This window comes from Suncus etruscus, chromosome X, assembly GCF_024139225.1.
Source record: "Suncus etruscus isolate mSunEtr1 chromosome X, mSunEtr1.pri.cur, whole genome shotgun sequence".
NCBI classification, from domain to species: Eukaryota; Metazoa; Chordata; class Mammalia; order Eulipotyphla; family Soricidae; genus Suncus; species Suncus etruscus.
The window spans coordinates 125274957-125419135 of record NC_064868.1 but is presented as its reverse complement, the minus strand read 5'-3'; the positions used below and the strand labels follow the sequence as shown (position 1 = coordinate 125419135).

Sequence of the window (144179 nt, the reverse complement as noted above, 5' to 3'; positions counted from 1 at the left end):
TCCTCCCCACCCGACTTGTTTGTTTGTTTTGGGTCACACTGGGCTGCGCTCAGTTAAAAAAAATCCTTCCAGAGGGTGGAGAGGAAAACAAGCAGGTAAATATTCCCATTTCAACTTCAACATTAAATTCTCTGGTTTAATACTCTGACACCTGATGGGATCCATCCCATCTTAACACTTGTTTCTTTCACAGACTTTCTATGTCTGGGACCAAAACAACAGCTGCCTTGCCATGGGTTTACCTCCTGACCTCAGGGCTGGTGATTGGGGGTGGGGAAAGTGGAGTGGGGGAGCCTCCTTTTCTGGAAATAGACCAACAAGTATGGAAGCACAGGGCCCAGATGAACTTGGATACTTTTCTCAGCTTTTGCTTTTCAGTGTTTGTTGTCTGATCATTGCGTCTCCCCACCTAACTCTGCAAGGCTCTTAGCCGAATATCTTCCTAAAAGGAAAAACACCTTTTCCCAGAATCATTCTCACATCCCTTCAGTGTTCTCTGCTTGTCCACTTAGCTATCAGGGTCTCTTTTATGTGCTTAATTCTCTCCAAATTCCTTTGCTCAACTTACTTTGCAAGGGATTTCTCCATTTCATGCCTGGAACGCTAAAATGAACAACTACACATCGACATTTCAAACGGAGTTGTTCCTCCTTTTAAAATGTGAAACTAAAACTGTGAGTTTTGAGATCAACGATATTTGTGATGAAAAAACACAAATTTCTTATTTCATAATATCTTCGTCCTTTTATAACAAGAACGCAACAAGTGGTCTCTTTTAGAATTGTGCCCGGCATGGTGATGGTGCTCAGATCTACTCTAATAAATAAAAGTAAATTAATATAAATGAATAATATGAATTTTTAAAAGAATTAAAACCTCTAAGCACAAAAAGATAATACACTAAATCAGTAAAAGGAAGGATAAAACCACATGATCATTTCAATTGATGCAGAAAAAGAATTTTACAAAATCCAACACACATTTATAATTAAAACACTCAGCAAATAGATGTGGGAGGAAGCTTCCTCAAGATAGTAACAGCTATCTATAAAAAAAAAACAAACACACAAACGGGGCCAGAGAGATAGCACAGCGGTGTTTGCCTTGCAAACAGCCGATCCAGAACATAAGGTGGTTGGTTCGAATCCTGGCGTCCCATATGGTCCCCTGTGCCTGCCGGGAGTGATTTCTGAGCATAGAGCCGGGAGTAACCCCTGAATGCTACCAGGTGTGACCCAAAAACCAAAATAAATAAATAAATAAATAAATAAACCCACAACCAACATTATTCTTTTTGTTTGTTTGTTTTGGGGCCACACCTGGTGACACTCAGGGGGTTACTCCTGGCTATGTGCTCAGAAATCACTCCTGGCTTGGGGAACCATATGGGACGCTGGGGGATCTAACTGTGGTCCATCCTAGGTTAGCGCTTGAAAGGCAGACGCCTTATTGCTAGTGCCACCGCTCCGGCCCAACCAACATTATTCATAACAGTAAAAAATTTAAAGCATTTATACTAAGATCAAGCACTAGGCAAGCTGTCCACTGTCTCCACTCGTATTCAACATAGTATTAGAAGTCCTAGCAGTAGCAATCAGACAAAGGAAAGAAATCAAAGAAATCCAAATGGAAAAAAAAGAAATTGAACTATGTTTGAAGATGACATGATATATATTAAGGATCCTACTGAGATCCACAAAAAAGCTCCTAGAAGCAATAAACCAATACAGCAAAATGGCAGGCTACGAAGTCAATACACAAAAGACAGTAGCATTCCTTTATACAATTAGCAATGCAGAGGAGAATGAGATCAAAGAGTCTATCCCATTTAAAATAGGATCCAAAACTAATAAATACCTAGGAATCAGTCTAACAAGAGAGGTGAGAGACATATATCAAGAAAACTTCAAAACACTTCAGAAAGAAATTGAAGACCTAATAAATGGAAGAACATTCCATGCTTATGGATTGGAAGAATCAATATCAAAATGACCATCTTATGTAAACTACTTTGTAGAGTAAATGCAATCCCTGTTCAAATTCAGAAAACAGGGCCAGAGCAGTGGTGCTACAGGTAAGGTGTCTGTCTTGCAAGTACTAGCCTACAACGAACCAGGATTTGATCTCCTGGTGTCCCATATGGTTCCCCCAAGCCAGGAGCAATTTCTTAGCGCATAGCCAGGAGTAACCCCTGAGCCCCTCCCCCAATTTCAAATAACGTTCTTTAAGATCTTGGAACAATAAATGACAAAGTTTGTGTTAAACCATAAAAGACCTAGGTTAGCCAAATCAATATTGAAAAACAAGAAAATGGGAGGCATCTCATCTAATTTGAAGCTCTACAGCAAAGCTATAGTGATCAAAATAGCATGGTATTGGAACAAAGTCATACTTTCAGATCAATGGGTCAGAATAAAATATCCAGTAACAGGGGTCAGAGAGATAGCACAGTGGTAGTGTGTTTGCCTTGCATACAGCCAACCTGGGACTAACCTGAGTTTGATCCCTGGCATCCCATATGGTTCCGGAGCCTGCTAGGAGTGATTTCTGAGCACAGAGCCAGGAGTAACCTTGAGTGCCACCGGGTGTGACCCAAAAACAAGAAGAGAGAGAGACAGAGAGAGACAGAGACAGAGAGAGAAAAGGAAGGAAGGAAGGTAGGTGGAAGGAAGGAAGGAAGGAAGGAAGGAAGGAAGGAAGGAAGGAAGGAAGGAAGGAAGGAAGGAAGGAAGGAAGGAAGGAAGGAAGTTTGGCTTGGCGCCCTCAGAGACAGCACAAGGAGAGAAGCAAATAGACTCCATGATTCTTTCAGACTGGCTTAATTTATAAATTCTTTATGGTTATTCTATCTGCATCAGACTTATCCGCTGGAAGTCAGAAATATGTTCAATGGGTGATCTGATAACTCTGAGATTTATTTCACACTTTATCATATGACAATCTTCTCTCTCCATATTAATTGATTAAAGCCCCAGTTAAGAGACACGTGTGGCAAAATGGATCAGAAAACTGAATTGAACATTTTTCTACCTGGAAGAAACACATCTGAATAGTCATAGACTCAAAAACAAAGGTAGGACCATAGTCATTTCAGCAAACTCCCTTAAAAAGGCTGGGGTGGCCATATAAATATCAGACAGCGAGTTTAGGCTTAAAAGATTATAAGAGACAAAAATGGGCATTTTTACTAATCAAGAAACACACCAAGAAGAAATCACACTTCTAAACATATAGGCATCCAAATAATGGTCAGAAAAATACTTAAAATAACTGGAAATAAACTAAAAGATATCACTAGCAACATAATATTAGCTGGAAACGTCAACACCAAACTTCACCAGTGCAACTTTCCCACCACTAATGTACCCCATTTCCTCCTCCACCACCCTGCTTGTCTTCAAGGCAGGCATTCTATTTATCTCTCTCACTTTCATTGTCATGATAGTTGTTAGTATAGTATAGTGATTTCTCTAACTGCACTCACCAATCTTTTTGGTAAGCTTCATATTATGGGCTGTTCTTTCTGGCCCTCATCTTTATTATTTTGGTATTATTACCATACTGTCTTTTATTTTCTTAAATCCCACAGATGAGTGAAACTATTCTCTGTCTATCTGTTTCCCTCTGACTTAGTTCACTCAGTATAATAGTCTCAGTGTCCAACCATATAGGCAAATTTCATGATTTTATATTTTCTAACAGCTGTAAAGTATTCCTTTGAGAGAATGTACCAGTTTTTTTTAGTCACTCATCTGTTGTCAGGCATCTGAGTTCTTTCCAGATTCTGGCTAGTGTAAATAGAGCTGCAATGAACATAGGCATGCAGAGGACATTTTTGCATTCTGCTTTTGTGTTGCAAGGGTATAACTCTAGAGTGGTACTGCTGGATCATACATATGTAAGGGACATTTTCAGTTTTTGAAGAATATCTATAGCTTTCCAAAGAGGCTGAACTAAATGGCATTCCCACCAGCAGTAGAATGAGAGTTTCTTTCTTCCCACATCCCCACCAACACTGATGATTGTTCTTGTCCTTCATCATGTGTGCCAGTCTCTGTGACACTAGATGATACCTTTTAGTTGTTTTGACTTGTATCTGATACGTGATGTGGAGCATCTTTTCCTGTGCCTGTTGGTCATCTGTATTTCTTTTTTGAAGAAATGTTTGTTCATTTCTAGCCAGCATTTTTGATGGAGTTAGATTTTTTCTTATTTAAAGTGAGCTCATGGCCATGTTGTAATATCTTCAGTTTACAAGAGCGCAATACTTCCTGTTTAGTACCACCACTTAAATAGGTAACATATATTCGTTGGATTATGAGAGTGAAACTTAATTTATTCCTGAACTTTCTATGCCAGACCATTTTAATCTACATCAGAAGTCTTCACACCTCCTAGCCCTATTTGTCCTCCTTTAAATTTGTTGCTTTATTTGTGACTTGACTGGAGTTTTTACCCAGATATTGAAAGCCCTTCAAGAAGATCATATTAGGAGGTAGAGAGATCATTCAAAGGGGTAGAGCACGTGCCTTGAACAACAAAGCTCCCTTAAAATTTCAGGATATGTAGCCCTCATGGCCCCCAGCACTGACATAATATAGCAATACAACATCAATACCACATCACAGTCTCAAATACTGATCCCTTAGGCCACAGCTCTGAATTACATACAGCCCACAGTGGTCTCTGAATCCTGGAGCACCCTTCAGATGCTCTTTCACCCCAAAATTTTATTTATTTTTACAGACAAATCTTCAAAATATATCATCCATGTCTGTCAGACTATTGGTGGGATACTATTGCATCACATAAAATCAAGAGAGCTAGATGAGTTAGATTTTTTAATATCTTTATTTAAACACCGTATTACAAACATGACTGTAGTTGGATTTCAGTCACAAAAAGAACACTCCCCTTCACCAGTGCAACATTCCCACCAACATTTTTATAGTCTTTTGTATTGCAAGCAAAATACCACATCAAGCAAATCTTTCTTTCAGTCCATCCTTCCTTCCTCTTTTTTCCCTTCTTCATTTCGTTTACTTTCACTTTCAAAAAATGAAGGAGACCACAAAAAAAGCAGAAAAGTTAGTGCCATTTCCCAATCATTACTACACCTTACTACTTTTCTCTACACATGTGACAGAGACACATTCTCTTTGAGTAATGAATGCCATTCAGCCAGAATATCCACCCTGGAACCTAAATGCCTGCTCAGGTGTTGCCATGGTAACTCACTGTTCATAAGGCTTCAGACTTCACACTTGCATAATGACGTTTTAGTGGCCATCCAATTCTATAGATTTTGTCTTTTTTTATCTTTCTGGACATAAATAACAGGCTGGAACCTAACCAGCTCACTTGCTACATGAGGAAACATCTAGTCTGACCAGTAGTCACCAACAGAGGAGTAAATTAGAACTGGTCCTGACCCCATAGTCCTCTTCTAGAATATGTGTAGGGAAGGCTAGATGATTTTCTAAGACTCTTTTCTCCTCCTAATGACTCTATATTTTAACATACACAAAAATGTAACTGGTATGCTTACCTGGCAGGGGCGATATCATGATCACGAAGGTGGTTTCCCTGGGCGAGGCTCAGCCATTGCACTCCGGGTGTGTGGAACCCTGCGATTTCCCCAAATGTGGGAAACTCTTTTAAAAAATGTAACTGGTAACTTGTTTCTATAGCATTAACTAGGGCCTGAGATTTTGTAAGAGACTATTAATAAAAAAACATAATGAAAGGATCAAATAACCGGGGTAAGAAGAATGGCTAGTAGTAGTAGAAAAATGTGACAAAATACCACCAGTTTGGGAAAAGCCCTCCCAGAGGCAAATTAAAAGAGGAAATGAAGCCACTATTTTCTCTTCTGTCCTTTGTACAGTACGTCTCTCTTATCTATGGAAGATACATTTCAGGACTCCCCAGTAATTACTTGATACCATGAATAGAATCAAATACTATACAAATTGTGCATTTTCCTGGACCTATGATAAAATTCATCTATTGTGGAGTGATTAAAATATTATGTCATAAATAATTTATGATAATAAGAACATAAGACATGGTTTATTGCATTTCATATTTGAGACTGAAACCACACAAAGCTAAAATCCTCACCATAGATATGGAACTCCCAGGCAGGTAGTATTTCTCACTTTACTCAGTCTCCAAAATGTTCAGATCCCCTGTTCTCATTCTTTCTTTTCTTTTTGTGGACTGTTTTCCATATCTGAACTCTGTATCCTTTATGCAAAGCAAACCTGGGTGCCAGAGTGCAAACCAAAGTGGTGAGCACCAAAACAACATGCGAGGCCTACTTGCTCTATTATCTTTGCTGCCTCTACCTTCATTTGAGTCGATGTAAATACATGTTCTGTTTATAATTTAATTGATTTTGTATTAATGTTAAATATCAAGAAGTAGAAGGAGCGGCTGGAGTGATAGCATAGCTATAGGATATTTGCCTTGCATGGGGCAGACCCAGGACGGACCTCGTTCGATCCCCGCTGTCCCATATGGTCCTTTGATCCAGGAACAATTTCTGAGTGCATAGCGAAGAGTAATACCTGAGCGTCAATGGGTGTGGCCCAAAAACCAAAAAATAAAAAAAGAAGATCTTAACATGTTATGAGATGTATATATTTTGAGTTGTGTAACTGTACTCCAGAAACATTTATAATTTTGTAAACCAATGGTAAACCAAACTCTATCAAAATAGTTTAATACAGGGGCCAGAGTGGTGGCACAAGGGGTAAGGCATAAGTGTTTTACCCACACTAGTAAGTGCGTAAGTGACTTAACCGCACAAGTAGGGGTAAGGAGTTAGTGCCTTGCCTGTACTAGCCTAGAACAGAGTGGTTTCATCCTCTGGCGTCCCATATGGTCCCCCAAGCCAGGAGCGAGTTCTGAACGCATAGCCAGGATTAACTCCTGAGCGTCACTGGGTGTGGCTCAAAAACAAAACAAAAAAAAAAAAAAGAAAGATTTTAATACAATGATAAAGTACCTAAGAATTTAATTTGCATGTCACTCCCTGTTCGGTATTTTGAAAACAGGCAAAAAATTAGAAAGATTTAATATTAAACACAGTAAAATTCATGTAGCAAAATATTTGAACATTCACACAATGTTTTGGATAAACTCGGGGTACAAATAGCCAAAATTCAGTTAAAATATGGCTTTCCCAAATGAGTTTGTATCAAGATGATAGGAAATTCTTTTCTGTCTTCATATCTCCTAACAATAGCAAAATGCATGTAGGGACCTGAGAAAGAACATAGCTGTAGGGTGTTTTCCTTGCACGCGGAGGCAGGCAGACCCAGAACAGACCTGGGTTTGATCCATATGGTCCACTGAGACAGTCAGGAGCGACTTCTTTCTTTTCTTTTCTTTTTCTTTCTTTCTTTCTTTCTTTCTTTCTTTCTTTCTTTCTTTCTTTCTTTCTTTCTTTCTTTCTTTCTTTCTTTTCTTTCTTTCTTTTTTCTTTCTTTCTTCTCTTTCTTTCTTCTTTCTTTCTTTCTTTCTTTCTTTCTTTCTTTTCTTTCTTCTTTTTCTTTCTTTCTTCTTTCTTTCTTTCTTTCTTTCTTTTTCTTTCTTTCTTTCTTTCTTTCTTTCTTTCTTTCTTTCTTTCTTTTTCTTTTTCTTTCTCTTTCTTTCTTCTTTCTTTCTTTTCTTTCTCTCTCTCTCTCTTTCTTTCTTTCTTTTCTTTCTTTCTTTCTTTCTTTCTTTCTTTCTTTCTTTCTTTCTTTCTTTCTTTCTTTCTTTCTTTCTTTCTTTCTTTCTTTCTTTCTTTCTTTCTTTCTTTCTTTCTTTCTTTCCTTTCTCCCTCCCTCCCTCCCTCCTTCCCTCCCTGCCTCCCTCCCTCCTTCCCTCCCTGCCTCCCTCCCTCCCTCCCTCCCTCCCTCCCTCCCTCCCTCCCTCCCTCCCTTCCTTCCTTCCTTCCTTCCTTCCTTCCTTCCTTCCTTCCTTCCTTCCTTCCTTCCTTCCTTCCTTCCTTCCTTCCTTCCTTCCTTCCCTCCCTCCTTTCTTTTTTAGCTTTATTGGGCCACACCGGTGACAATCAGTCGTTACTCCTGGCTCTGCGCTCAGAAATCGTTCCTGGCTTGGGGATCATATGGGACCATATGGAACGCCGGAGGATCGAACAGCGGTCCGTCCTAGGCAAGCGCGGGTAAGGCAGATGCTCTACCGCTTGTGCCACCGTTCTGACCCCAATTTTTTTTCTCCATTTTTGGGGAGGTCACACGTGGCGACGCTCGGGGGTGACTTCTAGCTCTGGGCTTAGAATTAGCTTCTGGTAGGCTCAAGGGATCACATGGGATGCCGGGATTCGAACAGTGGTCCATCCGGGGTTGGCCGCGTGGAAGGCAAACGCCTTACTGCTGTGCTAAAACTCAGACCGCCGGAGTGATTTCTGAGCACAAAGCCAGGAGTAGCTCCTGAGCGCCACCTGGTGTGGCCTCCCCCCAAAAAAACAAAACAAAACAAAACAAAACAACAACAAAACCACCAAAGAAACAAACCAAAAAATGCCTTTTGTAAATAGTCCAGAATCTTTCTGTGACTTTCACTTCTGCCTTCATCTTTTTTTTGGGGGGGGGGGTTTCCTTTGTGTCACACCCGGCAGCTCTCAGGGGTCATTCCTGGCTCTGTGCTCAGAAATCGCCCCCCCCCCCCCCCCCGCAGGCTCGGGGACTGGATGGGATGCCAGGAATCGAACCCAGGTCCCTCGAGATAGATTTTCTTTTTTAATCTGAGGTTTTTATACTGCAGGTCAATAATCCTAAAAATACTATGCTAGAATGTTCAGATTTCCTACTGAGAATGTGTTGGGGGGTGGCCATACTGGTGATACTTAGAGGTTACTATTTAATCAGTGCTCATTTGTGATTCCTGGCAGTGCTTAATGCAAACGCATCATGCTCAACATATGCTCAACACTTTGACCTTTCCAGCTATTTGCTTTTCTATTAAACTGATAATATGTTCTTGTAAAACTTTGGAGTCGCCTTGGAAAAAAAGAAGGAAGGAAGGAAGGAAGGAAGGAAGGAAGGAAGGAAGGAAGGAAGGAAGGAAGGAAGGAAGGAAGGAAGGAAGGAAGGAAGGAAGGAAGGAAGGAAGGAAGGAGAGAGAGAGAAAGAAAGAAAGAAAGAAAGAAAGAAAGAAAGAAAGAAAGAAAGAAAGAAAGAAAGAAGGAAGAAACAAAGGAAGGAAGGAAAGAAAGAAAGAAAGAAGGAGGGAACGAAGGAAAGATAAAGAAGGAAGGAAGGGAAAGAAAGTAAAAGAAAGGGCCCGGAGAGATAGCACAGCGGCGTTTGCCTTGCAAGCAGCCAATCCAGGACCAAAGGTGGTTGGTTCGAATCCCGGTGTCCCATATGGTCCCCCGTGCCTGCCAGGAGCTATTTCTGAGCAGACAGCCAGAGTACCCCTGAGCACCGCCGGGTGTGGCCCAAAAATCAAAAAAAAAGAAAAAAGAAAGAAAGTAAAAGAAAGAGAGAGAAAGAAAGAATGAAAGAGAGGGAAAGAGAAAGAAAGAAAGAAAGAAAGAAAGAAAGAAAGAAAGAAAGAAAGAAAGAAAGAAAGGAAGGAAGGAAGGAAGGAAGGAAGGAAGGAAGGAAGGAAGAAAGAAAGAAAGGAAGGAAGAAAGAAAGGAAGGAAGAAAGAAGGAAGGAAAGAGAGAAGGAAGGAAACAAAGAAAGAAGGAAGGAAGGGAAAGAAAGAAAAAGAGAAAGAGAGAAAGAAAAAGAAAAAGAATGAAAGAAAGAGAGAGGGACAGAGAGAAAGAATAAAAGAAAGAAGAAAGAAAGAAAAAAGAAAGAAGAAAGGAAGAAGGAAGGAAGGAAAGAAAGAAGGAAGGAGGAAAGGAAGGAAAGAGAAAGAAAGAGAAAGAAAGAAGGAAGGAAGGGAAAGAAAGAAAAAGAGAGAAAGAAAGAAAGAGAGGGAAAGAGAAAGAATGAAAGAGAAAGAACGAAGGAAAGAAAGAAAGAAAGAAAGAAGGAAGGAAGGATGGAAGGGAAAGAAAGAAAAAGAGAAAGAAAGAGAGAAAGAAAATGAGAAAGAATGAATGAAATAAAGAAAGAAAGAAAGAGAGGGAAAGAGAGAAAGAAATAGAAAGAAAAAGAAAGGAAGGAAGGAAGGAAGAAAGAAAGAAAGAAGAAAGAAAGAAAGAAGAAAGAAAGAAAGAAAGAAAGAAAGAAAGAAAGAAAGAAAGAAAGAAAGAAAGAAAGAAAGAAAGAAAGAAAGAAAGAAAGAAAGAAAGAAAGAAAGAAAGAAAGAAAAAGGGCATCACCTGGTGTTGTGCTGTATTTACAATGATCCAGCACATCTTTACTCCAGTATCTCATTTAAATTACAATAGAAATGGCAGGGAGGAGGCGCAAGTGATCTGTTCTTCTTTCTTGTGAGATCATAAAAATACAAGGGGGCAGAGGGATAGCACAGCAGTAGAGCATTTGACTTTCACACAGCTGACACCGGAAAGACGCAGGTTTGATTCCTCGGTGTCCCATATGGTCCACTGAGACTGCCAGGACTGATTTTGAGCACAGATGCAGTAGTAACCCCTGAGCTCCAATGCATGTGACCCAATATTTACAATATTTACCCAATATTTACTGTGCCTATGCAAAATAAAAAAAGAAGTGGCACAAAATAATTTTTTGGATTTTGTTATTGTTATTGTTTGTTTTTCCCCTTTTTACTGCTTTGTTTTGTTTTTATTTCAGGAACATGGTTATTGTGTGGTGATTGTCTTTATTGTTGTGGTGATTTTTGGATTTTTGTTTGCTTTTTCTTTCTATATTGTTATATTTTTCTTCCTTTATCCCTATTTCCCTTTCTTCTCTCAAATTGACATTTATAGCCTCTAGTAGGACTCTGCCTGTTGTTTGATTTTTGCCCCATTTCATTTTTTCATTTCCTTCAAACAGAACCTCATAACTTGAACCATCTTGTTCCGCTTCACAAATTGAGGGGGAAATAATGGAGGGTACCAAGACCAAACAGTTGTATGATCATGAAGAAGATATAAGAAAAGGATCAGACTTAAACACCAAATCCAACAAAGTTGATACCCAATCAACATCAAGCTAGACACAGAGGGGTCCACTTATACTAGCAGCCCAGGGGTCAAAGGAGGGAGGTATGGGATGCATGCTGGGAACAGGGGTGGAGGGAGGACAACATTGGTGGTGAGAATGCCCCTGATTCAATGTCACTATGTACCTGAAATATTACTGTGAAAGATTTGTAATCCACTTTGGTCAAACTAAAAATTACTATTAAAAAAAGTAGATCCTGCCTTTCATGCAGGAGGTCATCGGTTCGAATCCTGGCGTCCCATTTGATCCCCGTGCCTGCCAGGATTAATTTCTGAGCCTGGAGCCAGGAGTAACCCCTGAGCATAAAATGGGTGTGCCCCCCCAAAAAAAAGAAAATCTTGTGCTTTTGATCTCACATTTTCTTGGAGAATTTTTCTTTGGAAAATTGTTATGAAAAGTAATTTTCTCTTTGGAAAATGACATGAATAATAGTGGATATAGCTAAAATAGGAAAAGGAAAAAAATCAAACGTGAAAAGACTAAAGTTTACTAGAGAATGTCTTCAATAGATGTCTGCATTTGGCCAGATTCATAAAATCACTCTATTCATAGGGCCGGAGTGATAGGGTGGTAGGGTGGTAGGGCGTTTGCCTGGCACACAGCTGACCCAGGATGGACCTGAGTTCGATCCCCAGCGTCCCATATGATCCCCCAAAGCCAAGAGCAATTTCTGATCACAGAGTCAGGAGTAACCCTTGAGCATGACTGGATGTGTCCCCAAAGCCAAATAAATAAATAATAAAATAAAATCACCCTATTCTCAAATAAGAATAGTGCCAAGGCCATGAAATATCATGGCATATTAGCTGGGCATTTGAAAACTGCAGTCTCAGGAGCAAAGAATTCTTCAATATCTGCCCTGCTATAGCACAGCAGCTGCATCCACCAGACACAACCGCCACTTCGCCAGGGGCCCAGCTTCACTAGTCAGCCATGTATCTCTGCGGAGACACCAAACCCAACCAAACTCCGGGTACACCAGTCTGACGTCACCAGAACATTTTTAGAATGAGTGCGACCAACCTCTCCCTGCTTTCTCATACCTCTGGAAGCCCAATTAAACCCCACAAAAGCTGCAATATTAGCCACAGAGCTTGGAATTCTTGGACCAATTCTTTTTCAGTATTGTTATGCCAGTAGGAACAAACCAATTTAGACATCATCATGGATTCAAAGCCACCTAATGTTCAGAAATAAAATAAGAGAAAATCAACTAGCAATAAATTGCTTAGCCGACCTGACAAAGCTGCAGGGGTCTCAAACTCGCGCGTAGGCCTCAAACGGCCCTCCGAACAACATTTTGTGGCCCTGCCCTAGAGGAATCTTTTTTTGTTTTGCTTTGTTTTAGTTGTTTGGGTCACACCCCCCAATGTTCAAGGCTTACTACTGACTTTGCACTCAAGGATCACCCCGACTTTGCCTCTTGCGGCCCCCAGGTAAATTGAGTTTGAGACCCCTGACTTAGAGAAATATTAATTTTCATCAATTTTCTTATTATGTTACTTTATTTTTATTTTTACTTTATTTTGTTTGTTTTGGGGCCACGCCCGGTGACACTCAGGGGTAACTCCTGGATCTGTGCTCAGAAATCGCTCCTTGCTTGGGGGATCATATGGGACAGCGGGGATCACACTTTGGTCCATCCTAGGCTAGCACATGCAAGGCAGACTCCCTACTGCTTGCGCCACTGCTCCGGCCCATTACTATGTTACTTTATTTTAAAAAAGACCTGGTGTGGGTATACCCTCCCCAACTTCTTATTTTTTCCATCTGAATGATCAGAACTACCCACACCTGGAATGGGCAGGTAAAGAAGGATGACTTGTGGGGAGAAAGGGCATAAGAAGGAGAATTAGAGGAAGAAGCGAGGAGAGGCAGAAATGAGAATCAACAATGAGATTCAACAGAGAGATTTAGTATCAACAGCAGTAGAATCAATAAAGGGAGTTAGTCAGCCTGGAAGCCAGTTAGGAAGCCCGGAAAAAGCAGCTGAAAGGGAGACAGAGGCCGAGAGAGCCAGAGGAGTAGAGAAGTAGCTGCTAGGAAAAGGCTTAGAATGGAGGCCATGGAGGAGGTGTGCATGGCAGTAGGGACTGTGAAATAAAGTTGGCTGACTCCTGGAACTTCATCTGACTGCTTTGTGAATCTCTCCGCCCTCGCCCTGCAACCTTCAGACCCGCCAGACTTTACCGGCTGCAGGAGCCCAGAAAGCCCAGCAAGGCCTCAACCATCCCCACACCAATTCCAGGACTCTTTATTTTAAGACAACAACCTGGCAGCTGAAAGTAACAGAGGGACCAGAGCAGTGGTGCAAGTGGTAAGGCATTTGCCTTGCCTGTGCTAGCCTAGGACGGACTGCGGTTCGGTTCCTGGCGTTATGTTATGGTCAGCCAAGCCAGGAGCAATTTCTGAGCACAGAGCCAGGAGTAACCCTGACCCAAAAACCAAAAAAGAAAACAAAACCTTCCTTGCCTTTTAAAAAAATTGTTAGGGTCAAATTTGGTGAGCAAAACCAGGCATTTATGCTGCACAAGCTTTTTACTATTTCTGTGCATGTTTTTGAGTACTCACAGACCTCCCCCACCTACAACTAAAGTAAAAAGGGGCTCTTTAGTCAGCCGGGAGTAACCCCTGAGCCTCACCAGGTGTGGCCCAAAAAGAAAAAAAAAAGTAACAGAAAGATGAACTAGCAGCAAAAGCATAGTAAACTTTCTGACACTGATTTAGTAATCACACTAAGAGATAAAATCTTTTTCACAAATTTTCTTGTTACTATACTTTTTCTTTTGTTTTTTTCTTTTCTTTTTCTTTAATTATTTCACTCTCAGCTGGAAACAAATGTTAATGATCAACTATGATATATATGGTCTTTAAAGCTATTTTTATATTTTTAAAAAGAATAACTTCAATACATCGACACTACAATATATTTGGGGGGTCAGAGTGTTACAACAGTGGTAGGGCATTTGCCTTGCATGCAGCCTATCTGGGTTCGATTGCTGGCGTCCAACATGGTCCCCCGAGCCTGCCTGGAGCGACTTCTGAGTGAAAAGCCAGGAGTAACCTCTAAGTGCTGCCAGGTGTGACCCAAAAACTAAAAATTAAAAAATATTTATTTTTAATTGATGGGGATCAAACCCAGACCTTATGTTCAAACCAAGACATATGTTCTACCACTGACCTACACCTCCAGCTTTTAAAATGTTTCCCCCCCAAATGATTTTTTTATCTGTACCACACAATTTTGAATCTGTGTGAAAGAATTTATGACCCAAAAGGCAGTATTTTAGTCTCATGGAATCAAGGAATGAAAAAGCCAGAAGGAAGATTAGAGATCATATTCTAGAGACCTCATATTACAAAATAGCTATTGAAGCTCAATGATGTGGCCAAGATCGTAAATTTGATGGTGGTTGTCCTAAGGGCTATATATAAGACATGTAAGCCAGTAAAATAAAAAGTATTCAGCAAAGTATTCAAAACCTGGTATTATTTACTCAGAGCAGTAAATGTCACCAAGGAAGAGTCATATCTGGAAAGAATAAGCTTTCATTTCATCAGAGATACTAAAAGTGAATGAAGAAAACAAAATGGCTCCCAACAAATGTAAGGATGTGGGTAGGAGCTAATTTCCAAACTGAATCTATTTTACTATGGTTGCCTATAATGTAATAGGGGAAGAGCAGAAGCCAAGTTAGGTAAAAGCCAAGAAATATTCATCCAGTCTTAGTATATGTAATCTTAGGACTAGCTATGTTCAAATATAGGTAGCTTGCAAAAAATGCAAATTCCTGAATCATAGCCCAGAACAGCAGGATAAACTTCTCTGAGGATAAGGCTAGGAGCATACAATGAAGTAACTCTGATACATCTGATTTGGAACACACTTTAAGAAGTACTACTCTGGGCCCGGAGAGATAGCACAGCGGCATTTGCCTCGCAAGCAGCCGATCCAGGACCAAAGGTGGTTGGTTCGAATCCAGGTGTCCCATATGGTCCCCCGTGCCTGCCAGGAGCTATTTCTGAGCAGACAGCCAGGAGTAACCCCTGAGCACCGCCATGTGTGGCCCAAAAACCAAAAAAAAAAAAAAAAAAAGAAGTATTACTCTTAGGTTAAGATGAAAAAAAATAATAGTGAGGGTTGATCATATTTATTTTAGTTTGGGAGGCCACACATCATGGTAATTGGGGGTACTACTTGCTCTGTGTTCAGAGGTCAAGTCTAGCAGTGCTTGGGGGACCTTGAGGTGCTGGAAATCAACCCTGGGACTTCCATATGTAAAGTATGTATTCCAGTCCTTTGAATAATATCTCTAGAACCTACAATAATGTTTTAATGCAAAAGAAATGCAAAATAAGTTATAGTAATGACTGACAGGGAATAATATACAAGAACACCTTGGTACTGTTTTCAAATTCATCAATGATAAAATTTGGGTAGGTAGTTTTATCTCTTGTGATTCCATTATTTTATATCACAAAGGGCACCTTTTGAAAGATTTCAAGCAGGGAAATAATACCATATACATTTTATTAGTGGCTATATAAAAATACAAATTGATTAGAGCAAAAGTTAACATGCATGATCAGTTCATAGGATGATAAAATACTCAAGGCAAAAGATAATTGAAACATTATCACAGAAGACAGTAGATTATAAAATAATAGATTGTTGATCTGGATTGGTGGTGCAGCGGTAGGGCATTTGCCTTGCACGCACTAATCTAGGATGGACTGTGGTTCGATCCCCCTGTGTTCCATATGGTTCCCAAGCCAGGAGCGATTTCTGAGCACATAGCCAGGAGTAACCGCTGAGCGTCAGTCACCAGGTGTGGCCCAAAAAGTAAAAACAAATTTAATAGATTGAGATTTTTATTTTGATAGGAACAATAATAGGTTGTATATCAGCTAATAAGGATAGAGTTGTCATTGATGACAATTGTTTATGACTTGTAATGAAATGTCAAAGTTTTTTGTTTTTGTTTTTTTGGAGTCATACCTGGCGGTGCTCAGGGATTACTCCTGGCTCTGCACTCAGAAATCTTTCTGGCAGGCTCAGGGGATCATATGGGATGCCAGGATTCGAACTACAGTCCGTCCTGGATTGGCTGCATGCAAGGCAAATGCACTACCACTGTGCTATCTCTCGGAACCCAGAAATGTCAAAGTTTTAAGGTGTATGAATTATTTGAAGATTTGGAAGATTGCCTAGGTTAGGGCTAAAAGCCTAGGAAGAGAGGGTCTAACAAAGGTCTTTTGTTTTGTTCTGTCTTGTTTGGGTTCACACCCAGAAGCCAGGGATTACTCCTGGCTCTGCAATGAGAAATTACTCCTGGCAGTCTTGGAGGACCATATGGGATGCCAGAGATTGAACCCGGGTCTGCCATGTACAAGGCAAGTGCCCTACCAGCTGTACAATAATTCCAACTCTTAATTGTCATCCTTAATTGAGGTTATCCAGAAGTTGGAAGAACCAGCCCACGACACAAAGTTTACCACAAAAAGTGGTGAGCGCAGTTAGAGAAATAACTAAACCTACAACTATCATGACAATGGTAGTGAGTGAGAGAAACAGAATGCCTGTCTCAAAGACAGGCAGGGGGTGGCGAGGAGGGAATGGGGGCACTGGTGGCAGGAAAGTTGTTTTGGTGAAGGGGGTGGATATTTTATCGCTGAAACCCAATTATGAACAAAGTTTGTTTTATTTTTGATTTTTGGGTCACTCAGGGGTTACTCCTGGCTCTGTGTTCAGAAACTGCTCCTGGCAGGGATGGGGGCCATATGGGATGCCGGGAATCGAACCAGGGTCCATCCTGTGTTGACCACATGCAAGGCAAATGCCCTACTGCTGTATTGTCCGGCCCCTATGAACAAGTTTGTAACCATGGTGTTTAAATAATAAAATTACTTAAAAATAAAGTCGGGGGCCCAGAGAGATAGCACAGCGGTAGGGTGTTTGCTTTGCATCTGGCTGACTTGGGAGGGACCTGTTTCGATTTCCGGCAGCCCAGATGGTCCTCCAAGCCTGCCAGGAGTGATTTCCAAGTGCAGAGCCAGGAGTAACCCCTGAGTGCTGCTGGGTGTGGCCCCCAAAAAACCAATCAATCAATCAAATAAAGTCTAAAAAAAATGAAGTCAAGGGCCAGAGTGATAGCACAATGATAGGGCATTTAACTTTCACACAGTTAACCTGAGATGGACCCCGGTTCAATCCCTGGCATCCCATATGGTTCCCTGAGCCTGGCAGGAGAGATTTCTGAGCACAGAGCCAGGAGTAACTCTTGAGTGCCACATGGTGTCAACCAAAAAGCAAAAAGCAAAAAAAAAAAAAAAAAGTACAGAGGCTAGAGTGATAGCACAAAGTAGGGCATTTGTCTTTGTCTTGCATGCAACCAACCTGAGACCTACTCAAGTTCAATCCCCATCATCCCATAGGGTCCCCTGGGCCTGCAGAGCCAGGTGTGGCCCCAAAACAAAAACAAACAAAAGGTCAAAAACCAACTGAAATGATAGGAGTGGCCAGAATGACAGGACAGTGGGCATGGTGTTTGCTTCGCACACAACCAATCCGGGCTTGATCCCTGATCACTAGGATCACATATAGTAGTCCCTGAGCAACCACAGTACTGATCCCTGAGCACAGAGCCAGGAGCAAGCCCTGTGTACCACCACTCCAAAAATAAATGCAACGAGAGAGGAGTTCAGTATGATGACTCATTCTAAGTTAGCCATGAGTGCTCATAGGTCAGTGATTAGATCCTTTGGGTCTCAAAAACACAGCTGGTGCAGGCACCTAAATTGGGAGTCCATTTCAAATAGTAAATTAACCAATATTACTAGAGTAAACAATAAACAACCTCGTGGAATTTGAGCATACATTTGGAGACCCTTTAAAATATATCTTTCTGGGGCTTGAGCGGTGGCATAAGCGGTAAGGCATCTGATCTGCCTTGACTGCGCTAGCCTAGGACAGACGGTGGTTCAATCCCCCAGCGTCCCAGATGGTCCTCCAAGCCAGGAGCGATTTCTGAGCACAGAGCCAGGAGTAACCCCTGAGCGTCACTGGATGTGGCCCAAACACAATAAATAAATATATCTTTCTTATGACTGAAATCCAACTACAATCATGTATGTAATCATGGTGCTTAAAAGAAATAAAAGAAATAAAAATATCTTCCATTTGGTATGTGGATTGTGGAACAATGAACTCGCCCATTTTGAAATCATGCTTTTAAGTTTAAGGTGGGTAAACAAAAAGTATAAAAGGACAGAGATAGATATAACAAAGTCAGGGACCACATTGAAAGAGCTAAAAGTAAAAAGTAAAATTTGTAGTCCAAATTTGCAGTCCAAAATTTGCTGTCAAGAAAGCATTTAGAAAGTTAAATGCTGTATCTTAAAAACTTGATGATTGCCTGCTAGGATTGTGACATCTTTCACTTTTTTATTTGGGGAGGCCACACCTGGAGGTTGCTCAGGGGTTACTCCTAGTTCTGCTCTCAGAATTCGTCCCTAGCAGGCTCGGAGGACCACATGGGATGCCGGGGATCAAACCTGGGTCTGTCCCAGGTCAGCTGCATGCACGGCAAAAGCCCTACTGCTGTATTATCACTCCAGCCCACATCTTTTTTTACATATTCAATTAATCTTTATCAAAGTTCCAATGGCATTCTTCAAGGATGTAGAACAAACATTGAGAACATTTGCATGGGGTTGAAAACTGGATTGTTAATATTGGTGGTTTGCAGAACAATAAATGTGTGTTGAGGCAGAGTGCTCTTTACAAGTGCCCATCATCCTTTCTTCATTCCAACTGTCTCTAATTAATAGGAATTGAATATTTTTAAAGTTCTATATTCAAAGATTTGTTTTATTAATATGCAATAAAGGCTTAGAAAATTTAGTTTTATTCTTTAGCTGATAAATATGGTTTACTGTGGAATGTATTAACTGCCTCTTGTGAATGTCCTTTATTTTGAAAGTAATGTGAAATTTAAAAAAAGTTACAAACATGGCATGCTATCTTTTATTTGTTTAATGGCTGTATTATATGTTTTGGTTTCTATGCTTTTTATGATTAAACATTTAGTCTTTTTAGATTTAAAATTTTTTTTAGAGTTGAACTGATGATTCCAAAACCAGGAGTGCATGTGGTAGGTTCGTGGTAACAACCCAGAGATAGCACCAAGAGACCACTTGGCAAGGCAAGACATAAAGCAGGGTTTAAGCCAGCATGCTGGGGTCCAGCCACTCCTGACAGCAGGGTGTAGTCTAGGTCTTGAGCTTGGGGTCTGTAGAGGATTTTTATTTTTTTTTATTTTGGGGGGGGGTCACACCCGGCAGCGCTCAGGGGTTACTCCTGGCTCTATGCTCAGACATCACTCCTGGCAGTCTTAGGGGACCATATGAGATGCCGGAATTCTAACCGCCGTCCTTCTGCATGCAAGGCAAATGCCCTACCTCCACGCTCTCTCTCCAGCCCTCTGTAGAGTTTTTATAGTCATTAGCACCAGGCACATTGTTCAGTCAACTTCAGGACACAGATAGCAAAGGACACACATGTTGCAAAAAACAAGTAACCTAATTCAAATGGATCAAGGCCTCCCTAGACAAGGCATCTATCATTATCAGTTTGTGTGACTCTGGGAAAGCTGGCAGGCTCTATTTTCCCATGCCAGCCAACCTGACCTCCGGCAATGTAGATGAGCAGTAAGGCATAGTTAAAGAACAGCCTACCCTAGGGCATAAGCCACCAGGCATACAGGTCTGTGCCTGTGAATGTGAGGTTGGCATGTGACCACTTGTCCTTACACAGCTTGAGCAAGATGGGGGGTCGTGAGGGGGGCATGGCAGAGTATCTGTTTGACAAGCACACATTAGGGCACAGCATCGAGAGTCTGGCGCTGGCTTCCAGGAGCCACAGCGACCTGGTTCCCGGGGGGGGGGGGGGAACTACTGGCATGTTGGGGTGATTTTATCTTTTCTAAAAAGCCCAAAACAACTACTTCAGCCTTTGATTTGTATGAGACCTTCAGCTAAAGTAATTTGCTACGTCCCCCCAAAATAGATGTCAATGGGTGGGAGTGATAAATCACTCATCTGCAGATTTATTTCATTGTTTCCTTTTTAGTTTGTTTTGGGCCCTACCTACACAGAAGTTCTCAGGGGTTATGTCTGCCTCTGCACTCAGAAATTATTCCTGGTAGATTTGGGAGACCATTACAGGATGCCAGGGATCAAACTTGGGTTGAACGCATGAAAAATAAATGCCCTAAATGAGTGTTGTTCTTTTGCTCTGGCCCTTTGATGGTCATTTTTGTATTCTCACTTTGTGAAGCTCACCAACAACTCTGGTCAAATCCATTTTATTAATAAATCTCTAATTCTATTAAGGAAACTGTCCTTGATACTTTTGATTTGGGAGCCAGTAAGCTCAATTCCCTAGATTTTATTCTTTATTTGGGAGCCACACCAGGTGATACTTAGGAATTCCTCCTGTTTTTGACTCGGGCATCACTCTTGGTTGGGCTCAGGGAACCATATGGGGTGTTGGATATCAAGAGAAAAAAGCCATAATAAAGGAAATTTGTTTTTTTTTTTTCATTTTTTGTTTTGGGGCCCACCCATGTGAGACAAACGCCCTACTACTGTGCTATAGCTCCCAACCAATAACAGAAATTTCTAAGAGGTTTTCCAACCAGTCAATATGCCTGATAAGTGGTAGAGGCAACAGAGAAGTACAATAACATGGGGGCTAATAAAAAATATCCTGGGGGCCAGAGTGGTGGTGCAAGTGGTAAGGCATCTGCCTTGTCTGCGCTAGCCTAGGACAGACAGAGGTTCAATCCCCCAGCACCCCATATGGTCCCCCATATGCTCCCAAGCCAGGAGCAATTTCTTTGTTTTTTGGTTTTTGGGCCACACCCAGTGGTGCTCAGGGGTTACTCCTGGTTATCTGCTCAGAAATAGCTCCTGGCAGGCACAGGGGACCATATGGGACGTCAGGATTTGAACCAACCACCTTAGGTCCCGGATAAACTGCTTGCAAGGCCAACACCGCTGTGCTCTCTCTCCAGCTCCGCCAGGAGCAACTTCTGAGCACATAGCCAGGAGTAACCCCTGAGCGTCACCGGGTGTGGCCCAAAACACAAACCAAAACAAAAATTATATCCTGGATCTTGTCACGTTGTTCAACTTTACTGTGTGTTGAGGAAAACAAAATTTTTCTTGAAAATGAAAGCCTGTCACTCAATGGTGTGTACTTACATAAAAGTGTATTTTCCCTCCAATATAAATTTTCCTTCAGTTTAAGACACAATTGGGAGAGATCAGGGCCTATTTTCTTCTACAATTGTAATTCATATAGGTTATCCAGTTTTCTTATCATTTTATGAGATGAAGTACTACTTAGATTAGTAAAGTTTAACACTATGAAATCTAAAAAACATTTCTATGTCATCTCAGTCACTTTAGAAATAATCTTTCTACTTATGTCTACTCATTAAAATGGGCAAAATAAATTTTGAAATGTTTTGCAAAACTTACAAGAAATTCTAGTTAGTGTAAGACCATCAGTGATGGTTTCAAAGTATTCATAATAAATAAGGAGGAAATGAAGCCCAATGTATTTTAAAAACCTAATATAGACTTGGATAAGTGCTATACTTTCTCCATCCATTTTCCACACCCATTAAATCATTTTCACTGCAAAAATGGCCTTTTCAAGTTCACAGGTCCTTATCATATGGGGAGTAAATAACAAAAGGGAAGGTCAGGGATGGTAGTGTAAAGGCAATTTTTGCATTTTGGGTTAAAAAAAGCCAAATTTTGTGCAGCTTTTATTTTCTTCCAATAACACATTCCCTCAAGCAAAACTGATTAATTGGCTTAAGAACAAGGGTACAAATGGAACATCAAAGGACATTCCAAAATGTTGACCAAAAGATGAATTATCTGCTTCGAGTGACCATTATTTCATGCCTCAGAATCAGCAGATAAAAAACCTTCAGTATAGGCTGCCTGAATGTAAAGAAACCAATTGGAGAATGTGGTCCAAAGTGTTGTTGTCTTAATACTTTATGATGACATGCCATCCTTAAGGCAACAAATCCTGTTACACGCTGTCATTAAGATGCAATTCTACGGGGCCAGAGAGATAGCATGGAGGTAGGACATTTGCCTTGCATGCAGAAGGACTGTGGTTTGAATCCCGGCATCCCATATGGACCTCCGAGCCTGCCAGGAATGATTTCTGAGCGTAGAGCCAGGAGTAACCCCTAAGTGCTGCCAGGTGTGACCCAAAAAAAGACCAAAAAATAAATAAATAAAAAGATGCAATTCCACTGCATAAGTAGTTGAAAGTAATCACTGCAAGAACACAAATAAAATCTCTGCTGGTTAAACACCAAAGCATCTTCACACAGTACTCCACGTTGAAAGATCTAACTTTATTAGCAGTAAAAAGATAGGCACAAAGTGAATTCAAACCTGCTTACTTTTATTGAAACTAGCTCAACTGATTACAGAATGGCTTCTCCAATTGTTACGGAGTCACATACATTTTGAACCAAGGCAACTTGCCATCTGCCAACCCCAACTATCCATTTTACAAACATGCCATTAATCACAAGAGATGCCAGGAGGAGGATGTCTAAAGGCCCTGTGCAGTCCACCGTTGCAACCAGGAAAAAATAAGCAAACTCCCAACACATGTCCTACTGATAACTGATGGTGCTTGGCTGATATATTTCCAAGTATCATGCTAGGCAGCTTGAAAAAATGATGACAGATAACATATAGCTGATGCCTTCCTTTGAAAATATGTACTGTTAAGAATGCACATATTTTAAGTTACACATTCCATATGTGAAGGAACCACTGTGGTAAAGGGAGATTGCATGGCAAACAAACAGGAGGATATATTTTATGAAACATCTGAGTACAATTAAAGTTGCCACTTTATGTTTTTTTCAGGTTATTCATAGAAAGCATTCTTCACATTTTTCCCAATGTTTTCAATTATTGATCACCCAACAATGCAATGAAAAAAAGTGACTACAACAGGTTTCTTTGTTTCTTTCCTGTAACGATGACAGGTAATTTAGGTTTTTACTAGTCTGTCATTCTTAAACTCAGCAGCATTGACAAGAAATCCTTCATCATGAAAACAACAATCAAAATCCGGAGTCAGTATAAACAAGTGTCCAAGTGAGTTATTTTATGAAACTAGGTTCATGGGAATTTTTGATCAATGAAGTTTTTTGTAAAGACCTACTTCATTAGTCTTCATTAGAATATTCATAATCTAATGAAGTTTTTCTTTCTATACAGGGGACTTTGAAGGACAACTGACTTAAGAGGGTCAACAGAGATCACAGGCAATTGAAGATAAGACAAGGCCACCCTCCTGTCCTGAGGTGCCAATGCATAGATAGCTGGGAATCAAGAAAGATCCCCCAAATATTACATTCTTACACTACTGAAAGGATGACTCACTTGAGAGTGCTCCCAGAAACCCGAACATCTCAAAGGACCTCTTGTCAGTGCTATTTTTTTCAAAAGGCTGAACCTGTCATCTTTGTAAACATAATACACTGACATGAGTTTCTTGCAACTCTCAGAAGGATGTTGTGAGTTTTCTAAAGGATATGGGATTACCAATTGAGCCAAAAGGCTTTGATGTGAGGGGAAGGAGAGATGCAGGGAAAAGCTCAAAAGAATGTCAAGAACATCTCCTTTCCTCAAAGTACATGCACGTAGAAATGGCTACCACAGACTGGAGTATATGATACTTGCCACCTTTTAGAGTTTTAATGAACATCATTATGGCTCTCAGAGAGCGAGAGAGCAAAATTTCTAGTAGTGTGATATAATCAGAAAAGGAGGAACTAAATGGTTTGCTTTTTTATGTTCATGTATAGATATGGATCAAAAGAAGATCTGTTCAAGCCACTTCTACTATTGATTTTATTATCTGAGCGCTTTTCCTTATGGCTAAGAGGTGACAGGAGTCAGTCTTGAAAGGAGGGCTCTTTCCATTTCTATTTGAGATCCACTGAATCATTGAGGGGTAATGTGTAGCACGACTTAAAATTTCTACGACAAACTAGAAATCAGATACTCCCTCTTGTTCTATACACAGACAAATGCGCTCACCAACACACACACGCAATTTCTTTGAAAGGCAATCGGGAACAAAGCAAAACTCCTACTGGCTATGTTTTATACTTATATTCACAGAGTTACTCTGTAAGATGGTTCAAGTCAGTCAATTCCATTGAAAGAGAAGTGAGGGAGCCAGAGCAATAGCACAGAAGTAGGGTGTTTGCCTTGCCTGCTACCGACCTGGGACAGACTCAGGTTCGATCTCCGCATCCCATCTGGTCCTCAAAGCCAGGAGCAATTTCTGGCACAGAGGCAGGATTAACCCCTGAGCACTGCAGTGTGGCTTAAAACCCCCAAAGGAGAGAAGTGGGGTTGATTTCTTGCAGAGGGGGGACCTTTCATATGATCTAACGTTGCCCAGGAAGAAAAAATTTTTACAAAAGGCACAGTAAGAGAAGCAAGATAGAAATTCCTATCCTGGGACGAACTACTCAAGATATCAACATTTTTCAAAATATATAATGGCCCAGTCTGTGAAGATGCCTTCTCTTAAATTAGAGAGCTTTTTGTACATAAATGTTTTCCCAAGTAATCATTGGATTAGATATTAAGTATGTTCTGTGACATTGAAAAAGTTGGTTAATATTTCCAGACGTCATATTCCTCATCACTGAAATGAGCATTAATAAAATACAACTGATTTAGTAAGATTCTTTCTTGCCAAATTTTTTGGAATCATAATATGATTCCTTCTATGCCTCATGACATAACATATCAGGACTATTCTATTCATCAACTAATGCAGCCTCAAATTTCTACTCCCTACTCCTAACTAAATCTCCCAACACCTCCCACCCCCCAATACCCCAGAAAAACTGATGTTAGTAACATTGCCCACTGATTTGTCACCAGCCCAAAGAAGGGCAGACAGGTAATACTGAGCAGGGACCTTTAGTAATAGCATCAATTGTTTTTTTTTCCCAGATGGAACCTTCTAGGCACAAACCTAGAGTGATATCCTACTTGGTCCTGCCCTATATGTGCAATTCTTGCTGCTTTCTGACAGTATTCCAAAAATGAATTCACTAGCAGTGAGAAGAGGTAGCTAAGAATTCTGCTGCAGCCACCTCTCCCCCGACTATAGCAGAGCCATTTGGACTTCTGATACTACTATCTATTCCCTTGGAGGTGGCAGTTAAAGATGCCTTTTAAGGTGTATGCTAACAAGGTGAAAAAGAAAATGAGTTATTCCAAATTAGTCACCAGACATTCAAAGCAGTGAATCTGAAAACCAAAATATCTCATTTTGGAAATAACTGGTATTTTGAAACTGGTGACACAGCCAGTAAGATGTATGCTGGAGAAGATAAAAAAAAGCAGTTGGTGTTAGGAAAGGCAAGCACGCTATACAACAACCACAAAAGTCTGCCCACATCACCTCATGCAAGAATCCAATTAGGCCTCTGACAATCTAACTCCTTAAATGAGAGGAAGCTGCATATCACTCAGCTAATTTACTCTCCTAACATCTAAGAACAATATATTAATCGTCCAAAGACATCAACTTCTCCTGAGAATATATATGAATGCATGAACCTGCAGGAGGGAACCAAAATAATTCACTTCCAAAGCACCACTGAAATGAAGAAAAATATAAATTTCTGGCATAGGGCAGCTGGGAAGTTGGGAGGGAAAAGTAACTCCAGTATGCTTCCAGACCTCAAAATACACAATATGTTTTCTTCTCCAGCTTACACAGATCCCCCAAACTATTTCCTTTCATGAGCCTAAAGGAGCGTTCTCTCTGGATATGGTCTCAATGGTAACTCTACAGAACAGCACTTGCATAAATTCCTTTTCACCTTCCTACTCTCTACTTCATGTACAAACCATCTTCCAAACGTACTATGGTCTTCAATTTTAACAAAATGCGCCAGAATATGAAAATGCTAAACAAATTTAAGCACTTTAAATACACTGGTATATATACCAAGAGATTAAGAATTTGAGCATCTAGATAAATCTCAACAATAAGTTGTAGAGCATATTCTGGTTATCATGTCTTTAGAAGAGACTGGAGTTCAGAGAACATTATTTAAGTACAATATTGTTTCCATCAAAAGTCTCTTAAAAATCTCTCCCACTCTTGTTCTCATCCTCAAAATCAGAGCCAAAAGGGACACATGTTTAAAATCATTCTTGCTTTAAAACCACAGCTCTTGGCAAGGGCCTTCAGATGAGATATTCCACCATTTCGGCATCAGGTTCTTGTCCAAGAATCTGAAGGGGAGCTTTTCTTTCCAGGGTACTGGCGTGGAAAACAGGGCCATCTACATGGAAGAAATCGTTAGAACGTTTCAGAAGGTCAAAGCTCATATTTTTAGAGTCATTCCCCCACACCCCCCTACAAAGCCCAAGTAGCAAAGTGAAACTAGTCTGCAACTCCACTTTGCTCAAGTGAGAACTTCTCGCCCTTTACCCACCCCCATTCCTATTCCATGGCGATTTCTACTAGAAGTCAATCCATTTTTTCGCTGTGGTTTTTGGGCCACACCTGTTGGTACTCTGGAGGTACTCCTGACTCTGTGCTCAGAATTCACTCCTGGCTAGCTCGGGAGACCATCTGGGAAGCCGGGATTCAAATCACGGTCCTTCTGCATGCAAGGCAAAAGCACCTCTGTGCTAGCTCTCAGACCCAAAATTACTTTCAAATATTTTCTTTTTATTTTTTTTAGTTTTTGGGCCACACTAGGTGGCACTCAGAAGTTACTCCTGGATCTGTGCTCAGAAATCATTCCTGGCTGGCTCTGGAGTCCAGATGGTATGCCGGGATTCGAATCGACTTTGCCCTGAATCAGCTGCATGCAAGGCCAATGTCCTACTTCTGTGCTATCTCTCCAGCCCAGAAGTCAGTGAATTAGTGTCCTGATCTTTTCCTACAGGAATTTCAACTGCCAATGGTGGGTCATACCTCAACAGTAGGTGCCTACAAACCTATGACTAATGGGAAAATAAAACAAGCACATTCATTACCTGTCTTGTCTGAGCTGCAGGTCAAACTTGGAAGAGACAAACGACCCGGTGCACATCCGGCAGCTGGACCTGCAGAAGCCTCAGCCTGAGCCACAGCTGCATTTGCAGCTGGAGCTGGAGAAGCAGCCGCAGTCGAAACTGGAGCTGATGCCTGAGTCGCAGTCAGAGCAGAAGCTTGAGGTGTCGCTAAAGATGAAACCGGGGTTGAAGCTAGCGCTGGAACTGGCGCCAGAGCAGCCGGAGCCCCCTGAACAGCAGCCGAGGCAGCGGGGGCCACAGGAGCAGGAGCCACAGCAGCAGAGGCAGCAACTGGCATGGGAGCAGCGGCAGACGCTGGAGCCACAGCAGCAGCAAAAGCGGCGGCGGCAGCGGCTGGCGATGGCGCGGCCACGGTGGCAGTGGCGGGTGGCATAGCAATGGCCGCTGGAGCAGCAGCCACCATGCTGGTGTTGCTGGCAGGGGTAGCAGAGATGGTGGCAGCAGTGGCAGCGGAGGCGACGGGCGCAGGAACAGAGATTGCAGCCAGGGTGATAGCTTTGCCCGGTTCCGTGCCCCTGTCTGTCTGGGTGCTGCAGTCTCGGCTGCCTGTCTTTGAGTGAGCTGAGAACAGCACAGGCGAGGGGACAGAAGGGACCGACTCACTTCGGTAGTCTCCACCCAGGAGAATGCCTACAGAGGAAAGAAGAAGGAATATGGTCAAACTCTAGGGTATGCCAAATCAGAGATCTGTAAGGCGGCTGCCTTGCACACGCAGGCCTAGGACGGCCTGCAGTTTGATCCCCCCCAGTCTCCCTCTCATATGGTCCCCTAAGCCAGGAGCGATTTCTGAGCGTAGACCCAGATGTAACCCCTGAGCATCACTGGGTGTGCCCTCCCCCCAAAACACCAGATTTGATTATCTCTTCTTGTGGGGTGTTTAGGAGACATTGAAATAAAGGTATTTGTGTTTTGGCCAAGTATTCCTTTCTCAAGCACTTCTCCACTATGGCAAGCGAGTTCTGGTGGCTCCCCTCTGTTTCTTTTTGTTTGTTTTGGGGGTCATACCCAGTGATGCTCAGGGATTACTCCTGGCTCTGCACTCAGATATAGCTCCTGGCTAGCTCGAGGAAACATATGGGATGCTGGAGATCGAACTGCGATACGTCCTAGGTCAGCCACATGCAAGGCAAACACCCTACCACTGAGCCACCTCTCTGGCCCCTTCCCTCTATTTCTTATTCTCCGAACTCCAAAATAATGTGTTAAGACCTCTTTAAGTTGGGGCCAGTAGAGAATATAGCAATTAGGGTGCATGTTAGTACTGGGTCTGACACCTGTCACAACATGGTTTCCCCCAAGCATTGTCAACTATAGCCCTATAGGCCTAAAGCACTCAGGGGTGTTGTATGTATTAGTAACTTCAAGGCAAGAGCACTGACCTATCAGTCTAGTTGTTTGCCTCACAATGACCAGTGGAGGCCTCAATCTACTGAACAGTGCTTGGGAGGATTTTTTGTTTGTTTTGGTTTGGGGCCACACCTGGCAGCACTCAGGGGTTACTCCTGGCTCTGAACTCAGAAATTGCTCCTGGGAGGTTCAGGGGACCATATGGGATACCAGGGATCGAACCCGGGTCTGTCCTGGGTCAGCAGCATGCAAGGCAAATTCCCTGCTGCTGTGCTATCACTCTGACCTAGGGAGGATTTGAAAATAAGGACTAAATAAAATGCCCTGGGTATATGTTACGGTTTCTTTTTCCAACAGTGATTGCATTATATCACGTCAGAATGCTTCTACTTGGTTCCATGTATAACCAACATCATCTATTAATTGTCCCACAAATAAAAGGATTGAATAAATCAATCGTTGGTGACAGATGATAATAATTGTATGGTTTAATGTTCTTACAATGATTATAGCCCAGCAAATACCTTTACTACCCAAAATTGATTTTCAAAAGATGAAGTGGTAGGACAAAGAAGTAAAAATAAAAATACCAAAATCAAAATTGTTTTTGGTTTTTTGTTTGTTTTGTTGTTTTGTTTTTGGATTACACCCTCCAGCACTCAGGGCTTACTCCTAGCTCTGTGCTCAGAAATCGCTCCTGGCAGACTCAGGGGACCATACAGGATGCCGGGGATCGAATCCAGGTCCGTTCTGGGTCAGCCACTTGCAAGGTGAATGCCCTACCACTTGTGCCATTGCTCTGGGCCCTCTCAGTGACTTGTAACAGAGTGGCCGAGCTCCTGAACATGAAGCTCCCACGCACACACACACACACACACAAGCATTCCTTTCTGCAATCAGAAATATATGCTCCTTTCTAGAATCAAATACATCCCTTCTTTCCACTCCAGCCTGAAGCCAGCTCCACCAAGCTCACGTTTATGGTCCCGATGAATTGTTGAATGGGATTAATTACCCAGGCTTCCCTTCCAGCTCTTGTCATCCCGCTTTTCTTCCATGATTGGGGTCCCCGTCAGGGTGGAGGCATGTGAGAGCAACCCCGATCCAGCATTGGAAATGGACATCAGAGACTTTGCTGGCCGCATGGATGACAGCTGCTCCGTCTTACTTGGCTCCTTTCTGGAACGCTGCTGGAGTACTTTGATCATCGCGTCCTTCTCAATTATCTGGGCATGGAGGGTCTTAATTCTAGGTGTCGAAGACAAAGATCATGTAAAGATAATGTACTGAATTTATTGATTTTATGTTGATTTTTTATTTTTGAGGTCACACCCAGCAGGCTCAGGGGTTCCACCTGGCTCTGCACTCAGAAATCACTCTTGGCAGGCGCGGAGGACCATATGGGATGCTGGGGATCAAACTTGTGCCTGTCCCAGTTTGGCAGCATGCAAGGCAAACCTAACCACTTTGCTATCACTCCAGCCCCAATGTACTTGTTTTAATAGACTTACATTGCTAATATCTTTTCAACTAAGAGGTCGCTTACTTAGTTTCAAGACAAGGATCAGGATACTACTTTTTGGGGTACTTTTCTGTACACCCAAATGAATCCCACAAAACAGCCAGAAGCTGTTTAAACCTTACAAGATAAAGGTAACACACTGGTAAAGAGAAAACTGTATATATGATACTGAATCTATGTAATAAGTGCTATAAAGAAAGACCATCGATGAAAATAACTTAATGATACGAGAGGTTCTATAATGCGTTACAACCTTCAAACAAGAAGTAAATATGTGCAAGAGGCGCCGTATCTATAAGATACATCAGGTTTCCTAACTCAGGTTGACCAGATGTTTTTTTCAGAGGATTCTGCCAGAGCAGAGTTGAGGTGCAGTACTGGGGAAAGGGGGGTGAAGTGCAAATACCAACAGTTCAGCACTGACAGAGGGCAGATAGAAAACAATTACCAAGTCCAGCAGTGGAAGTAATATTGTTTGGAATTCCATAGCTAAAAGGCATGATCAATACAGAGGTCACTGCACCCTAAATTATAGACTGCTAAGAGTGTGGGGAAAGGGAGGCTATTATTATCAGGCTTCCTAGTCATTAGTAAGGATGTTTGCCTTTTTCTTTTTTGGTTTTTGGGTCACACCAGGCAATGCTCAGGGGTTACTCCTGGCTCTACACCCAGAAATCGCTCCCGGCAGGCTCGGGGGACCCTATGGGATGCCGGGATTCGAACCACCATCCTTCTGAATGAAAGGCAAACGCCCCACCTCTATCCTATCTCTCCGGCCCTCCCTTCTTTTTCCTTTTTCTTTTAAACTTTATTTATTGTTTTTGGGGCCACACCCGGTGGTGCTCAGGGGTTCCTCCTGGTTCTGCACTCAGAAATCACCCCTAGCTGGCTGGCGGACTATATGGGATGCTGGGAATCGAACTGGGTCCCTCCCAAAAAGGCTGCATGCTATCTCTCCAGCCTTGATGTTTGCCTTATTCTATTGACCTATCTGGTCTCTGTACCAACTTGTCAGACCCACCAGGGACCTCATCAACATTTTACCTTCCTTCCATGTCAAGGCACCGCTTGTTTGCCATCAAGATTTCTTCCTCTTCTTTCTGGATACGAGCTTCCAGAGCTGTGTCATAGCTGGTATTAGGAGAGTGGCTGATAACTGTAGTGTCCCTGAGGAAGGAAATCACAGTAATGATGATAAAGGAGCACAAATCAGTGAATGCCATTTCCTTCCTAAGTTGAGGATATTGCCTCAAATTGCCAAGTTGAAATCATGTTGATAAGAAACTGTTGATTTCTGGATCTGATAATATTTCAGGATCTGGATCTGATGAGAGCCTTGAAAGTGGGAGGCCATGTTTTGGTACCAAAGGTTATGAGCCGGAACATTGCTACAAAATTCAGTTAGAACTGAAATGAGATACACACAGGCTTCACAGTAAAACACACCCACTCAAAACATTTGTATGAGATTCTCCAGGTATATGAAGATATAGCACCATAAAGTCTCAACCCCTGCAAACTTAGGGCACCCTCAGAGAAACCCATAACGAACACTCAGACCCATAATGCTGAGCCCCAAACCCTGCGTGCCCCACAATTCTGGGCCATGTACCACTTCTCTCTGGCTGCTCTATAAAGGGGATTCCCTTCTACTGCTGGCAACTTCTAGAACACAAAGCAGAGACAACTTCACTCCTCCCACAAACACTAACACCAAGGGTTTCTGGTCTTAGTAGCTTTTTTTTGGTTTTTGGGTCACACCCAGCAGCGCTCAGAGGTTACTCCTGGCCCTATGCTCAGAAATCGCTCCTGGCAGGCTCGGGGGACCATATGGAATGCCGGAATTCGAACTACCATCCTTCTGCATGCAAGGCAAATGCCTTACCTCCATGCTATCTCTCCGGCCTCTGGTCTTAATAACTTAACTCAGATACCTCCACAATTCCCCTCTCAGCAATTGGGATCACGAGTTATTTACTTGTACACACACTGAAATAGCATGTCAGTGGACTAACAATGTTAGATTGACATATTAGAAAGTAAATAAATATAAATATAGTGTATGTATAGAATATATATTATACTATCTATATTCCATATTGTATATGGACTATATAATATATATTTATATGTTATGTATTTAAAATTTTATGTTATTTATATATAAATGTAATTATAAATATATATATACATACATGAAATAAATATAAAGAAATAGTTCAGATCTCAGACATTGGAATCTGAATCTCAAATCATAGTGACCGCAAATCTTTAAAAACAATCTTAAACAAAATTTTTTTCGGGCCACACCACTTGATACTCAGGGGTTACTCCTGGCTAAGTGCTTCAGAAATTGCCCCTGGCTTGGGGGGACCATATGGGACGCTGGGGGGATCAAACAGCAGTCCTTCCTTGACTAGTGCTTGCAAGGCAGACACCTTACCTCTAGCGCCACCTCACCGGCTAAATTTTTAAAAACAATAAAGAAACAAAGGAATTCAGATGCTCCAGAAGACATGGGTGCTGGGCCTGCCAAATCATCAAGCTCAAGCAAAGCCTAACCCTCATGGATGAGAAACTTACAATTATGCTCCATGTAATAACCATGAAAATAAGGCAATCACTGGAAGAACTGTTCAACCAACTGAAAGATTGACCCAGAGCATCAGAGACCATAGAAATGGAACTGACAGAGTTAAAAAATATAATAGTCCACATTCAACAGGCAGTGAATTGTATCAATGATATTGAAGACAAAATACTGGCTATCACTAGGAATGAAGTGACAAAAGAGAAATGAATGAATGGAAGATAATGTAAGATTCGTAATAGAGAGCCTGGAGAGATAGCACAGCGGTGTTTGCCTTGCAAGTAGCCGATCCAGGACCAAAGGTGGTTGGTTCGAATCCCGGTGTCCCATGTGGTCCCCTGTGCCTGCCAGGAGCTATTTCTGAGCAGACAGCCAGGAGTAACCCCTGAGCACCGCCAGGTGTGACCCAAAAACCAAAAAAAAAAAAAAAAAAAAAAAGATTCGTAATAGATACTAGCAAGAGCAATAATCTTGGAATCATAATAATGCTAGAAGTAGAGAGAAAAAGTAGAATAATGCCTGGCCAAAGAAATAGTCCCAAGAACTTTCCTGATCTCTGGAGAGAAGCCCCCACACAAATTCAAGAAGCCCAAAGAATACCCAACATGAGAAAGGAACTCTGCTCCACAGCTTGTGGGAATGCTGCCTGGTCCAACCATATGAAAACAGTATGAAGGGTTCTCAGTAAACTCAGAATTGAGCTGCCATATGACCCAGAACCCCTCTCTTGGGTATCTATCCACAGGACAGAAAAACACTGATCCAAAAGAATTTATGCCTATCACTATTCATTGCAGCATCCAGTGCAAAAGCTAAGACTTGGAATCAACCTAGATATCCAACAACAGACAAGAGGATAGTGAAGATGTGGTATATAGACAAATGTCTCTCCCGCCCCAGCCACAGTTGTTTAGATTGAGCTGGGTTCAACCATCCACTCTTTATAGATGTTTCAATATTCTAATATGCTTTTATCTACAGAAGCAGATGCAGAATGCATTTGGAAGCCAAGGACTCCCACTACAGTGATCACTCTAAAATTTCTAGTGTCTTTTTTGGGGGAAGGGGCCACACCCGGTGAAGCCCAGGGGTTACTCCTGGCTATGTGCTCAGAACCATATGGGACGCTGGGGATCAAACCAAGGTCCGTCCTGGATTGCTTTGTGCAAGGCAAACACCGTACTTCTGCGCTATAGCTCTGGCCCCACTTCATTTATTTTTTACATCAGCTTGGGATATCTGAACCTTGGTCAATTTTTTTTACTAATCATCTCATCCTAATAGAAGCATAGCAATTTAGATGATAATGTGTATCTGAAGCCACCTGATGTTCAGAAACAAAAGAATAAACAGAATAATCAACTAACAGGACCTTATTAAAACCTTCTGAAAATACATTGAAAATTATTCTTTTATGCCATTTTTGTTCTTTTGTTGCTATTGTTTTGGATCACATCCAGTGACACTCAGGGGTTACTCTTAGCTATGTGCTCAGAAATCGCTCCTGGCTTGGGGACCATATGGGACACTGTGGATCAAACCAAGGTCCATCCTGGGTCAGCTGAGTGCAAAGCAAATGCCCTACCACTGCGCTATTGCTCCAGCCCTCTATAACTCTAATATTTTTTGTTCACCGTGCTTCTTGAAGATAAAAGTTGGCTGCCCTAGTTATGCACTGCACTGCCTATTAAGATAATGTTTTTTTGGGTGCACCCCCAGTGACTTTCAGGGGTTACTCCTGGCTATGCACTCAGAAACCGCTCCTGGCTTGGGGGACCATCTGGGACGCCAGGGGATTGAACCGTGGTCCATCCTAGGTTAGCACATGCAAGGCAAATGCCCTACCGCTTGCATCACTGCTCCAGCCACTAAGATGTCTTGACAATTTTTTTAATCTTAAAACGATTTTTATTTTTATATATCTTCATGTAAGCACCATGATTACAAGTATGTTTGTAACTGGGTTTCAGTCATAAAAAGAACACCCCTTCACCAGTGCAATGTTCCCACCACCAATGCCCCCCATCACCATCCTCCCCCAACCCCTGCCTGTATTTGAAACAGGCGTTCTATTTCACTCACTCACTACCACTGTCATGATAGTTGCTAGTCTAATTATTTCTCTAACTTCACTCACCACTCTTTGTGGTGACCATCTTATTGTGAGCTGGCCCTTCTAGCCCTCACCTCTATTGTTTCTGGGCATTACTAAAATGATGTCTTTTGTTTTTCTTAAAACCCATAGATGAGTGAGACTATTCTGTGCCGTAACAAATATTCTAATATTTTCACTTGAGTATGCCTGCTATTATGACCTAATGTTTATGCCCAATGCCCATAACACTGGAATAGGCAACTACATTTCATAGACTCTTGCTACAGTGCTCATTCATTAAGTTATTGTAATTTATTTTCAATTAAAGATCGTTTACTATTATATCATAATGCTCATGGTTTCAGTTTGCTTCTGGAAAGGAATCTGGATGCTCAAGACCCCATTAGGTGCTACTTCATGGTGCAGACTCCTTTTACAGTGCTCTTTGCCACACTGCTTAGTATTCTAGACTTGAAAATTATGATTGTTTTAAGAATACTCGATGCACAATCTAACTCGAGAAGCACTTTTTCAGTAAAGTTACCCTTATCAATGATGAGCTATCTGCCTAGAAAATAAAAAACCTTTCCATCTGACTTGCTGGCTTTATATTTTTAAGCTTTTTGACCCAGTCCACCTTTATCAGTTTTTCAACTGCAACCTATGGATCCATGTTCATTGTCTGTCTGTGTGTGTATGTATTGACCACCTCTGCCTGTCTAGTGTCTGCCTGTAATATGCATGTCTGTGTTGTATATAGTCCTTCCCCCTTTTATATAAAACCTTTCCTGCCCTCTCTTCTTACCACTTCACAAATCCTTTTTTATCTTTTCTCTCTTACCCCTATCTGATTTTTCCTTCTCTACCCACTTTTCACTGTTATTAACTCCTTAGGAACTGGATTGTTCCACCCAACCCCAATTAGGTGCTAGCTCCCAAGACAGCTTCCCAACCCACCTTGCCTCAGCCCAGGAAGAAGCTGCCACTGCTGCTGCTGCTGCTTTGCTCTTGGTGGCTTCTTTTAGACATCTCCATTCGCTGTGGACTGTTGCTTGCGACCGGATCCAGTTTTTGAGAAACCAACTCAGGGACACTCAAGGACATGTCTTCATCTATGACTGCTGGGAGCCACTTTTAGACTCCACAAGAGCATGTCGCAGGCTGAATGAAGCTGTGCTCCAGATTTTATTCACCCCTCCCGAGACTATTTCAAAAAACTTAAGAAGGAATGTATATTTTCTTTGTATATTTCTTTACATGTATTTCCTTAATAGGTATGATTCTTTTTGTGTATTTTCTAATGTAGATATGGTTTTCCCCATCCCTCTTTTGGATTTTTTTAGTAGGAAATTCTAGTAGATAAATTTCTCTTAGGTTCTGAGTCCATGTTAGAACCATGTTATAGGAATTGTTTAGCTTGTTAAATTTACCCTCATATACACCAGTAGGGTCATGTGGCATTGTTCCTTTTTTCATAGCACATTAAAATGGGGACATCTTACATATAGAAAGGTCTTATCTAATATGGATAGAAACTCAAATTTTATCTTGCAGTGGAGCCCTTTCACTCCGAACATTTGACATAATGACTTGACTTAGGTTTCAGTTGATTGGACATTGGCAATTTACCCTTGAACCTTGGATCCCATCTTTGGAACTGGCAGAGTTTTCTGCACCAGGACCAGAAATTGAACTTCTACAGGGGTGGGAGTAGGGGGAAGGCCCTAATACTGCCCCGCACCAACTTGCTCCGCATTTTATTCAACCCTCCCTAGACTATTTCAAAGGACTTAAATGGGGTATGCATGTTTATTTACTTTATATATTTCTTTAGATTTAGATGTGACATTCTGAAGATGTGGAAACAGCAACAACTTGCTTTCAGGACAGGGTTCCCTGCACCACCACCTAACTGAGATGAAATGAGAAGACACTCCATGACACCCTGATTCGACATAGATTCTGTACAAAAAAAATCCCAAGATATCTAATCATAGAAACCTGCCTGCAACAACTGTGATTGAGGAGAATTTTTATTGGAACAATTTTTATTGGGACCATGAATTTTCATTGGGACTTTGGGGTTAGCCAACTTGGTATGCCTGGAGCCTGTAACTGGTCTTATGGCAGGATGTTTCATGGGTAGGGTCTCCCTGTTTTTAGGCCAACGGTTTTTCCTTTCTATTTTCCCCAACTGCTTGTGCCTTTGCAAAAAAACTGTCACAACTCTCCTTTGTTGTGTTTTTTTTCTTGTTTTCTTTTAAATAGGAGCTCCCTCCTTTTTCATAGAATCTTATTCCATGGATTACTTTTTTTTTACCTCAAATTTCTGCTTTATTTTGTATAAAATGGGTCTGTTTTCTGGCAGGCCAGTGGACGAAGGATGGTGGTAAAAGATGGACTCTGGGATCATTGGTGGAGGGAGGTCATCACTGGTGATGGGAATGGCCTTGATTCATGGTATATCTGGAATTAAACTATGAAGGACTTTGTAGATCACAATGGTTTCAATATAACAAAAATAAAAATAAAAAGGGCTGGAGAGAAAGAGCACAGTGGTAGGGCGTTTGCCTTGTGCAAGGCCGACCTGCAATGGGACCAGGTTTGATTGCCATCATCCCATATTGTCCCCCGAGAATGCCAGGAGTGATTTCTGAGTGCAGAGACAAGACTGACCCCAGAGTGCCACTGGGTGTGACCCCCAAAACAAACAAAAATAAAGAAATAAAAAAACAAAAGAAAGTAAAGAATAGCCAACAAAATAAATGCAAACAAATAGTAATTTAAATAATAAAATCAAAAGACAAATGTAGACTACTTAATACAGATGACAGCAGACAGCAAGAGAGAAAAAAACCCTCAAATACAAAGAACACACTGTTAAGAATAGCAACAGGCCTTCCATAGGATATTTTACTTGCCAGAAAGAGTAGAATGTCATATTCAAAATACTGAATGAATCATAGGAGATAGCAGCATTTGTGGCAATTAAACCAATCCTCAATAATAACTGAAAGACCACCTATAAGAGACAGACTTACTTACATCAGACCAAATAGCATTTAATATTTAAGGAGGTAATTAAAGACAGTGATGGACACTACCTATTGTTTAAAGAAACAATAGATCAAGAAATACTGGGGCCGGAGAGATAGCATGGAGGTAAGGCGTTTGCCTTTCATGCAGGAGGTCATCGGTTCGAATCCCGGCGCCCCATATGGTCCCCTGTGCCTGCCAGGAGCAATTTCTGAGCCTGGAGCCAGAAATAACCCCTGAGCACTGCCGGGTGTGACCCAAAAAATCACCAAAAAAAAAAAAAAGAAAAAGAAATACTGTTATCAGGGCCAGAAGGACGGTGATTGGAACTCCGGCATCCCATGTGGTCCCCTGAGCCTGCCAGGAGTGACCCAGAAAAAAAAAAGAAATACTGCTATCAACACTTATGCACCAAATTAATGTCCCCAACAGTTAAAGCTTTGCTAACAAACCTAAATACATTGATAGAAACACAATAGTAATGGAAGATTTCAACACTCCACATTAACTGCTAGAATGATCAAAGAAATGAAATATCAGTAAAGACATGAGATTAAATGAGGAAATAAAAGAAATGAGGTTGTTGTACATATACAGGGTTCTTCATCTCCCCAAACAAGAAAGACTATTTTTCTCAAGTACACATGGAACATTATTCTCTAAGATAGATTACATAATAGTGGATAACTCAAGCATCTATATTTATACAAGAGAAATTTTACAAAGCATCTTCTTAGACCATAATGCCATGAAAGTAAAAATTTAAATATAGGAAAAGTATGGAGAAAACTTTCAATACATGGAAATTGAACAAAAACAATATTAATCAGCAACCAGATCAAAGAGAAAATCAGGTGAAAATAAAAAGATTCCTTGAAACTAACAACAATGAAGACACATGCTATCAGAATCTTCAGGATACAACAAAAACTACCAAGGAGGAAATTCATAGCATTCTAGGCCAACATTAAGAAAGAAGAAAAAGTCCAAATTAACAACCTAAACACGTATCTTAGAAACTCTGGAGAAAGAACAATAACAAACAGTAAAAATGAAAGCAGACGTTAACAATGTAGAAATTAAGAAAAGAATTAATAAAACCATTGAGTTTTTTTCTTGGAAAAAATGACAAAACCATGATAAATCTTTAGCTAGACACATAGGAACAAAAAGTGAAAATGTTCAAATAAGTTGGATCAGAGATGAAAAGGGATCATTTACAATGAACCTTTGATCAATTCAAATATAATGAGAGTTAATAGAAGCAACTTTATGATATTAAGCTAGAAAACTTACAAAATGAATAGATTCTTAAGAGTCACACAATCTCCCAAAGCTGAAAATGTGGAAGTAGAAAGCCCAGCAGAGCATTTACAAGTTATGGAATCAGAAAAATAATTATTTAATCCCCAAGAAAAATAAGTCCTGGTCCTTTTAGTTCACTGGTGGGTTCTATCATACATTCCAAGATTTACTACCGTTACTCAAAAAGCTCTTCCCAAACAATGAAGACAAAGGAACCCTTTCTAGCACATTCTATGAAGTTATTAGCATTACACTAATAACCAAAATAGAGAAAGATTTCCAGATAAGAAAATTTAAGAACAATCTTATCTCCCTGATGGATATTGATACCAAAATTATTTATAAAATCTTATCTAATAGAATCCAACTACATTATATAGCCTGATCAAGCAAGTGGTATTCATCCCAGGGATGTAAGGATGGTTCAACATATGCAAATCAATGAACACAATATAGCACATGAATAAGAGAAAAACATGAACACAAAATGAAGTAAGTTGTACCTCTATTGTATGTTGTCTCAGGGGAAAAACCCACAAAACCAGTAGTATCCCAATAATTAATACTGATGGACAAAGTTTGGGAATACAAGGGCTGTAAAAAAAATCAATCTTTTTTTTTTTTTTTTTTTTTTGGTTTTTTGGGCCACACCCGGCATTGCTCAGGGGTTACTCCTGGCTGTCTTGCTCAGAAATAGCTCCTGGCAGGCACGGGGGACCATATGGGACACCGGGATTTGAACCAACCACCTTTGGTCCTGGATCGGCTGCTTGCAAGGCAAACACCATTGTGCTATCTCTCTGGGCCCAAAAATCAATCTTTTTTAAGAGATACTTTTATGCAGTCAGAAAAGTGGTCAGAAAAAATCTGAAAGATCTCCCCCCAATTTCAGCTTCAAATATATTTGATGATTTAATTTTTTAAATACAATTTTAAATCTCTCTTTTTTGTGTGTCACACCCTGCGGCATCCTGTCTCTACACTCAGCTATCACCCCTGGCAGGCTTGGGGGACCATATGGGACGCGGTCTGTCCTGTGTTGGCTGCATGCAAGGTAAACACCCTGGCACTGTGCCATCTCTCAGGCCCCTAAATTTCAGCCTTCTTATCATCATATGCCCTATTTAAAATTTATAAAAGAGTCAGAGCAAACTCTGTCAACACTTATCAGATTATGCAAATATCAGATCAATCATCCTGCAATATTTGTTCATCTTCGAAAAATAGGATATGAAGTGTAAAACTATGAACACATAAACTCTAGAGAATATGAGCATATGATATGGTTCAGCTTGTGAACAGGACTTTAGTGTAGGACTTTCCTAGTACCAAAGCACTTCACTGCGATGCGGGTTCACCCCACAGACCCAAGTCGGAGACCTGCAGCTCAAGTAGCTTCAGTTTACATATGGGGTTCAGCCTCCTAAGGACTCGGCCTTGGCTCCCTGCAGAGCACAAAGCCAGAGAAGAGCACATGGTGTCAATCTTCTCATTGAAATCATTTTTTAAAATAAAACAAACATCACTGGGGGTACCCAGACAGCACAACTTAAAAAAAAAAGGTCCGGATGGTCAGAGGCAGTCAGGTGCTTTATTTTTTTAATTGTTTAATAGTAAAGCATAATAAGTTTATTTGGGAAATGAGAGAATAGAATGAACAATAAAGTCAGGTACTCAGAACATGGACTTGTTCAGTGTGGAAAACAGAGAATATACATTCCCAGTTGATCTGTTGCAAATATCCAAGATGGAGCATATATGTCATAAAGAAAAAAATACATGAGATTCAGGGAAGTGGGGCAGTCCCCTCAAAAGTGGAAATGGCTGTACAGTGCACATCTCAAAGGGAGATATACACTCCTTCCCCTCCCTAGTTTTCCCAAATTGCCTCTGCAAACATCCCACTCAAAATATACGATAAAGGAGTAGCTGGTGATTGTCAGGCTCAGGGCACAGACATCAGAAACAATCCTAAATTCAACCCACCCTTTGAAACTGCTTTCAGTTTAAGTCAGGCATCCGTGTCATTTAGCATTTTACATTTCTAGAAGACTCACCCCAGGTTTCCAATGCCAGAAGCACTGATAACGTTTTCCAGCCCTTCCCCCCCACAAAACAAACAATAAAAAAAACCCAAGTCTCAAAGACTGCTTGGGGGTAAAGCAAATTTAAGGAACTTTGAACTTTCTGGTGTGGTGCCTACAAGTCTGGGGCTTTTAAGGGGGTGGTGGCTACAGAGAAAATGATTCTCCGGATGCACACATACACAGCACAAATGCCACAGGAAGACTGAGACCCCCCCTTGCCCCTAGACCCAAAAGGCTGTCCTCAGGTACATGCTACATCTTATTCCCTTAGGAGGTGTCACAACTCACTGTAAGGCTTTGTGAAGTGAAGTAAGAGACTGCCTAGAATTTAACATAATGCAAGGCATTGCTTGTTTGGGTTTTCCCCCTAGAAATATATGTTTTTAAATGAAAGGGCACATACAACCCACTTAGAGGGATGAGCTACATAAAAGAATGGTAATATATATGGCCTGGAGCAGTGGAGCAAGCGGTAGGGTGTTTAGAACCATGGTTCCATCCCTCTGGGCGCCCCATATGGTCCCCCAAGCCAGGAGCGATTTCTGAGCTCAGGGCCAGGAAAAGCAAAATTAAATAAATAAATAAATAAATAAATAAAAATGGTAATACACAAAGCAAGTAAACAAGAGGGTTAACAGTCAAATTCACAGTTTTACCTAAGGTGCAAGAATTGTAAACTTTTCTCTCCCACCCCCAAAAGATATCTTTTTCAGTAACACACAAGTATGCAAAAACAAAAAACAAAAAACAAAAACAAAAGCAAAAAAAAATCCCTCATTTCTAATTTGGTCAACTCTTTAAAAAAATCACTTAGGGACAAACATTGAGATTTCAGATATCTGCATCCAAACCAACTGCACCAGTTCTGGGTTTGTGTTGTTATTTGGTACAAAAATTACCTGTAGCACTTCACAAAAATGTCACGCTCCTTCTGTGCTTAATATTATCACCTGTCGCTTTCTGAAGGGCTGAGCTGTTACCTGCTTGGAGTTTGCACGTCTGTCCTGCAACACCTTTGTGGCCCCAAAGAGGGAAATCAAGATTTTTTTGCCATTTGGTCCAAAAAGTGTGCATTCCTGAGAACATTGTCATCGTAGTTTCTCTTTTGCAAAATGCTGCTCGATGGCTATCGACAGGACACTGGTCTTTTTCCTTCCAATTGGGGGATCAGCTGTGAAAGTTTTCTAAAGGTCTACACGGAGGGGTACAGAAGCCTGGAGGCCCCGTAGGCCTTCTGGGTGCTCAGCACGCTGGAGGTCTTGTCCTCCCTGGGACTCAGGAACTGGGCTTTGGGGGACCCAGGGACCCCCAATCTTGGGGGAAGGAGGTCTGTGACAATGTTGATGCATGGAGGCTAGAGCGTGGCATCTAGGCAACTTGCAGAAATTTCTCGACAGTGTCAACCAGGCATGGGGCCCCCCTGCATCCCCGTATCTAGTAAAGGACTGTTTCAGGATTTTTTCTGGAAGTCCGACGTCGGGGCTGCCGTCCTGGCCGGGCTACTTCTTGGTCTTGGTCTTGGGGTACACGGCCACCGTGCCTTTGGTGACCAGCTGCCAGGCCTGGTAGGTGGTGACGGGGTCCAGCTGCGGGATCCCCTTGGCGACAGGCTGCTGGGTGGCCTCGGGGTGCGGCTGGGGCATCAGGTTGAGCAGCTGCATGAACTGCACCCTGTCGTCGTTGTCGGGGACAGGTGGTACGGATGGCGGTGTCAGGCGGAGGCCGCGGACTGTACCCTCCTCTGGGGGTACTATCACATCATCTGGGGGGGCGGCCATGTCATCTGGGGGGGCCGCCACGTCGTCCGAGGGGGCCGCTGCCGCCGCCTCCTCATGGGTGTGCAACTTCCAGTGCTCCACCAAGCTGTCCCTGTCGGGGTAAAGGAAGCCGCAAGACATGCAGGTCTTGTAGGGCGACACCACGGTGGGCAGCTCCTGGACGACAACGTCGTTGACGGTGGCCAAGCTGTCGGGCTCGGGCTCGGCCTTGGCCTTGCGCTTGTGGTGCGCCCGGGTGGAGTGCTTGCGCAAGTGGCTCTTGAGGAACCAGGGCCTCTTGAAGCGTCGCGGGCACAGGTGACAGCTGTAGGTGTAGGCGTTCTTGTGCGTCCGGACATGCGCCTCCACGTCGAAGTTGGTGGGGAAAGTCTGGCCGCACACCTCGCAGCTCAGCTCCCCGTCCTCCCCAGCCTCTTTCTCCTCCTCCTCCTCCTTCTCACACTCGGAGGCGGTGCGCGGCCTCTTCTCCAGGGGGTGCACCAAGGGCTTGCACAGCTTAGGCCTGTGAAGCTCCAACACATGTTCGTCGAGGGTGCGGGCCTGGGAGAAGGTCTGGGTGCAAAACATGCAAGTCAGGCCCAGCGGCTGCTCCGGCTGTGCCACTGCACCGGCAGCGCCTTGGGGGGGGTCAGCGGCTGGAAAAGGGTCCGAGGGCTGCGACTTATTCTTGAACAGCACCTCCTCCACCGTGGTGGCCAGCTCGGCACAGTCCAGCAGCTTGGCCTCAGCCATGAGTATCCACCAGGGTGGGCAGACTGAGGCTCACGTCGGGCAGGATCACGCCCCCAAAAGTCGCGGCTCCCGAATTTCTCCTCCCCCAGCAGCAGGATGGGGGGCCAAAGGGCCTTACCCAACAAGGTTCTTACCCAACAAGCAGGTCCACACTAGCCAGGCAAGTCCTCGAGGTCCCCAGCTGACAAGTGACTCCTGGAACCAGGTCTGAACTGCACCACCTCCGAAGACGGGAAAAGGCCCAGGTGAGGCCCCTAAAATGCCCGGCTCTAAAATGCGCGGGTGATTCTGGGGTGGGGATCCTTAGAGACGCAGGGCACTGCACATCTTGTGCAGGGCAGGGGGACGCACACACAGGGAACTGTTGGCGTGTGATACGGTGGTCCCAGAGGGAAGACCCCCGCTACCAAGCCTCAACGGCTTGGTAAATCCTCATCTCCACTTAAGCACCAGGATGGCCAACGGGTTGGAAGCTGTGCGGTTGCCGGTCATAAAAAAAAAAGAACACCCCTCTTCAGCAGTGCAACTTTCCCCACGCCCAAACCCATCCCCCTATGACTCCGCCCCAACTCCGCCCTGACTAGGTGTCTATCATCTTGCAGGGGTCCTCAAACTTTTCCAACAGGGGGCCAGTTCACTGTCCCTCAGACCACTGGAGGGTCCCCAAACCCATCCCCCTCTGACTCCGCCCCAACTCCGCCCTGACTAGGTGTCTATCATCTTGCAGGGGTCCTCAAACTTTTTCAACAGGGGACCAGTTCACTGTCCCTCAGACCCCTGGAGGGTCTGACTATAGTAAAAACAAAACTTCTGAACGAATTCTTATGCACACTGCATATATCTTATTTTGCAATGAAGAAACAAAACAGATACAAATACGTGGCCCGCGGGGGATAGTTTGAGGACCACTGTGAGCTTTCTCCCAAACATGGTCATAATATTGCTAGCCTGTTTCTTTCTCTAACTGCACTCATCACTCTTTACATATATAAATATAATATAAATAAACAAACATAAATATAAAGGGGTAAGCTTTATATTCTGGGTCGGCCCTTCCAGCCCTCAGCTCTACTGTCTCTGGGTGTTATGACAATAATCAGGGCCAGAGCAATCACACAGCGGGTTAACACCTTTGCCTTGTACCTAGCAGACCCAGGACGAACCTTGGTTCTATCCTAAGCCAAGAGTGATTTCTGAGCTCCTAGCCAGGAGGAACCCCTCAGTATCACCGGGTGTGGCCCCAAAACAACAACAACCATTAAATAATGAGACCCAAACTTTAGCTCTGAAAACTCAAAATGGCCTTTGATGTTGGTAGGCTTGGAGGCAGGGGTGATGACATGGGAACATGGAGGAAGGTCGACACTGCTGGAGGGGTTAGTCAGGAAACATTTTATGAGTGAAACACAACTCTAAAGAACTTTCAAGGGGCCCGGAGAGATAGCACAGCGGCGTTTGCCTTGCAAGCAGCCGATCCAGGACCAAAGGTGGTTGGTTCAAATCCCGGTGTCCCATATGGTCCCCCGTGCCTGCCAGGAGCTATTTCTGAGCAGACAGCCAGGAGGAACCTCTGAGCACCGCTGGGTGTGGCCCAAAAACCAAAAAAAAAAAAAAAAAAAAAAGAACTTTTAAAACCACAATGGTTTCAATAAAAAATTAAAGTATGCGGCCGGAGCAACAGCCTTGCATGCATTAGACCTGGGTTCAATCCCCAGTGTCCCATATGGTCCCCAAACCTAAAACCCAGGAGCAACCCCTGAAAGTCATTGAGTGTGGCCCAAAAATAACAAAACAATTAAAGTATATTGTAATTATATTGGTTTTAAAGAATATCAGACAACAGACCTACAAACAATAAATTGTCATTGCTTTATTATACATCAAATGCGAATGAAGATGTGAAGATGTGAGAACTCCAGACATATCTTCTAATGCAAGTTAGCTAAAAATTCTCTTAGTCTGAGGACTTGTCAGTGCACATTAGGACTAATAGGAGAATGAGTTTCCCAAAATGATCTACCTTTGACACTAAAAAGAGTAAACAGAAAGTACTTCAATGGATCTCAATATGCTGAATTCAGAATATTTCAGCATCTCAAGTCTATACTTCTTCAAGTGCAATTTGTTTGTTTGTAGCCCTACTGGCAATGGCTCTGAAGTTGCCAAAATGCACTAGAGAAAGGGGAGTGTTTTATAAAACTTGAGTTTTGTCTATAAATCATTTTTGTGACAAACCCAATCTTTTCTAATTTCTCTGTGCTCTTTATATGGAGAAATGAAACTAATAATTATTATACCTATGCTTCATGGGTTTTGGTGGTAGCAGGACAAAATAAATCATACAATCAGAGCAAGAAACACTTAAAAAAGTTCTATTTTCAAGAAAAATAAGAAGAACAACATACAAAAGATTGGTTGAAAGTATTTCAGCTCTTAAAAGTGCCTGCTGTCTAACAGTCTGCATGCAGGGCAGATCACTCTGCATTTAATGTTATGCTGAAACTAGTGGACGCTCCACATCAGCCTGACATCAATGAAAGAAATGCACAGAATCCAGAGTCTTTAAATATAAAAGTCTGATACCAACTATAGCTAAAGTGTGAAAAAGTTTCACCGGGACCTTGAGAATGACTGGAGTTGGATACACTGGTATGCCTGGAACCCAGAGTCTCTCTTATGCCAATAAACTTCTGGGGTGAGGCCTTTTTGTAATCAGGTCAAGGATTTTTTTTCCCATTTGCTCCATTTTTCTGGACCTATGCAAACATTGGCGATTGCCACTATCACACCTTTACTATATTTTTTTACTCTTATCCTTTAAGGAAAAAAATACAACTTACCGAACTTAAAAACAAATTACTGTAGTAGAATGCCTGTCTCGAATACAGGCAGGGGATGGGAAGGGGGGAGGGGGGAATGTTGCACTGGTGAAGGGGGGTGTTCTGATTATGACTGTAACCCAAATATGATCATGTTACTTAAATAAAAATATATTTAATAAAAAAAAGAAAGATAAAGATAAAATAAAATAAAATAGAAGACATCAACTTCAATATCTACACCAAAATAAAGATGTCAAAAAAATAAGTGGAATAAAAAGTGCCTGCTGTTTATGGACACTGTGGAGCTGAGAATTAAGTTGGTCACTGGGGGGGGGGGCATACAAACAGGGAGTCAGTTTGGCTTCCTGCCACTCTCTCCGTATAAACGTCCATTTAGGACCTCGGATCCCTCCTCGATAATTAATATGGAAACTGAGCTCCTCTCAATAGAACCTGAAAATGTGACTTACGTAGTGATTCCCCATAGAAATGCCAACAATCTTCCTTCTAGTATCCTGAAGCTTCTAAACCACTAATTTCAAAAAAAGCAAAAAGCAAAAATAAAGTGTTAGAAGAAGCAACATGACCTTCTCTATCTTGAACAATCTGAAACTACCTCTCTACCATCATCATCAGAAAGATGCTGAGCCTCAAAACTCAACTTACCTCCCCCAAACTCTCAATCTTTGAATTTGAGTTCTCCAAATTCTCATTTTTAAATTATAATTTCTGATAATTATTCCTCCAGTAACCTATTCTTTTCCTGACATTAACCCTGTACCATATTACTTACATTGTTTTATAGAATATCCTCACGATCTCCTAATTAATACATCTAGTGGTCTTCTTTATTTAAACACTTATTTATTTATTTATTTTGGTTTTGGGGCCACACCTGGCAAGGTGTTCATGGGTTATTCCCGGCTCTGCATTCAGAAATCGCTCCTGTCAGGCTCAGGGGAACATACAGAATGCAGGAAATTGAACTCAGATCCATCCTGGGTTGGTGGAGTGCAAGGCAAACACCCTACCACTGTGCTCTCTCTTTGGCCCCTCTAGTGGCCTTTTAAACTTCAAGTATATTTTTTCCTCTCTGTAGAATACAATTGTTTATTTAATGTATGTAATGTGTGAACTCACCCATAAGGAGAGTAACGTGTTTAAAATTACCAGGAGTTTATAGAGCAGTGACATGAATAAGACTTATCCGTAACTATAGGCAACTCACAGATAATCAGTCAAGTAAATAAGTAATTCTCATAGAAATTAGATCGAACGTTATTTCAATAGGCACTGAAAACCACCGAGAGCTTTTCAGGAATTAAACTATGCAATCTCTGTTTTAAGAAAATAGCCTTGGGGGCCGGAGAGATGGCATGGAGGTAAGGCGTTTGCCTTTCATGCAGGAGGTCATCGGTTCGAATCCCGGTGTCCCATATGGTCCCCCATGCTTGCCAGGAGCAATTTCTGAGCCTGGAGCCAGGAATAACCCCTGAGCACTGCTGGATGTGACCCAAAAAACAAAAAAAAAAAAAAAAAAAAAAAAAAAAAAGAAAAGAAAAAGAAAAGAAAATAGCCTTATCACTTGCTGATATTTGCTTGCTGAATTTCTGTAGAGAAATTAGAGGACCAATACATTGGAATGAGCCACGCTTAATAAGCGGTTAATAATAAAATAATCCCAGCAACAGTTAATGAAGACATGAACCAGTGAAGTAGCAAGGAAAATAAATCTAGGATATAAAATGCAAAACTGCTAAGACTTCTATATTCTTTAAAGATGGATGCTCGGGTGGGGCAAAATGCAAGTGGAAACAAAGAAAAAGGGGACTCCATTAAACCGAGCTGCTTTCAACTTCAAAGGAAAGAAACAATGTCTAGGTTACCAACTAACTACCCTTGGAATGGGAGAAACTATTTGTGAAATCCATCAAACAGGAACAGACAAGGCACAAACAGAACTTCACAACAAAAAAAATTACATTCTAGCCAAAAATGGGGAGAAGAAATGAATATCTCCTCAAAGAAGAAATATAGACAGGGGGTCAGGAGCCCTGGTGTGGAACAGACAGTGGTTTCATCCCCCAGGGTCCCACATGGTCCCCCAAGCCAGGAGCGATTTCTGAGCTCATAGCCAGGAGTAACCCCTTCGTATCACTGGATGTGGCCCCAAAACAAACAAACGAAAAATACAGATAGACCAAAGGCACACACACATATGCTCCAATCACTAATCATCATGGAGAAGCAAAACAAAACAATGAGACATCTCATGCCAGAGACTGGTACTGTACACATTAAAAAATTAAAAAAAAAATAAGAACAACCAATGCTGGGATCAATGGATGCAGAGAGAGAGGGACTCACTCGTTGGTGGGAAGGCTGCCTAGTCCAAATTTCTGGGAAACTATATGGATATTATTCAAAAAATTAAAATTAAACTTTCATATGCTCCAACAGTAGTATCACTCATAGGAGTACAAAATATAGACAAAACGCAAAATTAAAAAATATGCAAAAATGCCCTCTGCACTCCTATGTTCACTGCAGCACTATTTACATTAGCCAGAATCTGGAAACAACAACCCAGGAGCCTGACAAGAGATCACTGGCTAAATCATTGGTACACAATGGAATGCTATGCAGCTGTTTGGAAAAATGAAGTTTGTGTATCAGGCGTGGACATGGAGATTATCAAACTGCGTGAAATCAACCAGAGGGAGAAGGATAAGACAAAAAATAATGTCATTCACTTGTGGGATATGGAAAAATAAAAGTCAATATGGTAATAATATCCAGAGTTATTAGAAATCAGGAGGACCAGCCAGTGATAGGAAGCTTGCCACAGAGTCATGAGTCTACTTAGAGTAGAATTGTCTACTATGACAACGATGGTTGGAACTGGTCACTCTAGATAAGAACTGGATGTTGAAAGGGGATAAAGTGACATGCATGGCACCCAATCATTAATAATAGTGCATACTACAGTGTCAAAAAAGAGAGAAAATGAGGTAAAATGTCTGTTCCAGAGGCAGGAGAGATAGCACAACAGTAGGGTAGGGTGTTTGGGTAGTGGTTCAAATCCCGGCATCCCATATGGTACCCCGAGCCTGCCAGGGGTGATTTCTAAGTGCACAGTCAGGATTAACACCTGAGCACTGCAGGGTCTGACCCCCAAAAAAACAAAAACAAACAAACAAATAAACAAATAAATCTGCCCCAGAGGCAGGTGGCGGAGGGGAGGGAAATGGGGACATTGGTGGTGGAAAATGTGCACTGTATAGCAAACCAATGTGTCTAAAAGTGTGGGAAAAGAAGAGAGAAAAAGAGCGAAGGAAAATATTTGCCCCAGAGACAGGTAGGGAAGAGGGCATCGGGGAGTGTGAGAGAAAAACTGGGGACATTGGTGGTGGGAAATGCACAGTAGTGGAATGTGCAGTGTACATTGTATGACTGTAACTCAATCATGCTTTATCTGTGGGGAAAGAAAACTGTATTATGAACAATCCTGTAACCATGGCGTTTAAATAAAAAAAAAAAGAAAGAAAGAAAAAATATTATTTGGAAAAAATAATACTGTAAGACAATGTATTACAAATAGACAATATCCTCTTAAAGTAATTATAGCACTTAGAATTATTATCAGTAATTATTTAATAAATGAATTTGTTATTGTGAAAAAAGAGAAAGAAATGAAATGTCATTTCATGCACTCAACAAAATATTACAGTTTTTTCGCCATCAAACATAGTCTCCATGTTAGAAGCTGGTCAGATCCTTAGACTCACTCTTTCCTTGAAGATGTAAACTAAGCCAAGAAAGATCATGGATACGCTGGCCCACATGGCATAAAGCGGGCCAATTTGGGAGAATGTGGGCCAAGGCCCTGCCCTACCGAAGCCTACTGCTGCCTCCTCCACCATCTGGAATCACCATTTTCCGATGGCCCTGTTTTATATTCCCTCTATGAGTCCACTTGGGGGACCCCATTCTGACCAAACTTCAGAGAAACCGGTCTTTGGGCTGATCGCACCTTTTATGAGTGAGTGCAGACACCCTTCTCCCATATATTTTTTTCTAATAGAAAATTTTCATTTAAGCACCATGATTACAAGCATGATTGTAGTTGAATTTCAGTCATAAACAGAGCACCCCTTCGCCAGTGCAACATTCCTACCAACAATGCCCCCCCTTCCACTCCAATCTTGGAAGTTAAGCAGGGTCGGGCCTGGTTAGTACTTGGATGGGAGACCTTCTCCCATATCTTCCTTCTTACAGGAGGCCTGACAGCTGAGTTTATTTCCCTCAAAAGTCACAATATCGGAAATAGTGCTTTGAATTTCTGTACAACTTTATTTGTTTGATGCTCTTGTCTCTATATAAACACAGCAATTTAACTGAATGGACAGCTAGTAAGAGCTTATTACTAAAACCTACTGCCATTGTTATTAATCACTTCAATAATACAGCTTGCTACTGTACTTTTTATCTTATTTTTTTCTTTTCCTTTTTACTTTTTTCCCCAATAACTATTCTTTCAGTATCTGGAAACAAATGTATTATGATCAACTTCAACTCTCTGGCACATTTTCTTTAAAGAAAGTAAAAAAAAAGCTCTTCAAAAGAACTTTCTAGATGGAAATCTGTCTGATGTCTGAATACAGTACCTAAGTCCCTACCTAAGATACCCAGCACCAGACCATACCAGCAGAGAAGCATCTGTATCTCCAACAAGCTCTATATCTATCAATTGAACTTTTTTGCCTCTTTCTCCAAGCGATGATTCGAAATAGTGAGCAATTGGCAGCAGCCACTACACGTGACGATTAATTTCAAATTGGCATTTTTTCCTGAGTCTTTCACTCCGAATCTGCGGCTAAGCAGAAAAACCTACAGGATAGCCGAAGAACCTACATACGATAAAAGAGGTGTACAGATATGTTCGTTTAATCCTATTTGTACCTGCTCTGGTCCTTGGGGAAAACTGGTCTAGAGTTGTCATGATGCTCACAATGTTTTTTGTTTGTTTGTTTCTGTCATTATGGTCATAGTAACTTCAAATTCCCAGAGCCCTCTTTTCCCACAGCAGAGAAATAATACACTGAAGCATCAACCAGGGTGGGGGCAAGAAATAAGCACACACTGTACAATCTAGTTCTCAATCACTTTTCTGTATGCCACTGCACATCAAGGTCCTTCAGAGATTCAAGCAGCCCAACTACTTACCTCTGAGCAGCCACAGTTGCAGCAGCATCCAATGCAAAATGCCTCATCACATTCTCCTCCAAATATTTCTGTTCCCACTTAGTCATATCAGCTTCCAGGGCCAGGATCCGCTCCTCCTTCTCACGCAGGAGCTCCATTAGGGCAGCCGCGTTGTACTCAGAAACGTTAGTGGGTTGAGTATTGCCCTGGCGCTGTTGGAGGAGAGAGGTACCAGAAAGCCTCGGGTTACAAGCAGATGGTCCCAGAGTCTCACTTGAACAATTCCTCTCCTCAAGAGAGGATGAGTACCAGTTTATTTCAGTTAAATTCTGATTCAGAAGCAATAGGGCTCCTGGTTTCTCTCAAATTGCTAAGACTTGCTGGCTGAGGCTTGAATGAGGCCCCATGGAGCAGTAAAAGAGCTAGGTGGATCAATGGTCAGGACTTGCACACCACCCAGCCTGCTTTCTAGCATGGCCCATGATAAAAATGGGATGAAAAATCTAGTATTTGCTTCCTCTCTTGCCGCAAACTTGGCACACAGCCTTAACTAAAGCATCTCTTCTGGGTTTTGGTTTTCTCTCATTCTCAGATGAAGAGAGGTATGGCCAGATTACTGTAAAAAGTATTCATTTCCAATTCTAAAAGGTCCAGAAACCTAGGAATAGCATCTTCACTTTTTATCTATATTTATAAGGTCTTTTTATTCTGGGATTTAGATAAATATATAGATAATATATATCTATATAAATAAATGTAGATAGGTAAATAAATATAAATATTTATATTAAAATTATAGTATATAATTATATAATATGCTATATATTATATAATTGATATTATATTAAAATGTATTTTTATACTGGGATTTAGATAAAAATCAAGGCTAAAAGTTATAACAAGCATGACATATTTTTCTGAAATAGGAATCTAAGAAAACAGGTTTCAAATTGATTATTGGGAAGCACTCTGCTACCAGCTCAGGTGAGTAAAAATCCAATGGTAAACAAGAGCATGGTATTTTCCTCATGTCAAGTACTAACAAAACAATTAGGAACGATCTCATTTCATCCCATTTCCATACCTGCTGGATTCTGAGAGATTCCAGTTCCCTCTCCAGTCTGGTCCGGAGACGGTGCTCTAGGTGTTCACGTTTTTCACATGCTGTTTGCAGCTGAACCAGTGCTTGTTGCATCTTTTCAACCTTATCTACATACACTTGCTTCTTTTTTAGCTGAAAATCCATGTGGAGAAAGTCGGAACAAAGAAGGAAATTGATTAAAATGCTCATTTATGCAGTTCTCAATCCATTCAGAGTGTTCACATCAGGGTCCCCAACAACGGTGAGAAAGTCCTTTGTGATTGGTAGAAGGTTACCAAGTATCATCATTGACATGCTTATTAGGGATAGAAATTTGGAGTCCCCTCTTCCTGATACCCATCTCTGTTTACCTGAGGCCAATTTCCACCATCATACTAATTTTAGATGACAAGTATTTTTAGATAAAATGATTCCATTAATGGATGTCTTGATCTCTACTCTTCACATCCAGACAGTATATTCCAGGGGAAGAGGGATCTGAATGTGGTGATTACAATGCAAAAACACTAAATAATAAATAACAGATAGGGCTAGAGAGATAGCTCAAACAACTGGGGTACGTGCGTAGCATGCGGGAAGCCCAGAATCAATTCCCCAGAATCAATACTTGAGCTCTAGTAGCAAACCCCAAGCCCCCCCAAAACAAGTAACAACCCTCAGCACCACAGGGGACTCTCTTTGGTGGATTACTTTAATATGGTATGAAAAGAAGGCCATTCCTCTTGTTAGGTTCCTGCAAACAACCCAGTCATAGGACCAAGAGACCACTTGGCAATGCAAGTCACAAAGCGGGGTTTATTATTAAGCCAGCATGCTGGGGTCCAACCACTTCTGACCAGCAGGATGTAGGTTAGGACCCGAGCTTGGGGTTTGTAGAGTTTTTACAGTCTCTGGCACTGAACACATTGTTCTGTCAACTTCAGGATACAGATAGCAAAGGATACACATGTCGCATAAAACACTTAGCATAATTCAAATGGATCAAGGCCGCCCTAAACAAAGCACCTAATCAGTATCAGTTTCTGGGCCTCCCTGGTGTCCCTTTTCTTCTGGGAAGATTGGCAGGCTCTATTTTCCCAGGCCAGCCTGACCTCAGGCAATGTAGATGAGCAGTTAAGGCATAGTTAACACACAGCCTAGGCCCTAACCAGTCAGGCAATAGGTCTGTGTCTGTGAATGTGAGGTTGGCATGTGCCCATCTGTCCTTACACTCTCAAAGTGAGAAAATAAGAGTACTTGGTTGCTAAGGTATAATAAGCAGACCAGCAATATAGAGTCTGAAGTCTGTGGTTCAGACAATCATTCAATAATCATTAATACTCCCCTAAAAACTTCGTGTTGCTCAAAATTAAAACTGCTACATACAGGTTCAAAATGACTTATGCCTCATTGACTAACACTTTCCTAATAGTTCTCTATTGAAAGGACACAGGTTAAGAAGATGGGGCATACAATGTAGAAAAAGCCCTCTGCATTCTTATGTTCATCACAGCACTATTTACCGTGGCCAGAATCTGGAAACAACCTGGGAGCCAAGAACAGAAAAGTGGAGAAACACAATGGAATAGTACACAGCTGTTAGGAAAAATGAAGTCATGAAATCTGCTTATACATGGATGGATACAGAGAATCATTTGCTTAGCAAAATGACTCAGAGAGAGAAGTATAGACAGAGAATGATAGGACATAAGATATCATTTGTAGGATATAAAAAGAGGTAGTATGGTCATAATATTCAGTGACAATAGAAACGAGGTCCAGGAGGACCAGTCCATGGTACAAAGAAGCTTGCTACAAATAGTGGAAGAGTGCAATTCGGGCAGAAAAGGGACAACTATGGCAATGATAAATGGAAATGATCAATCTCTCTGGACAAGAATTGGGTGCTGAAAGGAGATAAATGATAGGCATGATATCCGTCAGTAACAATATTGCAAACTATAACATCTAAAAGGGGAAAAAGGAGAGTAATAAGTGAGAGAGGGGAAGAGAGAAAAGAAAAGTATCTTAGTTTTTAGAGGCAGGCAGGGGATAGGGTAGGAGGGTAAATGGGAATCTTGATCGGGGGACTTGTGCACTGGTGAAGGGTGTTGGATATTGTATGACAGAAACTCAATCATGAACAACTTTATATCTGTGAAAGAAACCAACTGTATTATAAACAATCTTGTAACCAGTGTTTAAATAAATAAAAAATAAACAAAAATAAAAGAGTGTGTGGTACATACAGGGAGCCAAAGCAATAGAACTGCAGGTAGAGCACTTGCCTTGCATATGGCTGACACAGGCACTGTTCCTGGCATCCCATATGGTACCCTGAGCCCACCTGGAGTAATCCCTTAGTGCAGAGCCAGGAGTAAGCTTTGAACACCTTCAGACACAGCCCAAATACAAAAAGGAACCAAAAGCATATAGTATACATACATAATGAAATATGACTCCACTCTAAGAATAAATCCAGGGGCCAGAGCTATATAGTACTGTAGGTATAGTTTTTGCCTTGTTCATAGCTGATCGAGTTTCATTCCTGGCACTCCATATGGTCTCCAAAGCAAGCTAGGAGTGATTGCTGTGTATAGAGCCAGAAATAAACCTTGATCTATCATATGAACATATGTGGCCCAAAGAACACTGCCCCAAAAGCAGAAATCAGTTTTTTTTCAATAAAACATTTTATCTAGAGGGCATTAGGGTAAGTGAAATAAATTGGATGAAGAAAGATAAATACCACATGATTTCACTCATAATATGAAGATAAGTAAAAGAAACTATGAAAATAAAACCATACTCTTAGACAGTAAGAACAGAATGGTAGCCACTATGTAGGAAGGGAAAATAGGGTAGGTAAACGAGAATCAACTGCAGGATGATAAGTAAGAACTATGAATTCTGGTACTGAACATGCTCATTTATAAATGGGTACACACCTGAAATCTCTGATGTTATAAACCAATGTTACTTCAATTGAAAAAGAAAAAAAAAAGCACAACATTGTTTGCAATTTTGGCCTATTCTTGAACCTGCTAAAATGAAATGCAGCCTCTACATTTCTATTCTGGAAATTTCTAAGATAATATCTAAAGGCTCAATTAGAACTCAGACTAATCACTTAAACAAGATACTTTCTCATTTCAAGTCTAAAAGCCATTTCAAAAAAGTAAAAACACTTATTTAAGTGATTTTGCATGTAACTTCTTTTTGTGCCTTATAACTTGGAAGTCAAATTTTACCTCTATGACAATGAAAATTGAGTAGAGGGGCCATAGAAAAAAGTACAGCCCTTAGGGGGTGTTTGCCTTGTATCCAGTCTCAGTGGATCTAGGTTTCAATCCCCAAGCACCCCCTATGTCCCCCTGAGTATCATCAGGACTGATTTCTGACTGCAGAGCCAGGAGTAGCCCCTGAGCATTGGTCTTTGTGGCTAAAATAAAATGAAACATAACAAAACAAAACTGAGTAGAACAGAGCATGCCAGTTAAGTAACTGAGAAGAGGAAATGGGGAGATGCTTAAAGGGCTCAAATGGTTGTGCTTTGCAGGCAGGAGCCCTGGGTTCAATCCCTGGTACTACATGGTCTCCTGGACACAATCAGGAAGAGGCACTTCAGCAACATACAGACAGTGTCCCCCAAACTAAAACAAATACATACAAAATAAAAATACCTTTTTAGCTAGAGTTGAAGAGATAGCTCCAAAGGGCTGGAGGACAAACTTTGTATACATGCAGTCAAGCCAATTTGGATCCCAGACACTGAGCATGATCCCTCAAACATGACAAGGAATGATCACAGAATATAGCCAGGAATAAGCCCTCTATATAGCCAGTTGTGACCCCAAAATCAAGTAAGAGAATAAAATTAAATTAATATGTTTTCAAATTTTTATTGTATTTTTTAAACTTTATTTATATATTGACTGATTGATTGGTTTTTGGGTCACACCCAGGAGTGTTCAGGAGTTCCTCCTGGTCTGCACTCAGAAATCACTCCTGGCAGGCTCGGGGGATGATATGGGATGGCCACACGGAAGGTAAACACCCTACAGCTGTACTATCTATGGACCCAAGTTTTCTTTTTTTTTGGGGGGGGGCACACTTGGTGGCGCTTAGGGGTTACTCCTGGCTCTGTGCTCAGAAATTGCTCCTGGCAGGCTAGGGGGACCAAATGGGACACTGGGGATAGAACCATGGTCTGTCTTGGGTCAGCTGCATGTAAGACAAGTGCCCTACCCTTTGCGCCACTGCTCTTGCCCCAGGTAGTACCCTTTATGAAAGTACACCTTCCCAATTTAAAAATCACCCAACTTTCTGTAGGTGGAAGAAAAATCTGTTTTTCTATCAGATTTATGCCATGTTTTTAGAAAGAAAACAAATATACATAAAATGTATTTTTTACATTTCTTTTTATTCTAAGAATTAGTTGCTTCTAGCCTAGTAAACAGGTGGATAAGAATTTCAATCAGGATGCCTATAGGGCATTTTCCTAGGAAATTAAAATAAACAAAAAACTTCTCTTGTGGCCAGAGGGATAGAATGGTGATTTGCACATTTGCCTTTCAAGAGGCTGACCCGGCATTGCAGTGGTCCCTAGAGCCTGCCAGGAGTAATTTCTGAGCACAAAGACAGGAATAACTCCTGAACACCGCTGAGTGAGGTGAGGTCCCCAAACAGGCAAACAAATAAACAAAAACAAAACAAAACTTTCCTTTCCCAGTGTAGGTGCCTATTTATACCAACAATGATCAGCGTAATCAAAACTGTTTTCTTCTGCCATTCTATTTGCTGTCAATAATTGGAGAATGAAAAATATCCCTTATAGCTTCACTTTTTCAGTTCTATATTCCTCCAGTACTATTCCAAGTCCAATTCATTGATTCAAAAAAATCACACAACCAAGAGCCAGAAGAGTTAAAATTAAGCAAAATGGGATACAGGAATTGTATATATGTAAGCATTTTTGGAGATAAAAATATAGTCTTTCTGTTTTCATTTATGTGTACACAAATATAAGAGTCAGAACATACAATATTTGTATTCTCCAAAGGATCATACTTTTTGTGTTTAGTGTTCCAGAAAATTAATGTCCGCCTGTGAAATATTCAAAGCAAGGTAGTGGCTTGGATCTAGAGCCCAATATCCATGGTCCCCTAGAAGAATTCTGCTAAGTCCATTATTTACACTAAATTCCCATGACTAGAGGAATAACACAGTGAAGAAAGTGAATGGTTATAAAAGAATAATCAGAAAGAACAAGAACCATACCAGAACTGTAAGGTGATAAAATTAGATGCCTGATTCCCCTTCAGTAACAATATGGCATACCAGTGTTTAAAGGGGGAAAAAGGGGAAGAGAGAGACTGAGAGAGAAGAAATATGTCTGCCACAGAGAGAAGCAGGGGAATACAACTGGGGATATTGGTGGGTGGGCAGGAAATGCACACTGGTGATGGGTTGGGCGTTGGACATTATAGAAGTGAAACTCAGAATCATGCTCAGCACATGTGGTGAAAATGGGGATTTGAACTTTCAGTTCATGACCATTCACTTTTAATTTTTTAATCATCTGAATCATCCTGAGATATAAGGATAGAGTAGTTCATTTACCCACTGGAGGGTAGTATTCGATAAATTATTTAAGGATAGGGCCCCTCTATCTTCATTCATACGGCTTACTTTTGCTTCAGTGCTCATTAGATGACTCGTCATTACTAATTGTCTAAGAGAAGAAGACAAGTGAATGAAGCACATATTAGCAGTAGAATAAAAATGTATGTATAAGCACATATCCATAAAAATTTACTTTGACAAATGAAAACTATGAACATATGTCATTCTTATTTGCAGATACATTTCTTTTTTTGGTTTTTGGGTCACATCTGGCGGTGCTCAGTAGTTATTCCTTGTTCTGTGCTCAGAAATTGCTCGTGAGTGACTTGGGGGACCATATGGGTGCTGGAATTTGAACCACTGTCTGTCTTGGGTCAGTTGTGTGCAAGGCAAGCACCCTACCACTGTACTATGTCTCCAGCCTGCTGCAGATACATTTTTAAGGAAAAAGATAAAACTGAGAGAAAGTAGAGAAACAAACACTTGAATAGGGCAGATATTCTTGAATTTAAAAAATGATATTTTACTCTTATTTTGCAGTGAATTAAATTATCACCAAGCATTTGACAGATCTCATCCCTCTTGTGACTAAGAAAAATTTGAGCTCTGCAAGTGAATACTAAACTATAGCATCTTAGGGGTTGGAGATAGCACAGTGGTAAGGCATTTGCCTTGCTTGGGGCCAACACAGGATGGACCCTGGTTTGAATGCTTGCATCCCATATGGTCCCCCAGACCTGCCAAGAGCAAAGTGCAGAGCCAGGAATAAGGCAGAGTGCCACCGGGTGTGACCCAAAAACCAAAAACCAAACAAAATAAAACAATACAAAAATAAAATATAGGGGTTGGCGAGGTGACAGTAGAGGTAAGGTGTCTGCCTTGCAAGCACTAGCCAAGGAAGGACCACGGTTCGATCCCTGGCATTCCATATGATCCCCCCAAGCCAGGGCCAATTTCTGAGCACTTAGCCAGGAGTAACCCCTGAGCATTAAATGGGTGTGGCTCCCCCCCCCCCAAAAATAAAATATAGTATCTCTTCTATTCTTCCAACAACTATCAATGTCTTTCCAAAGATTGAGGGCTGGAGGAGAGTTGAGACACATATGGCAGTTCTCAGGGGCTATTCCTGGATTTGTGCTCAGGGATCATACTCTTGAGGAGTTTGTAAAACACCAAAGAAATGGCAAGGAAGGATATGACTGGGAGAAGTTGCATGCAAGGCAAGTACCTTACCCTATGTCCTATCTGTAATCCCCAGATTATTTTGTCTCTACAATTTTAACAAATCACCATTTTAACTTTCATTTTTACTAAATAGTAAGGCCCTGTGATTTACCGTCATTCATAGTTTATTTGTAAAATCATTTTTACATAGTGGGCATAAGTGAAATCACTACTCTGGCTCCAAATGCTACAACATTAAAAACCAATAATCAAACACCATCTATAAACATGTAATAAAGAATGCATAGGGTAAGACATTTTGGAATGAAGATATTCAGGTTATCCACTATATAATGGACAATAAAATCTATCTATACATCATCTCTGATTTATCCTAAAATTGTATGATTTACTAAGATTTTCAGAGACAGAATAATAAATTTGGAAATATTTATGAAGGATTAAAAAGTGCATTTGGTCATAATTTAAAATAAAAAATTAATTAAAAAAGTACATTTGGGGTATAGGAATAGATAGAAAAGAATTAGGTCAATAAAATAATCTGTGTAATGACATACATTTGTAGAGACCTACAGAATGTCACACTAAGAATAAACCAGTATATAAATTGTGACCTCTGGAACGACTATGATGTATGTATCAGTGCAGACTCTCAACTTTAAGAAATATATGCCTGGGCCAGAGAGATAGCATAGTACTGAGGCATTTGCCTTGCATGCAGATGACCCAGGACAGACCAGGGTTCAATCCAAAGCATCCCTTACAGTTCCCCCAGTGTGCCAGGAATGATTTCTGAGTCCACAGTTAGGAGCAACCCCTGAGCACCATCTGGGTGTGATCCAAAACCCCCAAAACAAACAAACAAACAAAAAACAAAAGTAAGAACCTGAGATCAATCCTTGGCAACAAACACAGAAATACAGACATGAACAACCAAAAATAAATCCCACTGCAACATTTAGAACTTCTTTAAACTGTTTTAGCTTTAAACTGTTTAGCTGGGACTACTAGGTACTCTGGCACCACTGGTCCGGAACCCCAGCACCAGCATGGCCCCCAAAAGTGGCAACTTGCGATTTTGGGCACACCTGGGCCCGGGATGCAGCAGTACCCCCCAAGGCCGAGGAGGCCCTGAGCTGTAGAAAAAGAGCCACAGGAAGCAATTGAGTATGCGATCGATGAAGTAGAAAATGAAACAGACTTGAAGAAGCCAGGGAGGAGATTTTGAAAGTAGAAGAGAAACAGAATGGACTCCGCCATATTTTCAAAATCGATCACACAGCTCCCCAGTTTTAGGGTCCCCACAGTTGTCAACCATCCACAAGTGTCTGTACTGCTTGGGGAGGAGGATGAAGAAGCGTTGGCATTATTCGCCAAGAGCTGAAGGGACAGTGTGAAGATATTAAATCAGGTTGCAGGATAGATTTTTATTCTGAGGTCACTGTGGTTGGGTTTTCGTTTGGGGGCCACACCCAGGGAGGCTCAAGGGTTCCTCCTGGCTCTGCGCTCATTGAAAAGGAGAACTGGAAAAAAAAAAAGAAAAGGAGGTCTGGAGACATAGCTCAGCTGTAGGACACCGGGGGCATCGAACCGAAGTTCGTGCACATACAAGACGGATGCCTTACCGATGAGCTATGTCTCCAGACCCTGTCCGGCCTGGTCTTGGAGAGCTTAAATGCCTCCTTCAGTTCCTGTTAGTTGTGCGTTTCAAAAAAATATTTTGTTGGCTTTCTATTTATTTATTTAGGGTTGGGAGGGGCACACCTGTTTATGCTCCGGGGTCCCTCCTTTCTCTGCACTCATTGAAAAGAGTAGGATGAAAAAAAAAAGAAAAGAAAAGAGTAGGATGCCCTCTAGGATCGAACCGGGGTCCGTGGGCATGCCAGGCGAACGTCCTACCGTTGTGCCATGCGTCCAGTCCGTCTGCCAACGGCTCTCCTAAGACTTTCATCTCTAGCGGCAATGGCGACTAATCCATCCCTCGGCTTCCGTTGGTCTGGGTCCCCTGAGCCTGCCAGGAGCTAGGAGGGACCTGTGAGCGTCACCGGGATATTTTATAGCCCCCCCTAAAATCTGAGACTAACATTGCAGCCCATAGTGGCGGTCACTGGCCCCCAGACCTTGCTGATTGGTTGTGGCCCATCCAAGTGTCCCTTCCCATTCCCACCCCCCAGACCAACCAAAGCCGATGGATTCGTCGCCGTCGCCCCTAGAGATAAAGGTATTAGGAGAGCCGTTGACAGACCGAGTGGACTGATGGCACAAGGGTAGGGCATCCGCCTGGCATGCCCATGAGCCCAGTTCGATGCTCGGACGGCGTCCTACTCTTTTCAATGAGTACAGAGACAGGAGGGACCCCGGAGCATAAGTGGGTGTGCCCCCCAAACCAAAAAAAAAAAAAAGAAGACAAAAAAATTTTTTTGTACTGCGCAACTCAAAGGAATTGAAGGAGGCATATAAGTTCTCCAGAAGCATGCCAGACAGGGATATCTGAGAGATAGCTCATTAGTAGAGTGGGTGCCTAGCACGTGGAAGTACGTAGGTTCGATTCCCGGCTGGTGGCCTATAGATGTTCTCTCTCTCCGATCCCTCTTTTCAAGAAGTGCACAGCCAAGAGGAACTCCTGAGCAACAAAGGGTGCTGGCCGCAAAGCATGCATAAATAAATAAATAAATAAATAAATAAATAAATAAATAAATAAATAAATAAATAAATAAATGAAAAAAGAATTATTGAAAACAACAAATAAAATGAATTCAAGTTGGCTAATGAAACTAATCAGGAAGATCATGACACGACCAATAGCAGGGGTCTGAAACTCAATTTACCTGGGGGCCGCAGGAGGCAAAGTCGGGGTGAGGCAGGTCCGCATAAGCAATTTCCCTTACCAAATATTCGCAATAAAAATCGCATTAGTAAGAAAAAAAATCGCAAAAAGTTGCATTAAACATTTGCATACCCCGAAGGGAACTGCTCGGAATATGCGAATGTTTAATGCGATTTTTTTCTTTAATGAAGAAAAGATAACAAGAAAGATTGGAAAGTATTGATGAAGAAGATGAAGATGAAAGTGAAAAAGATGAAGATGATGAGGCGGGGGAGGAAATAGAGGATGATGAAGAGGACAAAGAACAGACACACTAATTCCTTCTCATTTCCTTCAATCTCCTGGAGCTAGGTGCAGTCTCCACCCCCTTCCATCCCTCTTGTGCTCCCTGTTTTTGAGGTATCTTTGCTTCTTTAACACCATGATTCTCACCTTCATTTGGGGAAATACCTAGAACAGAATTGAATGGAGGGAAAAGATCTCTACCACTTTTTGTTCCCAATTTCTTTTTTATAAATAATTTTCATTGTGACCAACATGAATTACAAGTCTTTCAAAGTAATATTTAAGGTAAAAAGTGACATTGAATCAGGGGCATTCCCACCACCAATGTTGTCCTCCCTCCACCCCTGTTCCCAGCATGCATCCCATATCTCCTTCCTTTGGCCTCAGAGTACTAGTGTAAGTGGTCCCCTCACTGTATAGCTTGTTAAAGATAGGGCATCGATTCTGTTGTCGTTGGCTTTGGATTTGCTGTTTAAGTCTGATCGTTCTTTATTTCTATTCAATGAACATATGACTGTTTTATCCTCATACCATCCATTTTTTTCCACTCAATTTATGAGGCAGAATAGGATGATTCAAAGTTATGTGGTATTCAAGTTATGTGTTATGGTTATGTGGTTCTGTTTGAAAAAATGAAAAAGAAAAAAGAAAAAAACAAACAAAACACTGGGAGGAGTCGATCTAGAAGTTATAAATATCAATTTAAAAGAAGGGAAAAAATAAAGGGAAAAAGAAACCCCCAAAAAGCCAAAACAAAAAAAGAAACAAAAATCAAGGAAAAAAATCAAGACCAGCAACTACAAAAAAAGCACTGCAGCAACAAAGAACAACCAAACAAAACCACCAGGAGAACAAAAAGAAAAAGCAAAAGGAAGGAGGGCTGATATGATGTTTTGTACTTTTTTTTTCTTCTTTGCATAGGCAAACTATTAGGGAAATTAGAAGAGGAATTCCCTTGGCGTAAGAAATTCAGGGTTTCTTCACCCTTGAAGCATACTGCCATGGAAAAAAATACTTTTATCCCTTCTTATCTCTGCAAAAACTATGGAATCAACACCACCATGGTCTGTGGGAAAGAAGAAAACCCTTCTGCTTGCTTGACTGTGCTGGCCAGGGTTAGGGTTATTTAATTCTAGCTTTTTCCCTCCTTTCTCTGTATATTGGGCTCAGAGACCACACTGTGGCTCTATGTTAATATAGACACTTAGCATTTTTCAACATGTATCATCTGTCTACATTCTCTTGTTTAAATGAAGAAAAATAAATTTTAAAAAAATTAAAGGAGGGAAAAATAATAAAAGGAGGCTATAGAACGGTAGCAAAAGTGGGTTTGAAAAGTTTGGGTGGACCTTATACTTGCCAAACATATATTTTTGATACTATTCATTATAATAGGTATGAAGAGATACCATTGTGGTTAATATTAATATTAATATTGGGGCCGGCGAGGTGGCGCTAGAGGTATGGTGTCTGCCTTGCAAGTGCTAGCATAGGACGGACCAGGGTTCAATTCCCCCCCAGCATCCCATATGGTCCCCCCAAGCCAGGAGCGATTTCTGAGCACAAAGCTAGGAGTAACCCCTCAGCATCAAATGGATATGGCCCAAAAACCAAAAAAAAAATGTATATTCAGAGTCTCTGCCCTTATTTTTAATTTTTATTGTGACTAAAGTCACAAATCTTTTTTATTTTTTAATTGTGACTAACGTTACAAATCTAATCTTTCACAGTAACATTTACAGTACATAGTGACAATGAATGAGGGGCATTCCCACCACCAGCGCTGTCCTCCCTCTGCCCCTGTTCCCAGTATACATCGCATATCTCCCTCCTCTACCCCCCAGTATGCTAGTGCAACTGGTCTCCACTTTACAGCTTGTTGTAGATTGAGCATCCATTCCACCATCATTGGAGATAAAAAGGATAAGACAAAGGGGAGAAAAAAATTGGTGACAACTACCAAAAAAAGAAAGGAGAGACAGAAAAAGATAGAAAAATGGAAGAAAAAAGAAAAAATGGACCCGGCAAATAAAAATAAAAATAAATCTCTAAATAATAAGCACAAGCGTGAAAAAGAGAAAAGTGGAAGAAAAAGAGAAGGAAAATAAAGTAAAAAACTAAAAAATCAAAACAAAACAAGAAAAAGTATGGGTGCTGGAGTGGTAGGGTTTGGCATTCCCCCCACTTTTTTTTTCATAGGAACAGTAAACATTGGGGAAGAAAGGGAATTCCCGTGGCCTAAGAGATTCAGGGTTTCTCCATCCTTGAAGCATACCATCATGGGATCAACCCCTGGCTCCATATATACTCATTCCCCCATCCCAAAGGCTTTTCTGCGATGCCAGGAAAGTTTCCTCTCGGTTGTGTGTGAGAAAATCAAGTCACTGTAGCTAGCAATCTTGGTATTTGCGCAGGTTAGAGTCTCTAGGTTCTAGAAGTTCCTATCCATCATTGTTGTGGTGTTCAGTCTTCTGTAACACTTGCTCCCTCTTTTCGATCAGTCCCTAAGCTGAAGCCTAGGATATTATGGATCCAAAGGTTCTGCTCAGTCTCTGTTGTCCAAGTTGGACCTCTGCAATAAGACATCTTGTTGTTGTTGTTATTGTTTATTTTTTTTGGTTTTTGGGTCACACCTGGCAGTGCTCAGGGGTTATTCCTGGCTCCAGGCTCAGAAATTGCTCCTGGCAGGCACGGGGGACCATATGGGACACCGGGATTCGAACCGATGACCTCCTGCATGAAAGGCAAACGCCTTACCTCCATGCTATCTCTCCGGCCCCGTTGTTGTTTTTTATGTGTCCTGGACTACAGCCTAGGGTAGGGTTTACCTTATTAGTCCCAAGGTAGGCTCTGTTCAGTCACAGTTGTCCAAGTCAGTTTTCTGTTATTGGTGCTCTTATTTTTCACAGTTCAAAGGACGATAGCTCTTCTGATTTCCATTTAGTGTTAGGTGATGTGATAGGACAGCCTGGTCTTAGGTCAAGTTTTCCTTTCCTCGTTGTCTTATCAAAACTGGCACAAGTTGGTGCCAGAGTAGTGTTAAAATTCTCCCAATGGAGCTTAGTTCCTGGTGGTGTTGCCTGGAGCTGTATTATTTCTACGTGGGGATCTGGGTTTGGGATTGGACTAACACTGTCCAATCTCCTGGGGACTGGTTGTATCCACATGACACATGTTCAGGATGGGAGGCATCCTTCTGCTATAAAAAATGAGTTCTTATCCCTAGAAGATAAGATCTTGTTTCTGTGTCTATGGTTTCCCCTTTTTTTACTGTGCCCATACAAAAATGTATGGTGTAATACTGTGTTGCTGGTGCTATTCTGGGTAAGGATGCCAGGCTGCACACACTGTCTCTGTTGTCTGGTATTGTTCTGAGCTTTCATCACAGTCAAGGCTTTTTGTGCCAAGCAGCATCAAAAATGGTAAGAATAGAGAAAAATGTATATACTGAAATAGAACAAATAAATAAAACTGAGTTAAAAAGAAAAGGTATTCGAATAAATCAAATGGTGGAGAAGGCTACTTGTATATTTAGGAATACACATCTTAATATGTATTGTTGTACAGGTATTGAGTTTCCATAGGCAATATAAGACTCCCAATTAAGTCTTTTGATATATTCTTGTGGGGAGTAAAAGCCAAGGTACTTTTCGATTCACAGGCCTTGGAATCAAGTTTGAGAGATGCTTTGCTGCATTACGAGACCATATAGTGTCTTTGAGCTGGGAGTTTTGCTGAGGCCGATTCCTGTATAGTGCGACAGTCCACAATTTGGTGGGGATGAGAGGGGCCATCAAGCATGAGTCAGCAGGCGTGCTGGTTGTAGTTCTTTGCCGATGCATGAGAACGGGGACCCAGAGGGTGTCTTTCACTGAAGAGCTGGAAGGTGATCTGTTGGGGCAGGAGGTCGGTCTTGGTGCCTACCGAGTTAGGAGCTGAGGGTAAAGAGGGTTAGATTAGGGGAAGATAACGGATCAGGATTGAAAAATGAGGGGATAGAGGAGACACAGGTGTAGGGGAGAGGAAATACATGACAGGGGCTATATACAATACATATATATGAATTATTTGTGATTTCGGCTTGGAGTCAGTACGGAAAGTCACATCCATAAAGACTGACTTTAAAGATCTATTTGAGTATTATCATCCAAATCTTTGGTATTCCGTTTCCTTTCCTAGGAACCATCTAGAATGAAGAACATTTTTAGATAATGCTTAAAAAGTATATTTATCGCCCGCGCGGTTATAAAAATGAGTATTAGTAAGAAAAGACAGCGCTGCAGTGGGTCCAGTATGAATACGGGGGCGGGGGGAGTTTCCCTCCTCCCCCCTCTCCCCAGAGCCCAGTTGCCAAACCTGGCCCTGAAGACCAGTTTGGTATGGGGGGATCTCGATCTCCTGGACTAGGTGGTCAGCCCAGGAGACCATTGGCCAGCTGTCTGCCCATATTCCCAGCCATACCAGTAGGAGAGGAGCAGGAATCCTGGCATGTGGGATCATCTGGGTCCAGCTGCAGCCTCCCTCTCCAGTATGAAAAAGCATGAGGAGGAATTTGCCTCCTCCCCATCCCCCCAGAGCTCAGATGCCAGACCTGGCCTTGAAAGACAGCTTGCCGTGGGGGGCTCTCAGTCTCCAGGACTAACTGGTCTGTCCTGGGGCCTTTGGCCAGCTGTCTGTCCAGATTCTCAGCCATGCCAGTAGAAGAGGAGCAGTACAGATTCTCTGCCATTTTAAGAAAATAAGCTTTCCTTTTTAATTGAGTTATATATAAATTTTAGATATATTTTGGACAATTATAAACTAATAAAATACATAATTTGATAAATACAAAAAAGTTTGGGTGGACTAAGTGGGCATTGAACTGTGATGTTTAACAAACATCCTTGCAGTTTAAAATGACACTTTGGGAGGGGGTTTGGGCCACACCCAGCAGCGCTCAGAAATTGCTCCTGGCAGGATTGGGGCACTCTATGGGATGCCGGGATTCGAACCAACATCCTTCTGATGGAAGGCAAATGCTTTACCTCCATGCTATCTCTCCGGCCCCCTAAAATGACACTTTTAAAATGAGATTCTCTCCTAATGATGACTTGAGCCCTGCCACTCGATGGGACAATCAGCAGAACCTGTAGGAACTTATTTGGAATAGAAATCCTCCATTGTTATTTTTTTCCTGTTTATTTTTCAATTTTCTTTCTGCTTCACTGGAAAAGAGAGATGCTCAGTTTTAAACATGATAGAGTATACAAGTTGCTTTGTTACAATCAAATTAAATGTGTACAAAAATAAACAAACTGTTGATCCACAGAGTTGACAACAGAATTCTAGAAAACTGTTAAAAATCTCTGGAACAAATGCTGAGAAAAGACTTGGAAGTCTGCATATTTCAGAGAAGTGTTGAGTGACAGCTGCCTGGAAATAAACTGCTTATCAATATCCTTACTACACTGGTATATGATTTCATGATTAACAAGCCTACAAGCCAAGTTGATTGTAATCTGTGTCCCAAACTCTATCAATACCCTTCCTGAAAGCCTACTGAGATTTAATATGTTATGAAATATATGTAATATACACATCTGAGTCACAAAGTAGTGAGATCAAGCCCCAATATGTTGGAAAACAAAAGGGGCAAATTGGTACATTAATCACTGAATTAAAATATGCTGAGCTGACCCAGAGAAAGCATATGGAGGTAGGGCCCTGGCCTTGAATCCCACTATATATGGTTTCAATCTCTAAAAACAAGAGTAACCTGTGGTCCCAAAACCTATTTTTTTAAGAAGGAAAAAAAAGTCGGGCCGGAGTTGGTACCACAGTGGTAACAGCAAGGTGTTTACCTTGCACACATGTGATTCTGAGCCAGGTATGACCCAAACACCAAAAACAAAACAAACTAAAAAAAACAATAATGGGGATGGCTGAGTGATAGCACAGCAGTAGGACATTTGCCTTGTACGTGGCCAACCCTGGTTCAATCCCCAGCATCGCCTATGATTCCCCAAGCCAGGAGCAATCTCTGAGTGCAGAGCCAGGAGTAAGCCCTGAGCGCCACCCAGTGTGGCCCAAACACTAAACCAAAAAAAGTAAAAGAAAAGAAAATATTCAGGGCCCGGAGAGATGGCACAGCGGCGTTTGCCTTGCAAGCAACCGATCCAGGACCAAAGGTGGTTGGTTCAAATCCCGGTGTCCCATATGGTCCCCCGTGCCTGCCAGGAGCTGTTTCTGAGCAGACAGCCAGGAGTAACCCCTGAGCACCGCCGGGTGTGGCCCAAAACCCAAAAAAAAAAAAAAAAAAAAAGAAAATATTCAGCACTTACTAAATCTGAACATGCACCCACATTTCATTTTGGAAGTTGAGCCAAATGATGATGAAGAGAGAGACGATCAGCAAAACTGAGGCAATGAAGAGGCATGTGGTTGGTTCTACTTTTCATTTTGGTTCTGTCTCAGAATTGCACCATACCCACCCAGAAGTTACTTCTTCTAAACAGGTCTCTTATTCTAGAATGCACTTTTTCTCCTCCTTTATTTTACCAAGTGCTTCACTCATGAAAGGGAAAGGAAGAGAATATATAAAGTCTAGCAAAAGGCTAATAAGAGTTCTGAGTTTATCTTAGAGTTGGATACTAGATAAATATATTATAGCTCATTTTCAATATAACAGCTTCGTATCATTTCTGATATTAACAACTTATAAAGAAGAGCAGTAATCTGATTTCACAGAACCTGAAATATAACAAACACATCATTAAGCACATCTTAGGCCAGATGGCATTTGCTGGTGGAAAAGCATAAACTCAAAACCCAGTTCCCAAAGCACATTAATAATCCACCCAAGAATGGGATGCATGTGGGGAACTCTGGTAGAGGAAGATCAACACTGCTGGTGGGGATGACCCTGAAATACATCTTTGAAAGACTTGTAATTCACAATGGTTTCATAAAAATGTAAAAATTTAAAAAATAGATAAGAAAAATGATCCATCCCTGCAAAATAAGAAGAGATAAGGACAAGAAGACACAAATGGTTGGTAGGTAACAGGGATAAAAGTCCTGTTACCTCCAATACCAGAAATTAAACCTCAGTCAGCCGCATGCAAGGCAAGCTCACTACCAGCTGTACGTCTACCTGGCCCCGAAATGCAAAATATTTTAGCATCTATAACCATGAGGTGCAAAATTTTCTTACTAACGTATTTTTGCTGGATCACATTCATTCCCACCGTCCTGCATAACTCACAATTATATTCCAGTGCAATTTGATACCAGACATCTGAAATTAATGACGGGCCAGCAACCAACTTCCCTGTATTTCACATGCAGACAGTATAGTGTTGCAATTAAACAACTACATCAAAACTAATCATATATATATATATCATATGCTTAGAAGTCTGGGCCCTTACATTTGTCAAAGTTAGGCTCTATTGTTGCATACAGATATCTGGTAATGTCACCACATCATGCACCTATGTTCTCAAACCCCACCAGTAAGAGCAAGGGAACAGATCTGTAGTCCTTTGATAAATTGCCCTGGGAGTTCCATACCATTGTGGGACCTTCCTGTTTGGGGTTGCACAGCTGTTAACTAACCCAAACTGGGAGCCCCAACTGCATTTGGGCTCCCAGGTCTTCCACCCTCAGGCTTATCTGCTACCTGTAGGCTCAGACATACCTCTTCCTCCAGCTTGACCACCTTGGCTTGGGCGTTGCTTAGGGCCTGGTCACGAATTTCGATGTGTCGCCTTTGGTCTTCATTGGTCGAACGGGCAGTAGCCAGCTCGGCTTCAAGCTTCTCCTTCTCCCTCTGGCTTTCCTTATCTATCAGAACAGAAAAAAATTAATACTCCCACAGTCATGTTTCTCCAAACAAATTATAATCTCCTTTACTAAAACACTCCAGGTTTTAGAGACACAAATAAGCCAAGGGAGACAAGGTCTAGATTTAATCTGATTCCTTAGTTCTTGTACTTTCGTGCCACTGAAATTTAGAAGTCACTGATCAGTGGGATTTTTTTATAACTACATTTTATATTTTTACTTATCTTTAATAATATTTTAAGCACCTTGATTACAGACATGAATGTAGTTGGGTCTCAGTCATATACAGAACACGAACAACCCCCCTTTCACCAGTGCAACCTTTCCACCACCAATGCCCCCCATTTCCCTCCAAAACACGTGAGAATTGTTACACAAAAACACACATTCCTAAACAGCAGGTAGGCTTGTCCTTGGATGTAATTATTTCAGACAGCCTTGTATGGCCATAGAGCAATTGTTTGAGAGAAAGAACAAGCATTTAATTCTCTCCATTCTATGGCCGCCACTACCTGTCACACTGCTCATACCTATGTGTCTTTGGTGTTCACTGTTCCAAAACCTAAGCTTGTCATAAAATGCAAGAGAACATTATTTGTCCATTATCTCTTCCTTCCTAAGCTGAAGATTAAGATTCTCTCGTGAGAGATTGTGTCTGCATTGTATCTGTATTGTGTGTGTGCATAGAAACACACACATCAGGTGACTTTGTTTTGTATGTGGTGGCTAAGAATCTAGTTTTCTTGTCAGAAGCTTGGCTAAGCAGTCGCTATAGAGTTAGCATTCAGGATAGAAAGGGAGAAGAAAACATTCAGGAGTCATTTGTTCATTGAATAATTTTTTGATGATTACTTTTTCTTCTTACAGTTTTTTATAATTATTATTTGAGCACTGTGGCTACAAAATTGTTTGTGACTGAATTTCAGCCATACAATGTACACCGCCCTTCTCCAGTGCACATTTCTAGCCACCAGTAAAACCAATTTCTCATCCACACATCCCCAGATGTGTGCATCTGGCAAAATATCTCTCTTCCCTCCCCCTACTTCATACCTCCCTCTCTCCTTCCTTTCCTCCTCCCTTTCTCTCTCTTCTCAAGCTCTCTCCCCAGTATTTTCCTTTCTGACACTCGTTTGCATTATTGTTAATCAAGAGGTACCAAGTATCATGCGTCATTCATTTTCAGCACCAGTTCCAACAATTATTGTAAAGACAGGTGGGCACATGCTAACTTCACATACAGACACAGACCAATGTCTGACCACTTAGGCCCTAGGCTGTGCTTTAACTATGCATTACTGTTCATCTACATTGCCTGAGGTCAGGCTGACCTGGGAAAATTGAGCCTGCCAACCTTCCCAGAAGAAAAGGGGCACCAGGGAGGCACACAAACTGATACTGATAGATGCCTTGTCTAGGGAGGCCTTGATCCATTTGAATTACGTTACTTGTGTTATGCCAAATGTGTATCCTTTTTTATCTGTGTCCTGAGGCTGACTGAACATTGTACCTGGTGCCAATGACTATAAAAACTCTATAGAACTCAAGCTCTGGGCCTAGACTACACCCTGCTGGTCAGGAGTGGTTGGACCCCAACATGCTGGCTTAATAAACCTGCTTTGTGACCTAGCGTTGCCTCATGGTCTCTTTGTCCTATTTCTGGGTTGTGAGCACAAACCTAACATTGTCATATTGGCCCCTTCTCTACCCTAACTGCATTCACCACTCATTGTGACAAGCTTCCTACCATGCAATGGTCCTCCTGCCACTCATCTCTATTGACTCAAGCTATAATTACCAGACTATTTTTTATTTTTCTTATGTATTGTAAAGGAGTGAGGTAATTCTATGTCTATCCCACTCTAATTCATTTCACTCTGCACAATACTCTCCAAATTTAGAAGCCAATATTATGACTTCATTTTACCTAATAGCTGCATAGTATACCAATGTATAGATGGACCACTGATTTCTTTATTCACTCATCTGTTCTTGGGTACTTGGGTTGTTTCCAGATTATGGTTATTGTAAATAATGCTGCAGCAAACATAGGACTGCAGAGGAATTTTTGCATGTTATTTCTGAGTTACTATGTACATATCTGTAATATGAAAGTTGGTATGAGAGTCCCTTTCATCCTGCACCTGCTGCAGCACTGGTTGTTGGTTCTTTATGATGTGTGTCACTTTGATATGAGATAATATCTCATTACTCTTTTGATTTGCACCTCCCTAATGATTAGAGATGCGAAGCATTTTTTCATGTGCCTTTTGGCCACCTATAATTCTTCTTTGAGAAAATGTCTGTTGATTTCTTTATTTTAGTTTAGTTTTATAGATTTAATGAATATAGGATAGGATAGGCATAAATCAAAAAGAAGGAGAAATCATATTAAAGTGATACTGGTTTGTTTACAGGAAGGAGTCAGAAAATAGAAAACATTACCAGGAAAAGTTTTTAGAGTCAAAGAGTGAGGTTCCATAATATTGAGATGAAGATGCCAGGACTAAGTATTAATCCACTTGATTCACAAATAAAAAAAAGGTCACCAAAACTTTATCCGACATAGTATAAGAATTTTTACATTATGGGGCCAGAGCTATAGCACAGCGTTAGGGTGGTTGCCTTGCATGCAGCTGACCCAGGACAGATCTGGGTTCGATCCCCAGCATTCTATGTGGTCCTCAAGCCAGAGGCGCTTTCTGAGCGCAGAGCCAGGCAACAAAACAAATCAAAAGAATTTTTACATTAAATATGTAGTGATTTATTTGATCAGAAAAAGATACTGGTCACTTAGAAGAAAGATATTCCCACTTAAAATTAACTAGAAAATCTCAAATTGAACAAAGCAAGTATGCTACATTAACTTAGTATTACATTGTACTGGACTAGAATGCATTTCAGTTTAATATGGAAATTGCATTTTGGGTTTTAAAAAGGCAGAATTATATTTTGGCTCTTATTCTAGATGCTTAACATAGTTAAGACATGAGTTTAAGCATATTAAGTGAAGATAGTTAAGATGCCATGATAATCAACATGATTTCTTGCAACCTACATATACTAGTTACATGAAATGAAACCAATGCTACTTACTTGGTTTTATGCACACATGGAACTAAAAGATCTCTTATCAGAAACAGTCATTTTAAATGTACTATAGTAACACTAAAATGCAAATATATAGTTGAATTACAGTTCTAAACAGCACTACTTAAATTAATGAACAGCGGGTGACTGATTCTAAGACAACGCAGAGCACGTTATCAGTCATCCCAATCATAATGGCTTGTAAAACATTAGATTTCCAGCACTGAAACGATTTTATGAAAATCTATTGTAAATCTATTGCATTGTTTCACATCGTAAAACTGGGATAAGGCTCCAATATCTTGAATTCTGAATAAGATATCACAGCAAACAGTGAGATTCCAGCCGTAAGAGGAAAAGGTCTTCATGCAGCAACTTTTCTGTCTCCTAGAAAGCTTTTTGTGCTAATAGAGAAGTTGCTGAAGTACACTGGAATAGTTCAGCAAATGTCCATGGGGCCATGACGTAAACCTCAGGAATGGCACGATCTATCAGGCTTTTCTGAATGCTTGGGGCCATCCATTTAATAATATGTTCAAAGATAAAACCACGCATAATTGTGAGACTAACTACAGTCCCAGATGTTGACAAGGTGTCGGCAATTTGCAAGTCTTTTAGTCCAATGACATTCTGTCCATTATTTCACAAATGTTATGCTTCTAGCTAACAAAACCTGTCCTTCACTATGGAGGTTATTTTCCCCCATTTTTTGGTGGCATCACACCCAGCAGCACTCAGGGTCTACTCCTGGATCTGTACCCAGAAATCGCTCCTGGCAGGCATGGGGACATATAGGATGCTGGGAATCAAACCAGGGTCCATCCTGTGTTGGCCACGTGCAAGGCCAATGCTCTACCACTGTGCTATCGACCCCTATTTTCCCATTTTTAAAGATACAACGTGTCCAGTCCTGTCCTTATGCATGGTAATTGTATGTTTAAAGGGCCTATCATGAATAGCCTTAGTTATCTTCTCTCCAAAGGCCTGTTTGAGCACCTTGTCTGGTTTATCAGAATTCCAGCCTGCACAGTTTTCCCCATTTATCTGAAGTACTTGTTGACTAAATTTCAGATCAACCAATGAGGCTGGAAAATTTGCTTGGACTAGCTGAACAATTATCCTGTTATCTACTGTTAAGTGTGAGTCCATTTTTTCCATCTTGGTCCTTACACAAAATGACTTCATTAATTCCTTGCTTAATCTCTTGTTTGTTTTGAGGTGGTTTTTTTTTTTTTTTTTTTTTTTTTTGGTTTTTGAGTCACACCCAGCAGTGCTCAGGGGTTACTCCTGGCTCTACGCTCAGAAATCGCTCCTGGCAGGCTCAGGGGACCATATGGGATGAGGGGATTCGAACCACCTTCTTTCTGTATGTAAGGTAAATGCCTTACCTCCATGCTATCTCTCTGGCCCTGTAACTCTATTTTTGTAGTGTCTCTGTCTGCTGCTGGTATCAGGTTAATGTTAGCTTCATATAAATTATTTGGGAGTGTTTCTGTATTTTTATTTTTAGGGAGCCAGAAAAGGATTGACAGTAATTCCTCTTTGAAAGAATTCAATAGTGAATCAATATGGGCCTGAACTTTTGTTCTGAGGAAGCCTTTTATTTACCATTTTAATTTCCTCAGTAGTGATAGGTCTGATCAGATAGATACTCAAGATCATCTAGGTTCGGGGTCAGAGAGATAGCATGGAGGTAAGGCATTTGCCTTGCATACAGAAAGACAGTGATTCGAATCCCGGCATCCCATGTGGTCCCCCAAGCCTGCCAGGAGTGATTTCTGAGCGCTGCTGGGTGTGCCCCCCGCAAAAAAAAGAGATCATCTAGGTTCAACCTTGGGAGGTTATAGTAGTCTTAAGAATTTATCCATTTCGGTAAGTCAGAGTGAGAGAGAAAAACGCAGAATGGTCTCACTCATCTATGGGTTTTAAGAAAAATGAAAGACATTCTTGCAATAATAATTTTCAGACACAAAGGAGAAAAGAGCTGGAAGTTCCAGCTCACCTCAGGAAGCTCACCACAAATAGTGATGAGTTTAGTTAAAGAAATAACTACATTTTGAACTGTCCTAATAATGAGAATGTATGAGGGAAATGGAGAGCCTGTTTAGAGTACAGGCGGGGGTCGGGTGGGGAGGAGGGAGACATGGGACATTGGTGATGGGAATGTTGCACGGTGATGGGGGGTGTTCTTTACATGACTGAAACCCAAACACAATCATGTATGTAATCAAGGTGATTAAATAAAATATATATATTAAAAAAATTAAATATTAAAACAAGCAAAACATGCTCATATTTAAAAATATGAAAAAAAAAAGAATTTATCCATTTTGGAGCCGAAGAGATGGCACAGCGGTATTTGCCTTGCAAGCAGCCTATCCAGGTCCTAAGGTGGTTGGTTCAAATAGCGGCGTCCCATATGGTACCCCGTGCCTGCCAGGAGCTATTTCTGAGCAGATAGCCAGGAGTAACCCCTGAGCACCACCGAATGTGCCCCCTTCAAAAACACCCACAGAACAACAACAAAAATAAATTTATCCATTTCTTCCAGGTCCTCTATTTCTGTAACAAAGATTCTCAAAGTAATGTCTGATTAAACCTTTGAATTTTCTATTGTTATCTGTAGTGACACCCCACTTTTCATTCCTCTTTCATTTAGTAAGTTTCTCTCTCTTTCTTTGTGAGTATTGCTAATGCATCATAATTTTGTTTCTTTTTTTTTTTTTTTTTTCAGAAAACCATTTCATTGATCTTTTGGAATTTTTTGGAGGAGATTTTCAGTTCATTGTATTCTGCTCTAAGCTTTATTATTTCCTGCTGCATGCCTATTTTTAGTTCATTTTGTTGGTGATTTTCCAATGTCTTAAGCTGTGGCATTAAGTTATTTATGTGGGCCATTTTTTTTCTTCCTGATGAATGCTAGCAAAGCTATCAATTTTCCTTTTAATACTGCTTTTGCTCTGCCCCACATATTCTAATAATTTGTGTCTTCATTCTCCTTTGTTTTCAGAAATCTTTTGATTTCTTGTTTGGTTTCATCTCTGACCCACAGATGTTTAGTATTGTGCTGTTTAATTTTCAGTTCTTAGATGTATTTTTTGTGTCTGTTTGTAATTAACTTCTATTTTCAGTGCCTTTTGATTTAAGAAGATAAGTGATACAATTTCTATCCTCTTGATTTTATGGGGGTATGTTTTATGGCCCAGAAAGTAGTCTATCTTGGAGAATATTCCATATGCATTAGAGAAGAATGTGTATCCAGCTTTCTGCAAATGATAAACCCAAAATATATCTACTAAGCCACTCACTTCAATTTCTTCCTTCAAAGCCAGTAGTATATCCTTGTTATGTTTTTCTCTGGATGATCTATTGAAGTCTCTACTACTCTTGTAAATATTCATCAATATTGTGTTGCTGTTGATGTCATTCTTCAAATCTATCAGAAATTGTTTTAAGCATATTGCTGGCCCTTCATTGAGTATGTATGTATGTATATGTATATATATATATATATATATATATATATATGTAGAGTGTGACTTCTGATGTACACATCCCTTAATTATTAAGAAATGCCCATCCATCAGACGATGGTTTGAATACCGGCAAGTCAGGCTCTTTTACACCTTGTGAGAGCTCCCATCAGCATGCTGGTCCTGCCTTGGTTCTGGCTCCACTATAGACCCAGAGAAGACTCAAAGGATCCCACCTTCAGTGAGAGATATTCTAGTAGGAACGGAGTCCAGGAAATGAAGACCCTAATTTAAAAAAAATTTTTTTTGGTTTTTGGGCCACACCCGGTGATGGTCAGGGGTTACTCCTGGCTATACGTTCAGAAGTCACTCCTGGCTTGGGGGACCATATGGGATGCCGAGGGATCAAACCGCGGTCCCACCTAGGCTAGTGCTGGCAAGGCAGGCACCTTACCTCTAGTGCCACCGCCCGGCCCCAGTGTAGGAATGGTGTGAAAAGTCAGCATTTGAATTGAGTTAACACAGAGGATTTATACTTAGCTTTCTATATTATTCTTACCTCAAACCTCTTATAATGGCTATACCTCATTCTATTTCTTAAGTGGTGACCAGACTGAATAAATCTAAACTGATTATCACTTTATCTCAATGAGGTAATTCTCATCACTTTCAAATGATCACTTAAAAGATACCATCTCTTGGGGCCAGAGTGGTGGCACAAGCAGTAGGGCGTTTGCCTTGCACACGCTAACCTAGGACGGATTATGGTTCGATCCCCCCGCATCCCATGTGGTCCCCCAAGCCAGGAACAATTTCTGAGTGCATAGCCAGGAGGAACCCCTGAGTGTCACTGGGAGTAGCCCAAAACAACAACAACCACGACAACAACAATGAAAAGATTCCATCTCTTAGTAATAGTTTTATTTATCAAGTTTATTAGAGACTCCTGAAAAAGTCAATCTAATTAGTTGACTTGTTATATTCAAAAGCAAAGGCCTACACTAAAAAGAAAATATATAAATCACTGGGGAGACTCATCAAGAAAACAAACTATGATAAATAAAGATATTAGAGTAAGAGGATGTGGAGCACGTAAAGCATAATTGAAGAATTACTGAATGAATTACTGTAGGCTTAGTGTATCCAGGTCTGAGAAATAAAAACTTCAAGAGAACACAGCCATAATAAGACTCCCACACACTTCTGTAATTTTTGCCTTAGGAACTCAACCTGACACTCACAGTAAATATTGGGGTAAGTTTCTCCTTGTATTTCTTGCAGAGAGAGAAGAAACATAACCCTTAAGAAAAAAATTGATACCTAAAGTGCAATTTGCGTTAAACCACAGTAAAGTGTGAGTCAGCAATGGTATCATGGATCGTGTATTCTTTTATACCAGAAAACTCTTTTCTTTTTTTAAAAAAAATATACCCTCGCTGGTAGAACTCAACAAGAAAAAAATATACAATTTCATAAAAAACTGGGAGAGGAAATGAACATTTTCTCAAAGAAATACATGTGCTAAAAGGCACATGAAATTTTCCACATCACTAATCATCAGAGAGATGCAAATCAAAATAATAATGAGGTACCATCTCATGCCAGAGAGTAGCACACACTACAAAGAACAAGGGAGAAAAGGAATCAATCCCATTCACTGCCAGTGGGAATGTGGACTGGTCCAGCTTATTTGGGAAAACAATATGGATATTACTCAAGAAACTAGAAATTGAGCTGCAATATGATCCAGCAATACCACTCTTAGGGACATACTTATGGACACAAAAATACCATGTAGAAAAGCCCTATCCATTCATATGTTCATTGCAGCACTGTTTTTTAATAGCAAGAATCTGGAAACAGCCCATGTGCCCAAGAACAGATGAGTAAATAAAGAAACAGTGGTACAGATAAAGAATGGAATACTGTGCAGCCATTAGAAAAAAATGAAGTCATGAAATTTTCTTATACATGGATGTATATGGAGAGTATTACGCCAAGTAAAATGAGTCAGAGAGAGCGATAGAATAATCTCATTTATTACTGGTATACAAGAAAAATTAAAAAATAGGATGGTAATAATATCTAGAAACAATAATAAGGGCCAGAAATACCAATTCTTGGCAGGAGACTTGACACTAATAGTGGAGCAGTGCAGTTAAGGTAGAGAAGCGACCACTATGACAATAAGTGGAACTGATCACTCTGGACAATAACTGGGTGTTGAATGGAGATAAAGTGATATGCATGATACCCCTTGCTTAACAATTGTGCAACCACAGTATCAAAAAAGAAAAAGAAAGCTAAGAGAGAGGAGTAAATAAAATGCCTGCCCCAGAAGCAGGTAGGGGTGAGGTTGGAAGAGATATTGTGGACACTAATATTCAGAAATGTTCATAGGTGTGAGAGTGTCAGACTGAAACTTAATCAGGGACAACTTTGTTATCATGATGTATAAAAAACGTTTGAGGGGGGAGGAGCAGAGGGAGGGGCCGGGCAGATAGCTGGCTTCCGGTTCCTTGATCCTGGAGGCCAGCTCTTTCCAGGTATAGGGTTAGGGGACACCCCATTCCGGAGGCCTACTCCTCAGTTTGGGAATTGCTGGGAGGCTTGGCAGGCCCCCAGCCGTTCCCCTATTTCTCCCCTGGACTCTAGGCCTGGCCTGAGTGCCACCTCTGGTGGCCTGCTATGGATTCCAGATGGACTCTATTAGGGGTCCCCAGGCTTCCCCCATCCCTACTCTAGAGGGGAGGAGCAAAGGGAGGGGCTGGGCAGATGGCTGGCTTCCGGTTCCTTGATCCTGGAGGCCAGCTCTTCCCAGATATGGGGTTAGGAGACACCCCGTTTCGGAGGCCTACTCCCCAGCTTGGGGGGTGCTGGAGGCTTGGCAGGCCCCCAGCTGTTCCCCTATTTCTCCCTTCCTCCAGGCCTTCCCTGGTTGCTGGCCCAGGTGGACTCTATCATGGTCCTCAGGCTTTCCCCATTTCTCTTCCAACACTGGGGGGGGGACACATGGGGTGGATGGCGGACTGATGCAGCACTGCTGTATGTCAGGACATTATGTCGTGACATTCACTGGTATTTTTTTTTCATTGGTCTACATTTCAAAAACAGCATGGGGGCACTATATATTTAAAATAAAAATGGGAGGATGGACTCTCAGGCTGGAAAGAGACCAGTTCACATGAGGGTACCATATATTTTCAAAATAAAAATGAGAGGATGGACTCTCAGGCTGGGAAGAGGCCAGTACTCTTTACCTACTTGTTTACTCTCAGCGACCTCTTCCTTCTTTCATTGTGTAACTGTGGTTGTTTCTGATTAGTTCCCATAAATGGTGACAATTAAGTCCGCTGTCTTGAGTTAGATTGTTTATTTCCCCCACTTTTTATCTTTTCTCCTCTTTGTGAACTGTTAAGGTATTTTGGTGAAAGAGTCCCTCTTTATCTTTCCTTCCCTTTGTTATTTGTTAAATAAGAAAGTTTGTAGAAGTGTCCCTCCATTTTATATAAGAACCAAGTTAATTGGATTGTTGGACTTGTTCTAGCATCCCCATAGGCATCAATCTCGCCATGTGATACTGTTCTTCCTTTGCATAGGCACATTAAAATGGAAAATTATATACAAACACATTCTTATAGAGATGGGAACACAAAAATTTTCTTAAACGGTGACAATTGTGTCCACTGTCTTAAGTTAGATTGTTTATTTTCCCCACTTTTTATCTTTTTTTTCTCTTTGTGAACTGTTCAATAAGGAATTTTGGTGAGAGTCCCTCAGTTTAATGCTTATGTTTCAACCAGGTCATGGGGATTGTTGGACTTGTTCTTGTGGCCCCCTTATGCGCTGATAACGCCAGATGGCATTATTCCTTGTTTGCATGGGCACATTAAAATTGAAAACACTATACATACAAATAAGTTCTTATCTAATAGAGATAGGAACACACAAATCTTGTGGTGCAATGGAACCTTACACCCTGAACATTGACATGATGAACTGGCATAGGCCTCAGAGGTTTGGGCATTCTCCATTCACCCCTGAACCAGGGAAGCCATCTGTGAAACATCCAAAGTTGTCTATGACATCACCTGTAAGCAATCCTCTACCAGGGAAGACCCTACTGCTGCTCTGACATCAATTTACTCAAAAGAATCTTTCCTTAACACTGAGAAGATTTAAACAACAACAACGACCTGCATACTGGACAGGGCTTTCTGCATTGTCCTTTAATTGTGAGTTGTAATTAGATGCAGCTCCGCACCATCCTGACTTCAATGTAGGATATACAGATTCCAGGATATTCAATACAGAAACATGATACCGACAACAGAGACTGTTTGAAAAATAAAACTGTATGGGCACTACAGACAATGACCTGAATTGGACAAACTAGTTTGCCTGGAGACTAGAATTGGTCTTATGTCAGGAAACTTCAGGGGTAGGGTCTCCTTGTATTTAGGTCAAGGTTTTTTCTTTCGATCTCCCCCATACTTTGGTGGGCCTATGCAAACGATAATCGCCACTCTAACACTGTTTTTACAGTGCTCCTTTGACTCGAAACCTTTAAGAAAACACTAGTAAAAATATCTGGAACTGCAAAAAAAGAAAAAAAAGTAGGCTAAGAGGCCAGAGAGGTGGTGCAAAGGGTAGGGCATCTGCCTTGCATGTGCTAACCGAGGATTGACCGCAATTCGATCCTCCAGTATCCCATATGGTTCCCAAAGCCAGGAGTGATTTCTGATTGAATAGCCAGGAGTAACCCCAGAGTGTCACCGGGTGTGGCCAAAAACAAACAAACAAACAAACAAAAACAAAAAAATGAAAGCCAACAAAACCCCACAAAAATAAAAAACAACAAAAATAGACTGAAAGTTACTAAGCACACATTTCTAACATGAAAGTCAGGAAGATTGTAATGAAATGCAAACCAAACATATTCTTTTAAGTTTAGACTTAATTGGACTTACATTTAGGCATTAGTTTATCTTTTATTTTATTTTAGTTCTTTATTAAAAATAATTTGCATTACCCCATGGTAAAACTAGCTTAGGGTTTATATCTAGTCCTATGCTTATGCTTCACTCCTAGATGTGCTCAAGGAACAATAATGCATTACTCAGGATCAGACCAGGCAGGGTAGGTTGCATGGAAGACATACCTAAGCCATTGTACTAGCTCTCTGACTCTTTATCTTTGATTTTATTCTAAGTACCTCAAGTTGTTTCTAGGACATAAAAGGTCCAGGCATAATAGACATTCTAATTTCAGGAAGTTACTTTTTTGGACAAAAATAAAACCAAGTAAAATGATACTTAAAAAAATTTTACAAATAAAACTACTTTTAGTAAAAAGAATACATAGTCATCTGTTTTGAATAATGCTAAATACTTGGGAAGAAAAACTGGGAAATCCTTTTACTCCAATATCATGAAAATTACTGATATTCATAAATGCACTTCAGAAGTGGGTAAAAATGGAAATAACATAAACTGGATAATGCTTGAAATGATGAGAAATAAAGAGTAGAAATTTAAACACTCTTGAGAGTGTTTATCCTAAATGTTTTATTACTAATTGTTTTATAATATAAGGAAATATTCAAATGTATGATCTTAATGCAGAATTGTGTAAAAGCAATAAAAGTTCTAATTGTACAAAAAAAGGAAAAAAAATTCTGCCCCCAAAAGAAAGTTCTTTAGGAAAATCTAAGCTAATGGAGGAGCAGGGTGTCATTGTGTATCTCACTCAAGAGAAAGGGAAATATAGAACACAGAGTGAAAATGAAAATAAAACCCTATAAATTATATGTATAGTTCATTGCCCAAGAGCATATGATCATTAAAAGACTGAGAATTAGGGGCAGAAACGATAGCACATTGGTAAGGTATTTATTTGCCTTTGATGCAGTGATCTGGGACGGGCTGAGATTCAAATCTCCGGCATCCCATATGGTCCCCAGAGCCTGATAAGAGCGATATCTGAGCACGGAGCCAAGAGTAATCCCTGAGCTCCAATGGTATGACCCAAAAGCCAAAACCAAACCAACCAAACAAAAAAACTGAAACTTACTCATAGGCCTGATTACTTCATTCCTACCCTCACCTTACCATCCCCAAAACTTATCTACACATTACTAAAAAGACCCACCTACAGAGAAGTTCCTTTCAAGTCAAGACAGGCATGGAACTTAGTGGTAGAGCAGTTGCCTTAAAATATATATATATATATATATATATACACACCATGGGCCAGCTGTCACTTCCAAGCACAAAGCCACAAGTAGCTACTGAGTATAATAGGATGTGACCTCACAAGAAAACTAGAAAGCATCATAATTTCTTTTATGTAGTACATCAAATATGCCATCCAACAGAAAAGTGACAAAGACTGGGGGAGGGGGGGGAGAAAAAGCAGTTTGAAACGATTCAAACCAGACCCAAAATATAACAAGGAGGCTAGAGTTCAAAAGATTGTGATTTTTCACTCTGGACAAGAACTGGGAGCTGAAAGGAGGTAAAGTGATATGTGATACCCGTTCAGTAAGAATACTTCAAATCACAGTGTCTAAAGAAAAAAAGAAGGGTGGGGAATGTCTGCTGTACAAGTCATTAGGGGAGAGAGGCAGGGAAATTGGGGACACTGGTGGTGGGGATGTGTCCACTGGTGAAGGGATAAGTTTGGGACATTGTATGACTGAAACACAATCACAAACAACTGTAACTCAACCTCACTGGTAATTCAATGATTTTTTTTCTTCGTAAAAAGGTGTAAATTTCAAACAGCTATGAGTAATACAAGACACTGTTTTTCTGTTCTCCATTTTGTATACAAGAAAATAAGGGGCCTGGCTATTTGAGTATCTTACACAAGGTTCACAAGTAGTAACCAAGCCGTGGAGAGCATACTTAAGGCCATATTGAATTCAACTCTTTCTGCTGGGCTTGGCTGCCTTCTCCTAGCATGGTATGTCTTCTCTATCTATCTGTAATACATTCCCCAGTGAAGCTTTTCTTAAGGTCTCAAGAGCTCCTGTCACATTCCTAACTCTGCAGACTCTTGTCATTGCTTCAAAGGCCAAAGAAATTAAGGGGCTATAACCCTCTTTGCTGTTTACTAGGTGGAGTGCATTTTTCCATTCATTTAGACTGAGCCAGAAATATAGCTCTGGGAGAGAGCACTAAGTAGGCTCATAGTTTAATTCCCAGTATGGCAAAACCAAACAGTTCAAAAGAGCCACTTGGCAGTCTTTCATTCTACTGCTAATCTCATTTGATCAACTGAATGAGAATTTATAAGCCAGCTGCAGAGCACCTAAATTTGATAAACTAAGACTCTATAAGCTAGCAGCCAAATTCCTAGGAGTTCCAATAGTATTTGCAATACTATTTGCACAGAAATTTGCACAGAAAGGAGCAGGAAGTTGCAGATTCAGGACAAGATATCTGTACGTTTTTGTTTTCTTTTATTCTAGGAGAATGCCACACTCTTTACTAGTGAACTAACTTCCGGGGAACTACAGCATGACAAAAACCATTTCACAACAACTTATTCTAGACACTGATGACACCAGAAAAACTATGTTCCTTCCTCTAAGACACAGTGACAAAGGAACAGGGGGCTCAGGGAAACCAGGAAGAAAAAAAAAACATCAAAACAGCACATAACGGGGCCAGAGCGGTGGCACAAGCAGTAGGGTGTGCGCCTTGCACGCGCTAACCTGGGACAGACTGTGATTCGATCCCCTGGCATTCCATATGGTCCCCCAAACCAGGAGCGATTTCTGAGCACAGAGCCAGGAGTAACCCCTGCACATCACCGGGTGTCACCCCCCCAAAAAAACCCATAATATAGTCATAGTACAAAGGAACAATCCAGGAAGTGAAGGGGACTATTGTAAGTAAAGATCAAACAAGCTTGCAAAGCTAACTGGTATTTGTATGGAATGACTTGAAAAACTCATGTGGAGACTTAAGATTAGGTCCCATAATTTCTCACCAAGCTCTATTCAAACTTGGAGCCCCTCTCTGGGAGCTATGGAGCAGGGTAGACAAACCCATGGATTCACAAAAGGGTAGTGCATCTGCTCCCCACCCCTACCCTTAATTCTCACTCCCTAAAGACTCTATCCACTATGTCGTTTTTATTGACACTTTTACTGAGGCTATAGAAAAGAATGAAGGTCTGTCTTGGGGTGGAGTCCATTAGTAATTGATAAAGAATAAAAATTAATTGTCACAAGCTGAAAGGTATTTCAAGATAAGTAAACTTTATTATGAAGAGAAAGCTGTTTTCCCTCAAACTCCCTCACTCCGTAACTAGTCACTAGCTCAGTTCTTCCCCTATAGCTACACTTACAACTCTAGAATAGATATGATATGATAGAATATAGTGTATTTAGAGATAAGGAAACTCAGGTACAAGTTATATATTCTAATGTTCAGTCCTGCAACTTAATCTTACCTTCATCAGAACCAGCATATGAAACATTTAATAAAATTTTCCTTTAACACTGAGAGATTCTAAGACACAAAAAATGCTCCACATCACTCCACATCAGGGAGATGCAAATCAAAATAACAATGAGGTACTATCTCATGCCAGAGAGATTGGCATACATCACAAAGAACAAGAGCAATCAATACTGGAGGGATGTGAAGAGAAAGGAGCTCTCATTCACTACTGGTGGGAATGCCGTCTAGTTCAGCCCTTATGGAAAACAATACGGAGATTTCTCAAAAAACTGGAAATTGGGGGCCGGAGAGATAGCATGGAGGCAGGAGGTCATCGGTTCAAATCCCGGCACCCCATATGGTCCCCCGTGCCTGCCAGGAGCAATTTCTGAGCCTGGCGCCAGAAATAACCCCTGAGCACTGCCGGGTGTGACCCAAAAACCACAAAAAAAAAAAAAAAAGAACTGGAAATTGAGCTTCATTTGACTCAGCTATACCAGTCCTAGAGATCTATGCTAGGAACACAAAAATGCAATACAAAAATCCCTTCCTCACACCTATATTCATCACAGCATTTTTTTTTACAATAGCCAGACTCTGGAAACAACCAAGATGCCCTTCAACAGAATGCCCTTCAATGAATGCTTAAAGAAACTGTGGTACATATACACAATGGAATATTATGCAGCTGTCAGGAGAGATGGAGTCATGAAATTTTCCTATACATGGATGGACATGGAAACTATTATGCTGAGAGAGTGAAATAAGTCAGGGAGAGAGACATACACAGAATAGTCTCACTTATTTGAGTTTTAAGAAAAATAAAATGTATTATTGGAATAATGCAAGAGATGAGGGCTGAAAGGACCGGCTCAAGATAAGAAGCTCACCACAAAGAGAAGTAGTGCAGTTAAGAGAAATAACTACACTAACAACTAAAATTACAATCTTAATCAGTGAGAGAATGCCTGTCTCGAATACAGGCAGGGGTTGAGAAGGAGGGAGGGGTCATTGGTGGTGGAAATTTGCACTGGTGAAGGGGGGTGTTCTGTTTATGATTGAAACCCAACTATAATCATTTTTGTAATCACGGTGCTTAAGTAAAGATTATATATTTAAGAAATGATTTCTGAACTCCCCCCCAAAAAAAAAACCACTTAGAGATCCTATATTCACGAATGCCCTTTAATTAGCCATATTAAAGTAGGGATTCAAGGGGCTTTCTCTGGTTTCATACAGAAAAAAATCATAATTATATGATGAGATGTTGTAGTAGTGTTTTGGGACTAGATCTGAAAGAGCAGAATCTCCCAATTTCATGCCTGAACAGAAAAAAGAATCCCTACCTGATATTCATTCTACCCTGACTGAATTCTAGAAAATTAAACAAAACAACAACACAACCCTTCTACACATATGCTCCCATCCAAACATTCAGACGTGGTACTGAAACTTTTGGACTTACTCTTTGCAAACAGCTGAGAGATGGTTTTTCTTGTATCTTCTGACCCCTCATATTCCTTTTCTGCAAGTTGCTTGTTGGCAGACTCTAGACGCTCTGTGGAATTTTGAGACACTTAAGTGGGCCCCAGTACTAACTCTCCAAGCTCATGCTGTTTGCCCTCTGACTACAGATCTAGGTAAATAAAAGTCTCTCATTATAAAAATATGGGTGACAGATAACCCTGATCTAGGTTTGCAAAAGTAGATCATAAAAACATACCCAAACAAAGCAGGAGAAGATGAGTGGCTTATTATTTTCACCCCCTCATAGAAAAATAAAATCCAAGAGCAAAATTTTGCTAAATTTCAAAGAAAAACTTTGGCTGAATATAGACCTTTCATTCGCCGGGTAGAAAAGCAATAAAGTTTCTAGAAAATCTTTAAAATCATGCAGCATCAAAGCCGGAGGGGGGCCATGACAAGCAGAGTTTACAACACACATACTGAATGTGGTGAAGACAGATACTTCTCACCATCTACAATAAGAGAAAAATATTGGTGCCAGCATGGTGGTGCAGTGGCAGGGCATTTACCTTACACACACTAACCTAGGATGAACCATGGTTCGATCCGCTGGCGTCCCATATGGTCCCCCAAGCCAGGAGCGATTTCTGAGCACAGAGCCAGGAGTAACACCTGAGCATTACCAGGTATGGATGCCCCCCAAAAAAGAGAAAATATTAAGGAAGGCATTCTAGAAACTATAAATAAAGGTCGTCATTATTTCCTATTTTCAGGGTCAAAAGGCAGGTCTCTGCAAAAACCACTATCGAAAGAAACAGTACAGGTTGGGGGGCAAGGAGACACAGGGAGTATACTGACTGATCCCCACTTTGATTAAGCGAGCACTGGATTATACTTTTTTGCAGTCACAAGTTTTCACAGAATACAATATAACGGCCATGCTCGCTGGGCTATTCAGGCCTGTAGAGCTTCACCATCTGCTCCACTGCCTTCTCCTTGAATATCCTACTAGATCTTTTGTGAGTGATCCCTTACCTCTCAGGTCCCTGTTGAAGTCATGCATCCTCCGTATCTCTCCCTCAAGCTTGTTTCTCATGGCTTTCTCCAGGGTCTCTCTTTTCGAAGATGACTTCACCAGATTCTCATAAGCCTCCGACACACGTTGGATTTCTGTCTCCACCTGAACAACCAAAAGCAATGACATAAGCTATGGAAAGAGGCTGAGAAGGAAGACGATCTAAAAGCATTAGTGACAGATGAGGAAAGTTCCCAAAGAATTGCTAAATTGAATCTTTTTTTTTCTTTTTTTCGTTTTGGGGCCACACCCGGCAGCACTCAGGGGTTATTCCTGGCTCTGCACTCAGAAATAGCTCCTGGAAGACTCAGAGAACCATATGGGATGCTGGAAATCGAACCCAGGTCTGTCCTGGGTTGGCTGCATGCAAGGCAAACACCCTACCACTGTGCTGTCTCTCTGACGCCTAAATTTAATCTTAAACTCAATAATTAACCCATCTGGACATAGGTCATGAGATTTAAGATTTACTCAAGTTTAAAATAAAACTTTCCTCATACAGAGCTGATAAGAGCAAAGGAATTTTCTAAGTGTAGTAGTTATGAGTGATTTGCATATCTGAGTAAGGAAGTTCCTGAATTTTGAAATGATTCATAACAACACATACATTCTTACATACTAATGTTATGAAAAGGTGTGAAGAAAATAATAAATATAAGTAAGAACTGGAAAATAGCAAACAGAAGAAAAAACTAGGCACCCTCCCTAACTTGCACTTCCTAAGAGAATTAAGCCAAGCCCTAAGCTTCTCTAAGTTCCTAAAGAAAGCTCCCGGCTAAGCACTCTAACTTCCCTAATTTACACTTTAATTAAGTGCCTTAATTTACACTTCATTCAAGCTCACTGGGAACCTTTCCACTTTTCCCTTTCCTCCACTCCCCCACTCCCTGGCTCCCCTTCCTTTCCCTGGGAACCTTTCCACTCCCCCACTCCCTAGCTCCCCTTCCTTTCCCTGGGAACCTTCCCACTCCCCCACTCCCTAACTCCCCTTCCTTTGAACTAACCACCACAATTCGCGGAAGACCCTCATTTTAAATTAGACATATGCCGTCAGGGGAAGGACAAAGATACGCACATGACCCCAGGGGCAAACACTGCCCCATCTGTTACACAGGGAAAACAAAATGCCTCTTTCCTGGGCTCTGACGCATAACTTCTTTTGTGGCGGGAGATAAGGAGAAATGCCTCCTTCCTGGCAGGTGTGTTCCCATGATATGTATAGACTTTTTACCCTATAAAAGCTTTGCTGAATGCTAAAGGGGGGCCGAATCTTCTCTACTCGGTCCTGAGTTATGAGATTCGGTCTCCAGCATGCTGAGATATTAAAATCCCTCGTGTTATTACAGCAAGTCTGGTCTTCGAGTCTCTTTGGGTACGCGCATATCCTGAGCCTGGAGCGGACTTCCCCTGCGGGGGAGTTCTTTCATTTGGGGGCTCGTCCGGGATATTTGCGACCACCCAGAGACCCCAGACCCACTTGGAGGTGAGCTCTTGTGTCTGTGTCTGTGTCTACTTAGTCTGGGTTCGTTTGCTTCTGGCTGTACTTTTCTCTGAGGTTTGGCGCGATCGCAGTTTCGGCTTTACGGACGCTCAGCAAGTCTGAGGTTTCGTGGATAAAGACAGACGTGTCCGGGTGTCCACCGTCCGATCACCCTGGGAGACGTCCCGGGAGGAAGCGGGGACGACCAGGGACGCCTGGTGTACCCCCCTGGTCTGGAGAGTCGCGAGGAGAATAGCTTCCTCATTGAACTAGGCTGGCGGCGGAGGCCCCTGCCATCCGACTCTTTGAAGTGCCTTTGGGCAACGCGGGAACGGCGCTTGTTCTGGGTCATTTGTCTCTTGATTGTAACTTCTGTGTCAGTTTTCCTTGAAATTAGGACTAAGATGGGACAGACCGTGACGACTCCTTTGACTCTAACCCTTAACCACTGGACTGACGTAAAAGCTAGGGCTCACAATCTGTCTGTCGGGGTACGGAAGGGCCCCTGGCAGACCTTCTGCACCTCTGAATGGCCAACCTTTGGAGTCGGCTGGCCGCCAGAAGGTGTCTTTAACCTCTCTCTTATTTCCGCAGTAAGAAAGGTCATTTTTCAGTCTGAAGGGGGACACCCGGACCAAATACCCTACATTCTCGTCTGGCAGGACCTCGTCCAGAATCCACCAGTGTGGGTCAAGCCCTGGATATCTGGCCGCCCTGAGCCAACTTCCACTATAATGGCAGTAGCCTCAGACCCCGAGCCCAACTTGCCTGTTCCCCCCCGACCTTCAGCTCCCCCGCCCCTCTACCCTGAGATAGACAATGATCTTCTTCTTGACTTCTCCCCCCCTCCGTACTCCCAACCTCAATCCTCTCCCCAGCCGGCACAACCTAACGTGCCACACGTCGCTGTGGGGCAACCCCCGGCGGCCGGTCCACGCGAACCGGGACCAGCAGGGGGAACCCGGAGCCGGAAGGGCCGCAGTCCAGAAACTGTTCGCCCCTCCGAGTCACGGTCTCTTGCCCTCCCCCTTCGGGCAATGGGGCCCCCGCCAGGAGATGACCAGCTTCCCCCTTTACAGTACTGGCCTTTTTCCTCGGCAGATCTATATAATTGGAAGACTATGCACCCCACCTTTTCAGATAATCCCTCTGCCCTGACGGGACTCCTCGAGTCTCTCATGTTTTCGCATCAGCCCACCTGGGACGACTGTCAACAACTGCTCCAGGTCCTCTTCACGACAGAGGAAAGAGAAAGAGTCCTCCTAGAAGCCAGGAAAAACGTCCCGGGGGCCGATGGGACTCCCACTAATCTCCCTAACCTCATAGATGAAGGGTTTCCACTGACCAGGCCAACCTGGGACTTCAATACCGCAGAAGGTAGGGAGCGCCTCACCGTCTACCGCCGGGCTCTCATTGCTGGTCTAAGAGGGGCTGCAAGACGCCCCACGAATCTGGCTAAGGTAAGAGAGGTTGTCCAAGGTCCAGTTGAACCGCCCTCGGTTTTCCTGGAACGCCTAATGGAAGCTTATAGGAGGTACACTCCTTTTGATCCAGCTTCAGAGGGACAACAGGCGGCCATAGCAATGGCCTTTATTGGGCAGTCAGCCACAGATATAAAATGTAAGCTACAGAGGCTAGAGGGACTTCAAGATTATTCGTTGCGAGACTTAGTGAAGGAGGCAGAGAAAGTGTTCCACAAGAGAGAAACAGAGGAGGAGAAAAAGGAAAGAGAAAAGAAAGAGATAGAGGACAGAGAGAACCGGCGTGATCGCCGACAAGAGAGAAATTTAACTAGAATTTTGGCTGCAGTAGTAGGGGATAGTATAGCAGAAAGAGAAAGAAGCAGGCAGACAGGGCACCTGGGCGACAGGGCAAGAAGAACCCCGAGAGGACAAGATCGTCCATTCGATAGAGATCAGTGTGCCCATTGTAAAGAAAAAGGACTTGACCGTCCACTCGAAAAAGATCAGTGTGCCCATTGTAAAGAAAAAGGACACTGGGCAAGGGAGTGCCCGAAAAAGCAACTCAGGAGGAACAAGGTCCTGGCTCTCGATGATTAGGGGGGACGGGGCTCGGTCCCCCTCCCCGAGCCCAGGGTAATGCTTCCAGTAGAGGGGACTCCCATCAACTTCCTGGTGGACACGGGAGCTGAACATTCGGTATTGACCAGGCCCCTAGGAAAATTAGGAACAAAAGAAACCATGGTTGTGGGGGCCACGGGCAGCAAATTCTACCATTGGACTACAAAAAGAAAATTGGACGTTGGGAGGGGCCGAGTAACTCACTCCTTCCTGGTCATCCCTGAGTGCCCTGCGCCCCTCCTGGGAAGAGATTTGCTGACCAAATTAAAGGCACAAATTCAGTTTACCCCTGAGGGACCTGAAGTAACTTTGGGGGAAGCTCCTGTGACTTGTCTGGTAGTCGGACTTGAGGAGGAATACCGCCTCCATGAAACAAAGCCTGGAGAAGTAGTTGCTTCAGAATGGCTTACCCAATTCCCTGAGGTCTGGGCTGAACAGGCAGGAATTGGCAAGGCTAAACAAGTACCCCCGATAGTGGTAGAGCTGAAGGCGCATGCCTCACCTATCTCGGTGAGACAATATCCCATGAGTAAAGAAGCAAAGGAAGGCATCCGTCCCCACATCCAGAGGCTGATACAGCAAGGAGTTCTAGTACCCTGCCGATCTCCCTGGAACACGCCTTTGCTGCCGGTGAAGAAACCTGGCACTGGGGACTACCGACCAGTACAAGACTTAAGGGAGGTTAATAAAAGGGCCCAGGATTTGCATCCCACTGTGCCTAACCCTTACAATCTACTGAGTTCCCTCCCACCGGAGCGGGTTTGGTACACAGTGCTAGATTTAAAAGACGCTTTTTTCTGTCTCCAATTACACCCCAGCAGCCAACTGATGTTTGCTTTTGAGTGGAGAGATCCGGAAGGGGGACACACTGGACAACTGACATGGACTAGATTGCCCCAGGGTTTTAAAAACTCCCCCACACTATTCGACGAGGCACTCCATAGGGACCTGGCCCCCTTCAGGGCTCGGAACCCCCAAGTCTCCCTTCTTCAGTATGTTGATGACCTCCTGCTGGCAGCATCCACCAAGGAAGCGTGTGAAGAAGGAACCAGAGAACTCCTAAAAGAATTGGGTGAGTTAGGGTACCGGGTGTCGGCCAAGAAAGCTCAGTTGTGCCGCAACGAAGTAACATACCTGGGGTATGTCCTGAAAGACGGCAAGAGGTGGCTCACAGAAGCCAGGAAAAAGACAGTAGTTACCATTCCTGTCCCCAAGACTCCACGGCAGGTACGGGAATTTCTGGGGACAGCCGGTTTCTGTAGACTTTGGATACCTGGGTTTGCCTCCCTAGCCGCTCCCCTGTATCCACTTACACGGGATCAAGCTCCCTTTGCTTGGACACAGGAGTGTCAAGAAGCCTTTGAAAAAATTAAAACTGCTCTACTCACAGCACCAGCCCTGGCCCTGCCGGATCTAACCAAACCTTTTACCCTGTATGTGGACGAACGTGCGGGAGTGGCTCGGGGAGTGCTAACCCAAGCCCTGGGACCTTGGAAAAGACCAGTAGCCTACTTGTCAAAAAAACTCGACCCAGTGGCAAGCGGCTGGCCGTCATGTCTGAGGGTAATCGCAGCGGTGGCTCTCCTGGTAAAAGACGCTGACAAACTTACTCTGGGCCAGCATGTAGTTATAGTCGCTCCCCATGCATTAGAAAGTATAGTCAGGCAGCCTCCTGACCGTTGGTTGACCAACGCCCGAATAACTCACTACCAAAGTCTCTTGCTAAACGACCGTATAACGTTCGGACCGCCTGCTATTCTTAACCCCGCCTCCCTGCTCCCGGAGACAGACGGATCCCAGCCGGTACACTCATGCACAGACATTTTAGCTGAGGAAACTGGAACCCGGAGAGACCTGACAGATCTGCCCTGGCATGGGGCGCCGAATTGGTACACAGATGGTAGTAGCTTCATCATGGATGGAAAAAGAAAAGCCGGAGCAGCCATAGTGGATGGGAAGCAAGTAATATGGGCCAGCAGCCTTCCTGAGGGGACTTCGGCACAAAAAGCTGAATTACAAGCTTTGACAAAAGCCCTTGAGCTGGCAGAAGGAAAAGTTATTAACATCTACACCGACAGCAGATACGCGTTTTCCACCGCTCACATTCACAGCGCGATCTACAAACAAAGAGGACTCCTCACGGCTGCAGGAAAGGAAATTAAGAACAAGGAAGAAATCCTTGCTCTCTTGGAAGCCATACACCTGCCGAAAAAGGTAGCTATTATTCATTGTCCTGGACATCAAAAAGGAATGGACCCCGTGGCAGCAGGGAACAGAATGGCAGATCACACTGCTAAGAAAGCCGCACAAGGAACTGTCTCCTGTGCCTTATGTGAGCAACGAAAGAAACCCCAACCAAAAGAAGATAATTTCAGTCTAAACTACACACCAATAGACTGTGAGGAAATTGAACGCCTAAAGGAAAAAGGATTATCCAGCGGATTTGACTGCCATGGGATCGCAAAAACTAAAGACAACAAAATCATTTTGCCTCATAAAGAAGGTGAATACTATGTAAAGAGTATCCATCACCTAACACATTTAGGAAAAAAGAAATTGTGCGAACTAGTAAAAGCCTCCAATTATCACGTACTCCGACTACGAACTATAACAGAACAAGTAACCCAGTCCTGTAAAGCCTGTGTTCTAACAAATGCCCACCACCCGCTCGTAGAACCAGGAAAACGGCTGCGGGGAGACAGACCAGGAGTCTTCTGGGAAGTAGATTTCACAGAAATCGTTCCTGGTAGGTATGGCAATAAATATCTTCTAGTCTTCATAGACACCTTCTCCGGATGGGTTGAAGCTTTCCCCACAAAGTCTGAAACTGCCCAGGTGGTCACGAAAAAAATTCTGGAAGAAATTTTGCCCCGGTTCGGGATACCCAAGGTAATCGGCTCCGACAACGGGCCCGCGTTTGTCGCCCAGGTAAGTCAGGGACTGGCCAAACAGCTGGGGACCAATTGGAAATTGCATTGCGCTTATAGACCCCAGAGTTCAGGGCAGGTAGAGAGAATGAATAGAACTCTAAAAGAGACCCTCACTAAATTGGCTATTGAGACCGGCGGGAAGGACTGGTTGGGCCTCCTTCCCTTTGCGCTCCTCAGAGCCCGAAACACACCCGGACGTTTCGGGCTCACTCCCTATGAGATCCTTTTTGGGGGACCTCCCCCCTTGACCAGACCAGACGGAGTATTAGACCCCGCCTTAGATTCCCACTCACCCTCTGCTTTGTTTATCCACCTTAAGGCTCTAGAGGCTGTCCGCACCCAGATCTGGGACCAGATTAAAGAAGCCTATTCACCTGGGACTCCTGCGGTGCCACACGGGATCCAAGTCGGTGATCTGGTCCTTGTTAGACGTCATCGAGTGGGAACCCTCGAGCCCAGGTGGAAGGGACCCTACTTAGTACTGTTAACCACCCCAACAGCTGTGAAAGTAGACGGAATTGCTGCCTGGATCCACGCGTCACACACAAAGAAAGCTCCTGCTGAAAAGCTTAAGGATGAATGGAAAGTGGAAGCAACTGATAATCCTCTTAAACTTCGCCTGCGCCGTCGCCTCTGCCCAGAGCGGTAACCCCCACGCTCCTATGACACTGACCTGGGAAGTCATTTCCCAGGCTGGAGACACTGTGTGGAGCATTTCCAAGGTGGCCCCCCCGTATACTTGGTGGCCACCACTGCGCCCCGAGGTTTGCGCCCTCATTGCTGGTGTAGAGGCATGGGACATCCCGGAAGAGTCACCTGAAACGGTTCCCCAGGAAAAAGTCGTCTTTCAGAAACGAGCCCTCTCACAGGGAGTGTACACTAGGGGCCAGTACGTAGCCGACCTGCCAGGGTGCAGTTCCTTGGCAAAGCAGAGAAAGTTACGGCAGGCATCGTTCTATGTTTGCCCCAGGGAAAAACAGTCTAAGAGGGAAGGTCGCCGATGTGGGGGGATAGAAAGTTTCTTTTGTAAAGCATGGGGATGTGAAACCTCTGGCACTGCCTATTGGAACCCCTCTTCCAGCTGGGACCTCATTACAGTAGTTAGAGGTAGTAAAGGTGACACCCTAAACATCACTTTCACGCAGAAAGGGAGGGAGGAAAAAGGCGGCTGGATAAAAGGAAAACAGTGGGGCCTGAGATTTTACGTTTCTGGAACCGATCCGGGGTTCACATTCAAACTCAGACTGAAAATTCAAAATCCTCCCTCTCAGCCAATAGGGCCCAACCCCGTCCTAACGGACACCCAGCCTTTACCCAAGCCTAGGCCAACACTAGTCCCTGTTACTCCTGCTTCCTCACAGCCCCTAAACTCGGACCCAACAACCCAGACTCATGAATCTAAAGACGCCCCTGCCCCCCCAGGGATGGAAAACCGCCTTTTAAACTTAATAGAAGGAGCCTTCTTGGTACTCAACCGAACCAATTCTGATATCACCCAATCTTGCTGGCTCTGTTACGCCTCAAGCCCCCCCTACTATGAAGGAATTGCCCAAAATAGAACCTTTAACGAAAGCGAAAGTTCCTCTGTATGTGCCTGGGGAGGGAGCAGAAAGCTAACCTTAGCTGCCGTGTCTGGGCAGGGCCTCTGTTTAGGTACCGTTCCCCCTGATAGAAAGCACCTCTGCAGCTCAACCCTACAATCATCCTTTACACGGGGGCGATACCTCGTTCCCCCTCCAGACACGGTTTGGGCCTGTAACACGGGACTCACCCCATGCATCTCCACCAGCGTGTTCAACAATCTCCAGGATTACTGTATTTTAGTCCAGCTAGTCCCTAGACTCTTGTACCATGATAGCGAGTCTTTTGTGAATGAGTTTGACAGAAGAGCTCGCTGGAAAAGGGAACCTGTAACTATTACACTGGCAGTCCTTCTAGGCTTGGGGGTCGCAGCAGGAATTGGGACTGGGACCTCCGCCCTAGTCCAAATGCCCCACTACTATACTGAACTGCGTGCTGCAATGGATGCAGACTTAGAAATAATAGAGCAATCCATCACTAAGCTCGAAGAGTCTCTCACATCCCTATCAGAGGTAGTCCTCCAGAATAGAAGGGGTCTGGATATCTTGTTTTTAAAAGAAGGAGGAATGTGTGCAGCCTTGAAGGAAGAATGTTGTTTTTATGCAGACCACTCCGGAGTCGTCAGAGACTCCATGGCAAAGTTAAGAGAAAGATTAGACAAACGCAGACTGGAAAGGGATTCTCATCAGGGCTGGTTTGAGGGATGGTTTAACAGATCCCCTTGGTTTACAACTCTTATCTCCACTCTAACAGGACCCCTAATAATCCTATTCTTCCTGCTTACTTTCGGTCCCTGCATTTTAAATAAGTTAGTTAGTTTTGTGAAACAAAGAATAAATACAGTCCATGTAATGGTTCTCAAACAGCAATATCAGCAGAATGAAGGGATGCTCTAAGATTAGAGCTATGTGCAAAAAAAAAAAGTGGGGGATGAAAAGGTGTGAAGAAAATAATAAATATAAGTAAGAACTGGAAAATAGCAAACAGAAGAAAAAACTAGGCACCCTCCCTAACTTGCACTTCCTAAGAGAATTAAGCCAAGCCCTAAGCTTCTCTAAGTTCCTAAAGAAAGCTCCCGGCTAAGCACTCTAACTTCCCTAATTTACACTTTAATTAAGTGCCTTAATTTACACTTCATTCAAGCTCACTGGGAACCTTTCCACTTTTCCCTTTCCTCCACTCCCCCACTCCCTGGCTCCCCTTCCTTTCCCTGGGAACCTTTCCACTCCCCCACTCCCTAGCTCCCCTTCCTTTCCCTGGGAACCTTCCCACTCCCCCACTCCCTAACTCCCCTTCCTTTGAACTAACCACCACAATTCGCGGAAGACCCTCATTTTAAATTAGACATATGCCGTCAGGGGAAGGACAAAGATACGCACATGACCCCAGGGGCAAACACTGCCCCATCTGTTACACAGGGAAAACAAAATGCCTCTTTCCTGGGCTCTGACGCATAACTTCTTTTGTGGCGGGAGATAAGGAGAAATGCCTCCTTCCTGGCAGGTGTGTTCCCATGATATGTATAGACTTTTTACCCTATAAAAGCTTTGCTGAATGCTAAAGGGGGGCCGAATCTTCTCTACTCGGTCCTGAGTTATGAGATTCGGTCTCCAGCATGCTGAGATATTAAAATCCCTCGTGTTATTACAGCAAGTCTGGTCTTCGAGTCTCTTTGGGTACGCGCATATCCTGAGCCTGGAGCGGACTTCCCCTGCGGGGGAGTTCTTTCAGTTACAGTGTTTGCCAAAGAGAGGAATACTGAACTTCCATGGGGAGGATAGTAAATGATCCAGAGGTAGAAGATGGTTATAGCTTCGGGTGCAAAGCAAAGTTGCTTTCTGATTGTTTTCATGTAAAGAAAGTAGATGGGACAGAACCCTAGAACATAAATCATCTTGTTCTGCTTCATATTTTGTCTTCCTACAAATTGAGAAAAGAAAAAAAGTGGATAGGACCCAGGGAATAAGCGGTCTCAGGAGCACAGAGTGGAAATAAAAGATGGTCAGACCATAGACTGAAACCCAACAATCATGTTTGTAATCAAATTGTATAAAGACATTAATAAAATAAATAAATAAAAGAATCAAGAGGACCAAAACTACAACAAGCTATACACAAAAGGGACTTGTGTACACTAGCAGTCCAGGGTTCAAAGGGGGAAAGCATGGGATGCATGCTGGGAACTTCGGTGAGGGAGGTCAAAACTGGTGGTGGGAATGGCCCTAATTCACTGTCACTATGTGCCTGAAATACAACTGTGAAAGACTTCTAAGTCCCATTGGTCTTAATAAAAATTTTAAAAAAAGAAAGTATGGGGCCGGAGAGATAGCATGGAGGTAAGGCATTTGCCTCTCATACAGAAGGTCGGTGGTTCAAATCCCGGCATCCCTTTTGGTTCCGAGCCTGCCAGGAGTGATTTCTGAGCGTAGAGCCAGGATAACCCCTGAGCACTGCCGGGTAAGACCAAAAAAGAAAAAGAAAGTAGGGGATCTATTGAGTGTTCTCGTGGTTTTTTTTTTCCTGAAAAAGGGCCAAATAAGTTTGAAAACTTGATTCCAGAGCTATCAGAAGACTTTCCACAAGTTTATTTCCATTAGTCCTGAGAGTAAAAAAAGCATTTCCTCATTTTAGCAGAGAAGTTATCACTGCCTCTAAGAGCAGTTAAATGCAAAGGTGAAACCTAAAATTCCTGTCTTATAATTAAGTCACGATTCAGTCCTTTTTTTCTTCTTCTTCTTCGGGTTTTTGGGTCACACCCGGAGGCACTCAGGGGTTACTCCTGGCAGGCTCGGGGACTATATGGGATGCCGATTCAAACCACCATCATCCTGGATCAGCTGCATGCAAGGCAAATGCCCTACCATTGTGCTATCTCTCCGGCCCCTCAGTTCCATTTTAAAAACATTTAACCGGGGCCGGAGAGATAGCATGGAGGTAAGGCGTTTGCCTTTCATGCAGAAGGTCATCGGTTTGAATCCCGGCATCCCATATGGTCCCCAGTGCCAATTTCTGAGCATGGAGCCAGGAGTAACCCCTGAGCACTGCCGGGTGTGACCCAAAACCACAAAAAAATAAAAACATTTAACCAAGGCCCTGATATTGATAACAACTCTTTAAGGCAATATAAATATGAATTTGGCTATTATTAATGCCCTCATGAAGCTTTCAAAAATAGAGCCACTATATGAAAATAAAATGTCTGCCTTGCATATATATATCACGAGGTTTCAATCTCCCACACATGGTAAAGCACTGAGCAAGGTCAGGTGTACCCCAAAAAGAATACAGAGAAGGGCCCAGAGAGATAGCACAGCAGCGTTTGCCTTGCAAGCAGCCGATCCAGAACCAAAGGTGGTTGGTTTGAATCCCGGTGTCCCATATGGTCCCCCGTGCCTGCCAGGAGCTATTTCTGAGCAGACAGCCAGGAGTAACCCCTGAGCACCGCCGGGTGTGGCCCAAAAACCAAAAATCAAAAAAAAAAGAATACAGAGAAAATTACATTTTAGTAATGAAAAGAAATTTTATTACTTATAGTTCTGGTAACACGGTTGCAATACTGTTAGTGTTTTTGGTATTGATCAAAGAAAGTAATTAAAATCATAAATCTGGGGTGCTCAGCAGTAGTGTCTGTGTTGCAGGCTGAGGCCCCTCGATGACCCCACATCATCCCAGTTGGCACTGCTTTTTATGACCCATGACATGACATGATCATGATCTCTGGAGCAACAAAAACAGATGCCCATACCCAGACCAGCATGGCAATCAAGTATGTGCAACACTTGGTCAGTGGACAGTAAAAGACAAAGGGAAGAAGAAATGATTTTCTTTTTTCTTTTTCTTGGCCTGCATGTAAGTTATGCTCAGGCCTTACTCCTGTCAAGCTCAGGATATGGCATATCAGGGATAGAACATGGGGTGGCCATATGCAAGGCAAGCACATTACCCATGTACTACCTCTTTGACCCTGGACTAGCCCATTTTTCAAATAAGTAAACTCCTGGGAAACAAATTGTTTATTACTGCATTAAAAGTGAGAGGGCAAAACTCAAGGCTTTTTCTAGAAAAGTCTTCAACTGTTCAAACATAATTATTTCTTCTAAGGAAACCAATTGGAATATCGGATAATGGTTTTTGTCCTGACCTAGACAATATAAGCACAAGTTGGTTTGTGTTGAGGATGTTGTTCAGTGATAAAACACTGGTCATGCACATGTAAGGTCCTGGGGTTTGATACCCAGCACCCACACACAGACAATTTCATTTTATGTCCATATAAAAACATATCCCTCGACCAATGTGTAAGAAAAGTAAAATCCAGGTGTTGAATTCCTTAAAGCAGGGGTCTCAAACTCACGGCCCGCGAGTTGTTGCGGCCCTCCGTACAACATTTTGTGGCCTGCAGCAGGCCTTCAAATATGCGATTTTTATTCAGTATGCTAATAATCACAAATACTGCGATATTTGATTAAATAATACTTTAAGGCTTTAAGTATTATTTTCTTTCGGTTTTTGGGCCACACCCGGCGGTGCTCAGGGGTCACTCCTGGCTGTCCACTCAGAAATAGCTCCTGGCAGGCACAGGGGCCCATATGGGACACCGGGATTCGAACCAACCACCATTGGTCCTGGATAGGCTGCTTGCAAGGCAAACGCCGCTGTGCTATCTCTCCGGCCCCCCTGTATTATTTTCTTCAAATTGGATTTAACACAAGCTTCAAGGTTATACAGCTTTCTGAGCTGCTTCTCGTAGGAGGGATCCCTCTGGAAAGCAAGTGGAGTGGCGCTTGAATTCCAATGGAAAAGTGGAATGCTACCCCAGAAAGATACATCATTAAAAAAAAAGTAGTGGGGCCGGAGAGGTGGCACTAGAGGTAAGATGTCTGCCTTGCAAACGCTAGCCAAGGAAGGACCGCGGTTCAATCCCCCAGAGTCCCATATGATTCCCCCCAAGCCAGGGGCAATTTCTGAGTGCTTAGGCAGGAGTAACATTGAACATCAAATGGGTGTGCCCCCCCCCCCAAAAAAAAAAAACCAAAAAAAGTAGTAGTGAACAACTTTGTTTTGGTTTTGGGGCTTTGGGCCACACCTGGCAATGCTAAGGGGTTACTCCTGGCTCTGGGCTCAGAAGTTGCTCCTGACAGGCTTAGGGGACATATGGGATGTCAGGGATCAAACCCAGGTCTGTCCCGGGTCATCTGTGTGCAAAGCAAAGCCCCTAGCTATTGCTCCAGTTCCAAGTGAACAACTCTGTAACTGTGTACGTCACAGTGATTCAATTAAAGTATTTATTTATAAAAATATAAACAAGGGACCGGAGTGGTGGCACAGTGATAGGGCATTTGCCTTGCACACAGCTGACCCTGGATGGACTTGGGGTTGATCCCTGGCATCCAATATGGTCCCCCAAAGCCAGGAGCAATTTCTAAGCACACAGCCAGGAGCCAGGAGTAACCCGAGTGTCATCAGTTGTGGCCCAGAAACCAAAAGTGGGGGGGGGGGCTGGAGCGATAGCACAGTGGTAGGGTGTTTGCCTTGCTTACGGCTGACCCAGGACAGACTTGGATTTGATCCCCAGCATCCCATATGGTCCCCCAAGCCAGGAGCGATTTCTGAGCACATAGCCAGGAGTAACCCCTGAACATCACTGGGAGTGGCCCCCAAAATGCAAAAAAAAGGAAGGAAGGAAGGGAGGGAGGGAGGGAGGGAGGGAGGGAGGAGATGAAGGTGGGGCTAGGTCTCAAAACTTCAAATTAAGAAGAAAACAAGAAACTCTACACCATGTTCTTTCTATAACCAGTATAAATTTCACTGTACATATAAAAGCTAGAGAGATAGCTGCATATAATTTGTACAAGAAAAACAAACCCTAGGCCTATTAAGCAGTTTACCATTTAAATTTGACTCCTGCAACCATGCTGCTTGACTTCTATTTTCCACTATCCTGAAACAAAGCTCAGAGGATTCAATGTGGGAAAGTGGGGAAAATGGGGGGTTATTCAACAACTAGGGTTTCAATGGGCCTCAGATCCAAAATTATGTCTGACGCAGGAACTGCCTACAAATAAACAAGGCTGACAACCCAGAAAAGAGCAGGCTGGAGTGTTTCTTTTTCCTTGCAGATGGCACCAAGATAGCACAGGTGGTGAAAAATTGGCAAAGGACAATTAAGACAATATCTGCAAAGCTTTCCACATGAAATTCAAGTGAAGAGCAGAGAAAAGCAACATTTCCATTTGAAAGAGCAGGCTTGGAGCAGTCTTTAGACAGCTAAGGCTGAATTTTCAGGTTCCTGCCTAGAGCCAAAGTCCCAAAGCAGTTGCTTTTCTCAAGCTTTTTTCCAGTTTAAAGATCTTATGGTAGTCCTATCCTGCCCCTCTAAGGAGTTGAGTTGGACATCCATCAATATGACTTCTAGAAATATGAAAGTACAGAGACCCTGGTTTTATCTAAGGGATGGAGAGAGAGTGATTTATGGCTCCAGGCTTGTGTCTTTTTATTATTCTCATAAGTTCCAGACCTGATTTTCTCTAGCATCATTTTTGTTTGGTTGTTTTTTGTTTGGGGGCCACACCCGGCGGCGGTCAGCGGTTACTCCTGGGTCTAAGCTCAGAAATTGCTACCAGGGGGCCAGAGAGATAGCATGGAGGTAAGCTGTTTGTTTGCCTTTCATGCAGGATGGTGGTTCGAATCCCGGCATCTCATATGGTCCCCTGTGCCTGCCAGGGGCAACTTCTGAGCATAGAGCCAGGAGAAACCCCTGAGCGCTGCCACGTGTGACCCAAAACAAACAAACAAACAAACAAACAAGCAAAAAAAAGAAATTGCTCCTGGTATATAGCTCCAGCTCCCTCCAGCATCACTGTTAACCTTTTTTATTCTCCCCATTTTCTTTTCCTTTTTACCCAATCACTGTAGCAAGGAGTCAGTCAGCATTCACTTTTTCTTTCATCACTCAAGCTGTACCAATGTCACTTGTTTGAGGCCCCTTTTCCATAGTGGAAACCAAACCCTACAAATACATATACTTGGACCAGAGAGGCAGTAGGTAGAGTTTTGGCCATGACTGAGGCTATCCCAGGTTCTATTCCCAGTACAAGATATGAACCCCTCAAAAAACAATGAGACTGATCACTGAACTTCAAAAAGCTAGGAGGTCAGCCTGAGCACTACTAGGTGTTACCCTCAAAACAAAGAAACCCGGGCCCGGAGAGATAGCACAGCGGCGTTTGCCTTGCAAGCAGCCGATTCAGGACCAAAGGTGGTTGGTTCGAATCCCGGTGTCCCATATGGTCCCCCGTGCCTGCCAGGAGCTATTTCTGAGCAGACAGCCAGGAGTAACCCCTGAGCATCACCAGGTGTGGCCCAAAAACCAAAAAAAAAAAAAAAAAAGGTGAAAGTCAAGGACCAGAGAGATGGCACAGCAGCAGTAGGGCACTTGCCTTTCACGCAGCTGACCCAGGATGGACTCCAGTTCAATCCCCAACATCCCATATGGTCCCCTGAGCCTAATAGGAGTGATTTCTGAGCACAGCCAGAAGTAACCCCTGAGCACCGCCAGGTGTGGCCCAAAAACCAAAAAAAAAAAAAAAAAAACCAAAGAAACCCAAATCCATATATTCTTTGTTACTATCACTGACCTTTCCAAAAAATAGGTTCCCAAAGCAAAGAGAGGCATATCCAGGAATTCTGAAATCATCCTTCAGTTACCACATCAGAGATGAGGCCAGAATCACCCCAAATTAAGTTCATGGAGTAGTATCAACTGGTAATGCTGACTAAACCTGGTCAAACGACATCAATTGTGTATGGAAAGGCAAATTTTGGGACTACTCTTACCAAGGAAATATCTTAACTAAAAGCTTAGCTTTTAAAATTTTTTCCCTTAAAAAGTTCCTCATTTTCTTGGAGATAGAGTGATAGCACAGCAGACAGGGCATTTGCCTAGTACGACTGAGACCCAGGGTTTTATCCCCAGCATCCCATATGGTCCCCTGAGCCCGAAAGGACTACATTCTGAGTGTAGAGCCAGGAATTGGCCCTGAATGCCACCAGGTGTGGCCCAAAAACTAGCAAACAAAAAATTTCCTCATTCTTTTCTCCTCATTTGTATTAAATTATATATCTATTTGGGGGAGCACTCACTCCCACCTTTGCATTTAGGGACCACTCCTGGCTGTGCTCAGGGTATGGGATGGGATGCCAGAAATCGAATCCAGGTCAGTGGCCTATCCACTGTACTATCACTCCAACTCCTAAATTGTATACTTAATATGTATTGACATAGAATTATTCATAGTATTACTATTTAATTTCTACCTGTTAGAAGAGAAAGATACACAGTTCTTGAAAAAATGGACCAACTTTATGATTTAAAATGCTGTGGAATTTCACTTTTCCTTTTTTATCTGTGATTGTGCAGGAGTTATCTCCTCTATAACAAGATTATTTTAAAAAAATCTTTCAGGGGCCAAGGCAGTAGCGCTACACATAAGGCCTTGCAAGCACTAGCCTAGGATGGACCATGGTTCAATTCTCGGGTGTCCCATATGGTCTCCCAAGCCAGGAGCGATTTCTGAGCGCATAGCCTGAAGGAACCCCTGAGCATCAATGGGAGTGGCCCAAAAACAAAAACAAAAAAGATCATTCAGACCAGAGAAATAGTGCAGTAGATAAGGTTCTTGCTTTGCACCTGGTCACTGAATAGGTCCCAAAATCCCAAGCAATTTCCTCTCATATGTGGCATATAAAAAAAAACACAATAAGGGAACAGCAAATGGCCAAAGTCATCATACTGGAGATTTTTCTGTATAGAACCGAGAATATATGGAATGGGCCCTGAATACACTGGTGAGAAACACTGACAATGAGCATGGTGTTGATATAATACATATAACAAATATTATATATTCATAATACATAAATAAACACAACAGCATTGTATATCCTGGTTTTATATACATCAATAAAAATAGTAAAAAAGTAAATAACTTATAAATAACTTAGGTCACAGTCAGCTTCCTCTGCTACATAAGTATTGCAGAAAAGCCCATTATATCTTAGTCTATGAGTCAAAGGTCTGGGGCAGAATTTATGGTCTTGGAGAAATTATAAACTTAGGCAGTTTCTGAGAGAGCCCAGGAATTCACAAGAATGTTTAAGATGTAGGATGGGAATATTTAAAAAGGAGTTTGCAGCAGCTGGCAAGGGGAACCAAGGTTTCTGTTTTCATCCCTCCCCAGTCAAAGATAAAACCAGGAATGCAAATCTAGTGTTTGTTTACAAATTCTCAGCTACATTTAGGCCCAGGAAATTTCCAATCTGGAGTGTCCTGTCTTAAGGGCATAGTTACTGAATGATAAAGGCAAGGAAGGCATTCAGCCTTTCATCTGCCAACTTCACCTCCTTCCAGAAAAGTTCCCATTGTAAGGTGATCAAACCACTTGAGCTCCACAATGACAAAAGTTGCAAAGAGACTGCCAAAGGCATAACCCTATAGGTCAATAGGCACTGAAGGCCCCTCCACCCCCATTTTCTAATTGCCTAAGCTGTCACCCAGCTGTGGCACTAAATCCTCCTGGCCATTCCCCAGCCCAATACAATCAGAATGGAAGAACAGATGCTGAATTTCAATCTGAGCTGTAGGCCAGACCAATGCTTTCGGTGAGGGTGAGTGGAGGGTTTGAGAGGGCAGAGCTATGATGCAGTAGTAGGGTGTTTGCCTTGCATGCAGCTGACCCAAGGCAGACTGCGGTTTGATCCCCCAGCATCCCAGATGGTCCCCCAAGCCAGAGACGATTTCTGAGCACAGAGCCAGGAGTAACCCCTGAGTGTCAATGGGTGTGGCCCATAAAAATAAAAAATAAATTAAAAAAGGAGTTGCGGGGCCGGGCGGTGGCGCAAGAGGTAAGGTGCCTGCCTTGCCTGCGCTAGCCTTGGACGGACCACAGTTCGATCCCCCGGCGTCCCATATGGTCCCCCAAGCCAGGAGCAACTTCTGAGCGCATAGCCAGGAGTAACCCCTGAGCGTCACCGGGTGTGGCCCAAAAACCAAAAAAAAAAAAAAAAAAAGGAGTTGCTCCTATGAATACTCCCCCTAAGGAAAGTATGGAAGCCCTTTCCAGAATAAAGCAGGTCTAGCTCTAATTTCTGGCATAAGATATTGCTAGAAACTAGAGTTTCAAAACTCAGATTCTATATTGGGAGAAAATATAACCAACCAAACAAAAAATGTTTAAGTACTGGCAGGGGGCCGTTGAGATGAGCAATGTCTGATAAGGCAGTAAGATGCTTATTTTGAACCCAGATGACCTGGGATTCAATTCCCAGCACCCTATATGGTTCTGCCAACCCCTCCAGGAGTGATTCCTGAGTGCAGAACCAAGGAATAAGCACAGAGCAGTGCTTGGTGTGGTCAACAACAACAACAAAAAAACAACCAAACAAAAATAACTGCCAGTTCCTGCACTTTTACACACATCCCCAGTGCTCTTGAATGTTGGGGGAAAATGATTTGAACAACTTAAAATTCTGAAACACTTGTTTACTTTAGGGTGTCATGAAACTGTAGGCCTTCACTGCTAGAAAAGATAGCTTTCCAAAATTGGAAAACTTTCCAAAATTTCCAAGATTTTCCTTTCCAAAATTGGAACCATAACTAGTTCTTCAGGTAGAAAAAAACCCTCACACCATGTCCATGAAGTGTAACAAGTGGGGACTTTTTTCCCTATAAATGCCCCAAACAACTCTCTCTAGAAGGCTCTGGTAGTCCCCCCAAGGGTTCTCACCTTTTGCAATCTGGCCACCTTCTCATAGCAGCCTTCCAACTCCTGCCTCAAGTTTCGGTTCTCATCTGATAGGATTTCCACCATCTGCTGTGCCCGGGAAACTATGGCAAAAGGGTCGGCTGGCATTGGCTGGTAAGAAGCAGACTGTTGAGCACGGGGCATAGCGGAATAGGCTTCTCCTGGCTGTTGCTGCTGCTGCTGCTGCTGTGGTGGTTGTGATGGTGGTGGTTGTAGCTGCTGCTGTTGCTGATGCTGACTCAGTCCAGGCTGGGTGAGGCGGTAAAGATCACTCTGGTGAGACTGATTAGGAAGGAGATGCTGCTGAGGCCTGGACAAGTGAGCTGAATGGTCTCCTTGGGTTGGGACCAATGGATGTTGGGCAGGAGATAATCTAGTGGCTGGTGGAGATTGTAGCAAGGGCAGGGAACCCCCAGAAGTGAGGGAAGAAGTAGGGCTGTGAGGTTGCGAGCTCCTGGCTGATAGTGGCAAGGAGATGTCTTGCGCCCTGTAAAACATGGAAGACACATTCATGTTAAGTTCTGTCCAACACTATGAGGGGAAAAGCCACAAGAATGTGACCTGAGGGGCTGGAGCAATAGCACAGAGAGTAGGGTGTTGGCCTTGCATGCAGCTGACCTGGTTTGGATCCCCAGCATCCTATATGATCCTCGGAGCCTGCCAGGAGTAATTTCTGAACACAGAGCCAAGAGTAACCCCTGAGCACTACTGGGTATGGCCCAAAGACAAAAGAAAACAAAAGGGGAGTAAGGAGACTATGACCAAAAACTTCCTGCAATTTGAGGAGTATGATGGGATCTCTGCAAAGACTTCTGTACAGGTCTTTTAAGGCCTGACCTTGTATCACTGAAATAGTGATATGATTACCAAGCAGAATGAACCAAATAACCCCAAAATTTGTCTCGTGAATGTAAAAGATATGCCTATACACTGGCTATTAAAGTCTAAACCATTTAAATGGATTTTCTAAATATAAATTTTACCAATTCATTTTTGTGTGTGCTGCCAGGGATCGGATCCAGGGCCTCACAAAGAGAGGCATGGGAAATACCTTGCACTGGCACAAAAGGTAACAATAAACTGAAGTTACTATCCTCTGTTCTCTGTAATTCCCTCTGACAATTATTCTATTCATAACATTACTTGAGAATTGCAGATACTTACTGATCCTATTGGTAAAACCAGATAATTATTAGTTATTAATAATTTAATGATTCCAATTAGCACTAATCATTTTAATAGCTATAAATAATGATGGAAAACAATACTGTGCTGGTGAATCATAAAATGTAAGGTTTATTAGTAACATCTTAAAATAATTTTGTCTGTATCTGTCAATGAACTCAGGTCCTGGGAGAAGTCATGGGTCAAATATTACTTTCCAGAAATGGTGATGCCCGATTATGCTTTGTTTACACGTTTCTATTTTGGGGCTCAACATAATGCATTGATTTTCAGATCCTCAATCTACTGTCTATTCCAAGTTTCAACAAACAAACTTTGGTATACTGGTCAATGTTATTCTTCTGGGGTTTTTTGTCTTGTTTTGGGGCCACATCAGGGAACCAAGCAGTACTCTGTAATTGAATGGGGTGCCAGCATGAAAAACAAATACTCCAGCCCTTCGAGGCATATCCTGATTGTGAATCTTGCATTCCAAACCCTCAGTCATTAAAGGAAAAATATAAGATTATAGAAATGGATCACATCTAGAGTCACTCCTGAAAGGAAAATTTGTCAGTGGACCCTAATGATAATAAAGCATGTTTTCGGGGCCGGAGAGATAGCATAGAGGTAGAGCATTTGCCTTCCATCTAGAAGGACAGTGATTCGAATTCTGGCATCCCATATGGTCCCCCGAGCCTGCCAGGAGTGATTTCTGAGCGTAGAGCCAGGAGTAACACCTGAGTGCTGCCGAGTGTGATCCAAAAAAAAAAAAAAAAAAAAAAAAAAAAAAAAAGGAAAGAAAAGAAAAGAAAAAAAAAGAAAGCATGTTTTCCACCTTGCTTCCAGAATGACCAATAGAAAAGGAAAAAGAAGCCTCCATGCAATGTTCTCTGGGCCTTCAGGAAAACATGGAGGGGCTGGAGAGAAAGAACAGTGGTAGGGAATTTGCCTTGCATGTAGCTGATACAGGATGGACAGTGGTTCGAATCCCGGCATCCCATATGGTCCCCCGAGCCTGCCAGGAGCAATTTCTGAGCACAGAGCCAGAAGAGTAACCCCTGTTTGTGCCGGGTGTGGCACAAAAAGCAATCAATTAATAAGTAAGTAAATAAACTGATAAAAAAACAAAACAAGGACTTGTGTTCTGTTGGCCACATATATAGGGGTCTGCAAGAAAGGCAACATTCTAGATATAAAAGGAACAGCTACTATTCAAAAATGGATGCTCCACAAATGTAGCCAAAGCAAAATAGTCTATAATATTGCCCAGAAGTGCTGGCATTGTCATAAATAAAAAAACGTGCAAGATTCCTGTCAAGATAACTAATTGAGCATCTAAAGCAGTCTACAAGTCATGATAGGTACCAAAAACAGGTGATGAAAATGATCTTCAAAAAGAAAAGCAAAATCTGGGGCCAGAGTGGTGGCACAAGTGGTAGGGCATTTGCCTTGCATGTGCTGACCTAGGACAGACCATGGTTTGATCCCCCGGCGTCCCTTATGGTCCCCCAAGCCAGGAGTGATTTCTAAGCACATAGCCAGGAGTAACCCCTGAGCATCACTAGGTGTACCCCCCCATAAAACAACAAAAAAAGAAAAGCAAAATCTATGAGCTCCCCAAAATAACCATTAATTTGAAATGTTATGTTATATTTAGTGCTAAGTGACAATAGCCAGGTTATGGAAACAACTCAGATACCAAAGTATAAATATATTGTGCTATATTATGAACACAATGGAATACTATACAGTTCTACAAAAGGCCAAAATCAAGGAATCTGCAAGAACATGGCTGGAACTAGATGAATAGATACAGAATAATCCATCTCAGACATGGAACTTAAAAGTACCCAGGAAGATAGCAATGAAGGACCAAAGGTGAAGCAAAGGGAGAATGGACCCACAGTACTCAGTGTGGGAAGGGGCTTAAAATAAGGGGCCTAGGGGACCTTGGGGAGGATGATGGAAATATTGTTGACGATGTGGTGATAGAATCAAGTACACATAAATTCATCATTAATAGAACTTTAAATCAGAATATCTCCATCAATAATGAAATAAATTAATAGAAAGCAAAGAAAAACTATTCAGCAAAAGGAAACTAAGGAACCAGACTTTAATACCAAATCCAAAGTCAACAACAACAGAATCAATACCCAATCTACAACAAACTGTACAAGGGTGAACAGTTGCACTAGCACTACGGGGGTGGGGGTAAAGGAGGGAGAAGTGGGATGCATGCTGGGAACAGGGGTGGAGGGAGGACAACACTGGTGGTGGGAATGCCCCTCACTTACTGTCACTATGTGCCTCAAATATTACTGTGAAAGATTTGTACTTCATTTTTACCACAATAAAAATGTAAAAAAGGGAAACTAAGGAGAAAGCTTCAGGAGTTCAGCCTCTTATACCCACAAAATTCCACCCTGTAAAAACCAATGGCAAAGACCAAGTTTTGCTGGTGGAGTCCATTCCCTGGATTGAAGGGCCAAAGAGGGTTGAAAAAAATAGAAGTAACTTCTGGACTAGGAAGGAAAAAGTTATTTCCACATCCAGGCCATGCCAAATTAACCTTATGCAAACTAACTCCCACATCCTGTGGACACTTCTGCAGTTGCTTTTACTCAATGTAGGGAAGACAAGATAGTTTGTAAAACCAGGGAGGGATTTTGCAGGGTTTGCAAGGTTTTTTTTCTGATTACTAGCTGTGCAGTCTTGCTCAAGTTACCTAATCTGCATGAAATTGTTTTGCTCCCGAAGTCACGAGTAAATGACAAAAATAACTGATATTTTTTCTCATTTTGGAACTCCATAGAAATGACAAAAAGTCTGTAATATACCTCTCAATAATAAAAATTGACCCTGCTAGTGAATTTACTTATGGGCTATCCAATTACTCTTTCCATTAAATTTAATTAAGCTCATGGCAAAACACATATCACCAAGAACAATTAACTTTTATTTATATTTTTTGTTTTGTGTTGGGTCACACCCGATGTCGCTCAAGGGTTACTCCTGGCTCTGTGCTCAGAAAACGCTCCTTGGGAAATCATATGGGATGTCGAAACAGGGTCCATCCTGGGTCTGCTGAGTTGCAAGGTAAATGTCCTACTGCTGTGCTATCTCTCCAGCCCCATGAGCAATTAACTTTTAATTGGCACTCCAATTGCTAAAGCACATCTGTGCTACACAGTACAGTTATTATTATTATTATTATTATTATTATTATTATTATTATTATTATTATTTTGCTTTTTGCGCCAAGCCCAGTGACGCTCAGGGGTTACTCTTGGCTCTGCACTCAGAAATCGCTCCTGGCTTGAGGGACCATATGTGATGCCAGGGTATCAAACCCAGGTCCATCCTAGGTCAGCCGCTTGCAAGGCAAACACCCTACCGCTGTGCCACCGCTCCAGCCCCATTTCAGTTATTATTATTATTCATTCATTTCCAAGTAGTTATAAGATATTCTCAGTATACAAGCCTTTTTAGATCTTTAAATAATCGCAAACATTGTTCATAGGTTCTTTCTCTCAGTTCTATGCATGCCTCTTTACCAATAATTCTTCCAATTCCACATATATGTCACTATAATTGCTGAATTTTGAAGAGAGCACGCAAAGTACCATGGAAAAAATAATTATACAGTTGTCACGATTATAAGTAGAAAGTTGCCACCAGACCTTTGTTTCCAAGAGCTCAAAGCATTCAACCAAAAAAAAAAAAAATCTGGGGCCCGGAGAGATAGCACAGCGGCCTTTGCCTTGCAAGCAGCCGATTCAGGACCTAAGGTGGTTGGTTCGAGTCCCAGTGTCCCATAGGTCCCCCGTGCCTGCCAGGAGCTATTTCTGAGCACACAGCCAGGAGTAAGCCCTGAGCATCTCCGGTGTGGCCCAAAAACCAAAAAATAAAAATCTGGTAGATGTGCACATAACTTGAACAATCCTGTTCTACCTCACAAATTGAGGGGAAAATAATGGAGGGCACCAAGACCAAACAGTTGTATGAACATCGAGTAGAAATAAAAAATGCTCAGACTTGAACACCAATCTACAAGCTAGAAACAGAAGGGACCACTTGTACTAGCAGCCCAGGGGCAAAGGAGAGGGATATGGGATGCATGTGGGAACAGGGGTGGAAGGAGGACAACATTGGTGGTGGGAATCCCCCTGATTCAATGTCACTATGTACCTGAAATATTACTGTGAAAGATTTGTAAATCCACTTTGGTCAAAATATAAATTGTTATTAAAAAAATCTGGGGGGCCGGAGAGATAGCATGGAGGTAGGGCATTTGCCTTGCATGCAGAAGGATGGTGGTTCGAATCTCGGCATCCCATATGGCCCCCTGAGCCTGCCAAGGGTGATTTCTGAGCATAGAGCCAGGAGTAACCCTTGAGTGCTGCTGGGTGTGACCCCCCCCCCCAAAAAAAAAAACCAAAAATCTGGTAGATGTGTATGTTAAAATTTATTGGGGGGCTGGAGAGATTGAACAGCGGTAGGGCATTTGCCTTGCATGCAGCCCACCAGGGATGGACCTGAGTTCGATTCCAGCATCCCATATGGTCCCCCAAGCCTGGCAGAAACTATTTCTGAGGGCAGAGCCAGGAATAACCCGAGTGTCACCAGGTGTGGCCCAAAAACCAAAAAAAAAAAAAAACTTATTTGATGAAGAGTTTTCCTCCAATTTCCATATTATGGATCTTTAGCTTCCTCAGAGGAACTATATACTCTCCTTTATTTCAGAATAACAATTCATATATATCCCTGACGTTAAAACACAATGTTTTTGGATTTGTTAGGACTTCCAAAAAACCCCAAGAGGTTAGAAAACAGGCAAGCCTTGAATTTCTTATTTTCCACCCTGACAAATAATTCAGAGGACTGAGCACATCATTTGCATGCAGGGGGGGTTTGGGTTCCATTGCTGGCATCTTGTGGCGCCACCTTCTGGTCTCTCCTAAGTAGCACCATATGCAGCCCAAACTCCACTTCACTCCCCACCCCTCCCCTCCCCTTCCCTTCCCTTCTCTTCCCTTCCTTTCTTCCTTCCTTTCTTCCTTCCTTCCTTCCTTCTTCCCTCCCTTCTTCCTACCTTCCTTCCTTCCTTCCTTCCTTCCTTCCTTCCTTCCTTCCTTCCTTCCTTCCTTCCTTCCTTCCTTCCTTCCTGCCTCCCTCCGTCCCTCCCTCCCTCCTCTCTCTTCCTCCTCTTTCTTTTTTTTTTTTTTTTTTTTTTTTTTTTTTTTTTTTTTTTTGGTTTTTGGGCCACACCCGGCGGTGCTCAGGGGTTACTCCTGGCTGTCTGCTCAGAAATAGCTCCTGGCAGGCACGGGGGACCATATGGGACACCGGGATTCGAATCTTCCTCCTCTTTCAATCTCTCCATGTTCTCTAATTCAGCTCTAGAAATTTAAGGGGAATGATACAAACACATTAGCTTTATCCTTGTTGCCAAGATTTAGAGACAGGGGCTGGAGTGATAGCACAGCGGTAGGTAGGGCATTTGCCTTGCAGGCAGCAAATTGGGACAGACTCGGGTTTGATCCCAGGCATCCTATATTAGTCCCCTGAACTTCCCAGGAGTGATTTCTAAGCACAGAGCTAGGAGTAACCCTGAGCACTGCCGGGTATGGTCTCAATAAAACCCCGAAACAAAGAAGCCTAGAGACCCAAATTTTCAGTTCTGACTTGGGCTTCCTCTATGCAGCTTTCCCAGCATTCATTGGGAACCCTTAGCCTTCTTTCCAACAAACTGCCACTGACCTCCTTCCTACCCAAAGACTAAAAACCTCCTTTATAAACATGGGAGAGTACACAGCCTCCCAAAGACCTCAGCAGAAGGTCTGCCTGGATTAGGCCAGGACAGCAGTGTCTTTGGCCAAGAACCTGAACTCTGCCTAGAAATAAATGGAGACAAGGAAGCTGCCTCTCCAATGCCTTGGGCTGGAAAAGGAAGCAGATTTTTTTTGGGCCCTAAGATATTGTGGAAACCAAGGCAGTTTCATTCTTGGCAGGTTTGCAAACACAAGGCCAGACTTGGACAGTCGTGAAAGGAAAGTCAAACCTGCAGCCAGCCAAGTCCATCCAGGCTGCAGCATCCACCACACCAGAGCAGGATAATATTACCACTCCTGTGAGGTTCTAACACCCCCCCCCCCCCGTCTCCCCAAGCAGAGGAGGGAGCAGAAAGGCCAAAGGTAGCACCCAGGTGGTGGTGGGGCAAAGTAGGTCATGTCCGAGAAGACAAGTGACATTCAAGGTAAAATAACCATTAGCAGGAATGGTAATAAAAAGGGGGGGGCAGCTGGGTGCACAAGACAATCCCTGGTCTTTTCACCCAAAGAGGCCAGAATGACTGCCCACTGACACAATGAGCCTGAACAACAAATCTCCTGCACACAATAAAATCACATGATCCTATGGAAGTCCTAGCCTACCTCCCTGTCTGTCCCTCCCTTTTAATTTTAGCCTGCCTTTTTCTTCAGACAGCCCAAATCTTTAGCACTCCACAGAAATGGGACAGGGTAGCCATGCAGGAGAGGTCAGTGGCCTACATCAGCATTCATTGCACACCGCACATGGAGGAAAATCCAACCCAGAAACAGTTTCTGAGGACACAAAAGGAAAGCAAAAGCCAAAGTCCTGGATGGAGGCTGACACAGTCCCTAACTGCCCTCCCTCCATAATGCTTCACCCCCACAGCTTCCAACCCACTCTCGACTCCTGGCCTACTCATGTACAAGCTCATGCACATGTGTGCACAGAGTCTCAGCAGAGCAGGTGCCCAGAGTTTGATTTGTTCTCCCCACAGAACTAACTCAGGTTCCTTCCAGGTTCTGCGATTGTGTATCTGTGATTCCCTGGAAAGGGCTGCAAATTCCTGCTGGCCTCTCTCTTACACAACTAGCTTGTACTAATCAAGGGGTTCGTTTCCAAAAACCTCAGATCTGGGCACAGTTTCAACCACTGACAGGAGGTGCCTGCTTTAGAAACAGAAAAGGATTGAATTTTTTAAAGTGGTTGACGAATGTATAAATCCAGGCTATGAAAAAGCGAGGCAGTTAGAGAAACAAATATTGATAAAAAAAAATTCGAATTCTTCTGATGGCGAGGCCTAGTTTTCTATCTGGGCACTCAGTCAATTTATTTTGAAGCAGAGAGAGGGCCTAATAAAGATGAGGTAATAAAAAGGTTGTGTATGACAATTTTTTTTTTCATTTTAACAGTAAACCTCCCACATTTTACTGTACAAGGCAAACCAGATTCTTCAAACAGCATTTTTTTTTTTCAAAGAACTTGCTTGGCACTCTGATCTCTAATTTGTGGATTAAAGCTAATAATTTAGTCTTCTTTTTGGCGGAGAAGCAAATTCTTGGAAAGGTCATCACAGACTGTGAAGCTGGTTGGTTAAAGGAAACAAAGGAGGAACATGTAACTGCCTAAAAGCTAGCAGTACAATTCCAAAAAGTAGTTCAACTACTTCCCATTGCCAAATGCCTGCCACTGAGTGCCACTCCTTCACCCAGGGCCCTGCTAACATAGGATTGCCAGAATTTGTATGATGCAATCCAAGCTTCACATAGAACAGGCATCCACTGATTCGTGCCATTTTAAAGAACATATCAAGCACTTTCTTCAAGAAAAAAAAAAAAAAAACAGGACAAACCTGTGTGTATTAAAATACTGCTCAAAGAGGGGCCGGGCGGTGGCGCTGGAGGTAAGGTGCCTGCCTTGCCTGCGCTAGCCTAGGATGGACCGCGGTTCGATCCCCCGGCGCCCCATATGGTCCCCCAAGAAGCCAGGAGCAACCTCTGAGCGCATAGCCAGGAGTAACCCCTGAGCGTCACAGGGTGTGGCCCAAAAACCAAAAAAAAAAAAAAAAAAAAATACTGCTCAAAGAGGCAAAACAGAGAATAATGAGACAGCAGGTAGGATATTTGCCTCGCATGTGGCTGAATCGAGTTTGATCCCTGGTATCATATATGGTTCCCCCCCCTCAAGCCTGCCAGAAGTGATTTCTGAGTACAGAGCCAGAAGTAACTCCTGAGCACTGCCAGGTGTAGCTCCCCCCAAAATATTGCTCTGGGGCCAGTGAGGTGGTGCTAGAGGTGAGGTGTCTGCCTTGCAAGCGTGGACCAAGCCAGGGGCAATTCCTGAGCACTTAGCCAAGAGTAGCCCCTGAGCATCAAACGGGTGTGGCCGGAAAAAAAAAAACAAAAAAAAATAGAAAAAACAAAAAAAATATTGCTCGAGGTGGTGGTTAGATGGCTCCAAGGGCTTCAGTGCCTGCTTTGCATAATGGAATAGCAAGGTTTAAGCCCAAGGTTGCAGGTCCCGAATGGAGTAGCAGGCTCAACCCCCACCAACATTGAAAAGGGTACGGCCCCAAAACAACCCCCCCCCCCCAAAAAAAAACCGCTCAAGCAAAGGTAATAATCAAAACGGGTTCTCCAGATTTTGGTGACAAGAGAGAAAATATCCACAGATAACTTAGGACAAAGGACAAAATACTCAAATTATTCTGCTAATTATATGCAGTGAAATATCTCTGGTGACTTCATCAGTTTGAGAAGAAAAAAATTCCTCCTAAGGCTCCTTATTTATTTAGGCAGATCAAAGGGCTTTTCTATCTAGCTTCAAAGACTGGAGGAGTTGTTTCAAATCACAAACAATGCTAGTGAATGAGTTCTGAAAATAGCTTTCCCAGGAAGGCAATCCATGTGTTATGTAGGGCCTGGATTTTGTTCTAGCCCCCAGCCAACAATCTCACTACTCTCCCACACCAGGCAACAGTCATTAGCCCATCCCCAAAGGGCTAGGAGCCCCATCCCCCACCCCAGAGTCTTCCATACTAAGGCAAAGAGCAAAACCAACATTCCCAACTTGTCCACCATTTTGCTGGTTTGAATGGGTTTCCACTAAGTTAAGCATCCCACCAGTCCAACCCCTCCTAGGTTTTGTTTGCTTCACCGAACAGATGGGAATTACTTGGTTTCTAGCTCTTGTTTAAACCTGAAACCATTACTTGAACTGTCTGTTTTCCCATATTCTGTACCAAGTCACTTAACACAATTTAGGCCTCTACCCTTGAAAGGAGAGGTGGTTGGGACAGTCTAAGAAAATTACATGGTTTATGGAGGAAAAAATCCTACACTGGTAAAATTAGGAGTGAAAGCTCAAACTGAACTGCCCCCTTGCTACAAAACAAGACCTGTAAGCTGTGAAGTGGTAGAGGCTTTAAAATATCTGAAAGTTGGGGCCAGAGAGATAGCATGAAGGTAAAGTTTGTCTTGCATACAGGTCGGTGGTTTGAATCCTGGCATCCCATATGGTCCCCTGAGCCTGCCAGGAGCAATTTCTGAGCATAGAGCCAGGAGTAACCCCTGAGCGCTGCTGGGTGTGACTCAAAAACAAACAAACAAACAAACAAACAAAAATATCTGAAAGTAGGGGCAGGAGAGAGAGCACAGCAATAGGACGTTTGCCTTATACACAGCCAACCCGGCACGGACCTGGGTTTGATCCCCAGCATCCCATATGGTCCCCTGAGCTTGCCAGGAGCAATTTCTGAGTGCAAAGTCAGGAGTAACCCCTGAACACCTCCAGGTATGGCCCAAAACAAAAAACAAACAAAAATATATATTTAAATTCCAGGAGCATTCTCTTATCTTCAACCCTACTTAATCAACCTACTGACTATCTTTTCTTCAGAAAAACCCAGTCAACTTCAAGCCAACAGACTTTTCTCAAAGGACTGAGAAGGGAAGACAAAGAATGAGTCATCAGAGAGATCAAAGAACAGCCTGGAGCTATCTTCTAGAAAAAGATCATCTTAGGTCCAAGAACTTCCAATCCCATGGTCACTCATAAATACCCAAGATAGTAAAAACAAAAAATATCACACACGACTGCATCAATATTTGTCCTTGATTTAAAACTACCCTCCACAACATACACTAAAATTTATTTCTGATCAGAGACATGGCCACAATAGGAACAATAGGAACAAAAATCTACCATGGACCAGAAAATATGGTTAAAAGAGTAATAACATCATGGACCCCCCAAATAATTAAGTGGTATATTTAGGAAAAGGTTGATATAAGAAACTGTAGCCCTAAAATAATGGCAAGTGATACAGAAGTTATATGTATAGTTTTTCCTCTGCATTCTTATTCTTTATGAAGTTTAGCAACTGATCAAAATTTCTATGAGTTTATATGAACTTAATGTTTAAAAACACATGACAGGCATATGCCAAACTCTCTACAGAAGGAAGATGGAGCAATCTAGTCTCTAGGAGCTATAACTAAGTACACTTTGAGTACATAATTATATTGTTTCCCTCCACAGTAATATTTGAGTGTTAATTATACAAAAGAACCACAGTTATATGCCCAAGCAATAGGCCAGTGGGTGGGTGCTTGCCTTGCAGTCATGCAGCCAGCTCAGAGACAGTCCCAAGCCCTACATATGGCTCCAGGAATACCTTCAGAGTGACCTCTGACCTCTGAGGAGTCTCTTAGCTCGACTAAGTGAGGCAAAAAATAAACAAACCAAAGAACAACAGGTACTCTACAGAAAGATGTGGTGGCAGTTACAAAGAGGAAGTAAAAAAAAACCCAGCAACTAGCCAGGGGTCCTCAAACTTTTTAAACAGGGGGCCAGTTCACTGTCCCTCAGACCATTGGAGGGTCTGACTATAGTAAAAACAAAACTTATGAACGAATTCTTATGCACACTGCATATATCTTATTTTGCAATGAAGAAACAAAAGATACAAATACAATATGTGGCCCACGGGCCATAGTTTGAGGACCACTGACTAACGTCCAATCCAATTTGCTTCCTTCTGAGGAAAAGTTTAGTCACTAAGAGAAACACTGCCCCTTCTCCTTGGAGATATCTGAAGGGACAAGACAACTAAGGCCGCTGCTTCAATACTCCTGTTCATCCACTACATTTCAAGGCCAAACACAGTCTACAAAGTCAAGGGATATGAGTTAGGTGCCAACTACAGTTGAAGGGGGACAAAAAAGACTTGAAGTTGGCAGGGAATTTACTAACCCAAGGGCCAGTCATACACTGTAGTGTAGTTTGCAATCCAAAATACCTGCCCCTTTGGTCCCTTAAGATCCCCAACAGCCAGTAGAAGCTAGTTGGGAATGAGTTAACAGAAAGGGGATCTCTCTTACCTGGCTGCTCCATACTCAGGGGGGTGCTGATACCTCATGAGCTGCCCCTCTGTTCTGCCTGGCTGGTTCAGACGATGCTCACTATAGAACAGCCCTGGCTCTTGGGGTTTGTACGCTAGAGACTGGGGTGACATGCCCTTGAAGGGATACTCTGGTGGGGGGCCTCGGAGTTCCATGCCTTTCAGGGTATGCTGACTGGGAGGTGGCCCTTGGGTGGTCTTGTAGAAGTCACTGGAACTTGTGGGGTTCTTGTAAAGGTCATTGGGTGGTGGCGGGGAGAGGGGAGTGCTGGTGACAGGCGGGTGGGCCTTGACGCCACTGGTGGCCAATGACATCTGCATGAGACGCTCACTCAAGGAGCGGACATGACCTTGCTTCAGATCTTTGAGGCCTTCATCTTGGTGCATCTTCCCCGGATTGAGTCTTTGAATGGATGGGCGCCCCTCAGTCCTCATCTTCTGGTTTGTGACTCCAGTGACATAGAAGGCGGCCCCAACATTGGCGTGCTGTTGGCCCCGAAAATACTGGGACTGAACCTTGGCTTCTTCATAGGTGGGGAGTTCTTCATTATTCTGCATCCGAGGGGAAAGTTGCTTCTCCATGATGAGGTTTTCGGACTGGATTTCCTGCCCCTGGGGTTCCTGGCGAGCAGCGTGAGCCACAAGCTGTTGGTGGTGGTCTTGGGTGCTCAACACATCACTCTGTGGCCCCGAATTGCCACCACCACCACTGGGGAAAGGTGGGCCACTGCCTGTGGCCTGCTGATGGATGGCAAGCAGGTTGCGATTGTCATTGGGATTGCCATAGCGAAGCTGCTCTTGCAGAAGCCGTTGCAGGACTGTGGCTCCTCCACTTGGCTGCTCTTCCGAATTTCTCATCTCTAGTGCTGGTGGTGCCTTGTGAAGAGAGAGAGAAAGTGGGCACCTGGGCTGCCCTCGACCTGGGGAGGGGAAACAGGAAGCTTAACACCCAATTGATGAAGAAATGTTTCTGGGGGTGGGGTGAGAACGCCAGACAAAAAGGAGAAAACTGCATAAAGAATTAATAGATTATGGGGCCGGTGTAGTGGCGTAAGCAGTGGCGCAAGGGCGTTTGCCTTGCACACAGCTGACCTAATGGACCGTGGTTCGATCCCCTCAGTGTCCCATATGGTCCCCCAAGCCAGGAGTGATTTCCGAGTGCATAGCCAGGTGTGGCCCCCAAAATTAACAGATTAATTATTGGATATTCTTGGCCCCAGGATGAGGAACTTGGGTGGTATAAAAGCTGTTTTCTCTTTCACTTTTACCCAGGGTTTAATGTTCAATCTTCTCATAACTCCTAAGGAGACTGGGGAAACCCAGGGCGTTTTCCTAGGTTTTTAAAAGATTCATTCCTCTGTTTTCTATTTAAATGAAAAAATAGAACACTTATGGCTACCTATGGGCTACTTATGGCCAGCGAGATGGAGTTATGGCCAGTGGGATGGATTTACTTCTACGTTTAGCATATAAAAAACAAAAGCAAAAAAAGGTATAAAGAGCTGGGTTTGCACTACTTACAAATAATCCCTCCGTGGTGTAATTCTTTTTCTCTCATCTCATAAAACTCTGAACCATAATCTTCCTTAAAAATTAACTTTGCATGGTCCATTTGGGGAGATTCTTGGCTTACTAAGAAAAGATGCTTAGGAAAACTGTATGGACAAAGGTTTTTTTTTTGTCCTCCAGGAATCACCACTGAGATTGTTGCTGTTATTGTTGGGCAAGAGAAGCTTAAAAGGGACACCCATCTTTCAGTTTCAGTATGCCTTTGATAATGTTTAATTTTTGATTCTTTAAGGGGAGAGATGAGAGCACACTTGCCAGTGCTTGGAGGACCAAAATGTTGCTGGGGATCAAACCCCAAATTTTCTCCATCTAAAGCAGGGGTCCTCAAACTTTGTAAACAGGGGGCCAGTTCACTGTCCCCCAGACCATTGGAGGGTCTGACTATAGTAAAAACAAAACTTATGAATGAATTCTTATGCACACTCCATATATCTTATTTTGCAATGAAGAAACAAAACAGATACAAATACAGTATGTGGCCCGCAGGCCATAGTTTGAGGACCACTGAAAAGTATGCACTCTAGCCTTTTAATTTTATTGACTTGACTTTTATTTTCTTGACTCTAAATCTTAAAATTTGAATAACGACAGGACTTCCTTTTAACCCAAGGTATATATACATTCTGCCTTATCACTACAATCAACACCAATTAATTCTACTTAAAGAATAACACAGATTGAGTGTAAGTTAGCCAGTAGTAAAACATGCCAAAGTTCAAATTATAATCATGTTCTGGGTTCACATGGTTATCTAAATAACTGACTCCCTCTCTCACCCTACACTGTATAGATTGCACACAAACTTATTAGAAACACATGAAAATCTTGCACAACCAATCTTTCTCTGAAGTACTACAATTCGTGACTAATATTCAATGATGCAACTTACACTCTAAGGATCTTAATTCACGCTGAAAAATAAGATATCATAGAATGAATTATAAAAAAGGTAATATGTTTGACATAACAGCTTCCAGTTCCTAGATGAGAACTCTGGTATCCTGGCTCCTAGGCTCTTATTTCTAGTTTTAGTAGCTTCTAAGGACTCAACATATATGAACACATTCCCTTTAGTCCATCAGAGAATGGCCCAAAAGATGGATGGTGGATGTAGAAAGATCATCTTCTCTCCTTTGGCAATTCTTGCCTGCTGCCCAATTTGCAATTGGGGGCAAAATGTGCAGTTTGATACCCTAATTAACTCTCCAAAGTATCTTTTAAAATTTTATTAATCATATTCTTTGGTCAAGTATACTTCGCTTGAGTAATCAGCCTCCTTTCATGTGACCTTCTTGGTCTCCCAGACTTGAACTGCCAGAAGAGGATTTTCTCCTAAGCAAACAAAACTTATAAATCCCTTTTTGTACCTGAACCTGGGAAGATGATTACTTTTCCTCTCTCCCCCCAAAAAAAAGGAAATATAGGGGGCCAAAGAACAGACAAAGCACTTGCCTGACACATAGCAATTACAGAATCAATCCCTGGCACCCAAGATGGTCTCCCAAGCCCTCCAGGAATGATCCCTGAGCACAGAGCAAGGAGCAATAAAGCCCTGAATACAGCCCGGTGTAGCCCCAAAACAAATACAAATGAACGAAACAAAAACTACTGAAAGAGAGTCACCTATAAAGGCAAGGAAATGTAGCCTTGAGCTACCCCAGAGCTTCTTCCTAGAGTGTACACACAACCCCTCCCAGTCCATATCCATCCCACCCTACAGGCACACACAAACCAACATGCACACGCGCACGCGCACACACACACACACACATGACGTTTCATACCTCTTTCTGCTTTCTTTTAGGCTGAAAGCAGGATAGGGAATTCTTGCTTATAAGCAGCTCCAGAACCCACAAGGGCAGATTCCCTGTTCCCTAACAGTCAGGCTCAGGGGAATCAACGCCAAATTCCAACCACTGGTCTCTCTAAAACGTTCAGGAGGAGGGAGGGAGGAGAAATTAAACAAAAAGGTCGTTTGTACATGCCAGCCATGGCCAAATATTGGCCTTCACCACATCAGTTCTTCCAAGAAAATTATGTCCTTCCCATCTGCTTAGCTTTCGATAAGCAGGAGGTCCATTTCGACTAGGGCAAAGAGAAACCACAGTGCTGTTGAGTCCAGAAGATCAAGCCAGTCTCTGAGCACATTTTAGCCTCAGAAAAAGTCTCTGTTTTTTATTGGGACCAACTGCTACGGAGTAGCAGTAGAAACTAAGTTAAAAAAATTTAATCCAGGCCGGAGAGATAGCATAGAGGTAGGGTGTTTGCCTTGCATGCAGAAGGATGGTGGTTCGAATCCCAGAATCCCATAGGGTCCCCCGAGCCTGCCAGGAGTGATTTCTGAGTGTAGAGCCAGGAGGAACTCCTGAGTGCTGCTGGGTATGACCCAAAAAACAAAAATAATTTTTTTAATCCAAGTTAAAAGAAATCCACAAAACCTCAGTGATTATTTCACATTAAAGGAGCTAGAGCAAATAACAGGTCAGTGAAAAGAAAGTGAAGAAACTAATGTATAACCACCTTGCCTCCATTGTCTAATTCTGAGCAAAACAGATATATTTTCTGCTTTTTTCTTTTCAATGAAACATGCGGAAAAAGAACCCATGGTTAGGGCCGGGCGGTGGCGCTAAAGGTAAGGTGCCTGCCTTGCCTGCACTAGCCTTGGACGGACCGTGGTTCGATCCCCCGGTGTCCCATATGGTCCCCCAAGCCAGGAGCAACTTCTGAGCACATAGCCAGAAGTAACCCCTGAGCGTTACCGGGTGTGGCCCAAAAACAAAAAACAAAAACAAAAACAAAACAAAACCAAAAAAAAAGAACCCATGGTTGACATTTGAGCCCCACTTGAGAAACCACTATAGCAGTAGAAACTACTGCTACTCCAGTAAGAATCCATGGCTGACATATTGAGAGCTGCATACAGTGTTTTTCATTTCCACTCAGTTTTGCCCACACCCACTTTAAAACGTTCCTCCTTCCATCCTGAATCTGACCAGGAGTTCATAGGAAAAAGCCAGAGCTATGGTCATATTTTTCAGGTACACCCTTTACACTGGTATTAACCATGGTCTAATATTTCAGTATGGAAGTCAGATATCAGGATATTGATTTGGGATCTGCAAAAAAAATAAGAATTCTGGGACCAGAGCAGTGGAGCAAGCGGCAGGGCATTTGCCTTGCATGCTCTAACTAGGACAGACGGTGGTTCAATCCCCCAGCGTCCCATATGGTCCCTCAAGCCAGGAGCAATTTCTGAGCACAGAGCCAGGAGTAACCCCTGAGCGTCACCAGGTGTGGCCCAAAAACCAAAAAATAAAACAAAATAAGAATGCTCAGTACAGCTCCCAGTTGAACAGTTTCAGCCTTTGATAGGCAGAAAAAAAAAGAAAATAGGTTTTCAACTAGTCCCCCCAAGTATTTCTGGCATACTAGCTACCCCAGGCAGTTGCCAGCTTCCTGCTAAGTGCAAGAAGGCATATAAAAGCTACATGCTAGTGTTCCTATAACTGTGGAACACATGCTTGGCAGGTTCTCCCCACTCAGCCCGTCTCTGAAAAAGACAGCGCAGAACTTATAATTGGATCGTCAGCCATCCACTCTTCCTGGAGCAGCAATGGTGCTTGCTCTCCAAAGAAAGTAGAAACTGTTCTTGAGGATAAAACACCTCCGCTTGCTTTCTCAGCATTCCACTTCCCCATAATTTCAGCAAATGCAAACCACGACACTCACATGGGAGAAAATTGATGTAAACACCCACTAACCAGGGCTAGGAAAATAATTCTCCTTCCAGTTACCGCTGCTCTTCTGAAAAGCCCTGCAGGTTCAACCCACGTGCTTCCAAAGCTGGGGAGCTTGAGTTTGGGTTTCTATGAGCTGCTCAAGATTCACAGGCCTTATTTTCTGTCCTGGCCTAACCACGAGTCACAACTAGTACTTCAAGGGAGGCTTTCCTCCATCCCAGAGACACCATTTGAGGAGGCAGACAATGCACAAGCAGCACACCAGAGGCTCTGTATCTTGGGAGCAGGTCCACAACCTCCAAGTTAAAAAAATCCACAAAACCGCAGTGATTCATTGAACATTATTTCCCTGCAAGGCTGCCAAAAATAAAGTGAAGAGATAAAAAGTGCACGAACACAGGAGTTTGTCTTTCCACCATGTCTTGACCAACATATAATCACAGGCAAAAGCAAAATCATCTTCAATCTGCAAGGTAATTATTTTGGGGTGTCTCCCTTAATTTTAAAGTCATAAAACATCTTCCAATTGCCTCCACTGTTCAATCCGGAACAAAACAGATATATTTTCTGGTTTTTTTTTACACTGAAACGTGCAGAAAAAGTGCCCGTGGCTAACATTTGAGATTTGAGCCCCTTTTGAAAAACCACTATATAATTCTTTTCTAATACTACTTAGATTCTTCATGCTGATTCTAATTGGCTTCCTCCTTATACCCATGCTTTGCACCAAGAAAATTTTACTTGTCCAAAAGGTCTTACCCTTTCCCCAACTCTGTCCTTCCTCTCTTTATAACCTGTTCAGCATGAAAATGACTCTGTGCCCCTAGTTACAGGACCTTCATGCTTACCACCATATGCCATGGTCATTTTTTGTTTTAGTTTAAAGGCTAGAGGGGAATGAATAAATCAACCAAAGGAAAAAATAGATTTTATGATTCCTCTCCAATTTATTTTCTCTTTTTTCATTTAGAACAGGGATCAAACTCGCGGCCGCAGGCCGTTTGCGGCCCTCCATACAACATTTTGTGGCCGTGCCCTAGAGGAATCTTTTTTTGTTTTGTTTTAGTAGTTTGGGTCACACCCCCCAATATTCAAGGCTTATTACTGACTTTGCACTCAAGGATCATCCCAACTTTGCCTCCTGCGGCCCCCAGGTAAATTGAGTTTGAGACCCCTGATTTAGAAGGTAAGTGCCACTACCAAAGCCAAGTCAGGAAAAAAAACATATTCCATGCTTATTTATTAGTGGGAGGAAAAGAAAAGACTCCTGCCTCATACTCAAACATGAAAATGGTAGGAACACTGCAAACTTCAATCTGCCCACAGCTTTTATCATACCATCGTGACATCACCTTCAATTTAAAAAAGCAAAGCACTTTGTTCCTCTTAAATAAACAGACTGTTCCTAATGAGACTGGATAGGAAAACGATAGCCCTGGTTCTTTTTTTATAAAGGAACTTGCATCTACATATTCAATTCCAGGATGAAGAGAGAGTTCAATGCTGGAACACAGGCTTTGCATGCAGAAGGACAAGACTTGACCCCCAATAACCACATGGTCTCCTGAACACTGCTGGGTAGGGCCTAAAAAATCAAAAAACATTTCTGTGTGTCTACATTTGCACATGTATACATATATATGTGTATGTATTTTCCAAATCTTCTGTAACAACAGAGCAAGATCAAGTCTTACTCAATTTGTAATAGTCTGGTTCTTCCAGTATATCTAGAAGGCTGAGAGGCTGAACCAATATACCTTAGCAAGACCATAGATAAATATCAGTTCAGATTCCAGAAAGCCACACTGGCATGTGGCTAGAGCCAAATGAATGCCCACCTGGAAATCAATCGTAAGATATGCCAACTCTCAAATCTCAAGATGAATAATTTAAAAATACTCGTTTTTCTACTAAAAATGTGTTTCATGCCAAGCTAAAAGAAAAGTAACCAGGTCAAAGTTTTCCCTATATTTGTGTTTATATTTGTATATGCATGCACACACACACACACACACACACACAAATACACATCACTTCTCACACAAGGGAAGAGACAAATGGCCAACTGAATCAGCAGGTTGTCCCTAAATATTTATTAGAGGATGTTCACCTCCAGTGGTACTTGAGGAGCATATTATGGGGGTCAAAGCCACGAATTCCAGCATGCAAAGCATGTACTGTAGCTTTTTAAGCCATCTACACCGTCCTGTAACTTTGCATTTTTTGGGCCACATCTGGCTGTGCTCAAGGCTTACTCCAGATGGTACTTGTGGGCCTATCTATGGTTGCTGAAGATCAAAACAAGATGAGCTGCATTGAAGGCAAGTGTCCTGTCTCCCAGTACTATTGTTCCAGTCCCCAATTCCTAAACTGTTAATAAGTGATGGGTAGACAGAATTTTAAAAAAAGTAAAGAGTCAAGGACAACGTCAATCGTGTTCTAAAACCAAATCTGGGATCTGTGGATTGCTCACTAAACTCAGGCATGTCACTTGATCACCCCAAATACCATATCATAGTAAAAATAACTTTAGTGGTGGTTTTATTATCATTATTTTAAAATGATTATTTCAGGGATTGAAGCGATAGCACAGTAGGCAGGATGTTCACCTTGCACACGGCCGACTCAGGTTTGATTCCCAGCATTCCATATGGTTCCCTGATTTCTGACCACTGAGCCAAGAATAACCCCTGAGTACCACCAAATATGACCCCAAAACCCAAAAATAAATAAATTAAATAAATGAATAAATAAATGTATTGTTTTAAAGTGACCTTTTTTAGAAGGCTGCAGTAGTTATGTGGAGTAAAGTTAAAACTTTATGTGTAGGCCAGGGATGTCGCTCAACTGTAACGAACACGCTTTGCATGCAAGAGACCTGGGTTAGAGCTCCAGCACTGGAACAGGAAGAGAGAGAGGAGAAGAAAAGGTAGGGAAGAGGAAGAAATGTAGTAGTGGAAGATAAACAGGTAGAGGAGGAGGAAGAAGAAATGGTGAAGGTGTGGGCAACAGAGAAAATGGTAAAGGAGAAGGAGGCAGAGTGCAGGACCTCTAGCTTGCAACTCAGATTTTGGAGGCAGAGATCCTTAGACAGGCCAACATCAACCTAGGAAGACTCATGACAAACCATCCGGTGGTCAAAACCCCCCACTTCCTTCCATCTTTCCATAGACCAATATTCAAGCACTTAATAGAAGTCAGCTAGAGCCAAAAACAAAATAGACGATTTACTACTTTTTTGCTTGTTTGTTCTGGGGAAATATCCGGTGATATTCAGGGGTTACTCCTGGCTCTGTGCTCAGAAATTGCTCCTGGCTTGGGGGATCAGATGGGATGCCGGGGGATCGAACCAGGTCCATCCTGGGTTGGCTGCGTGCAAGGCAAATGGCCTACTGCTGCGCCACTGCTCTGGCCCCACAATTTACTACTCTTAAGACAACAGCCCTTCTACTACATGTAAATTGGCCAGCAATGCTCGCTTGCATATAGATATTTAAAATATTATTATAGTGATTTGGATCTAACTTTAAGAAATTATAAACTTTTAGGCACACCCATTTGACAATTCTGTTGGAAATAGAAATGTGAATGGTAGGAGGAAAATGGTAAGACAAAGTGGCATGTTTAAGCTAGAAGTACGGCAGAAATAACTGAAAATTATCTTCTCTTTTTTTTTTGGCCACATCCTGTGGCACTCAGGGGTTCTCCTGGCTCTACGCTCAGAAATCACTCCTCGTAGGCTCGGGGGACCACATGGGATGTCAGGATTCGAACCACCATCCTTCTGCATACAAGGCAAACGCCCTATCACTATGCTACCTCTCTGGCTCCAAATTATCTTCTCTTTAGGTCAACATACATAGTAGATTCGAGAATGATATGTATTCCCAATGACCAATGTTTCTAGACCCATATACTAAGTCTGTCAATAGCATATCATCTTGACATTTGGCTTTCATGTCAAGATCTAGTTTCAGGAAATGCTTGGAGTTGGACCTACCTCTTGATTCTTACATCTACTTTAAGTTATGTTATAAAATTAATTTCTGAAGCATAATTAAGGCCTTGACCTTTCCAAATCTTACTTAGGATCAGAGCCTAGAGAGATAGCACAGTGGGTAGTGTGTTTACAGACTTGGATTCAATCCCCAGCATCCCATATGGGCCCCAAAGCAGGAGTAATTCCTGAATGTAGAGCCAAGAATAACCCCTGATCATCACAAGGTGTCATGTCATTCCCCCCTCAAAAAAAGCAAGCCATACTAAGTCATATGTAAGATCAGTATAAGTTATGTTTTTGAAACAGTAATGCATAGGCACCATAATTTTTGACCCCAGTTTTACTTTTCTGCCTCTGAAGCAATGAACTTAAACATGTTAATAGACAACATGAGCAGGGAAATTCTCCACACCCTGCTAGCACCACCACTCCATAAACACACATTTCAAAGGAGGAATTGATTACTTATATTAACAATCCTTGCTCCTTGTCTCAGAACAAAAATAAATGGTAAGAAAATCAGACTGCAGGTAAACTGAGAAAAGTTTATGACCATACCTAAAAACTGCCTTCTTTACCAATATAAACACAACATTCAAAAAAGTCTAAGGAAAAAAATCATTCCTACTCACTCACTACACTTCAGAAAATCAAGTATTTTTTGCATTCCATTTCACTGAGATTTTTTGTGTACTGCTGTTAACACAAAGAAATGAACCAACATAAATATCATTTACATACGATTTCCACTTCTTCATAAGTACTTCAAGTTACACACAAACTTCATAATCTTGTAGTGCCATTAATAATCCAGTTAATAAATGTAGCAGGATTTACTTACCCATTGGACAATTACACAATTAAATTTCTTTCACTGTTAGGCTACTCTAACATCTTTATAATTTAACTTTTTCCAACATTTTGAACTGTGTCCTAATGATAGAAACTCATAAGTAAAATTACTCACCCAAGAGGCACAAAATGTTTTTTTTTTTTTTTTTTTTTTTTTTTTTTTTTTTTTTTTTTTTTTTTGGTTTTTGGGCCACACCCGGTAACGCTCAGGGGTTACTCCTGGCTATGTGCTCAGAAGTTGCTCCTGGCTTGGGGGACCATATGGGACACCGGGGGATCGAACCGCGGTCCATCCAAGGCTAGCGCTGGCAAGGCAGGCACCTTACCTTTAGCGCCACCGCCCGGCCCCACAAAATGTTTTTAAAGAACCTTTAAAAAAATAAAAACCCCAGAGCTTCATAAAACGTATTCTTCATTTTATGAAAAGTTCCTCTGCTACCATTTTTCCACCAGGGCAGAGGAGGCTTCCTAGGAGGGAAAGAAGCCAAAGAGAAGTAATAGAGTTTCCCAGTGGCTTACGAAATGGCAGAATGGAATGTGTGCTCCCCTGAAAATCTAGCTTGCATGCACTCGCCCCAAATTGCCATTAGGCCAAGAACCTAATTAGTGAAAGCATCAGGTGGGTGAGAACAGGTTCATGGCCTGTAATGGCTTCTATCATATTTCATTTTTGCCCTTGAAAAGATCTGACAGGGCCCGGAGAGATAGTACAGCGGCGTTTGCCTTGCAAGCAGCTGATCCAGGACCAAAGGTGGTTGGTTCGAATCCCGGTGTCCCATATGGTCCCCCGTGTCTGCCAGGAGCTACTTCTGAGCAGACAGCCAGGAGTAACCCCTGAGCACTGCCGGGTGTGCCTCACCCCCCCAAAAAAATAAAGATTTGACAGTCCTCTTGAAGAAAGTTCTAGCAAGCAAACCAGCTTCAATGTGAGAATTCAACAATGAAAACTTGGAATAACCAGTCTCGAATATATAGGGTGGTCTCAGGGCCACACTGGTGATGCTCAGGGCTCACTCCTGTTGGCACTCAGGGAACCCTATGTGGTGTCAGTGCATGCCAGGAAATCATCTTGACCGTTCTTTCACTTTTCCAGCCCTCTTCTTCAATGTATTTTCAATGACATTTTGCTGTGTCATACTAAGTATTCATGACCAATGAATCTATGTGTATCCCTCTATTTTCAGCCACAGCTAAGGAGGCATATTTTAGGTCAGTTCTGTTTAATATTATGTGACTAAAGGTCACCTGTCTAAAATAGACAGTATGCTATGGACAAAGGCTGAATTGCTACCATACCTTGTGTGGTCCAGGGCAGGGGGACGCAAAAGACCAAAGGTGTCCTGGATTGACAAGAGTAAGATACAACAAATATGGGGCCGGGCGGTGGCGCTAAAGGTAAGGTGCCTGCCTTGCCTGCACTAGCCTTGGACGGACCACGGTTCGATCCCCCGGTGTCCCATATGGTCCCCCAAGCCAGGAGCAACTTCTGAGCACATAGCCAGGAGTAACCCCTGAGCGTCACCGGGTGTGGCCCAAAAACCAAAAAAAAAAAAAAAAAGATACAACAAATATTTCTTTATTGGGCTTCTGGGGAAGATGTCTTTTTTTTTTTTTCTTTTTTTTTCTTCTTTTTTGGGTCACACCCGATGACGCTCAGGGGTTACTCCTGGCTATGCACTCAGAAGTCGCTCCTGGCTTGGGGGACCATATGGGACGCCGGGGGATCGAACCGCGGTCCGTCCTAGGCTAGCGCAGGCAAAGCAGGCACCTTACCTTTAGCGCCACCGCCCGGCCCCTGGGGAAGATGTCTTAAAGTTAAGTATCTTAAAGTCTTCTATCAACTATCTTAAACTAAAACTACCTTAAAGTCTTCTATCAACATTCTTCTTCAAAGATTTTTTCCTACTCTATGCCCTCCCCACTCAAGACCCCAAATCTGGTCAAGATGGAACATTGATCCACAGTTTTGAAGTGATCTTACTGAACTTTGGCCACATCTCTAGTGTAGCCTTTATCACACCATCATTTCCACATACATTTATTGATAAATTAGTATAATCCAGCACTATATACGCCCCTGGTTAGAGTAAAAAGAGAAATAAAGCAAAGAGAATACATAAAGCGGGGTACAACACTTCTAGCATACTGCTGACCCTAGTTTGATCTCCACACCAGAAAAAAATAATAAAGGGAGAGAGAGAATAAGAGAGAGAAAGGCATTTGACTTGGATATAGTCACCTGCCACAAGCTTGATTCACTCCTCAATACTCGACATCACTAAGTACAGAGCCAGGAACCACTGAATGTGGTTCCCTGAAAACCTTAAAAATAAATGAAATTAAATATAGAAAGAGAAATAAAGTAAGGGCCAGAGAGCTAGTACAAAAATTAAGGTGCTTGCCTTACATGTGGCCAATTAGATTCAACACAGAGCATCATATGATTCCCTAGAACTACCAAGAGTCATACCTGAGCACAGAACCAGAAATAAGCACAGCTGTGTGTAGCCACAAAGACAGAGAGAAATAAAATCAAATTCTAATCTTGGGGCAGAAGGAGGGTTTCCAAGGGGTGCTCAGAATTGCAAGGGTCAAATAGTTCAGTGCAAGAGACCCAGAATGCTACGCTGTTTGGGTCTTATAGTACCAAGGATACAAAGACCATCACACAGCAGTTAGTGCTAGGGCTTTACTCAGCGATGTTCCGTGGGAGAACTGTGTGATGCTAAGAATCAAACCTGGTGAGAAACATGCCAGGCATGGACCTTAACTGCTATAACATCTTCAGGGCCCCCAGAATTCCAGTCTTATGAGAGTTCTCAAGCAAGGAGACAGGACTGAATGGGAAACCAACCATAAGAACAGAGAACTATGGTATCACAGGCTCTACAAAAACTCTGGATTGCCTAAACAAAAGTAGACAGAGGAAAGAAAATTCCATGAGCAAATATCAAAGCCAACTTGATGTTGGGGAAATAAGAAGAGTCTGAGAAAAGATGATAAAAACATTTAGGAGTCATTAGAATGTGGATGACATTTAAGATAAGTCAATACTTAAGAGTGGATTATAGAGATTCAGAACAGAACAGAACAGAAAAGTACCAAGAACTAAGAGCATACCCCTGGAAAAAAATTACCATTTAAGGGTTAGGTACTTTTTGAAAATGCAGGAATTAGAGGAAAATCTCGTTACTCCATGGCTGGCTTTCCTCCCACAATGTTTCGATCTAAATCTGAGAATATACTGTTTTTATGACAGAGCTTCCATTGCCGTGCAGGGAAAAAAAAACAGAAGTCACTTCTTGTCAATTTTAAGTTTTTAAGTCATCAAGCAAAAATCAGTGTAAAGTTGACTCGGATGGAAATTGCTAGAATATGGAAACTACTAGGCCATGGCTGGGTGCAGGATTTTTCGTTGCATCTTTCTCAACACTTAAGTGATAATGCAAGTAGGCTTTATAATTGCACACACAGTGAGTAAATAATTTCACCAAGACTTTGCCAAAGGCAACACGAAGGGAGAAAAAGGAATGAATTGTAATAAAAGATAGACTATTACCTTTAGTTTCTCAGCTTTACTTCTAAGAAGCTCTTTTGCTTCTGTTAATAGTACTTTGTTTTGCTCAGCAATCTATAAGAAAATAAGAACATATGTTGATTAATCCCATTTTATGACTGAGACACCACGTCCAGAATAGTTAAGGGGGACAAAATTGGTCAGGGTTTCACAGTCACACACTGCTAGAGTGAGGCTCAGAATCCAGGTCTTGTGATTCCCTGCCCTGTCACTAAACACAAACCTCTAGAGAACGAACTCTCCAGCTGCTGCTGATGTGGCTGGGTTTTAGATTGTCCAGTTTTTAGAACGCAAATTCATGAGGCAAGCAAATTTCCTCCACATTCCCACAGTCTCTGGAACAAGCAAGTGTCTTGTACCTAGAAGAAAACAGCCCAAGTTACCTGGAAGAAAAGAATTGAGATATTTTTCCCCCTACTAAATCTCCCCAGGAAATGGCTAAATAAAATCTTCATTGGTGTTCCACTGACATCACTGAGAGCTCCCGGTTTTGTTTTAGCCCCTGAAAAATAAATATCTCATTCAGGATGGCTTTTTTGTCCAAGTAGGGCTCAGAAGCAGGCTGCAGGTGTGGCATCCAGCAGGTGCATGGACAAGGGCCAGCGTTTCATATGTTCGTGCCAAAAATCTGAGTCACTCCCCAAAGGCAGCCCTTCCTCCTGCTACCGACTGGAAAGACCTAGGAATCTGTCTTGACTAAGCTGCCTAGACAAAACTAAATGGAAACCATCCTACCAAAGAAGGGCTCGGGTGATTCAGTTACAATTAAAATCCTACAATCCATGGGGGCCTGAGTAATAGCACAGCAGTAAGGCGTTTTGCCTTGCACACGGCTGACCTGGGATGGACCCAGGTTCAATCCCCAGCATCCCATATGGTCCCCCAAGCCTGAGCCAGAAATAACCAACTCCTGAGTGCTGCCAGGTGTGGCCCCAAAACAATAAATTCTTAAAAATAATAAAATAAAAATAAAATAAAATCCTAAAATCCAGCCAATTGTCCCACTTTCAGAAATGAATTTATAAGATTTCATTTCATCTGAGAGCATAAAAGGAGAGAAGTACAGAATGGCTGCCCCTGCTAGTCCTGGGTGAAAAGAGGACATTATACATTTAGCTACATAGCACTGACTCTACTGCAAATGGCTTAGAAACCACAGTAGCAAGTATTCCTTCTAAAAAAGAACAGAGTATGGTAGAAAGAAGAGACAAGGAATCTCGCAGCCAACCCCCATCATAACCACTCCTCTCTTCAAGAGATAACCACTTAGCATAGTTACAAAAATCACCATTGGAAAAGTTATCACATTGCCCTAATAAAAACTGAACTCAGAGGAAAGGCATATAGAATTGGGGGGGGGAATATTCTCAAAATTTTCTAAATACCACAATCCTTTGCTTTTCAAACATTTTCTTCCCCAACACACACACAGATAGGCACTATAGAAGGTAAAACAAATGTAAGTGAAGTAAGTTTGTCATTCATAATATTATTTCAATCCATAAAGGAAACTCAAACTAATAAGTTCCTGTTTATAGCACATGACCCAGAAAGTAATGCCAGTTACTAAACTCAAAAATGATCATAGTAGGGGCCAGGAGAGATAGCACAGCGGCGTTTGCCTCGCAAGCAGCTGATCCAGGACCAAAGGTGGTTGGTTTGAATCCCGGTGTCCCATATGGTCCCCCATGCCTGCCAGGAGCTATTTCTGAGCAGACAGCCAGGAGTAACCCATGAGCACCGCCGGGTGTGACCAAAAAACCAAAAAAAAATGATCATTGTAGGGGCCAGAGAGATAGCATGGAGGTAGGGCATTTGCCTTGCATGCAGAAGGACAGTGGTTCAAATCCCAGCATCCCATATGGTCCTGGGAGCCTGCCAGGAGCGATTTCTGAGCATACAGCCAGGAGTGACCCTTGAGCGCTGCTGGGTGTGACCCAAAAGCTCCCCCCCAAAGATCATAGTATATAAAATGAAAACCCTAAACTGAAAACTTAAAATAGAAATTAGATGTCTTCACAACAAGCAATCTAAATCATTTTCTTCTCTGTAATTTTTTCTTCCATCATTTTGAAGTTTGCTGTCACCTGGGTGAAAGTGGCATTAATTGATTTTCAATCCACGAGGCCTGAGAACCAAAATAAGTATGTCATATACTAACCATTTCCAAAACAGAAAGGTTTTAATTGAAACTATTTTCTAACAACCTTCATCAAAGTTTCCAGGTGAACTCCATGAGAGGATGCCAAGCAGGGCTCAATTTTCTCCCTTAAAAATAATGCTCAAGACACAGAAAGACAGAAAGCTTTTTTGCTTTTCAAGGCTGTTAACACTCAGGCCACTACATTTTCGGATGTCAGCAATCCCCTTCCCACAAATATTCCAGGCATGCACCACTGTCATTCTCCTTTCAATTATGTGGTTTCTCTGGTCCTTTATTGATTGATTCCAGGCCTCTCATATAATGACAAGCATGTGCAGGGAAAAAAATGCTTTTAAAAAACACATACATGGATTTTTCTCTGCATTATGGCAGGAGGAGCAGATCATTCATCATTATTCAAAGGACTGGTTCAAAATGGAAGGTTTGCTGTGCGAAATATAAAAGACTATGATGTACATCAATGCCTAAAGTTATTGTGATCTGAAGAAATACCAATATGAAAAAGGGAGAAATTCCACCCACCCCAATAACATCTACCTTTCCTAAGCATGGCCACATTTATATTTACTGCTATCTTAATGTTGCTTTGGGGGGTATATAAGTTCTGACACACACATGGAAATGAGCCAGAATTGCATAGCAAGTATAAATATTCCATCATTAATAAAAACCAACTGTTGCTAAAGCACTACAATGGCTGTGTTTCAGTTACTAGTTATCACCAGTACGTGCCACAAGCAAATATTACTCAAAACTTTCTCTCTTAAAACTCACATACAGGCACGTGCAGAAATTTGCTATACTCCTTTCCATCTTTTGGAAGTGCTTTGAAGAATTCATGGGAACTCTAATGCATTCCATCCTGGAAGACTCTGGAAATCTATTTCTTACTTGAAATTCAATTTCCGGCATAGAAGGAAAGCACATATTTTTTAAGCTGAAAGGATCACTAATACAGGTGTTACAACAATATTAATTATAATCAGTAAGGCAAGGAAAAGGTCACCAAAGGACACCGCAAGTTCTAAGGAATGAAGTCCATTAACAGTGAACACCTGCTCAGGCCTCTCTGAGCCTGCGCTGCCAACACCTTTCATCCATGACCTCAAAGCATGTGTCCCGTGTGAAGCATGCTTAAAACCGCAGGGAAATATTACTCTTTCCACCACAAAAAGTAACTAAAGCTCAAAGCAAATCAACCCTTGGTCACAGTCAAAAGATGACAGAGTAGAAAAACTCAGATCTTGGCTTAATGTACATCTTATGTAGTTGAGGTAATCATAAAAGTGACTGCACAAATGATCAGAAAAAAAGAATTCAATTTTTTCAAATTTCAGAGGTATTATTACAAAGTATATGTATCTGTATATTCTTCATAAATACATATTACTAAAAACCTTCCCATACTTAACTTATTTTTTTTTTTTGGTTTTTGGGCCACACCCAGCGTTGCTCAGGGGTTACTCCTGGCTGGCTGTTCAGAAATAGCTCCTGGCAGGCACGGGGAGGGGGGGGGGGATTATGGGACACCGGGATTCAAACCAACCACCTTTGGTCCTGGATCGGCTGCTTGCAAGGCAAACACCACTGTGCTATCTCTCCGGCCCCCCATACTTAACTTATTACTAAGTACTACAACTTACACTTCACTTCTGAAGGTTGTTTGTAAGAAATGTCACCTAATTTACAATGAATTACCAATTTTCAAAGAAATCTATGCAAAACTGGAGATCATATGTATACTAAACCTTCTCTGCCAAAGGAAAACTGAGAACGAAGCAAAACTTTGAGGACACACCCTAATGGAAGAATGTGTAGGTGATTCTGCTACACAGAATTAATTTAATTGTTATTAATTTATTAATTAATTTTTATTTTCATTTTATTTATTTTATTTTATTTTAAGTATTTTAATTAATTATTAATTAATTTAATTGTTATTTCTTAAGTTTCCTTACTGGTTAATCTCTATCAAATCTTTTTTTGTTTTTAATTTTTTTTGGTTTTTGGGTCACACCTGACGGTACTCAAGGGTTACTCCTGACTCTGTGCTCAGAAATCACTCCTGGCAAGGTTGGAGGACCATATAGGATGCTGGGATTCTAATCCGTCCGTCCTGGATCAGCGGCATGCAAGGCAGCATATCACAAGAGGCATGTTTAGTACCCAGCACCACATGATCCCTTAAGTAAAGAGCTGTAATAGCCAAGTGTGATCCCAAAAGTAAAATGAAAATCATCAGTAATGGAAAGCAAACTAGGTGCCCTAGTTTTAGGTTGCAGTGGTTTGTAAAATGAGTGGGGGAGAGATAATAGAGGTCAGGAGTAAAATTTACTGTATTTTGATAGCTACATGAACATTCTTTTAAAAAGGAAGCATTTTGGGATTACTTATTAAATCTGTTAAGTCTTCCCAGAACTGTAAGAACAAGCATAAGTGATTATTCTTGTAGTCTTATGTTCTTATTTCAGTTCAACCCCTACACACAGAGGTTTACAAAATGAAATCTCAGATGGACACTTGCTTCAACGTAGTAAGCCTATGAGACTAATAATGTGAAATTCATGTTAAAATTAAAATAAAGAATCGAAAGGACCTCGGAAAAATAGAATTAGGTAATCTGTTAGTTTAACAAAATGCTCAAGTTTTGGAGAGTGTTTTAGCTTTTCTGATATGTCAAATACAAAATGTCATGTATTTTACATATACATTTTACAAATACATATAATGTGTTTATATGGATATATTTAAGGGCTTTGCCATCCAATAGATTGCATGATTATATTTATTTCTAACCATGGTTGCACCTCTTTTTAGTAAATATCACTAATATTCATGCCAGAAATCAAGAGCAGTAGAGAATCATAAGATTTTGAGAAATTCTTTTCAAAATCAACCATTATCCTCCACAATTTTCAGGGGAAGGAGCCTGCCCAATGCAGTAAACTGAGTAAAAGTTAGGCCAGCTCCTTTTCATCAAAAGGCTCATATTATTTACCAGAAACAATTTCCTTGATATGGAATAGTCAAACAATATAACTGGAAGTGAAATATTTTACTTATGTGAATAATAAATTTTATAGTGAGTTAGATCAAAATCTGAGAAAGTAACATAAACTCTCTTCTACAAGCAGTTGTTGGCCAAGGCAAAATACAGGCAGAATTATTTATTGGACAGAATGATTTAGAGAAGGGTTTCAATAGGGTGCCATAAGTCCGTGTTGAGTCCCCAGTATATGCCAAAGGAGTCACAGGAGAGAAGTGCAAAGAGAGGGGGCAGAGAATAAGGGGCCATTGGTATGACAGACAAGGAATCAAAGGAAGAAAACTTGGCCTTAAGGGCACAATGTTCAAAACAGGTTGAGGAACAATTAACTCCATTCCATATGAAAGAAGAGGGAGGAAGGGAGGGAGGGAGGGAGGGAGGAAGGAAGGAAGGAAGGAAGGAAGGAAGGAAGGAAGGAAGGAAGGAAGGAAGGAAGGAAGGAAGGAAGGAAGGAAGGAAGGGCCAGAGAAATAGCACAGCAGCAAAGAAAGAAGGAAGGAAGGAAGGAAGGAAGGAAGGAAGGAAGGAAGGAAGGAAGGAAGGAAGGAAGGAGAGAGAGAGAGAGAAAGAAAGAAAGAAAGAAAGAAAGAAGAAAGAAAGAAAGAAAGAAAGAAAGAAAGAAAGAAAGAAAGAAAGAAAGAAAGAAAGAAAGAAAGAAAGAAAGAAGGGAGGGAGGGAGGGAGGGAGGGAGGGAGGGAGGGAGGGAGGGAGGGAGGAAGAGAGAGACAGAGAGAACAGGAGCACAGGCAGTGGAGGGGCCTGAGAGATAGCAGCGGCTTGGTTGTTTTCCTTGCACACAGCCGATTTAGGAAGGATGGCGGTTCTTAGGAAGGATGGTGGTTCGAATCCTGGCAGCCCCTATATTCCCCTGAGCCTGCCAGGGGCGATTTTGGAGCCTAGAGCCAGGAATAACCTCTGAGCACCCAAAAACAAAGAAACAAACAGAAAGAAAACAGCCAGTGGGGCCAGAACAATCATAAAGTGGTTATGTATCTATCCCCTTGCATACTGTTCCATCGCAGAGCAAAGTAATTCCTGCATCCAGAGCCAGGAGTCACCCCCTTGAGCATTGCTGAGTGTGGCCCAGAAATGAAAACAAAGTGGCTGAATCTGAGGCCAGGGCTATAACACAGCACACCATGTTCGATCCTGGGCGCCCCACTCCCCAAGCACCACCAGAAATTATCACTGAGCATAGAGCCAGGAGTAAACTGAGCGGTGACAGATGTGACCCAAAAAGAAACCAACAAACCAAAAGGCCAAATAATGTCTCTTAAGTCAAGCAATAATCATTGTTAAAACTTTCATGATTTCACTTTTAAAGTAAATAATTTTGAGGAACTCTAGTTATAGTGAATTTTTCTTTGATGACCAACTCATAGATTAAAGATGCTAACTAGGAAAGTCAATCTATGAAAACAAAACTGTCGAGAATTTTTTATGAACCTGTTTTTCCTTCTGTTTAAATGCAGATTTTGTGACATGTTTGAAATAGCAACTTTCTTTGTTGTTAGCTTGTTTGATTTTTGCCTCATTTTATTTTATTTTTTCTTTCCTTCAAACATGACTAGAAACATCTTGTTCTGCCTGACAAATTGAAGGGAAAATAATGGAGGGTTCCAAGCCCAAACATTCGTATGATTATTAAGTAGAAATAAAAAAATGCTCATACTTAAACACCAAATCTAAAGCCAACAACAACAGGATCAATACCCAATGTACAAGCTAGATACATAGGGGACCACTTATACTAGCAGCCCAGGGTGCAAAGGAGGGCGATATGGGATGCAAGCTGGAAACAGGGGTGGAGGGAGGACAACATTGGTGGTGGGTATGCCCCGATGCAATGTCGCTATGTACCTAAAAAATTACTTTGACAGATTTGTAATCCACTTTGTTCAAAATAAAAATTAAAAAAAAAAGAAATAGCAACTTTTTGTTGGCTACAAGGGGTCAGAAACCTGCCATGAGAGTAATGCCAAATCATTCACCTGTTTAATGCCCCTTATTATTTCCTAGGATCAAATTCAAACCTTTGACTAGGGGGTGGGACCCAAGATTTTGGACCAAAGTCCACAAAAGACAGCAAGAAACGAAAGAAGTAAGCAAGTCTCAAGACAACAGTGTCATGGTATACCACCAACTCAAATTCCTGAGGACAAGAAATGATTGGAAGTCAATTTGAAACAAATGAGCTTAGTCCCAACCTAATTAACTAGTTTATCAAGCAGATCTTCAAAACCCCTGAATCCAGGGGTGCAAGAGCTGAGGTCATAGGAATTTTAGAAACATTTTCTCATTCACCATTCAAAAAGACTCAGGACCACACACACCTCTGCCCACCCTTTGCAATGGCTTAAAGCTGGTATTCATGCCTGCAGAGGACAATTTCCCAAGAAGAAATATGCCCACTGTGCTTCCTCAGTGGTCACACGCACCCCCCACAAAATAAAACCATCTTGACTTGACAAATTCAGAGCAAATTTTTATTTTTTTGAGGATGAGCCCAAGAAACCTTAAGAGGGGAGGAGTGTGAGAAATTCCTAGTTTCTGAATGAAAAAAAAAAGAGGCCTTAAAAAGCTGGAGCAATGGCAGAAAGGGAGTTGAGGGAGAAGGGCTGTTTAATCACAAAGACAGTCTTTAAAGAAAAGGCCAAGTCTTGGGCTAGGACTCACAGAAGTACCAAAGCAGATGTACCCACTTAGAATCCTGGTACTCAATGGGACCTAAAGATCATCCATGCAGCCTTCTACTTTCTGAGTAGACTGTTTTTAAGGCAGTCGTATGTTTTTGAGAAAACTTTAGAAAAAGCCACTACACTGGATTCCTAATTTCATGGCATGCCTACTAAATCCTACCGCTTGTATGGCAGCAGGTTTGGTTTCCGAATCCAAAACAATATTCCATATGCATTTCCAAATCTCCTTTTAAAATCTTTTAAGTAGCCAAACACTTGAACATAAAAAACTCGTCATACATACTTAAGTTATCAGGTGGTCCGACTTCTACTTCCTATCTTGACTCAGGACTTAGGAAAAGCACTTGCAATTAGACAGCTACGGACTTTTCCAGAAAACAAAGTATCTTAAAATGTAATATGATATGGTGCCAGAAAGTATCCATAAATGAGAGCAGATAAACACAAAATAACTGACACCTAAGTTATGGTCCCTAAAGAGATGCAACGTAGTCTACAAATGTCTTAAAATGTCCGTGGCCAGTTATAAAATGTAGTTTAGTCCAGCCAACTTTTTCCTCCCAGCTGATCTGAAACCAGATAGGACCTTCAAAACTGTTGCTCTGTAAGGTTAGTTCTCTTTCTTTCTTTGAACTCATTAAAAATAATCAACACGGGGGCCTGAGCGAAGGCACAGCTTTAGGGCCAGACCCAGGACAGACCCTAGTTCGATTCCCCAGCGTCCCATATGGTCCTCCAAGCCAGGAGCGATTTCTGAGTGCAGAGTCTGGAGTAACCACTGATTGTCACCGGGTGTGGGCCAAAAACCAAAATAAACAACACAATTATTGAGAATATATATTGAAATAACCTGTTCACAAAGAAGCAATAGGTTTGGAATTATCTTGGTAGAGGTTTTTGAACACCACTATTCTTATGAATCATAGGTGAGAGATAGGTCAAGGTTTATCCCGCATTCAAAATGCCATTTCAAACTATTCACTTACTGAAAGGGGGTGTTGAAAAGATCTAACAACTTGAGCCTTTACAAAGGCTGACCTGAAAATAGGCTTTACAAAGCCTAGTTCAAGGAGATTTAAATACACTTAACCCACAATTATTGCAGATTATGGTGATTAATTATCTCCTTTGAATGAAAGAAGAGGATTATATGCAAAAATATTTTAAATTGGTTCCCAACTTCCACCTCCTGGGGACATCCAGAGAGTTGAGAGGGGAAAGAGAATGAAGACAGAGCTCAAAATTCTTTTTAAACTCCACACCCCAAATTGTAAAAGCTATCTCTCACAAACGTTTCCTTATCGAATGCATTTAGTCCGTGACTTACAAATTATTCCTGGTAGAGGTAGTCATTTACCAGGGATGGCTAGGAGTCCAACCCCCCAAAATTCTGCGTTTTCCCCTTCACATTTCTTTCCTTTTTATCTCGATGACTCTGGAAATGGCAACTTCCAGTGAACAGCTTTGAGATCCTCCAAACAACAGAAGGAAACAGTGCAAACACCTAAGGAACCACTTTCCTTCCTCAACCCCTCCCCAACACACACACACACACACACACACACACACACACACACACACACACACACGTGTATGTAATTTAGTGGAAATGCTCCCATGTGTCACAGCTCAAGGATTAATTGAACCACTTTCCTTCCTCAATCCCCCAACAAACACACATACACACACACACAGAGACACACAGACACACACACTCGTGTATGTAATTTAGTGGAAATGCTCCCATGTGTCACAGTTGAAGGATTAATTGGCCAAGGGGCATCCACCGAAGTCTGAGCATTTCGAAGGAGCACCTTTTGCCATGTTAGCTGAGGACAGACATTCCTGCTGAGCTAAATGTGGACTCGGATTCCCCAGAGCCTGGAATTCTTTTGGGGCTCAGTTACCTAGAGACCTGCCAGGACCCCAAGAGAAGACCAGAAGAGAAAGACACCCTGGAGCATAGGTACCCACAAAGTAGCATCTTGGAAGGAGGTAGCTTAGTCTGGAACCAAAATCGTCCGTTCTCCCTGTCCGTGCCAAGAAAGTAGCAGGAATACAAGGGCATGATCAAGTTCATGCCACCACAAGCATGACTGTCCCATGTCCCGGATAAAAGTCCCCACAAGCTTCCTACCCCTGCAGGCCAGGCGATGACTCCCAGTGGCTCGGGTCCGGGTGGCAGCCGCGGCCAGGATCCGGGGCCAGGATCCGGGGGATCAGCCTCAACTCGGCGGTGCTCCCCGTTCCAGAGCTGCCTCCTCCGTCGGAGCAATCCCGGTGGCCGGCGACAGGCAGGATCCCGGCCAGAGGGTGGAGGTGGAGCGGCGGATGGACAGACAGACCGCAGGTGGGGGTGCAGGGGTACGGAGGCGAGGATCAAGCGCCGGAAGGGAGGCCGGGGATAGAGGGAGAGAGCGGCCGGGAGGCAGTCAGCGAGGTCCCTAAGAGAGCGCCCCGGGAGGAAAGGAGGGGCGTGCCCCCCAGGCAAAGGATGGGCGCTTAGGGAAGGGGGGACGGGCGGCGGCTTTGCTCCCGGCCCCGAGTGGCTGGGCCCGCCCAGGATGGGGGTGGACGGGGAGGAAGGCGGAGTGGAGGGCGGGGAGGAAAAAGGGGGGGCCGGCCTGGACTCTGAGCTGGAGGGGGGACGAGAGAGAGGCGGGGCCAAGGGCCAGGGAAGATTCGAACAATTGAATTGGCGGGGTGGGCCTCCCAGCTCCGGTCGGGGACCCCCTTACTTGGATGCTCCCACGCCTGGGCTTCGGACCCCGGGAAAGGAGTTTTAGCCAAGGTGGAAGCCAGCCCCCAGTTGGCTGGCGTGGGCGAATCCTTGAAGCTGCTTTGGGGCCCACGCGGGAGGAAGACGACCCCCCCCCCAAAGGCTCCCCAGGCGTTTCAAGCCACGTGGGTTTCAAAGAAACCCGGAAAAAAACTGGGGCGTCCCATCGGGTTCCCAAGACCAGCGTGCCCACCCCCACCCCCGGATGACTTTCTGCAGCCACCCTCCTTTCTTCCACCCCACCCCGGCCGCGCCACCCCTCCCGGTGGCGACCCGGCTTGGCAGCCGCGGCAGTGGGCGGAGCCCCAGAGC

General features: G+C 42.4%; 1 protein-coding gene and 2 pseudogenes across 1 annotated transcript; 1 reads left to right on the top strand and 2 right to left on the bottom strand.

The window, feature by feature from the left end:
• Nucleotides 1-5540: 5540 nt before the first annotated feature.
• Nucleotides 5541-5688, top strand: LOC126000002 (uncharacterized; annotated as a pseudogene).
• A 19589-nt stretch (nt 5689-25277) lies between these two features.
• On the bottom strand, nt 25278-133251 carry AMOT (angiomotin). The gene is made up of 12 exons (XM_049767556.1): nt 133162-133251; nt 119422-120361; nt 107042-107546; nt 88146-88290; nt 87109-87201; nt 70482-70627; nt 52885-53034; nt 51822-52012; nt 31195-31317; nt 29644-29876; nt 27243-27911; nt 25278-26539 (listed from the first exon to the last, which is right to left on the bottom strand). The coding sequence occupies exons 2-12, from the start codon at nt 120297-120299 to the stop codon at nt 26442-26444; spliced, it is 3231 nt and encodes a 1076-aa protein (XP_049623513.1). The 5' UTR covers nt 120300-120361; nt 133162-133251; the 3' UTR covers nt 25278-26441.
• Nucleotides 74105-74875, bottom strand: LOC125999378 (syntenin-1-like; annotated as a pseudogene).
• Nucleotides 133252-144179: the final 10928 nt, after the last annotated feature.

Bases quoted from the DNA above. Each gene is read 5' to 3' on its own strand.
- AMOT (XM_049767556.1), bottom strand. From the start codon at position 120,299: ATGAGAAATTCGGAAGAGCAGCCAAGTGGAGGAGCCACAGTCCTGCAA. The intron at 107,547-119,421 runs GTAAGAGAGATC...CATGTTTTACAG, and splicing joins CCTGAGTATGGAGCAGCCAG to GGCGCAAGACATCTCCTTGC. The intron at 88,291-107,041 runs GTGAGAACCCTT...TTGGTTGTTCAG, and splicing joins AGGTGGCCAGATTGCAAAAG to GTGGAGACAGAAATCCAACG.